The following is a 139274-nucleotide window of genomic DNA, read 5'->3' on the forward strand; positions in this document are numbered from 1 at the left end:
CTCCCTCTCTCCCACTCTCCCTCCCTCTCTCCCTCTCCCTCCATCCCTCTCTCCCACTCTCCCTCCCTCTCTCCCTCTCCCTCCCTCCCTCTCTCCCACTCTCCCTCCCTCTCTCTCTCACCCTCTCTCTCTTTCTCCCTCCCTCCCTCTCTCTCCCCCTCTCCCTCTCTCTCTCTCCCTCCCTCCCTCTCTCTCTCTCTCCCTCCCTCCCTCTCTCTCTCCCTCTCTCTGTCTCTGCAGTTTGTGGATTGGTTTCTCCCGGTCCTGCCGGGAGTTTGGGCTGACAATCCGTGTCAGGAAGAGTGACCGTTCCGGCCTGGGACGAGGAGCCTCCTCCTCCCGCCCACATTGAGAGCCTGACTCGGGGAAAGCGTGGGCAGTTTCCCAGGCCCTGGCTCTACATTTCCCCGCTCTCCTGTCCCCTTGAGGCTGAAATCAGCCCCGAGGTTTGTCCAGACCGCAGCTCCCGTGTCCGAGCTGGGAATTGGCGTGTGGACCCGGAGAAGACAAAGCTCAGGGCGGCCCAGCCGAGTGTTGCCAGCGGCCTCCTGGAGAGGAGAGAGGCCCGGACAGCGGATTGTGGTCAAGGGAAGGGGCTGCGCACCTTCCTCCCCCACTCCCTGCCCCCCGAACCCCCAAACCCGCCCCCCACAAACCCCCCCCGACCCCCAAACCCCCCCGACCCCCGAGCCCCAAACCCCCCCGACCCCCAAACCCCCCCATACACCCCCTGACCCACAAACCCCCTTAACACCCCCCCCGACCCCCAACACCCCCCGACCTCCAAACCCCCTGACCCGCAACCCCCTCCTCCCCGACCCCCAAATCCCCCCGACCCCCGACCCCCAAATCCCCCTGACCCCCAAACACCCCCTCCCCCGACCCCCAAATCCCCCCTCCCCCTGACCCCCAAACCCCCCTCCCCCCGACACCCAAACCCCCCCCGACCCTAAAACCCCCTTTCCCTGACCCCCAAACCCCCCGACCCCCAAACCCCCGGTCCCCCAACTCCCAAAACCGCCTCCCCCCGACCCCCAAACCCCCCCCGACCCCCAAACCAGCCCCTCCCCCCGACCCCCAAACCCCCCTCCCTCTGACCCCCAACCCGCCCCTCCACCAAACCCGCCCCCCCGACACCCAAACCCCCCCGACCCCCAATCCCGCCCCTCCCCCTGACCCCCAAACCCCCCTCCCCCGACTCACAAACCCCCCTCCCCCGACCCCCAAACCCCCCTCCCCCGACCCCCAAACCCCCCCTCACCCCGACCCCCAAACCCCCCCTCCCCCCAGACCCCCAAAACCCCCCTGACCTCCAAATCCTCCCCCGACCCCCAACCCCCCGACCCCCAAACCCCCCCTCACCCCGACCCCCAAACCCCTCCCCCGACACCCAAACCCCCCCAGACCCCAAACCCCCCTCCCCCCGACACCCAAACCCCCCCTCCCCCGACCCCCCAAACCCCCCCCTCCCCCCCGACCCCCCCTCCCCCGACCCCCAAACCGCCCCTCCCCCCGACCCTAAAATCCCCCGACACCCAAACCCGCACCTCCCCCCGACCCCCAAACCCGCACCTCCCCCCGACCCCCAAACCCGCACCTCCCCCCGACCCCCAAACCCGCCCCTCCCCCGACCCCCGACCCCCCCTCCCCCGACCCCCAAACCGCCCCTCCCCCCGACCCTAAAATCCCCCGACACCCAAACCCGCACCTCCCCCCGACCCCCAAACCCGCACCTCCCCCCGACCCCCAAACCCGCACCTCCCCCCGACCCCCAAACCCGCCCCTCCCCCGACCCCCGACCCCCAAACCCCCCCGCCCCCGACCCCCAAAGCCCCCCTCCCCCGACCCCTAAACCCCCCCTCCCCCGCACCCCCCGACCCCCACACCCCCCCGACCCCCAAACCCCCCGACCCCCAAACCCCCACCTCTCCCCGACCCCCAAACCCCCACACCCCCCCGACCCCCAAACCCCCCGACCCCCAAACCCCCACCTCTCCCCGACCCCCAAACCCCCCCCGAACTACCTCCTCCCCCGACCCCCAAACCCCCCTCCCCCGACCCCCAAACCCACCCTCCCCCGACCCCTAAACCCCCCTCCCCCGCACCCCCCGACCCCCACACCCCCCCGACCCCCGCACCCCCCGACCCCCAAACCCCCCGGACCCCCAAACACCCCCGACCCCCAAACCCCCCCATACACCCCCGACCCCCAACCCCCCCGACTCCCAAACCCTCCGACCCCCAAACACCCCCTCCCCCGACCCCCAAATCCCCCCTCCCCCTGACCCCCAAACCCCCCCGACCCTCAAACCCCCTTTCCCTGACCCCCAAACCCCCTTCCCCCCGACCCCCAAACCCCCCGTCCCCCGACTCCCAAAACCCCCTCCCCCCGACCCCCAAACCCCCCCTCCCCCCGACTGTGATACAAGGAGGGCAACGACCGAGAGCTCGAGTCCAGCTTGTTGGTGTTTCTCAATGTGGGGGTTGTTGTTGAATTTGTTGGTGTTTCTCAATGTGGGGGTTGTTGTTGAATTTGTTGGTGTTTCTCAATGTGGGGGTTGTTGTTGAATTTGTTGGTGTTTTTCAAGGTTGAGGTTGTTGTTGAACTTGTTGGTGTTATTAAATGCTGCGGTTGAATTTGTTGAGGTTGTTGTTGAATTTGTTGGTGTTTTTCAATGTTGAGGTTGTTGTTGAATTTTTAAAATATTGGTGGACAGCCTATCACCAGAAATTGAGACAGAGAGGTCAAGGAAGGGAAGGGAAGTGTCAGAGATGGACCATGTGAAAATGATGGAGGGGTGGAGATTGGAAGCAAAGTTAATAAATTTTTCCAGGTCCAGGCGAGAGCATGAAGCAGCACCGAAGTAATCATCGTTGTACTGGAGAAAGAGTTGTGGGAGGGGGCCGGAGTAGGACTGGAACAAAGAATGTTCCACATACCCCATAAAGAGATAGGCATAGCTGGGGCCCATGCGGGTACCCATAGCCACACCTTTTATTTGGAGGAAGTGAGAGGAGTTGAAGGAGAAATTGTTCAGTGTGAGAACAAGTTCAGCCCGACGGAGGAGAGTAATGGTGGATGGGGATTGTTCGGGCCTTTGTTCAAGGAAGAAGCTGAGAGCCCTCAGACCATCCCGGTGGGGGATGGAGGTGTAGAGGGATTGGACGTCCATGGTGAAGAGGAGGCGGTTGGGGCCAGAGAACTGGAAATTGTTGAGGTGATGTAAGGTGTCAGAGGAATCATGGATGTAGGTGGGAAGGGACTGGACAAGGGGAGAGAGAAGGGAGTCAAGATAACAAGAAATGAGTTCCGTGGGGCAGGAACAGGCTGACACGATCGGTCTGCTGGGGCAGTTCTGTTTGTGGATTTTGGGTAGGAGGTAGAATCGGGCCGTCCCAGGTTGGGCGAATGTCAGGTTGGAAGCTGTGGGAGGAAGATCTCCAGAGGAGATGAGGTCAGTGACAGTCCTGGAAACAATGGCTTGATGTTCAGTGGTGGGGTCATGGTCCAGGAGGAAGTGTCATGAGGACTCGACAGGTCAACTTTGTTCTTCTCCGCCGATGCTGTCAGACCTGCTGAGTTTTTCCATGTATTTCTGTTTTTGTTTTGGATTTCCAGCATCCGCAGTTTTTTGTTTTTATATTTTTATGTTATATTGTTGTTGAATTTGTTGAGGTTGTTGTTGAATTTGTTGGTGTTTTTCAAGGTTGAGGTTGTTGTTGAAGTTATCGTTGTTTTGCGATCTTGATGTTATACAACCTCGCCTCGCACACTGGAACGCTTGATCTGAAATAAGATCATCTTTCTTCTGCAGAATGTTGGAGGGTTTTTCATCCTGGACACCCACGACCCTGTGATCATGGATTCGCTCATCAGTCAGCCCCCTGTTTCTGCAAGGACTCACCTGAATGTATAGGTCGGTTAGGAATAATCCAATAGATTCCCCAGGTTGCTACGAGGGCTGGTTAGAATGTGTTTGTTGAATTACGAAGTCTTGCTTCAGGCTTAAGTGAGTGTCAAAGGTGTTAAGTGTGAGCTTAAAATTCGCTGTCGACTCCCCTGTCCTATGACAATGCCATCTGCCACTGGACCTACTGCATACAGAAAGGTCCTGACCTGAAGCTTCTGCTCTTTCACGTGAAGGCCTGACGCTGCTCAATACTGGAGACAATGGTGTTTCCATAACTCCCACTGCTGGCCTCTCTGCTGTCCCTTGAGGCAGTCAAATGGACGGGGTTGGGGTAGGGACTGCTAACCAGGGATGGTCATCCTTTCCTCCCTCCAGTGTTCTTCCTTCTTCCATCGATGTGTTACAAGCTGCTATCGAGCTGCTGTCACCCTGTGGTTACTTCGAGGGCAACCATGTGTTTTATGCATCAATGTCTCCACGGCTGCCACCATGTTATATAATGGTCCTTCCATCTTGGCCTCTAGACATGGGACTTGGCTATTGGGCACCCTGTAGATTCTCTTTGGTATCTGATCAACAGTTGTTTACCAGTACGACTTGTGAACGGGTTACAGAGTAGGCACATTACACCTAGGCCTGTTTCCAACTCCTCTCTCTCTTTCAAGAGTCTAACTCATGACTGATTGAGGTTATTGATATATCATCATCTATGTCATATATGAGCATATCACACCTGTTAACTCTTTATGCTCCAGAACAGACTACATGGGCACAGTCTCTAAAAACATTACTCTGGAGTCGTTCCAGAGGACTGGAGAATTGCAAGCATTACACCCTTGCTCAACACAGGGTGAAAAGATAAACCCAGCAACTACAGGCCGGTCAATTTTACCTCGACAGTGGGGAAGCTTCTGGAAACAATAATCCAGGAGTAAATTAAATCATCACAAGGACAAATGCAGGTGAATTAAGGAAAACCAGCACAGATTTGTTCTGGGAAAATACTGTTTAATGAACTTGCTGGAGTTTTTTTGATGAGGGAACAGAGAGGGTCGATGAGGGTACCACTGTAGATGTAGTGTATATGGACTTCCAGAAGGCATTCGATACAGTGCCGCACAACAGGCTTGTGAGCAAAGTTATAGCTCATGGGATGAAAGGGATAGCAGCAACGTGAATAGATAGGGAGAAGTTGCCGCGTTGGGGAAAGGAGCGAGGACGAGAGGGACACAGATTTCAGTTAATCGTTAAAAGAAGCAATTGTGTTTTCCAGCTCATTGTGATCACTTCCTGGGTAAACATCAGGACACCGAACACACCTAAGAGATTAGTTAAAGCAAAAGTGCGTAGGTTGGTGTATGAAGGAATTGAGAAGTTAGGTGCAGTATTACCAAGTTGGAGATCTTGTACATGTGTCTGAGTTGGTAGGTTCCTCAGAATGAACTGTTCTGTTCAAATTGTACTTGTGTCTCTCACCAACTGTCCGTACGCAGAAGGTGTTTTGAATTCTTTGTGAAGTGTGTTGTGGTGTGTTTTCCCAAACCCTCAGTGTGTCTGATCCACTTTACTAATCACTCACAGCAAACTCACATTATGATCAACTCGAGTTAGTTTATTTGCATTTAAAACCCGGGGCAGAAATGTTCACAATGTCAACCTCCACATTCACACCCACACACACACACACACACACACTCACACACCCACACACACACACCACATATACACAACACATAACACTCACACACAGACACACACAACATATACACACACGTTCACACACACACCCACACATTCACTCACACACGGACACATAAAGACACACACACACTCACACAAGCAAACACTCACACACAGACACACAGACATACACACACAAACATATACATACCAAAATACATACACATGCAAACACACACACAAAAAAATGCACCCACATACACACAGGCGCACACATACACAGACACACATACGCACACACACACACACACACACTCACACACAGACACAGAAATGGAGGTTAGACAAAGGAAATTTTTACAACTATGGATAGTAACAGTACAAGAACCACGGAGATGAAAATGAGTTCACATGATTTCCAGAGTATGAGAAGAAAAAGTCCAAAGGCTATTTCCGATGTGACGGAGTTTAGTCCCAAGTCCAGTGAGAGGTTACTGCACGCAAATTGAATGTCTCGTTTCTGACTTAACAACAATGAAAACATTGTAAGGAGTTACTTCATTGGCTGCAAAAGTACATTGGGGATCTCCTGAGTTAGTGAAAGGTGCTAGAGAAATGCAGGGCTTCTGTCCTGTAACATTTTGTCGGATTCCTGCCTGGATTTATAATGGGGTTTTCCAATGTCAACCGTCACACTGTCATTCCACCCCTCCTACCACTGGTGGCGCTGCAGGAGGCTTCTCCTGGGGGAGAAGGGGAACAGATGAACTTTCACCTTACGGACGTGGCCTCGGGCAGTCGGGGATTGTGGGGAAGGGAGGAGGGGCTGGGGATCTTTGGACAATCCTGACACCCTCGTTCTGTGTCCCAGTCTCTCTTCAGGAACAATATTTCTCAATATCAGCTGCCTCGACGCAGGGCAGTGCCCTTTTCTCACAGATGAAAGAGAGGCGATCGGTACAACTGACATCATTCCAGCCGTTTATTCTGATGATGGCACAGTTTTCATTACCACTCCCATTATTCGGTTCACCCTGCTCCCATCGAGTAAAACTGGGAATTGGGGAAATATAAAATACCGATAAAAATCCACCACATTCTGCACAGAATCAACAAGATTCCTACAGCCTGGTACAAATCCCAAACTAATCCCACTGTCCCACTCTCTCCCCATAGCCATGTATCAATCCCAAACTAATCCCACTGCCCCACTCTATCCCCATAGCCCTGTATCAATCCCCAAACTAATCCCACTGTCCCGCTCTCTCCCCATAGCCCTGTACAAATCCCAAACTAATCCCACTGTCCCGCTCTCTCCCCATAGCCCTGTACAAATCCCAAACTAATCCCACTGCCCCGCTCTCACCCCATAGCCCTGTATCAATCCCAATCTAATCCCACTGTCCCGCTCTCTCCATGCGACGCTGGGACTCACCTCACTGGGCTCCCATCCACCCATTTCCAGTTTCCTTCACTCTCTCGACCTGTTAGTCCGATCCAGTAATCCCGAGGATTGTTCTCGATAGATTTCTCTATGAAATTCTGCAGTGGATACAATGATGGGGTGTGAGCAGTTGGTTTTACGGCCTTAATTCACAGTGACACAGACACACACACACACACACCGACACACTCTCACACACACACACACACAGGGATACACTGACTCACTCACACACACAACTGATACCCAAAATACACCAAACCCTTTCTAAGGAAATTCTCCCTCATTCCCTCTGATTAAATATCGGGAAGACTGAAGCCGCTGTTTTCCGTCTCTGTTCCAAACTCCATTCCCGAGTTACCGACTCCGTCCTGGGAACTCTCTGAGTCTGAACCAGACTGTTCACAAACCGGGGTCGTGTTTAACCTGGAGATGGGATTCCCACCTCATATCCTCATTGTCACCAAGACGGCCTCTTCCCAACTCCGTAACATCGCCCAGAACCACCCCGGGCTCAGCTCATCGACTGCTGGAACCCTCGTCCATGTAGTGAAGAGAGAGCTTTACTCTGTATCTAACCCCGTGCTGTACCTGTCCTGGGAGTGTTTGAAGGGGACGGTGTAGAGGGAGCTTTACTCTGTATCTAACCCCGTGCTGTACTTGTCCTGGGAGTGTTTGATGGGGACAGTGTAGAGGGAGCTTTACTCTGTATCTAACCCTGTGCTGTACCTGTCCTGGGAGTGTTTGATGGGGACAGTGTAGAGGGAGCTTTACTCTGTATCTAACCCTGTGCTGTACCTGTCCTGGGAGTGTTTGTTGGGGACGGTGTAGAGGGTGCTTTAATCTGTATCTAACCCCGTTCTATTCTTGTCCTGGGATTGTTTGATGTGGACAGTGTAGAGGGAGCTATAATCTGTAACCCCAGGCTGTACCTGTCCTGGGAGTGTTTGATGGAGATGGTGTAGATGGAGTTTTACTCTGCATCTAACCCCGTGCTGTACCTGTCCTGGGATTGTTTGATGGGGACAGTGTAGAGGGAGCTTTACTCTGTATCTAACCCCGTGCTGTACCTGTCCTGGGAGTGTTTGATGGGGACAGTGTATAGGGAGCTTTACTCTGAGTCTAACCCCGCACTGTACCTGTCCTGGGAGTGTGTGATGGGGACACTGTAGAGGGAGCTTTACTCTGTATCTAACCCCGTGCTGTACCTGTCCTGGGAGTGTTTGATGGGGACGGTGTAGAGGGAACTTTACTCTGTATCTAACCCCGTGCTGTACCTGTCCTGGGAGTGTTTGATGGGGACAGTGTAGAGGGAGCTTTACTCTGTATCTACCCCCGTGCTGTACCTGTCCTGGGAGTGTTTGATGGGGACAGTGTAGAGGGAGCTTTACTCTGTATCTACCCCCGTGCTGTACCTGTCCTGGGAGTGTTTGATGGGGACGGTGCAGAGCGATATTCTCTCTCTATCTCATTCTGACAGATGCGTCTGTCATTCTCACCTGTTCCTGTTCTGTATTTATGATGATGAGGTGTGAAGTTCGGGATTCACATTGTACTATTGCCGAGTTCCATTCCTTGCTCTTCGTTGACAATCTATAGCAATGATGATTATGAACTTTCCAGCCGCTAGGACAGAGAGACTCTGCAAATTTATGAAGACTTAGTTCTGAGAAATACATCAGGACATTAGGAACAGGAGGAGGCCATTCAGCCCCTCTCGAGCTTGTTACACAGGAACAGGAGGATCCCATTCAGCGCCTCTCGAGCCTATTACACAGGAAAAGGATGAGGCTATTAGGCACCTCTCGAGCCTGTTACACGGGAACAGGAGGAGGCCATTCAGCCCCTCTCAAGCTTGTTACACAGGAACAGGATGAGGCCATTCAGCACCTCTCGAGCCTGTTACATGGGAGCAGGTGGAGGCCCATTCAGCACCAACTCACCCGAGCAGTTTCGGAGAATGGTGCAGAGGGATCTGAGGTTCCGGAGCATCTTTTCAAGGGTCTCGGACATGTTCTGGATCTTTCCGTTCAGCCCCGTCATGTTCTTGTCCATCTGTAGGACTGAGAGAATCACAGGGTCACAGAACTCACAGGATTAAAGGACCACAGGGTCTGAACCGCACAGAAGGAGGCCATTTGTCCGCACTGGCTCTCCGAATGAGCGTTAGGACCCAGTGCCATCGCCCTGCCTTTTCCCCCCTGTACCCCTGCACATTATATCTGTTCAAATAAATATCCAATGCGCCCTTGAATGCCTCGATTGAACCTGACTCTACATATTCTTCCAGCCAAAATCAATCACTTCACACTTCTCTGTGTCAAACGTTGTCAATCCCCTACCTGCCCACTCCTACACCTGTCTATGTCACAACAGAGCTGGAGTGAGTGATGTGGATGTGGGATATATCAGGGTGTTACAGTGAGGGGTGTGGGATATATCAGAGTGTTACAGTGAGGGGTGTGGGATATATCAGAGTGTTACAGTGAGGGGTGTGGGATATATCAGAGTGTTACAGTGAGGGGTGTGGGATATATCAGAGTGTTACAGTGAGGGGTGTGCGATATATCAGAGTGTTACAGTGAGGGGCGTGGGATATATCAGAGTGTTACAGTGAGGGGCGTGGGATACATCGGAGTGTTACAGTGAGGGGCGTGGGATACATCGGAGTGTTACAGTGAGGGGCGTGGGATACATCGGAGTGTTACAGTGAGGGGCGTGGGATACATCGGGGTGTTACCGTGAGGGGCGTGGGGTACATCGGGGTGTTACCGTGAGGGGCGTGGGGTACATCGGGGTGTTACCGTGAGGGGCGTGGGGTACATCGGGGTGTTACCGTGAGGGGCGTGGGGTACATCGGGGTGTTACCGTGAGGGGCGTGGGGTACATCGGGGTGTTACCGTGAGGGGCGTGGGGTACATCGGGGTGTTACCGTGAGGGGCGTGGGGTACATCGGGGTGTTACCGTGAGGGGCGTGGGGTACATCGGGGTGTTACCGTGAGGGGCGAGGGGTACATCGGGGTGTTACCGTGAGGGGTGTGGGGTACATCGGGGTGTTACCGTGAGGGGTGTGGGGTACATCGGGGTGTTACCGTGAGGGGTGTGGGGTACATCGGGGTGTTACCGTGAGGGGTGTGGGGTACATCGGGGTGTTACCGTGAGGGGTGTGGGGTACATCGGGGTGTTACCGTGAGGGGTGTGGGGTACATCGGGGTGTTACCGTGAGGGGTGTGGGGTACATCGGGGTGTTACCGTGAGGGGTGTGGGGTACATCGGGGTGTTACCGTGAGGGGTGTGGGGTACATCGGGGTGTTACCGTGAGGGGTGTGGGGTACATCGGGGTGTTACCGTGAGGGGTGTGGGGTACATCGGGGTGTTACCGTGAGGGGTGTGGGGTACATCGGGGTGTTACCGTGAGGGGTGTGGGGTACATCGGGGTGTTACCGTGAGGGGTGTGGGGTACATCGGGGTGTTACCGTGAGGGGTGTGGGATACATCAGGGTGTTACCGTGAGGGGTGTGGGATACATCAGGGTGTTACCGTGAGGAGTGTGGGATACATCAGGGTGTTACAGTGTGTTGTGGGTTATATACCAGACTGCAACTGTGAGGGGTGTGGGATATATCAGGGTGTTACAGTGAGGGTTGTGGGATATATCAGGGTGTTACAGTGAGGTGTCTGCGATATATCTGAATGTTACAATGAGGAGTGTGTGATTTCTCACAGAGGTAAAGTCATGGGTATGGGATATATCACAATGTTACAGACAGGCGGGTGGGATATATTGCAGTGTTAAAGTGAGTGATCTGTGATATACCACAAAGCTACAGTGGGTGTGTGAGGTATATCAGAGTGTTGCAGCGAGGGGTGTGGGATATATCAGGGTGTTACAGTGAGGTGTGGGTTATATACCAGACTGTAACTGTGAGGGGTGTGGGATATACCAGAGTGTTGCAGTGAGGGGAATGGGACATATCAGAGTGTTACAGTGAGGAGTGTGTGATATATCACAGAGGTAAAGTCTTGGGTATGGGATATATCACAATGTTACTGAGAGGCGGGCGGGATATATTGCAATGTTAAAGTGAGTGATCTGTGATATACCACAAAGCTACAGTGGGCGTGTGAGGTATATCAGAGTGTTGCAGCGAGGGGTGTGGGATATATCAGGGTGTTACAGTGAGGTGTGGTATATATACCAGACTGTAACCGTGCGGGGTGTGGGATATATCAGAGTGTTACAGTCAGGGGTGTGGGATATATCAGAGTGTTACAGTGAGGGGTGTGGGGTACATCACAGTGTTACCGTGAGGGATGTGGGGTATATCACAGTGTTGCCGTGAGGGGTGTGGGATATATCAGAGTGTTGCAGTGAGTGGTGTGGGATATATCAGAGACTTAAAGTGAGGGATATGGGATATATCAGAGTGTTGCAGTGAGGAGTGTGGGATATATCAGTGTGTTACAGTGAGGGGTGTGGGTTATATCTGCATGTAATAGTGAGGTGTGTGGGATATATCAGAGTGTTACAGTCAGGGGTGTGGGATATTTCAAAATGTTACAGCGAGGGGTGTGGGATATATCAGTGTGTTACAGTGGGGCGGGTGGTATATATTAATGTGTTACAGTGAGGGGTGTGGGATATATCAGAGTGTGACATTGTGGGATGTGGGATATATCAGAGTGTAACAGTGAGGTATGCGGGATATATCAGTGTGTTACAGTGAGGGTTGAGGGATATATCAGAGTGTTACAGTGAGGGGTGTGGAATATATCAGAGTGTTACAGTGAGGGGTGTGGGATATATCAGAGTGTTACAGTGAGGGGTGTGGGATATATCAGAGTGTTACAGTGAGGGGTGTGGGTTATATCAGAGTGTTACAGAGAGGGGTGTGGGATCTATCAGAGTGTTACAGTGAGGGTGTGGGATATATCAGTGTTACAGTGAGGGGTGTGGGATATATCAGAGTGTTTCAGTGAGGGGTGTGGGATATATCAGAGTATTACAGTGAGGGGTGTGGGATATATCAGAGTGTTACAGTGAGGGTGTGGGATATATCAGTGTTACAGTGAGTGGTGTGGGATATATCTGAGTGTTTCAGAGAGGGGGGTGGGATATATCAGAGTATTACAGTGAGGGGTGTGGGATATATCAGAGTGTTACAATGTGGGGTGTGGGATATATCAGAGATTTACAGTGAGGTCTGCAGGATATATCAGAGTGTTACAGTGAGGGGTGTGGGATATATCAGAGTGTTACAGTGAGGGGTGTGGGATATATCAGAGTGTTACAGTGAGGGGTGTGGGGTACATCACAGTGTTACCGTGAGGGATGTGGGGTATATCACAGTGTTGCTGTGAGGAGTGTGGGATATATCAGAGTGTTGCAGTGAGGGATGTGGGATATATCAGAGTGTGTTACAGTGAGGTGTGTGGGATATATCAGAGTGTTACAGTCAGGGGTGTGGGATATTTCAAAATGTTACAGCGAGGGGTGTGGGATATATCAGTGTGTTACAGTGGGGCGTGTGGTATATATTAATGTGTTACAGTGAGGGGTGTGGGATATAGCAGAGTGTGACATTGTGGGATGTGGGATATATCAGAGATTTACAGTGAGGTATGTGGGATATATCAGAGTGTTCCAGTGAGGGGTGTGGGATATATCAGAGTGTTACAGTGAGGGGTGTGGGATATATCAGAGTGTTACAGTGAGGGGTGTAGGATATATCATTGGCTGTGTCGTGTTTGAAAGGGATCGTAAACTTTTGCTTTTGCTTTATTTGAAAAGTGGCCCTTCTTCAACCAAACAACTTCGATTAAGTTATTGAAAGCTGTAAAAAAGCTTTTTCCTATGCTCCTGTTATGTGCTTATGTGTGTGTATGAAGTTGTGATGACCCCCCCCCCCGGGTTTGAATGTATGAATAAACTACGCTGCTGATTTAAACCTAGAGAGATGTTGCTGCTTCTCCCTTAAAATCTGACCTCACAACCTGAGGGTTTGGGTAAACGCACCACAGCCTATTTCCAACATGAAAACACCCCTGCTTACGGACAGAGGGTGAGAAAATAAAGCAGTTCAGTATTGCCTCCGTTCACTCTCTGTAACAGGTTCAATGTGAGGTTCAGCTTCCTACCTGGGACTCCCAGCCCTATTGCAATAGCCAAACTGATGATTAAGACAGTGAGGCAGGCGATGCCAAGATTTGTTGACGTTATTGATCTTCTTCCTCCAGCTGTTTCCTGCCCAGTTTTACCTGGAATAGAGAAGTAAAGATTGACCCACGTTGAGCAGCCTGTGTAACTGCACGGAACAGACAATGGTGACGTATCAACCTCCCTTATTGAGAGAAACAACAACCACGTTACTCGTTTATATCCCTCGTTTCACATCCCAGCACACGGTACAGGAGCGTTATCAAAGAGAATCGAAGACCGAGTCACACAGGGAGATATTAGGGACAGGAAACCAAAAGCACAGACACAGAGATCGGTACAAGGAGCGTCTTAAGGAGGGTAGCGAGAGAGAGAGACAGACAGAGAGAGAGAGAGCCGGATAAAGAGGGAGAGAAATGGAGAGAGACAGAGAGTGAGAGTCAGATATATAGGAGGAGAGGTTTAGCGAGAGTTCTCTGCATCACAGGGCCCAGGCAGCTCAAGGCTTCTGGGGATAAACATAGATACAGAGTAAAGCTCCCTCTACACTGTCCCCATCAAACACTCCCAGGACAGGTACAGCACGGGGTTAGATACAGAGTAAAGCTCCCTCTACACTGTCCCCATCAAACACTCCCAGGACAGGTACAGCCTAGGGTTAGATATAGAGTAAAGCACCCTCTACACCAACCCCATCAACCACTCCCAGGACAGGGACAGCACGGGGTTAGATACAATGTAAAGCTCCCTCTACACTGCCCCATCAAACACTCCCAGGACAGGTACAGCACGGGGTTAAATACAGAGTAAAGCTCCCTTTACATTGTCCACATCAAACAATCACAGGACATGTACAGCCTGGGGTTAGATACAGAGTAAAGCTCCCTCTACACTTTCCCCATCAAACACTCCCAGGGCAGGTACAGCACGGGGTTAGATACAGAGTAAAGCTTTCTCTACACTGTCCCCATCAAACACTCCCAGGGCAGGGACAGCACGGGGTTAGATGCAGAGTAAAGCTCCCTCTACACTGTCCCCATCAAACACTCCCAGGGCAGGTACAGCACGGGGTTAGATACAGAGTAAAGCTCCCTCTACACCGTCCCCATCAAACACTCCCAGGATAGGTACAGCACGGGGTTAGATACAGAGTAAAGCTCCCTCTACACCGTCCCCATCAAACACTCCAAGGACAGGTACAGCACGGGGTTAGATACAGAGTAAAGCTCCCTCTACACCGTCCCCATCAAACACTCCCAGGACAGGTACAGCACGGGGTTAGATACAGAGTAAAGCTCCCTCTACACTGTCCCCATCAAACACCCCCAGGACAGGTACAGCACGGGGTTAGATACAGCGTAAAGCTCCCTCTACACTGTCCCCATCAAACACTCCCAGAACAGGTACAGCACGGGGTTAGATACAGAGTAAAGCTCCCTCTACACTGTCCCCATCAAACACTCGCAGGACAGGTACAGCACGGGGTTAGATACAGCGTAAAGCTTCCCATGTACTATCTTTACCAAACACTCTATCTCACTTTCTGACTCTCTGTCTCTCTTATTCTCTCTTTCTGTTTTTCCCTCTCTCTCTCTATGCATGTGTCTCTCTCACTCTCTCTTTCAATCTCTCTCTCATTCTTGTTGACCTCTCTCTCATTCTTGCTCTTTTTCTCTTTCTGTTTCTCCATCTCCACCTCTCTCTGTCTCTCTCTATCTCGCTGTCCCTCTTTTTAATTCTCTCTCTCTCTCCATTGAACAGTTTAACCTACGTTCACTGGGGGCTGTCGTGTTGTTTTTGATGTGTCTTATATTCATGTAGTCGCTGTCCTGCTCCATGGTTTGTGTCTGAGGGGGTCTCTCTCCTCCGTTCCTGTCCTGTCTGATTCTCTCTCTCTCTCAGATGTGTCTCAATCTTTCCTCAGACTCGATGTCAGGGCGTAAACTTCCTCAAAACTGTTTCTATTTTCTTCATTTTTGTAATGCCACTTCCCCTTAGACCTGTGTGACAAAGTGGTTCAGTTAACCATGTACAGCAGCTGCCGAAGGCTTTACATTTCTGCCAAGCATAGGGAGAGCCAACATGGCTTCAGGGAACATCAGCAGAATTCAAAATCATTTCACAAGCCTCTAGACTGCTTGTTGTAACTGGAAAAGGTCTATACACTCACACACCAACACACACAGACACTGACACACACTCACACGCGCACACACCCACACATACACACACACCCATACACTCACACTCATACACACAGACACTGACACACACTCACACACACCCACACACACTGACACACACTCACACTCATACACTCACACACACACACACACAGACACTGACACACACTCACACGCGCACACACCAACACACACTGACACACACTCACACACACAGACACTGACACACACACAGACACTCACACACTCAGACACTGACACACACACAGACACACTCAGACACTGACACACACTCACACGCACACACACACACACTCAGACACTGACACACACTCACACTCACACACTCAGACACACACACACTCACACGCACACACTGACACACACACAAACTGACACACACTCAGACACTCACACACACAGACACTGACACACACTCACACATCCACACATTCACACACACACTGACACACACACACACACTGATACACACTCACACTGACACACACACAGACACTCACACACACACACTGACACACACACTGACACACACTCAGACACACACACTCAGACACTGACACACACTCACACGCACACACACACACACTCAGACACTGACACACACTCACACTCACACACTCAGACACACACACACTCACATGCACACACTGACACACACACAAACTGACACACACTCAGACACTCACACACACAGACACTGACACACACTCACACACCCACACATTTACACACACACTGACACACACACACACACTGATACACACTCACACTGACACACACACAGACACTCACACACACACACTGACACACACACTGACACACACTCAGACACACACACTCAGACACTGACACACACTCAGACACTGACACACACACAGACACACACTCACACACACAGACACTGACACACACACAGACTGAATGATCCTCTGAACCCTCCTGGAAACACTAACCAATAACCTGGCAGCAAATATCACTTGTCATTTTATTCCAAAGTGGAAGGTTTTTCTTCCCATTGGTCCTCCCGGTGAGCATTGAGGTCAGGCCTTGCCTTCACTGACCAGGCAGTGAGTGTAGGTACGTCCATACGAACATGTGAACATAGGAACCAGGAGCAGCAGGAGGCCATTCAGCCCGTTGTACCTGCCCCACCATTCAGTAAGACCATGTCCGATCTGAATGTAACCTTATTATGTCACAGCCAAGGGTAAAGGCCGAGGGCTTCAAATTCAAATCCCAGACGGAAACTTGAAACAACTGTTACAACCCATTTTTGTAATTTGTAAGTTTCGAGATGCAGACCACCCCCATCAAACCCAGAGCAATGGGGTAGACCCTTAAATGCCCTCTGAGCAAGTGCGATTAGGGATGGGCATAAATGCTGGCCAAGCCAGGGGTGTCCACAACCCGTGAACCAATAAATAAAAACTCGGAGACACCGGCAAAGAGCTGTTATGGCAATATAATCATTCTCAGAATGTTATTGTGATTTATTGTAAAAGTAGGTGAATAGTGGGGTTTGGACAGTTTCTCTGTGTTTAATCGGCTTGGAGACAGCTGGTCTGGAGGCTGAGATTCATGAAAAGAAGCTCAGTTTGAAATGCTCAATAGGTAAACATGGCTGAAGTTTTAGAATGTGCGGTGAGGAGAATTTGCATTTTTAGATAAATAAGAGTAGTTTGAATTTCAAAGAGACGTGCACGCCTTGCCAGAGAAGCGAGGCCAAGCAGTGTGTTTATTTTTCCCTATGGTTACTGATAGTATTAGCACCATAAAGAGATTTATATTATGAGAAAGGTAAAGATCCAAAGACTTTTGGGAACAATGGGATTTACATTAAAAGGGATAAACGTGTATAAAGGAGAAGAAGCTGTGTGTCACAGAGAAAGGCATTGCAAGATCTACCAGAAGTGTGAAAGCCTCCAGCATTAAGCTGCTGTCTACAGAAACTGAAGCTGGGAAAAACACACTTTGGATTCTACTGTCCAGCGTATTGTCATGATTTGCCTGGATCTGTTTGAAAGTCTAATTGATTTTTCCTGTTGCCTTAATGGGGGTGTAGCTGGAAGCTCGATTAATTAGGGGCTTTTTGGAGTTATTACAGTAGTAATTTGTCGACCCGTGTATGTGCTTACAATCATTTCTTTTGTTAATGAATGTTTAATTTAGGTTAGTAAAAAAATCTCTCGAGTCTTGGTGGACTTATTATTACTGAATTCAGGGCAGGCATCTCGAATTAAAATATAAATTGCAAAACAGTTGTGACCACATGATCAGGATTCCCTCGTAGATTTGATCCGCCTGGCACACATCATCTGCTGCATCATAACAGAGCGTCGGGAGAGGAATGGTTACAGCAAAAGTACGTAGGCTGGTGTATGAAGGAATTGAGAATTTAGGAGCAGTATTACAAAGTTGGAGATCTTGTACATGTGTCTGAGTTGGTAGGTTCCTCAGAACGAACTGTTCTGGACAGGCGAGGGACAGGCACACTGTACTTCTGTCTCTCACCAACTGTTCGTACGCAGAAGGTGTTTTGAATTCTTTGTGAAGTGTGTTGTGGTGTGTTTTCCCAAACCCTCAGTGTGTCTGATCCACTTTACTAATCACTCACAGCAAACTCACATTGTGATCAACTCGGGTTAGTTTATTTACATTTAAAACCCGTGGAAGGAGTGTTCATAATGTCACACTCTGGGCCACACACACACTCTAAAGCTCTCTCTCACACACACAAACACTCACAAACTCACACGCATACACACACACACATTCACACACACACACATTCACACACACAAACACATGCACACACACAAACACATGCACACACACATGCACACACACAAACACATGCACACACACTTGCACACACACATGCCCACAAGCACAAATGCGCACACACAGAGACAAAGAAACACAGATGTACATGCACAGACATACACACACACAGATGCACATACACACACCCCCACCCCCCGTGCGTGCATGCACACACACACATACACACACACACACACACTCAAACACAGAGTAATGGAGGACAGAAAAAGGAAACTTTTACAACTATGGATAGTAACAGTACAAGAACCACGGAGATGAAAATTAGTTCACATGATTTCCAAAGTCGGAGAAGAAAATGTCCAAAGGTTATTTCCGATGTGAACGAGTTCAATCCTGAGTCCAGTGGGAGCTTACTGCACGCAATTTCAGTGCCTCGTTTTGGACATGACAACTATGAAAACAAAGTTTTTGGCTGCAAAGTTCATTGGCTGCAAAAGCACATTGGGGATCTCCTGAGTTCGTGAAAGGTGCTAGAGAAATGCAGGACTTCCGGCCTGTAACATTTCACCGGATTACTGTCTGGACTTATAATGGGGTTTTCCAATGTCAACCGTCACGCTGTCATTCCTGCCTCCTACCACTGGTGGCGCTGCAGGGGGCTCCTCCTGGGGGAGAGGAGGAACAGATGAACTTCCATCATTCGGACGTGGCCTCGGGCAGTCGGGGATTGTGGGTAAGGGAGGAGGGGCTGGGGATCTTTGGACAATCCTGACACTCTCGTTCTGTGTCCCACTCTCTCTTCAGGAACAATATTTCTCAATATCAGCTGCCTCGACGCAGGGCAGTGCCCTTTTCTCACAGATGAAATGGAAGTAACGGGTGCAACAGACATCATTCCAGTCACTGGTTCTGAAAATAGCGCAGTCTTCATAATAATAGATTATTCGCTTGACCCTGCTCCCATCGGGTAAAACTGGGAAATGAGGAAATAAAAAATACCGATAAAAATCCAACACATTCCTGTACAGACTCAACAAGTTGCCAGCAGCCCTGTACAAATCCCAAACTAATCCCACTTTCCCGCTCTCTCCCCATAGCCCTGTATCAATCCCCAAACTAATCCCACTGTCCCGCTCTCTCCCCATAGCCCTGCATCAATCCCCAAACTAATCCCACTGTCCCGCTCTCTCCCCATAGCCCTGCATCAATCCCCAAACTAATCCCACTGCCCCGCTCTCTCCCCATAGCCCTGTATCAATCCCAAACTAATCCCACTGTCCCGCTCTCTCCCCATAGCCCTGTATCAACCCCAAACTAATCCCACTGTCCCGCTCTCTCCCCATAGCCCTGTATCAATCCCAAACTAATCCCACTGCCCCACTCTCTCCCCATAGCCCTGTATCAATCCCAAACTAATCCCACTGTCCCACTCTCTCCCCATAGCCCTGTATCAATCCCAAACTAATCCCCTTGTCCTGGTCTCTCTCTCCATGCGACGCTGGGACTCACCTCACTGGGTTCCCATCCACCCATTTCCAGTTTCCTTCACTCTCTCGATCTGTTAATCCGATCCAGTAATCCCCAGGATTGTTCTCGATAGATTTCTTTATGAAATTCTGCAGCAGATACAATGATGGAATGTGTTCAGTTAGTATGACTGCCTTAACTCACACAAACACGCACACACAACTGATACACAAAATGCCCCAAACCCTTTCTCAGGAAATTCTCCCTCATTCCATCTGATTAAATATCGGGAAGACTGAAGCTGTTGTTTTCCGTCTCTGTTCCAAACTCCATTCCTGAGTTACCGACTCCATCCTGGGAACTATCTGAGTCTGAACCAGACTGTTCACAACCCTGGGGTTGTGTTTAACCTGGAGATGGGATTCCCACCCCATATCCACATCGTCACCATGGCGGCCTCTTCCCAACTCCGTAACATCACCCAGAACCACCCCGGTCTCAGCTCATCGACTACTGAAACCCTCGTTCATGTAGTGTAGAGGGAGCATTACTCTTTATCTGACCCCGTGCTATACCTGTCCTGGGAGTGTTTGATGGGGACAGTGTAGAGGGAGCTTTACTCTGTATCTAACCCCGTGCTGTACCTGTCCTGGGAATGTTTGATGGGGACAGTGTGGAGGGAGCTTTACTCTGTATCTAACCCCGTGCTGTACCTGTCCTGGGAGTGTTTGATGGGGACAGTGTAGAGGGAGCTTTACTCTGTATCTAACCCTGTGCTGTACCTGTCCTGGGAGTGTTTGCTGGGGACTGTGTAGAGGGACCTTTACTCTGTACCTAACACCGTGCTGTACCTGTCCTGAGAGTGTTTGATGGGGAGGGTGTAGAGGGAGCTTTACTCTGTATCTAACCTTGTGCTGTACCTGTCCTGGGAGTGTTTGATGGGGACGATGTAGAGGGAGCTTTACTCTGTATCTAACCTTGTGCTGTACCTGTCCTGGGAGTGTTTGATGGGGACAGTGTAGAGGGAGCTTTACTCTGTATCTAACCCTGTGCTGTACCTGTCCTGGGAATGTTTGATGGGGACAGTGTAGAGGGAGCTTTACTCTGTATCTAACCCTGTGCTGTCCCTGTCCTGGGAGTGTTTGATGGGGACAGTGTAGAGTGAGCTTTACTCTGTATCTAACCCTGTGCTGTACCTGTCCTGGGAATGTTTGATGGGGACAGTGTAGAGGGAGCTTTACTCTGTATCTAACCCTGTGCTGTACCTGTCCTGGGAGTGTTTGATGGGGACAGTGTAGAGGGATATTCTCTCTCTATCTCATTCTGACAGATGCGTCTGTCATTCTCACCTGTTCCTGTTCTGTATTTATGATGATGAGGTGTGAACTTAGGGATTCACAATGTACTTTTGCCGAGTTCCACTCCTTGCTCTCCGTTGAGAATCTATAGCAATGATGATTATGAACTTTCCAGCTGTTCGGACAGAGAGACTCTGCAAAATTATACAGACTTAATTCAGAGAAATATATCGGGGCATAAGGAACAGGAGGAGGCCATTCAGCCCCTCTCGAGCCTGATACACAGGAACAGGAGGAGGTCATTCAGCCCCTCTCGAGCCTGGAACAGAGGAACAGGAGGAGGCCATTCAGCCCCTCTCGAGCCTGTTACACAGGAACAGGAGGAGGCCATTCAGCCCCTCTCGAGCATTTTACACCATTCTTTTGGATCTGCTCTGTACCTTAACTCCCTCGGTTCCGTGACCCTCCATCCCCAACAACGATCCCTCAATCTCAGTTTTGACGATTCCCTTTGACCTCCGGCCCCACAGTTTATTTCGGGGGTGGGGGGGAGTGTTCCTGATTTCCGCTCCCCTTTGTGTAAAGTGGTGTTTCCTGATGTCCCCCCTGAACGTCCTGGCTCGAATTTTAACCACCTTCCCCGTTGTTCTCGACTCCCCCTCCCCGGCTCCCCCACAACCCACCGGATCAGAGGAAATAGTTTCTCTCCATCGACCCAATCGAATCTCTTTATTGCTTTCAACGCCTCGGATCCGGTCGCCGTGGTTTCACCTGTAGGACTCAGGCTTCGAGCTTGGATGGCCCGCCTGCACCTTATCCAATCCCTTCAATCTGTCGGACAGACCCCACCCCCCCGATCGATTCATCCCCTCGCCTGTCCCAAACTCCGGGAGGCAGAGGCCAGGATAGTGCGGACTTCCACCGCTTGGAGATTAAGGCCTTGACTGAAGGATGGGGAGGGCGGGGGTGGGGAGACAGGGGGTGGGGGTGGGGAGACAGGGTGTGGGGGTGGGGAGTCAGGGGGTGGGGGTGGGGGTGGGGAGACAGGGGGTGGGGGTGTGGAGACAGGGGGTGGGGGTGGGAAGACAGGGGGTGGGGGTGGGGGTGGGGGTGGGGGTGGGGAGACAGGGTGTGGGGGTGGGGAGACAGGGGGTGGGGGTGTGGAGACAGGGTGTGGGGGTGGGGAGACAGGGGGTGGGGGTGTGGAGACAGGGGGTGGGGGTGTGGAGACAGGGGGTGGGGGTGGGGGTGGGGGTGGGGGTGGGGAGACAGCGGGTGGGGGGCAGGGGAGAGAAGGGGTGGGGGTGATCCCAATGGGGCAGAGCGTGGGATGTTGCAGGAGGGGGCAGGAGTACGGCCGGCAGCTCCCACTCTCCTGAACAGATTCGGAGCATTGGGCAGAGCAATCGCGCCGTCTCGGACAATTTCTGGAACGTTCCATTCAGCTCTGTAACGTTCCGTGGGGCAACAGCCAAGGTCCGGTTCAGGCGGTCAGCATCACCGCACTCCTTGTTCATCTGTAGAACTGAGAGACAGAGTCAGGGTGAGAGATAGTGTGGGTTATATCAGAGTGTTACAGCGAGGGGTGTGGCATATATCAGAGTGTTACAGTGAGGGGTGTGGGGTATATCAGAGTGCTACAGTGAGGGGTGTGGGGTATATCAGAGTGCTACAGCGAGGGGTGTGGGATATATCAGAGTGCAACAGTGAGGAGCGTGGGGTATATCAGAGTGTTACAGTGAGGGGTGTGGGATATATCAGGGTGTTACAGTGAGGAGCGTGGGATATAACAGTGTTACAGTGAGGGGTGTGGGTTATATCGGAGTGTTACAGTGAGGGGTGTGGGATATATCAGGGTGTTACAGTGAGGGGTGTGGGATGTTTCAGGGTGTTACAGTGAGAGGTGTGGGATATATCAGAGTGTTACAGTGAGGGGTGTGGGATATATCAGGGTGTTACAGTGAGGGGTTTGGGATATATCAGAGTGTTACAGTGAGGGGTGTGAGATATATCAGGGTGTTACAGTGAGGGGTGTGGGATATATCAGAGTGTTACAGTGAGGGGTGTGAGATATATCAGAGTGTTACAGTGAGGGGTGTGAGATATATCAGAGTGTTACAGTGAGGGGTGTGGGATATATCAGACTGTTACAGTGAGGGGTGTGGGATATATCAGAGTGTTTCAGTGAGGGGTGTGGGGTATTTCGGAGTGTTACAGTGAAGGGTGTGGGATATATCAGAGTGTTACAGTGAGGGGTGTGGGATATATCAGAGTGTTAGAGTGAGGGGTGTGGGATGTATCAGAGTGTTACAGTGAGGGGTGTGGGAAAAATCGGAGTGTTACAGTGAGGGGTGTGGGATATATCGGAGTGTTACAGTGAGGGGTTTGGGATACATCGGAGTGTTACAGTGAGGGGTGTGGGATATATCTGAGTGTTACAGTGAGGGGTGTGGGATGTATCAGTGTTTCAGTGAGGGGTGTGTGATGTATCAGGGTGTTACAGTGAGGGGTGTGGGTTATATCAGAGTGTTACAATGAGGGGTGTGGGATCTATCAGAGTGTTACAGTGAGGGGTGTGGTATATATCAGAATGTTAGAGTGAGGGGTGTGGGATATATCAGAGTGTTACAGTGAGGGGTGTGGGAAAAATCGGAGTGTTACAGTGAGGGGTGTGGGATATATCGGAGTGTTACAGTGAGGGGTTTGGGATATATCGGAGTTTTACAGTGAGGGGTGTGGGATATATCCGAGTGTTACAGTGAGGGGTGTGGGATGTATCAGTGTTTCAGTGAGGGGTGTGGGATATATCAGGGTGTTACAGTGAGGGGTGTGGGATGTATCAGAGTGTTACAGTGAGGGTTGTGGGATATATCAGAGTGTTACAGTGAGGGGTGTGGGATGTATCAGGGTGTTACAGTGAGGGGTGTGTGGGATATATCAGAGTGTTACAGTGAGGGGTGTGGGATATATCAGAGTGTTACAGTGAGGGGTGTGGGATATATCAGAGTGTTACAGTGAGGGGTGTGGGATGTATCAGAGTGTTACAGTGAGGGGTGTGGGATGTATCGTGGTGTTACAGTGAGATGTTCCTCCCCGTACCGTGGACTGTGAGACCTGTAATAATTGTGAAGTTGCAGATTAAGACAATGAGGCCGACCACGATGAGACGTCTAGATTTTTTTGAGCTTCTTCCTCCAGGTGTTTCCAGTCCAGTTTTATCTGGAATTGAGAAGTGAAGATTGACCCATGTTGAGCAGCCTGTGTAACTGCACGGAACAGACAATGGTGACGTATCTACCTCCCTTATCGAGAGAAACAACAACCACATTTTGCACCACATTTTCCTTTTGTCTGTGACATCTTTTGGTTATCTCCTCCTATCACTGCTTGCTTGTCCCAACAACCCCCTCCCCACACCCCCTTCTTCCCCACGCCCCCCTCCACCGCCCCTTAAACCAGCTTATATTTCACCCCTATCCTATTTCTACTAAGTTCTGATGAAGGGTCATGACGACTCGAAACGTCAACTTTGCTCTTCTCCGCCGATGCTGCAAGACCTGCTGAGTTTTTTCAGGTATTTATGTTGTTGTTTTGGATTTCCAGCATCCGCAGTTTTTTGTTTTTATCAACAACCACGTTACTCGTTTATATCCCTCGTTTCACATCCCAGCGCATGGTACAGGACAGTTGTCAAAGAGAATCGAACACCGAGTCACACAGGGAGATATTAGGGACAGGTAACCAAAAGGTCAGTCACAGAGATTGGTATAAGGAGCGTCTTAAAGGAGTGGAGAGAGGGACAGAAAAATGGAGAGACAGACAGAGAGCGGGACCGAGGCAGAGAGCGGGACCGAGGCAGAGAGCGAGTGTTGTAGGGGCTGGAGGCGGTTACAGGGATAGGGAGCATTATAGGGGCTGCAGGAGGTTACAGAGATAGGGAGGGGTGTAGGGGCTGGAGGAGGTTACAGAGATTGGGAGGGGTGTAGAGGCTGGAGGTGGTTACAGAGATAGGGAGGGTTGTAGGAGCTGGAGGAGGTTACAGAGATCGGGAGGAGTGTCGGGTCTGGAGGAGGTTACAGAGATAGGAAGGGGTGTAGGCACTGGAGGAGGTTACAGAGATAGGGAGTGTTGTAGGGGCTGGAGGTGGTTACAGAGATAGGGAGAGGTGTAGGGGGCTGAAGGAGGTTACAGAGATAGGGAGGGGTGTAGGCACTGGAGGAGGTTACAGAGATAGGGAGGGGTGTAGGCACTGGAGGAGGTTACAGAGATAGGGAGTGTTGTAGGGGCTGGAGGAGGTTACAGAGATAGAGAGTGTTGTAGGGGCTGGAGGCGGTTACAGAGATAGGGAGGGTTGTCGGCTCTGGAGGAGGTTACAGAGATAGGGAGGAGTGTAGGGGCTGGAGGAGGTTACACAGATAGGGAGGGGTGTAGGCACTGGAGGAGGTTACAGAGATAGGGAGGGTTGTAGGGGCTGGAGGAGGTTGCAGGGATAGGGAGGTGAATCACTTCACCACGTCCCTCCCCTCGACTACCCTGAACCATTATGACCTCTGACCCCACACTCCCAGGATGACTGACCTTTATCCAGGGTCACCTTGGTTCTGCTGCGGACTCCGTGGAGTGAAGTTGACTTGGGCGTAACTTGGTTCCTGTTCACCTACAAGTGTCGGAGAGAGACGGAAAGAGGGAGTGAGAAGGGATGAAGAACGTGAGGACAGTTTGGTCAGTACGTGTGACGTAGGTGGGAAGCAGAGGACAACGACAGAGCAACAACACACACACCGACATGTCAATCAGCTCTGGAGAACGCCAAGATTAACTAGAACATAGCCAGGTGCATCTCAAATGCTTCCTTCACCAGCTCCAGGCAGATGACATGTAACTTACTCCTCCAACAAGTGCAACACAAAACGAGCAGGCATGGAAACCGAGGAACAACAGGCACATAGATACGGTGCGATCGTCACGTGGCTGAGGTCCAACAGAAATGCAGCTAAAATGCAACGGACGTGCGATTGTGGTGCAAGCTAACTGCAATTGAGATGTAACACACACGGAACTAAGCAGCACGTGACACACTACAGTACAACAGGGACAGGACTCATGCTTAACTGTGACGTAACTACGATGCAATGGAAACGTAACTCAGATGTAAATGACAGGGAAGAGACGTGTCGCTCAGTTGTGTTAGGAAGAGGGTATTCGATTTTCAAACAGAGATTAGCAGATCCATAATTAAGATCTAACAGATACATAACTAAGGTGTAACAAACAGAGAGGAGATGGATCAGGTACGATATTGACTCAGGTGTAACTTAAGATGAAACTAAAAGAATCAAGGTCTACCTAATGCATCATGTACAACACACCTGAGAAACAACTAAAGTGCAGCAGGTTGGGCACAAATCAGTATCTTACGACTGACATACGATATCTGTAACTGACCTGTTGTACGGACCTTAGTTGTCCCTGAGGCAGGAAGAAGATTCAGCTCCGCGTACAAGATCTCCGGATCGTCTGGAAAACGGAAACAGAAACTATACAATGGATGAGAGTTAGATACAGAGTAAAGCTCCCTCTACACTGTACCCATCAAACACTCCCAGGACAGGGACAGCACGGGGTTAGATACAGAGTAAAGCTCCCTCTACACCGTCCCCATCAAACACTCACAGGACAGGTACAGCACGGGGTTAGATACAGAGTAAAGCTCCCTCTACACCATCCTCATCAAACACTCCCAGGACAGGTACAGCACGGGTTTAGATACAGAGTAAAGCTCCCTCTACACCGTCCCCATCAAACACTCCCAGGACAGGGACAGCACGGGGTTAGATACAGAGTAAAGCTCCCTCTACACCGTCCCCATCAAACACTCCCAGGACAGGTACAGCACGGGGTTAAATACAGAGTAAAGATCCCTCTACACTACATGAACGAGGGTTTCAGCAGTCGACAAGCTGAGACCGGGGTGGTTCTGGGCGATGTTACAGAGCTGGGAAGAGGCTGTCTTGGTGACGATGCGGATATGGGGTGGGAATCCCATCTCCAGGTTAAACACAACCCCACGGTTGTCAACAGTCTGGTTCAGACTCAGGGAGTTCCCAGGATGGAGTCGGTAACTCGGGAATGGAGTTTGGAACAGAGACGGAAAACAACGGCTTCAGTCTTCCTGATATTTAATCAGAGGGAATGAGGGAGAATTTCCTGAGAAAGAGTTTGGGGCATTTTGTGTATCAGTTGTGTGTGTGAGTGAGTGAGTGTGTCCGTGTGTCCGTGTGTGTGTGTCTGTGTCAGTATGAATTAAGGACGTAAAACTAACTGCTCAAACCGCATCACTGTATCCGCTGCAGAATTTCATAACGAAATCTGTCGAGGACACTCCTGGGGATTACTGAATCGGATTAACAGATCGAGAGAGTGAAGGAAACTGGAAATGGGTGGATGGGACCCCAGTGAGGTGAGTCCCAGAGTCGCATGGAGAGAGAGAGCGGGACAGGGGGATTAGTTGGGATTGATACAGGGCTATGGGGTGAGAGCGGGGCAATGGGATTAGTTGGGGATTTGTACAGGGCTATGGGGAGAGAGCAGGACAGTGGGATTAGTTTGGGATTTGTACCGGGCTATGGGGGGAGAGCGGGACAGTGGGATTAGTTTGGGATTGATACAGGGACATGGGGAGAGTGGGGCAGTGGGATTAGTTTGGGGATTGATACAGGGCTATGGGGAAAGAGCGGGATAGTGGGATTAGTTTGGGATTTGTACAGGGCTATGGGGGGAGAGCGGGACAGTGGGATTAGTTTGGGATTGATACAGGGACATGGGGAGAGAGCGGGACAGTGGGATTAGTTTGGGGATTGATACAGGGCTATGGGGAAAGAGTGGGACAGTGGGATTAGTTTGGGATTTGAACAGGGCCATGGGGAGAGAGTGGGGCAGTGGGATTAGTTTGGGGATTGTTACAGGGCTATGGGGAGAGAGCGGGACAGTGGGATTAGTTTGGGATTTGTACAGGGCTATAGGGGGAGAGTGGGACAGTGGGATTATTTTGGGGATTGATACAGGGCTATGGGGAGAGAGTGGGGCAGTGGGATTAGTTTGGGGATTGATACAGGGCTTTGGGGAAAGAGCGGGACAGTGGGATTAGTTTGGGGATTGATACAGGGCTATGGGGAGAGAGCAGGACAGTGGGATTAGTTTGGGGATTGATACAGGGATATGGGGAAAGAGCGGGACAGTGGGATTAGTTGGGGATTTGTACAGGGCTATGGGGGGAATGACAGTGTGATGGTTGACATTGGAAAACCCATTATAAATGCAGGCTGGAATCCAACAAAATGTTACAGTACAGAAGCCCTGCATTTCTCTAGCATCTTTCACTAATTTAGGAGATCCCCAATGTACTTTTGCAGCCAATGAAGCAACTTCTTAGAATGTTTTCATAGTTGTCATGTCAGAAACAAGGCATTCAATTTGCGTGCAGTAAGCTCTCACTGGACTCGGGACTGAACCCGGTCACATCGGAAATAGCCTTTTGACTTTTCCTTCTCAGACTCTGGAAATCATGTGAACTCATTTTCATCTCTGTGGTTCTTGTACTGTTACTATCCATAGTTGTAAAAGTTTCCTTTGTCTATCTTCCATTACTGTATCTGTGTGAATGTGTGTGTGTGTGTGTATGCGTATGTGTGTCTGTGTATGTGTGCATCTGTGTGTGTGTGTGTGTGTGTGTGTGAGAGAGAGAGTATGTGGTTGCATGTTTTTTTGTGTGTTAGTATGTGTCTGTATTTTTGTATGTATATGTTTGTGTGTGTATGTCTGTGTGTCTGTGTGTTTGTGTGTGCGTGTTTGCTTGTGTGAGTGTGTGAGTGTCTGTATGTGTCCACGTGTGAATGTGTGTGTGGGTGTTTGTGTGAATGCCTGTGTATATGTTGTGTGTGTCTGTGTGTGAGTGTATGTGTTGTGTACATGTGGTGTGTGAGTTGTGTGTGTGCGAATGAGAGTGTGACACTGGGAACATTCCTGCCCCGGGTTTTAAATATAAATAAACGAGCCCGAGTTGATCACAATGTGAGTTTGCTGTGAGTGATTAGTAAAGTGGATCAGACACACTGAGGGTTTGGGAAAACACACAACACACTTCACAAAGAATTCAAAACACCTTCTGCGTACGGACAGTTGGTGAGAGACAGAAGTACAGTTTTCCTGTCTCTCTCCTGTCCGGAATAGTTCGTTCTGAGGAACCTACCAGCTCAGACACGTGTACAAGATCTCCAACTTTGTAATTCTGCTCCTAACTTCTCAATTCCTTCATACACCAACCTACACACTTTTGCTTTAACCAAACCCTTAGGTGTGTTCGGTGTCCTGACATTTACCCAGAAAGTGACCACAACAAGCGGGAAAACACAATTGCTTCTTTTACCGATTAACTGAAATCTGTGTCCCTCTCGTCCTCGCTCCTCCCCGCAACGAGACAGTTTCTCCCTTTCTATTCACGTTGCTGCTATCCCTTTCAACCCGTGAGCTATAACTTTGCTCACAAGCCTGTTGTGTGGCACTGTATTGAATGCCTTCTGGAAGTCCATGTACACTACATCTACAGTGGTACCCTCATCGACCCTCTCTGTTCCCTCATCAATAAAACTCCAGCAAGTTCATTAAACAGTATTTTCCCAGAACAAATCCGTGCTGGTTTTCCTTAATTCACCTGCATTTGTCCTTGTGACGATTTAATTTTCTCCTGGATTATTGTTTCCAGAAGCTTCCTCACCATCAAGGTTAAACTAACTGGCTTGTAGTTGCTGGGTTTATCTTTTCACCCTGTGTTGAGCAAGGTGGTAACGCAATTCTCCAGTCCTCTGGAACAACCCCAGAGTAATATTTTTAGAAATTGTGCCCATGTCGTCTGTTCTGGAGCATAAATGGTTAACAGGTGTGATATGCTCATATATGACATAGATGATGATATATCAACAACCTCAATCAGTCATGAGTTAGACTCTTGAAAGAGAGAGAGGGGTTGGAAACATGCCTAGGTGTAATGTGCCTACTCTGTAACCTGTTCACAAGTCGCAATAGTAAACAACTGTTGTGCAGATACCAAAGCGAATCTACAGGGTGCCCAATAGCCAAGTCCCATGTCTAGAGGCCAAGATGGAAGGACCATTATATAACATGGTGGCAGCCGTGGAGACATTGATGCATGAGACACATGGTTGCCCTCGAAGGAACCTCAGGGTGACAACAGCTAGATAGCAGCTTGTAACACATTGATGGAAGAAGGAAGAACACTGGAGGGAGGTAAGGATGACCATCCCTGGTTAGCAGTCCCTGCCCCTACCTGGTCCATTTAACCGCCCCGAGTGCCTGCAGAGAGGCCAGCAGTGGGAGTTATGGAAACACCATTGTCTCCAGTATTGAGCAGCGTCAGGCCTTCACGTGAAAGAGCAGAAGCTTCAGGTCAGGACCTTTCTGGATGCAGTAGGTCCAGTGGCAGATGGCGTTGTCAAAGGGCAGAGGAGTCGACAGCGGGTTTGAGCCTATTTCTAACACCTTTGACACTCACTTAAGCCCGAAGCGAAACTTAGTAATTCAATGAACACATTTTAACCAGCCCTCGTAGCAACCTGGGGAATCGTTTGGATAATTCCAAGCCGACCTATACAGTCAGGTGAGTCCTTGCAGAAACAGGGATTGGTGAGCGAATCCGTAATCACAGAGTCCTGGGTGTCCAGGATGAAAAACTCTCCAACATTCTGCAGAAGAAAGATGATCTTATTTCAGATCAACCTTTCCAGTGTGCGAGGCGAGGTTGTAAAACATCAAGATCACAAAACAACGATAACTTCAACAACAACTTCAACCTTGAAAAACACCAACAAATTCAACAACAACCCCATCATCGTTGGTGCTTTTCAAATTCAACAACCCCAACATTGGAAAGCACCCACAACTTCAACAACAACCTCAACATTGAGAAGCACCAACAAATTCAACATCAACATTGTAAAACACCAACAAATTCAACAACAACACCAGTATTGAGAAACACCAACAATTTCAACAACAACCTCAACATTGAGAAACACCAACAAATTCAACAACAACCTCAACATTGAAAAACACCAACAAATTCAACAACAACCTCAACATTGAGAAACACCAACAAATTCAACAACAACCTCAACATTGAAAAACACCAACAAATTCAACAACAACCTCAACATTGAAAAACACCAACAAATTCAACAACAACCTCAACATTGAGAAACAACAACAAATTCAACAACAACCTCCACATTGAAAAACACCAACAAATTCAACAACAACCTCAACATTGAAAAACACCAAATTCAATAACAACCTCAACGTAGAAAACACCAACAAATTCAACAACAACCCCCTGCCCGCTCTGTGAGACCACGCCCCCTTCCCGCTCTGTGTCACCCCGGCCCCTGCCCGCAATTTATGACCCCGACCCCTGCCCACTCCCAACAACCCCGCACCCTGCTCGCTCTGAGACCACGCCCCCTTCCCGCTCTGTGAGACCACGCCCCCTGGCCGCTCTGTGTCACCCCGCCCCCTGGCCGCTCTGTGTAACCCCGGCCCCTGCCTCCTGCCCGCCCTGTATAAACCAGCCCCCTGCCATCACCGTGTGACCCCGCCCCCTGCGCGAGCTGTGTGACCCCGCCCCCTGCGCGCTCGAGCGGAGCCGGCAGTTGAAGGGAAGCGCGAGAGGAGCCGGGTGAACAGGGGTGACTGAGGGAGTCGGTGAGGCGGGAACGAGGTGATCCTGTGAGTGCGGCCGGGGCAGCGTTTACTACTCTTATTACTGATCGTTTTTAATGTCTTATTTTGTGGTTCATCGTTTGTAAGGGACTATCTTCTGTAACAGCGAGGAGCAGGGAAGAAGGGCCCGAGAGTAATTGATATTATTTGATATTAAGTATCTTCCAAAAGGTTTAATTTAATTTAAAGGGGTCAGTCATGGCAGGAGAGCTCAAAGCCGTGGTGTGCTCATCCTGCTCTATGTGGGAAGCCGGGCACGTTTCCAGTGCCCGGGACCAGCCTGTGTGCGGGAAGTGTCTCCAGCTGCAGCTCCTGGAAGCCGGGGATTTGGAGCTGGAGCGGCGGCTGGGGACACGGTGGAGCATCCGCGAGGTGGAGAGTATCGTGGATAGGGACGTATAGAGAGGTGGTCACACTGTAGGGTAAGAGTCCACAGGCAGGAAGGGAATGGGTGATCACCAGGCAAAGCAAGGGGACTAGGCAGGTAGTGCAGGAATCTCCTGTGGCTATTTCCCTGCAAAACAGGTATACCGCTTTGGATACTGTTGGGGGGGGAATGGCCTCTCAGGAGAAAGCAGCAACAGCCAAAATCGTTGCATTATGGTTGACTCTGCTGCACAGGGGAGGAGTAAAATGTGTGGGAACACAACAACTACAGGGGATTCAATTGTAAGGGGAATAGAGAGGCATTTCTGTGGCTGCAAACGAGACTCCAGGATGGTATGTTGCCTCCCTGGTGCTCGGGTCAAGGATGTCTCAGAGCGGCTAGAGGACATTCTGAAGGGGAAGGGTGAACACCCAGTGGTCGTGGTGCACATTGGTACAAACGACATTGGTGAGAAAAGGGATGAGATCCTAAAAGCAGAATATAGGGAGTTAGGAAGTAAGTTGAAAAGTAGGACCTCAAATGTAGTGATCTCAGGATTACCACCAGTGTTACGTACCAGTCAGTGTAGAAATAGCAGGATATATCAGATGAATACGTGGCTGAAGAGATGGTGTGAAAGGGACGGTTTCAGGTCCCTGGTGCATTGGGACTGGTTTTGGGGGAGGTGGGACCAGTACAAACTGGACGGGTTACACCTGGACAGGGCCGGGACTGATGTCCTAGGGGGAACATTTGCTAGAGTGGTTGGGGAGGATTTAAACTAAAATGGCAGGGGAATGGGAACCAATGCAAGGAGTCAGAGAAAGGGGAATCAAAGACAAGAACAAAAGACAGAAAGCGGAATAAGAAAAGTGATAGTCAAAGAAATCAAGGGCCAGAATCAAACAGGGCCTCAGTGAAAAATAGTGGGAACGGGACAAGTAATGTTAAAAAGGCAAGCCTTAAGGCTTTGTGCATTAATGCGAGGAGCATTCGCATAAAGTGGATGAGTTAACTGCGCAAATAGATGTAAACAGGTATGATATAGTCGGAATTACGGAGACATGGCAGCAGGGTGACCAGGGAAGGGAACTGAACATCCAGGGGTATTCAGTGTTTAGGAAGGACAGACAAAGAGGAAAAGGTGGTGGAGTTTCATCGCTGGTTAAAGAGGAAATTAACGCAATAGTGAGGAACGATATTAGCTCCGACGATGTTGAATCTGTATGGGTAGAGCTGAGAAACACTAAGGGGCAAAAAACGTTAGTGGGGGTTGTATATAGACCCCCAAACTGTAGTGGTGATGTTGGGAATGGCATTAAACAGGAAATTAGAGAAGCATGTAATAAAGGAACATGTGTAATTATGGGTCACCTTAATCTGCATATAGATTGGGCAAATCAAATTAGTAACAATACCCTAGAAGAGGAATGCCTGGAGTGTAAATGGGATGTTTTTCTAGACCAATGCTTTGAGGAACCAACGAGAGAACAGCCCATCCTTGACTGGGCATTGTGTAATGAGAAAGGAATAATTGGCAATCTAGTTGTGCGAGGCCGCTTGGGGATGAGCGACCATAATATGATAGAATTCTTCATCAAGATGGAGAGCGACGTAGTTGATTCTGAGACTTGGGTCCTGAAACTTAATAAAGGAAACTACGATGGTATGAGGCGCGAGTTGGCTATGATGGATTGGGAAACGTTGCTTAAAGGGATGACGTTGGATCGGCAATGGCAAACATTCAAAGAGCGCATGGGTGAACTGCAACAATTGTTTATTCCTGTCTGGCGCAAAAGTAAAACAGGAAAGATAGCCAAACCATGGCTTATGAGGGAAATTAGAGAGAGTATTAGATGCAAGGAAGAGGCATACAAATTGGCCAGAAAATACAACAGACCTGAGGATTGGGAGCAGTTTAGAATTCAGCAAAGGAGGACCAAGGGATTGATTAAGAAGGGGAAAATAGAGCCCGAAGGTAAGCTTGCAGGGAACATAAAAACTGACTGTAAAGGTTTCTATAGGTATGTGAAGAGAAAAAGATTGGTGATGACAAATGTAGGTCCCTTACAGTCAGAAACAGGGGAATTTATAATGGGGAACAAAGAAATGGCTGTCCAACTAAATACATACTTGTGTTCTGTCTTCACAAAGGAGGACACAAATAACATACCAGAAATGTTGGGAAACACAGGGTTTAGTGAGAGGGAGGACCTGAAAGAAATCAGCCTTAGTAGGGAAATGTTGTTGGAGGAATTGATGGGATTGAAGGCTGTTAAATCCCGAGGGCCTGATAATCTACATCCCAGAGTACTTAAGGAAGTGGCCCTAGAAACAGCGGATACATTGGTGGTCATCTTCCGAGATTCAATAGATTCTGGAACAGTTCCTAAAGATTGGTGGATACCTAATGTAACCCCACTATTTAAAAAGGAAGGCAGAGAGAAAACAGGAAATTATAGACCAGTCAGCCTGACATCGGTAGTGGGGAAAATTCTAGAGTCCATTATAAAAGATTTAATAGCTGAGCACGTGGAAAACAGTGGCAGAATCGGACAGAGCCAGCATGGATTTATGAAAGGGAAATCATGCTTGACAAATCTATTGGAGTTTTTCGAGGATTTAACTAGTAGAGTTGATGAGGGGGAGCCAGTGGATGTGGTTCATTTGGACTTTCAGTAGGCTTTCGACAAAGTCCCACAGAAGAGATTGGGGTGTAAAATTAAAGCGCGTAGGATTAGGGGTAGTATTGAGATGGATAGAAAACTGGTTGGCAGACAGGAAACAAAGAGAAGGAAGAAACGGGTCTTTTTCCGAATGGCAGGCAGTGACTAGTGGGGTACCGCAGGGATCGGTGCTGGGACCCCAGTTATTCACAATATATATTAATGATTTAAATGAGGGAATTAATGTAATATCTCCAGGTTTGCAGATTACACAAAACTGGGTGGGAGGGTGAGCTGTGAGGAGGATGCAGTGATGCTTCAGTGTGATTTGGACAAGCTGAGTAAGTGGGCAAATGCATGGCAGATGCAGTATAATGTGGGTAAATGTGAGGTTATCCATTTTGGTAGCAAAAACAGGAAGGCAGATTATTATGTGAATGGCGATAAATTGAGAGAGGGGAATGTGCAACGAGACCTGGGTGTCATTGTACACCAGTCGCTGAAGGTAAGCATGCAGGTGCAGCAGGCGGTAAAGAAGGCAAATGGTACGTTGGCCTTCATAGCCAGAGGATTTGAGTACAGGAACAAGGATGTCTTGGTGCAATTGTACAGTGCCTTGGTGAGACCACACCTGTAATATTGTGTGCAGTTTTGGTCTCCTTATCTGAGGAAGGATGTACTTGCTATAGGGGGAGTGCAGCGATGGTTTATCCGACTGATTCCTGGGATGGCGGGACTGACACATGAGGAGAGATTGAGTCGATTAGGATTATATTCACTGGAGTTCAGAAGAATGAGGGGGGGAACCTCATAGAAACCTATAAAATTCTAACAGGACTAGACAGGGTAGATGCAGGAAGGATGTTCCCGATGGTGGGGGAGTCCAGAACCAGGGGTCACAGTCTGATGATATGGGGTAGACCATTTAGGACTGAGATGAGGAGAAATTTCTTCACCCAGAGAGTGGTGAGCCTGTGGAATTCATTACCACAGAAAGTAGTTGAGACCAAAACATTATATGTTTTCAAGGAGGAGTTAGATATAGCTCTTGGGGCGAAAGGGATCAAAGGGTATGGGGAGAAAGCGGGAGCAGGCTATTGAGTTGGATGATCAGCCATGATCATAATGAATGGCGGAGCAGGCTCGAAGGGCCGAATGGCCTGCTCCTGCTCCTCGTTTCTATGTTTCTCTGAAAGGGATAGCAGCATCGTGGATAGATCGGGAGAAACTGTCTCGTTGGGGGGAGGAGCGAGGACGAGAGGGACACAGATTTCAGTTAATCGGTAAAAGAAGCAATTGTGTTTTCCTGCTCATCAGGACACCGAACATGCCTAAGGGATTGGTTACAGCAAAAGTACGTAGGCTGGTGTATGAAGGAATTGAGAAGTTGGGAGCAGTATTACAAAGTTGGAGATCTTGTACACATGTCTGAGTTGGTAGGTTCCTCAGAACGAACTGTTCTGGACAGTTGTTGAGAGACAGGCAAACTGTAATTCTGTCTCTCACCAGCTGTCCGAACGCAGAAGGTGTTTTGAATTCTTTGTGAAGTGTGTTGTGGTTTGTTTTCCCAAACCCTCAGTTTGTCTGATCCACTTTACTAATCACTCACAGCAAACTCACATTATGATCAACTCGGGTTAGTTTATTTACATTTAAAACCCGGGGCAGGAATGTTCACAATGTCAACCTCCACATTCACACCCACACACACTCGCACACCCGCTCTCTCACACACACACACACACCCACAAACGTATCCACTCTCATGCGCACTCACACAAACACACACACTCACACAAACATATTCTCACAAACACATACACGCCTACTCACACACGCACACACTCACACACACACACACAAACACATTCACACTCACACACACATAAAAACAGCTCACACTCTCACATTCAAACACTCACACATACAAACACACACCCACACACATAGACGTTTACACACACACGGACACACACGTACACAAATGCACAGACACAGTAATGGAGGATAGAAAAAGGAAACTTTTACAACTATAGATAGTAACAGTACAAGAACCAGGGAGATTGAAATGAGTTCACATGATTTACAGAGTCCAAGAAGAAAAAGTCCAAAGGGTATTTCCGATGTGATCGAGTTTAATCCTGAGTCCAGCGGGAGCTTACTGCACGCAAATTGAAAGCCTTGTTTCTGACAAGACAACTATGAAAACTCTGTAAGGAGTTGCTTCATTGGCTGCAAAAGCAGGTTGGTGATCATTTGAATTTATGAAAGTTGCTAGAGAAATGCAGGACTTCTGTCCTGTTCCATGTCGCCGGACTCTTGCCTGGATTTATAATGGGGTTTTCCAATGTCTACCGTCACGCTGTCATTCCCACCTCCCACCACTGGTGGTGCTGTAGGGGGCTCCTCCTGGGGGAGAAGGGGAACAGATGAACTTTCACCTTTCGGACGTGGCCTCGGGCAGCTGGGGATTGTGGGGGAGGGAGGAGGGGCTGGGGATCTTTGGACAATCCTGACATTCTCGTTCTGTGTCCCAGTCTCTCTTCAGGAACAATATTTCTCAATATCAGCTGCCTCGACGCAGGGCAGTGCCCTTTTCTCACAGATGAAAGGGAAGTGATCGGTACAACTGTAATCATTCCAGCCGTTCATTCTGATAATGGCGCAGTTTTCATCATCATTCACATTATTCGGTTCACCCTGCTCCCATCGGGTAAAACTGGGAAATGGGGAAATAAAAAATACCGATAAAAATCCGACACATTCCTGCACAGAATCAGCAAGATTCCTACAGCCTGGAACAAATCTCAAACTAATCCCACTGCCCCGCTCTCTCCCCATAGCCCTGTATCAATCCCCAAACTAATCCCACTGCCCCGCTCTCTCCCCATAGCCCTGTACAAATCCCCAACTAATCCCACTGTCCCCACTCTCTCCCCATAGCCCTGTACAAATCCCCAACTAATCCCACTGTCCCCACTCTCTCCCCATAGTACTGTACAAATCCCCATACTAATTCCACTGTCCCTACTCTCTCCCCATAGCCCTGTACAAATCCCCAACTAATCCCACTGCCCCCAATCTCTCCCCATAGCACTGTACAAATCCCCAAACTAATCCCACTGTCCCGCTCTCTCCCCATAGCCCTGTATCAATCCCAAACCAATCCCACTGCCCCGACTCTCTCCATAGCCCTGTATCAATCCCAAACTAATCCCACTGCCCCGCTCTCACCCCATAGACCTGTATCAATCCCCAAACCAATCCCACTGTTCCGCACTCTCCCCATAGCCCAGTATCAATCCCAAACTATTCCCAATGCCCTGCACTCTCCCCATAGCCCTGTATCAATCCCAAACTAATCCCACTGCCCAGCTCTCTCCCCATAGCCCTGTATCAATCCCCAAACTAATCCCACTGCCCCGCTCTCACCCCATAGCCCTGTATCAATCCCCAAACCAATCCCACTGCCCCGCTCTCACCCCATAGCCCTGTATCAATCCCAATCTAATCCCCCTGTCCTGCTCTCTCTCTCTCCATGCGACGCTGGGACTCACCTCACTGTGCTCCCATCCACCCATTTCCAGTTTCCTTCACTCTCTCGATCTGTTAGTCCGATCCAGTAAACCCCAGCATTGTTCTCGCTAGATTTCTTTATGAAATTCTGCAGCAGATACAATGATGCAGTGTGAGCAGTTAGTATGACTGCCTTAATTCACACACACACGCACACTCACAGACACACACGCACACACACTCACAGAGACACAAACACACACAGAGACACACACACACTCACACATTCAGAGACTCACACACACACACTCTCAGAGACACACACACACTCTGAGAGACTCACACACACACTCTCAGAGACACACACACACTCTCAGAGACACACACACACTCACAGACACACACACACACTCACAGACCCATTCACACACGCACACTCAGAAACACACACACACGCACACTTACAGAGACACACACTCACAGAGACACACAAGCACACTCACAGAGACACACACTCACAGAGACACACACACACTCACAGAGACACACACACACACACACACACACAGAGACACACACACACACTCACAGAGACGCACACACACTCTGAGAGACACACACACTCACAGACACACACACACACTCAGACATACGCACACTCACAGACACATTCACACACACGCACACTCACAGAGACACGCACACTCACAGAGACACACACTCACAGAGACACACACACTCACAGAGACACACACTCACAGAGACACACACACACTCTGAGACACACACACTCTCAGAGACACACACACACTCTCACAGACACACAGACACTCACAGACACACACACACACTCAGACACACACACTCACAGACACATTCACACACACGCACTCTCACAGAGACACACACACTCACAGAGACACACACTCACAGAGACACACACACACACACTCACAGAGACACACACACACACACACTCACAGAGACACACACACACGCACACTCACAGACGCACACCGACACACACACACACTCACAGAGACACACACGCACACTCACAGAGACACACACTCACAGAGACACACACTCACAGAGACACACACACACACATACATGAACACAGACACACAACTGATACACAAAATGCCCCAAACCGTTTCTCAGGAAATTCTCCCTCATTCCCTCTGGTTAAATATCGGGAAGACTGAAGCCGTTGTTTTCCGTCTCTGTACCAAACTCCATTCCCGAGTTACCGACTCCATCCTGGGAATTCCCTGAGTCCGAACCAGACTGTTCACGACATTGTGGTTGTGTTTAACCTGGAGATGGGATTCGCACCTCATATCCACATCGTCACCTAGACGGCCTCTTCCCAATTCCGTAACATCGCCCAGAACCACCCCGGGCTCAGCTCATCAACTGCTGAAACCCTCGTTCATGTAGTGTAGAGAGAGCTTTACTCTGTATCTAACCCCGTGTTGTACCTGTCCTGGGAGTGTTTGATGGGGACGGTGTAGAGGGAGCTTTACTCTGTATCTAACCACGTGCCGTACCTGTCCTGGGAGTGTTTGATGGGGACAGTGTAGAGGGAGATTTACTCTGTATCTAACCCCGTGCTGTACCTGTCCTGGGAATGTTTGATGGGGACAGTGTAGAGGGAGCTTTATTCTGTATCTAACCCCGTGCTGTACCTGTCCTGGGAATGTTTGATGGGGACAGTGTAGAGGGATCTTTACTCTGGATCTAACCCCGTGCTATACCTGTCCTGGGAGTGTTTGATGGGGGCAGGGTAGAGGGAGCTTTACTCTGTATCTAACCCTGTGCTGTACCTGTCCTGGGAATGTTTGTTGGGGACAGTGTAGAGGGAGCTTTACTCTGTATCTAACCCCGTGCTATACCTGTCCTGGGAGTGTTTGATGGGGACAGTGTAGAGGGAGCTTTACTCTGTATCTAACCCCGTGCTATACCTGTCCTGGGAGTGTTTGATAGGGACAGTGTAGAGGGAGCTTTACTCTGTATCTAACCCCCTGCTGTACCTGTCCTGGGAGTGTTTGATGGGGACAGTGTAGAGGGAGCTTTACTCTGTATCTAACCCCGTGCTGTACCTGTCCTGGGACTGTTTGATGTGGACGGTCTAGAGGGAGATTTACTCTGTATCTAACCCCGTGCTGTACCTGTCCTGCAAGTGTTTGATGGGGACGATGTAGAGGGAGCTTTAATCTTTATCTAACCCCGTGCTGTACCTGTCCTGGGAGTGTTTGATGGGGACAGTGTAGAGGGAGCTTTACTCTGTATCTGACCCCGTGCCTTACCTGTCCTGGGAGTTTTTGATGGAGACAGTGTAGAGGGAGCTTTACTCTGTATTTAACCCCTTGCTGTAGCTGTCCTGGGAGTGTTTGATGGGGATGGTGTAGATGGAGCTTTACTCTGTATCTAACCCCGGGCTGTGCCTCTCCTGGGAGTGTTTGATGGGGACGGTGTAGAGGGAGCGTTACTCTGTATCTAAACCCGTCCTGTACCAGTCCTGGGAGTGTTTGATGGGTCAGTGTAGAGGGAGCTTTACTCTGTATCTAACCCCGTGCTGTACCTGTCCTGGGAGTGTTTGATGGGGACGGTGTAGAGGAATATTTACCCTGTATCTAACCCCGTGCTGTCCCTGTCCTGGGACTGTTTGACGGGGACAGTGTAGAGGGAGCTTTACTCTGTATCTAGCCCGGGCTGTACCTGTCCTGGGAATGTTTGATGGAGACAGTTTAGAGGGAGCTTTACTCTGTATCTAACCCCGTGCTGTACCTGTCCTGGGAGTGTTTGATGGGGACGGTGTAGAGGGAGTTTTACTCTGTGTCTAACCCCGTGCTGTACCTGTCCTGGGAGTGTTTGATGGGGACGGTGTAGAGGGAGCTTTACTCTGTATCTAACCCCGTGCTGTACCTGTCCCTGGGAGTGTTTGATGGGGACAGTGTAGAGGGAGCTTTACTCTGTATCTAACCCCGTGCTGTACCTGTTCTGGGAGTGTTTGATGAGGACGGTGCAGAGGGATATTTTCTCTCTATCTCATTCTGACAGATGCGTCTGTCATTCTCACCTGTTCCTGTTCTGTATTTATGATGACGAGGTGTGTATTTTGGAATTCACATTGTTGTTTTGCCGAGTCCCAGTTTACTTTATCCGTTGATAAAGGGAGACTCTGCAGAATTTTAAAGAGTTAATTCAGAGAAATACATCGAAACATTAGGAACAGGAGGAGGCCATTCAGCCCCTCTCGAGCCTGTTACACAGGAACAGGAGGAGGCCATTCAGCCCCTCTCGAGCCTGTTACACAGGAACAGGAGGAGGCCATTCAGCCCCTCGCGCGTATTTTACACCATTCTATTGGATCTGCTCTGTATCTTAACTCCATCGGTTCCGTGACCCTCCATCCCCAACAACAATCTCTCAATCTCAGTTTTGACGTTTCCCTTTGACCTCCGGCCCCACAGTTTATTGCGGGGGTGGGGGGAGAGTTCCTGATTTCGGCTCCCCTTTGTGTGAAGAGGTGTTTCCTGATGTCCCCCCTGAACGTCCTGGCTCGAATTTTAACCTTCTTCCCCCTTGTTCTCGACTCCCCCTCCCCGGCTCCCCCCGCAACCCACCGGATCAGAGGAAATAGTTTCTCCCCATCGACCCAATCGAATCTCTTTATTGCTTTCAACGCCTCGGGTCCAGCGCCGTGGTTTCACCTGTAGGCCTCAGGCTTTGGATTTGGATCGCCCGCCTGCACCTTATCCAATCACTTCAATCTGTCGGACAGACCCCCCCCCGCCCCAATCAATTCATCCCCTCGCCTGTCCCAAACTCTGGGAGGCAGAGGCTGGGATATTGCGGCCTTCCCCCGCTTGGAGATTGAGACCTGGACTGAAGGATGGGGAAGGTGCGGGTGGGGAGACAGGGGGTGGGGGCGGGGAGACAGGGGGTGGGGGTGATCCCAATGGGACAGAACGTGGGGTGTTGCGGGAGGGGGCAGGAGTACGGCCGGAAACTCCCACTCACCTGAACAGCTCCGGAGCATTGGGCAGAGCGATCGCGCAGTCTCGGACAATTTCTGGAACATTCCATCCAGCTCTGTCAGGTTCCGCAGGGCAATGGCCAAGGTCCGGTTTAGGAGATCAGCACCACCGCACGCCTTGTTCATCTGTAGAACTGAGAGCAGGAGCCAGAGTGAGAGATAGTGTGGGATATATCACAGTGTTACAGTGAGGGGTGTGGGATATATCACAGTGTTACAGTGAGGGGTGTGGGATATATCAGGGTGTTACAGTGAGGAGTGTGGGATATATCAGGGTGTTACAGTGAGGGGTGTGGGATATATCAGGGTGTTACAGTGAGGGGTGTGGGATATATCACAGTGTTACAGTGAGGGGTGTGGGATATATCAGGGTGTTACAGTGAGGAGTGTGGGATATATCAGGGTGTTACAGTGAGGGGTGTGGGATATATCAGGGTGTTACAGTGAGGGGTGTGGGATATATCAGAGTGTTACAGTGAGGGGTGTGGGATATATCAGAGTGTAACAGTGAGGGGTGTGCGATATATCGGAGTTCGGAGTGTTACAGTGAGGCGTGTGGGATATAATAGAGTGTTACAGTGAGGAGTGTGGGATATATCAGCGTATTACAGTGAGGGGTGTGGGGTGTATCAGAGTGTTACCGTGAGGGGTGTGGGATATATCAGAGTGTTACAGTGAGGGGTGTGGGATATATCAGGGTGTTCCAGTGAAGGGTGTGGGATATATCAGAGTGTTACAGTGAGGGGTGTGGGATATATCGGAGAGTTACAGTGAGGGGTGTGGGATATATCAGTGTTACAGTGAGGGGTGTAGGATATATCAGTGTTACAGTGTGGTGTGTGGGATATATCTGAGTGTTACAGTGAGGGGTGTGGGATATTTCAAAGTGTTACAGTGAGGGGTGTGGGATATATCAGTGTGTTACAGTGAGGCATCTGGGATATATTTGTGTTACAATGAGGGTTGTGGGATATATCAGAGTGTTACAGTGAGGGGTTTGGGATATTTCAAAGTGTTACAGTGAGAGCTGTTGGATATATCAGAGTGTTACAGTGAAGGGTGTTGGAGATATCAGAGTGTAACTGTGAGGGGTGTGGGATATATCAGAGGATTACAGTGAGGGGTGTGGGATATATCAGAGTTTTTACAGTGGGGCATGTGTTATATATCAGAGTGTTACTGTGATGGGTGTGGGATATATCAGAGTGTTACAGTGAGGAGTGTATGATATATGAAAGTGTTAAAGTGAAGGGTGTGGAATATATCAGAGTGTTTCAGTGCGGGAAATGGGACATATCAGCGTGTTACAGTGAGGGTCGTGGCATATATCAGAGTATTGCAGTGAGGGGTAAGGTATATATCAGAGTGCTACAGTTAATTGTGTGGGATAGATCAGATTGTTACTATGAAGGGTGTGGGATATATCAGAGTATTACAATACGAGGTGTGGGATATATCAGAGTGTTTCATTGAGGGGTGTGGGATATATCAGTGTTACAGTGTAGAGTGTGGGATATATCAGAGTGTTACAGTGATGGGTGTGGGATATATCCGAGTGTTACATTGATGGGTGTGGGATATATCCGAGTGTTACAGTGAGGGGTGTGGGATAGATCAGTGTGTTACAGTGAGGCATCTGGGATATATCAGATTGTCACAGTGAGGGGTGCGGGATATATCAGAGTGTCACAGTGAGGGGTGCGGGATATATCAGAGTGTTAGAGTGGGGCATGTGTTATATATCAGAGTGTTACTGTGATGGGTGTGGGATATACCAGAGTGTTACAGTGAGGAGTGTATGATATATGAAAGTGTTAAAGTGAAGGGTGTGGAATATATCAGAGTGTTTCAGTGCGGGAAATGGGATATATCAGTGTGTTACAGTGAGACATCTGGGATATATCTGTGTTACAGTGAGGGTTGTGGGATATATCAGTGTGTTACAGTGAGGGGTGTTGGATATATCAGAGTGTAACTGTGAGGGCTGTAGGATATATCAGAGTGTTAGAGTGAGGGGTGTGGGATATATCAGAGGATTACAGTGAGGGGTGTGGGATATATCACAGTTAAACTGAGTGATCTGTGATAAACCACAAAGCTACAGTGGGTGTGTGTGATATATCAGAGTGTTAGAGTGAGGGGTGTGGGATATATCAGAGTGTTACAATGAGGGGTGTGGGATATATCAGAGTGTTGCAGTGAGGGGTGTGGGATATATCAGGGTGTTACAGTGAGGTGTGTGGGATATATCAGAGCGTTACTGTGGGGGGTGTGGGATATATCAGAGTGTTACAGTGAGGGGTGTGGGATATATCAGTGTTACAGTGAGGGGTGTGGGATATATCAGAGTGTTACAGTGAGGGGTGTGGGATATATCAGTGTTACAGTGAGGGGTGTGTGATATATCAGAGTGTTACAGTGAGGGGTGTGGGATATATCGGTGATACAGTGAGGGGTGTGGGATATTTCAAAGTGTTACAGTGAGGGGCGTGGGATATATCAGTGTGTTAAAGTGAGGCATCTATGATATATCTGTGTTACAGTGAGTTTTGTGGGGTATATCAGAGTGTTACAATGAGGGGTGCGGGATATATCAGAGTGTTACAGTGAGGGGTGTGGGATATTTCAAAGTGTTACAGTGAGGGGTGTTGGATATATCAGAGTGTTACAGTGAGGGGTGTGTGATATATCAGTGTGTTACAGTGAGGGGTGTGGGATATATCAGGGTGTTACATTGAGGGGTGTGGGATATTTCAAAGTGTTACAGTGAGGGGTGTGGGATATATCAGTGTGTTACAGTGAGGCATCTGGGATATATCTGTGTTACAGTGAGGGTTGTGGGGTATATCAGAGTGTTAGAGTGAGGGGTGTGGATTATATCAGACGATTACAGTGAGGGGTGTGGGATATATCACAGTTAAAGTGAGTGGTCTGTGATATTCCACAAAGCTACAGTGAGGGGCGTGGGATATATCCGAGTGTTACAGTGAGGGGTGTGGGATATATCACAGTGCTACAGTGAGGGGTGTGGGATATATCCGAGTGTTACAGTGAGGGGTGTGGGATATATCAGAGTGTTACAGTGAGGGGTGTGGGATATTTCAGAGTGTTACAGTGAGGGTTGTGGGATATATCAGAGTGTTACAGTGACGGATGTGGGATATATCCGAGTGTTACAGTGAGGGGTTTGGGATATATCAGAGTGTTGCAGTGAGAGGTGTGGGATATATCAGAGTGTTACAGTGAGGGGTGTGGGATATATCAGAGTGTTACAGTGATGGGTGTGGGATATATCAGGGTGTTACAGTGAGGGGTGTGGGATATATCAGAGTGTTACAGTGAGGGGTGTGGGATATATCAGAGTGTTACAGTGAGGGGTGTGGGATATATCAGAGTGTTACAGTGATGGGTGTGGGATATATCAGGGTGTTACAGTGAGGGGTGTGGCATATATCAGAGTGTTACAGTGAGGGGTGTGGGATATATCAGAGTGTTACAGTGAGGGGTGTGGGATATATCAGAGTGTTACAGTGAGGGGTGTGGGATATATCAGGGTGTTAGAGTGAGGGGTGTGGGATGTAACAGAGTGTTACAGTGAGGGGTGTGGGATATATCAGGGTGTTAGCGAGGGGTGTGGGATATATCTGAGTGTTACAGTGAGGTGTGTGTGATATATCATTGGCTGCGTCGTGTTTGAAAGGGATCGTAAACTTTTCCTTTTGCTGTATTCGAAAAGTGGCCCTTCTTCAACCAACAATTTCGATTAAGTTTTTGAAAGCTGTAAAAAAGCTTTTTCCTATGTTCCTGTTATGTGCTTATGTTTGTGTATGAAGTTGTGATGACCCCCACCCCGCAACTGGGTTTGAATGTAGGAATAAAATTTGCTACTGATTTAAACCTCGAGAGATGTTGCTGCTTCTCCCTTTAAAGTCTGACCTCACAAACTGAGGGTTTGGGTAAACACACCACAGCCTATTTCCAACATGAAAACACCCCTGTTTACGGACAGAGGGTGAGTAAATAAAGCAGTTCAGTATTGCCTCAGTTCACTCTCTGTAACAGGTTCAGTGTCAGGTTCAGTTTCCTACCTTGGACTCCCAGCCCTATTGCAATAGCCAAACTGATGATTAAGACAATGAGGCAGGCGATGCCAAGATATATAGAAGTTATTGATCTTCTTCCTCCAGCTGTTTCCTGTCCAGTTTTACCTGGAATAGAGAAGTAAAGATTGACCCATGTTGAGCAGCCTGTGTAACTGCACGGAACAGACAATGGTGACGTATCTACCTCCCTTATCGAGAGAAACAACAACCACGTTAATCGTTTATATCCCTCATTTCACATCCCAGTGCACGATACAGGAGGGTTATCAAAGAGAATCGAAGACCGAGTCACACAGGGAGATATTAGGGACAGGAAACCAAAAGCACAGACACAGAGATCGGTACAAGGAGCGTCTTAAGGAAAGTAGAGAGAGAGAGACAGACAGAGAGAGAGAGACGGATAAAGAGGGAGACAGAAGGCGAGAAATAGAGAGAGCCAGAGAGTGAGAGACAGATATATAGGAGGATATGTTTAGCGAGAGTTCTCTGCAGCTCAGGGCCCAGGCAGCTGAAGGCTTTTGGGGATAAACATAGATACAGAGTAAAGGTCCCAACCACACCATACCCATCAAACACTCCCAGCATAGGTAAAGCACCTGGTTAAATACAGAGTAAAGCTCCCCCTACACTGTCCCCATGAAACACTTCCAGGACAGGTACAGCACGGGGTTAGATACAGATTAAAGCTCCCTCTACACTGTCCCCATCAAACACTCCCAGGACAGGTACAGCACGGGGTTAGATACACAGTAAAGCTCCCTCTACACTGTCCCCATCAAACACTCCCAGGACAGGTACAGCACGGGGTTAGATACAGAGTAAAGCTCCCTCTACACGGTCCCCATCAAACACTCCCAGCAGAGGTACAGTACGGGGTTAGATACAGAGTAACGTTCCCTCTACACGGTCCCCATCAAACACTCCCAGGACAGGTACAGCGTGGGGTTAGATACAGAGTAAAGCTCCCTCTACACTGTCCCCATCAAACACTCCCAGGACAGATACAGCACGGGGTTAGATACAGAGTAAAGCTCCCTCTACACTGTCCCCATCAAACACTCCCAGGACAGGTACAGCACGGGGTTAGATACAGAGTAAAGTCCCTCTACACCGTCTTCATCAAACACTCCCAGGACAGGTACAGCGTGGGGTTAGATAAAGAGTAAAGCTCCCTCTACACTGTCCCCATCAAACACTCCCAGGACAGACACAGCACAGGGTTAGATACAGAGTAAAGCTCCCTCTACACCGTCCCCATCAAACACTCCCTGGACAGGTAGAGCACGGGGTTAGATACAGAGTAAAGCTCTCTCTACACTCTCCCCATCAGACACTCCCAGGATAGGTACAGCGTGGGGTTAGATACAGAGTAAAGATCCCTCTACACTGTCCCCATCAAACACTCCCAGGACAGATACAGCACAGGGTTAGATACAGAGTAAAGCTCCCTCTGCACCGTCCCCATCAAACACTTCCAGGACAGATACAGCACGGGGTTAGATGCAGAGTAAAACTCCCTCTACACCGTCCCCATCAAACACTCCCACGACAGGTACAGCACGGGGTTAGACACAGAGTAAATCTCACCTCTCTCCCTCTCTCTCAATTTCCCTCACCATCTCCCTCTCTGTCCCTCTATCTGCCTCTGTCTCTCTCCATCTCTCTCTCACCATCTCTCTCTGTATCTCTCACTCTCAATCTCTCTCATCGTCTTTCTGTCTCTCACTCTCGCAATCTCTCTCCGTCTCTCTCTCTCGATCTCTCACCACCTCTCTCTCTGTCTCTCGCACTCTCAATATCTCTCTGCATTTCTCTGCCTCTCTCTTTCTCAATCTCTCTCACCATCTCTCTCTCTTAATCTCTCTCACCATGTCTCTCCCTGCCTCTCGCACTCTCAATATCTCTCTCCATTTCTCAGCCTCTCTCTTTCTCAGTCTCTCTCACACTCCCTCTCGCTCCCCGTCTATTCAACAGTTTAACCTACGTTCACTGGTGGCTGTCGTGTTGTTTTTGATGTATCTCATATTCATGTCGTCGCTGTCATGCTCCATGATTTGTGTCTGAGAGGTCTCTATCCTCCGTTCCTGATGTGTCTGCTTCTCTCTCTCTCTCAGATGTGTCTCAGTCTTTCCTCAGACTCGATGTCAGGGCGAAAACTTCCTTAGAACTGTTTCTATTTTCTTCCTTTTTGTAATACCACTTCCCCTTAGACCTGTGTGACAAAGTGGTTCAGTTAACCATGTACAGCAGCTGATGAAGTCTTGACATTTTTGCCAAGCACAGGGAGAGCCAACATGGTTTCAGGGAACATCGGCAGAATTCAAAATCATTTCACAAGCCTCTCGACTGCTTGTTGTAACTGGAAAAGGTCTATACACTCACACACCCACACATGCTGATGCATAAACACAAGCACATACACACACACATACACATACAAACACTCACACACACGCTGACACATAAACACACACACACGCACATTCACACACACACGCTCACACCCACACAATCACACAATCTCACACAAACAGACACACATGCACACACACACGCATGTATGCACGCACACACACACACGAACACACACACTCACCAAAACACACACACGCACACATACACTCTCACACACATGTACATACACACACATATGTGCACACACACACATACACACTCTCACACACACACACACACAGAAACACACACACACACACTGAATGATCCTCAGAACCCTCCTGGAAATACTAACCAAAAACCTGGAAGCAAATATCACTTGTCATTTTATTCCAAAGTGGAAGGTTTTTCTTCCTATTAGTCCTCCCGGTGAGCATTGAGGTCAGGCCTTGCCTTCACTGACCAGGCAGTGAGCGTAGGTACGTCCATACGAACATGTGAACATAGGAACCAGGAGCAGCAGGAGGCCACTCAGCCCGTTGTACCTGCCCCACCATTCAGTAAGACCATGTCCGATCTGAATATAACCTTATTATGTCACAGCCAGGGGTAAAGGCCGAGGGCTTCAAATTCAAATCCCAGACGGAAACTTGAAACAACTGTTATAACCCATTTTTGCAATTTGTAAGTTTCCAGAAGCAGACTTTAAATTCAGTAGTAATAAGACCACTGGGTCTCAAGAGGTTTTTTTTTATAAAACTAAATTAAACATTCATTAATACAAGGCAGACTGTAAACACATACATACGTCTACAAAATTGCTACTATGATAACTACAAAAATCGTCTACTTAATCTGACTCTCAGTTAGACTCCCAGTAAAGCAACAGTAAATCTCAGATTTAAACAGACCCCTGGCAAAGCAGACCCTAGACAGCCACATTCAAAATGAGTTTCTTGCAGCTCTGGGTCCTTGCAGACAGCAGCTTTGTACTTCTCACACTTGTTGGATCTGAAAGTGCCTCTGCCTTACACACACTCTCCTTTTTCCTTTATACATATCTTTCTTTTCGAATTTTCCCTTGTGTCATTAGGCTTTTAGTTTTACCTCTCCTAACGATGACATTCTTTCATCCCACCAATTATATCAGGAAGCTGAAAAAAATAAATACATGGCTTGGCATCTTCTAGCTAGGTGTAAGATTTCACCCGCTCTTTTGAATGGTTTATTTAAAAATGCAAATTGCCCCCTTGACACCTATGTTTCCAAACTTCCTCATGTTTACCTAATTACCATTTCAAACCTACTTCTTTCTCTACATGAAATCCTCTAGACCAGTTATCTTTAATCCAATTAAGACACACACAAATGCACACACAGACACAGGCACCACTAAACTCTATTTTAAACAATAATTTCCAACAGCATTATAGAAATTAATATCTCTTCATAACACCTCAACCCCACATTCCCGCCTACCCCCGACACCCTTATTAATCCAGAATCCATCTCGCTCAGTCTTAAAAATATTCAAAGTCTCTACTTCCAGCGCCTTTTGAGGAAGGGAATTCCAAAGGCTCACGACCTTCTGAGAGAAAAAATTTCCCCTCATCTCTGTCTTAAATGAGCGACCCCTTATTTTTAAACAGTGACCCCTCATTCTCGATTCTCCCACAAGGGGAAACATCCTCTCCACATCCACCCTCTCAAGACCCCTCAGGATCTTGTATGTTTCAATCAAATCCCCTCTCACCCTTCTAATCTCCAATGGATACGAGCCTAACCTGTCCAAACTTTCCTCATAAGACAGCCCGCCCATTCCAGGGATTAGTCTAGTAAACCTTCTCTGAATTGCTCCCAATGCATTTACATCCTTCCTTAAATAAGGAAACCAATACTGTGCACAATACTCCGGATGTGGTCTGACCAGCGCCCTGTACAACTGAAGGTCATAGAGTTAAGTTCTCTTCATTTGCTGAGATAAGACAGAGCTATGCTTTATTCTTTGATTATTGTCAGCTTAAACTTCGTACATTATTTGTTTGAATCTTCTGCATTTATTTTAAGGTGGATTTGAGCCTCTTGCATTTATTTACAGGTGGATTTGTTATTCTGCATGTAGTTCTACATTGGTTTGCTATCCTGTGTTTACTTTTAGGCGAATTTGCATCTCTTTTTAAGAACAACAAAGAACAAAGAAAAGTACAGCACAGGAACAGGCCCTTCGGCCCTCCAAGCCTGCGCCGATCATATTGCCCGTCAAATGGATTTCAATCTCCTGCATTTATTCTTAGGTGGATTTGAATGTCCTGCATTTATTTTGAGGTGGATTTGCGACCCTGAATTTCTTTTTAGGTGGATTTGAATCTCCTGCATTGATTCTTTAGTGGATTTGTTATCCTGCATTGCTTTTCTGGTGGCACAATCCTCAGAGAAAAAAAATTCTCCTCATCTCTGTCCTAAAAGGGCAACCTCTAATTTTAAAACAGTGGCCCCTATTTCTGGACTCATCCACAAGAGCCAACATCCTTTCCATGTACACCTTATCAAGTCCATTCAGGATCTTATAAAATTCAATCAAGACAAGCCTCGCTTTTCAAACCCCCAGTAAAATCAAGCCCAGTCTGTCCAACCTTCCCTCATAAGACAACCCACTTATCCAGGTATCAATCTAGTAAACCTCCTCTGAACTGTCTCAAATGCATTTACATCCTTCCTTAAATAAGGAGGCCAAAACTGCACACAGTATTTGAGATGCCATCTCACCAATGCCCTGTATAACTGAAGCATAGCATTCTTACGTTAATGGGCCTCCTCCTGTTCCTGTGTAACAGGCTTGTGATGGGCTGAATGGCCTCCTATTGTTCCTGCATAACAGGTTCGAGAGGCTGAATGGCCTCCTCCTGTTCTTGTAGAACAGAGTTGACAGAGGCTGAATGGCGTCCTCCTGTTCCTGTGTAACAGTCTTGAGAGGCGCTGAATGGCCTCCTCCTGTTCCTGTGTACCAGGCTCGAGAGGGGCTGAATGGGCCTCCTCCTGTTCCTTTGTAACAGTCTCGAGAGGGGCTGAATGGCCTTCTCCTGTTCCTGTGTAACAGGCTTGAGAGGGGCTGAATGTCCTCCTCCGGTTCCTGTGTAACAGGCTCCGAGAGGGGCTGAATGGGCCTCCTCCTGTTCCTGTGTAACAGGCTCCGAGAGGGGCTGAATGGGCCTCCTCCTGTTCCTGTGTAACAGGCTCTGAGAGGGGCTGATTGGCCTCCTCCTGTTCCTGTGTAACAGGCTCCGAGAGGGGCTGAATGGGCCTCCTCCTGTTCCTGTGTAACAGGCTCCGAGAGGGGCTGAATGTCCTCCTCCTGTTCCTGTGTAACAGGCTCCGAGAGGGGCTGAATGGGCCTCCTCCTGTTCCTGTGTAACAGGCTCCGAGAGGGGCTGAATGGGCCTCCTCCTGTTCCTGTGTAACAGGCTCTGAGAGGGGCTGCACAACAGGTCTGACCCTCGAGCGAGCAGCCATTGTGGTCGGTGATATTTTTCACACGAGATTCTGTGAGAGATTGCGCTGCATCAACATGAATCATGGCCACATTGCACTGAACACAGTTCAGCAGCAAAACTGCACAGAACGATGAGCTCATGAACGTTCACCAGGAACACCAGTCAACACAAAACCTCAATAACCTGAGAGCCTTTCAGGATAAAGAGAGCAAAAGTTCAACAGAGAGAGTGGAGTTGGCTTAAGCTTCACTTAGATGGTAAACTACCACCCTCTCTCTCACTCTCTCTCAGGGTGATATCTGTACACTGACTGGTGTCTCTCAGTCCCCTCTCTCTCAGGGAGATATCTGTACACTGACTGGTGTCTCTCAGTCCTCTCTCTCTCAGGGAGATATCTGTTCACTGACTGTTGTCTCACAGTATCCTCTCTCTCAGGGAGATATCTGTACACTGACTGGTGTCTCTCAGTCCCTCTCTCAGGAAGATATCTGTACACAGACTGGTGTTTCTCAGTCCCTCTCTCTCAGGGAGATATCCCCACACTGACTGGTGTTTCTCAATCCCCTCTCTCAGGGAGATATCTGTACACTGACTGGTGTGTCTCAGTCCCATCCCTGTCAGGGAGATGTCTGTGCACTGACTGGTGTCTCTCAGTCCCCTCTCTCTCTCAGGGAAATATCTATACATGGACTGATGTCTTTCAGTCCCCTCTCTCTCAGTGAGATCTGAACACTGATTGGTGTCTCTCAGTCCCTGTCTCTCAGGGAGATATCTGTACACCGACTGGTGCTCTCAGTCCCACTCTCTCTCAGGGAGATATCTGTACACTGACTGGTGTCTCTCAGTCCCTCTCTCTCTCAGGGAGATATCTGTACACTGACTGGTGTCTCTCAGTCCCCTCTCTCTCTCAGGGAGATATCTGTACACTGACTGGTGTCTCTCAGTCCCTCTCTCTCTCAGGGAGATATCTGTACACCGACTGGTGTCTCTCAGTCCCTCTCTCTCTCAGGGAGATATCTGTACACCGACTGGTGTCTCTCAGTCCCACTCTCTCTCAGGGAGATATCTGTACACAGACTAGTGTCCCTCAGTGCCTCTCAGTAGTAATGCAATCAGTAACACAGGGTGCTGGGGTTAGAGGGGTTACTGAGTGACAGTGTTTATGTGAGCTTCATTAACATCATTAGAGATACAGTCAGTCACACAGGGCGCTAGGCGAGAGGGGTTACTGAGTGACAGTGTGAGGGAGCTAGATTGACATCAGAAGAGATACAGTCAGTGAAACAGGGCGCTGCGGGAGAGGGGTTACTGAGTGACTGTGTGAGGGAGCTGGATTAACGTCAGTAGAGATAGAGTGATTCACCCAGGGCGCTGGGGGAGAGCAGTTACTGAGTGACAGTGTGAGGGACCTGGATTAACATCAGTAGAGATACAGTCAGTAACACAGGGCGCTGGGTGGAGAGGAGTTGCGGTGTGACAGTGTGTGGGAGCGGTATTAACATCAGTAGTGATACAGCCAGCAAGACTGTGCGCTGCGGGGAGAAGGGTTACTGAGTGACAGTTGAGGGAGCTGGATTAACATCAGTAGACATACAGTCAGTAACACAGGGCGCTGGGTGGAGAGAAGTTGCGGTGTGACTGTGTGGGAGCTGGATTAACATCAGTAGTGATACAGCCAGCAAGACTGTGAGCTGCGGGGAGAGGGGTTACTGAGTGACAGTTGAGGGAGCTGGATTAACATCAGTGCAGCTACAGTCAGTAACACAGTGCATTGGGGGGGAAAGAGGTTACTGAGTGAGAGTGTAAGGGAGCTGGATTAACATCAGTAGAGATACAGTCAGCAAGAGAGTGCGCTGCGGGCAGAGGGGTCACTGAGTGACAACGTGAGGGAGCTGGATTAAAATCAGTAGAGATACAGTCAGTAACACAGGGCGCTGGGGGAGAGAGGGGTTACTGAGTCAGTGTGTGAGGGAGCTGGATTAACATCAGTAGAGATACAGTCAGTAACACAGGGCGCTGGGGGGAGAGAGGGGTTACTGAGTGAGTGTGTGAGGGAGCTGGATTAAAATCAGTAGAGATACAGTCAGTAACACAGGGTGCTGGGGGGAGAGAGGGGTTACTGAGTGACAGTGTGAGGGAGCTGGATTGACATCCCTAGAGATACAGTCAGTAACACGGGTTGCTGGGGGGAGAGAGGGGTTACTGAGTGACAGTGTGTGTGAGCTGGATTAACATCAGCAGAGATACAGTCAGTAACTCCGGGCACTGAGGGAGAGAGGGGTTGCAGAGTGAACGTTTGAGGGAGCTGGATTAACATCAGTAGACATACAGTCAGTAACACAGGGCGCTGGGGGAGAGGAGTTGCGGTGTGACAGTGTGTGGGAGCTGGATTAACATCAGTAGTGATAGAGCCAGCAAGACTGTGCGCTGCGGGGAGAGGGGTTACTGAGTGACAGTTGAGGAAGCTGGATTAACATCAGTAGATATACAGTCAGTAACACAGGGCGCTGGGGGGGGAGGGGTTACTGAGTGACAGTGTGAGGGAACTGGATTAACATCAGTAGAGATACAGTTAGTAACACAGGGCGCTGGGGGGAGAGGGGTTACTGAGTGACTGTGATGGAGCTGGATTAACATCAGTAGAGATACAGTTAGTAACACAGGGCGCTGGGTGGAGAGGGGTTACTGAGTGACAGTGTGAGGGAGCTGGATTAACATCAGTAGAGATACAGTCAGTAACACAGGGCGCTGGGGGGTGAGAGGTTACTGAGTGACTGTGTGAGGGAGCTGGATTAACATCAGTAGAGATACAGTCAGTAACACAGGGTGCTGGGGGGGAGAGGTGTTACTTAGTGACACTAATTATTGCTATTAGTGAGACTTGGTTGCAGGAGGGGCAGGACTGGCAGCTCAATGTTCCGGGGTTCCGTTGTTTCAGATGTGATAGAGGGGGAGGGATGAAAGGGGAAGGAGTGGCATTACTAGTCAGGGAAAATATTGCAGCTGTGCATAAGCAGGACAGCCTGGAGGGCTCGTCTGCAGAGGCCATATGGGTGGATCTGAGGAATGGGAAAGGTGTGACCACACTAATAGGGTTGTATTATATACTGCCCAATAGTCAGAGAGAATTGGAGGAGCAAATCTGTAGAGAGATAGCAGACCGATGTAAGAAACAGAAAGTTGTGATAGTAGGAGATTTTAACTTTCCACATATTGACTGGGACTCCCATACTGTAAAAGGGCTGGATGGCTTGGAGTTTGTCAAATGTGTTCAGGAAAGTTTTCTAAATCAATATATAGAGTTACCAACGAGAGAGGATGCAATACTTGATCTCCTATTAGGGAACCAGACAGGTCAGGTGACAGAAGTATGTGTTGGCGAACATTTTTGGTCCAGTCACCGCAATGTCATTAGTTTTAAGCTAATTATGGATAAGGATAGGTCTGGTCCTCGAGTTGAGATTCTAAATTGGAGAAAGGCCAATTTTGTGGAAATGAGAAAGGATCTAGGAAGAGTGGATTGGCATAAGTTGTTTTCTGGCAAGGATGTGTTCAGTAAGTGGAAGGCATTCAAAGGCAAAACTTTGAGAGTGCAGAGTTTGCATGTCCTTGTCAGGATTAAAGGCAAAGTTAACAGGCATAGGGAACCTTGGTTTTCAAGGGATATTGGCGATCTGGTTAAGAAGAAGAGAGAGGTGTATAGCAGGTATAGGCAACAAGAAGCAAATGAGGTACTTGTAGAGTATAGAAAATGTAAGAAAATACTAAAAAAGGAAATCAGGAAGGCAAAAAGAAGACATGAGGTTGCTTTGGCAGATAATGTGAAGGTAAACCCGAAGGGTTTCTACAAGTATATTAAGAGTAAAAGGATAGTAAGGGACACAATTGGTCCCCTTGAAGATCAGAGTGGTCATCTATGTGTGGAGCCTCATGAGATGGGGGAGATCTTAAACAGTTTTTTTGCATCAGTATTTACTCAGGAAACTGGCATAGTGTATAAGGAAGGAAGGGAAACAAGCAGTAGTTTCATGGAACATATAGAGATTAAAGAGGAGGAGGTGCTTGCTGCCTTACAGCGAATAAAGGTAGATAAATCTCCCGGGCCTGACATGATATTCCCTCAGACCTTGAGGGAGACTAGCGTAGAAATTGCAGGGGCCCTAGCAGAAACATTTAAAATGTCCTTAGCCACAGGTGAGGTGCTGGAGGTTTGGAGGGTAGCTCGTGTTGTTCCGTTGTTAAAAAAGGCCCCAAAAGTAAACCAGGTAATTACAGGCCAGTGAGCCTGACATCAGTAGTAGGTAAATTATTGGAAGGTGTTCTGAGAGATCGGATATATAATTATTTGGACAGCCAAAGGCTGGTTAAGGATAGTCAGCATGGCCTTGTGCGTGGTAGGTCGTGTTTAACGAGCCTTGTAGAGTTTTTCGAGGAGGTTACCAAGAAAGTAGATGAAGGAAAGGCTGTGAATGTTGTCTACATGGACATTAGTAAGGCCTTTGACAAGGTCCCACATGGGAGGTTAGTTCAGAAGGTTCAGACACTTGGTATCCATGGAGAGGTTGTAAATTGGATTCGAAATTGGCTGTGTGGGAGAAGACAGAGAGTGGTAGTGGATGATTGCTTCTCAGACTGGAGGTCTGTGACTAGTGGTGTGCCTCAGGGCTCTGTACTGGGACCATTGTTATTTGTTGTCTATATCAATGATTTGGATGATAATGTGGTGAATTGGATCAGCAAGTTTGCTGATGACACTAAGATTGGAGGCGTTGTGGACAGCGAGGAAGGCTTTCAAAGCTTGCAGAGAGATCTGGACCAACTGGAAAAATGGGCCAGAAAATGGCAGATGGAATTTAATGCGGAAAAGTGTGAGGTGTTACATTTTGTAAGGTCAAACCAAGGTAGGACATACACAGTGAATGGTAGGGCACTGAGGAGTGCGGAGGAACAATGGGATCTGGGAGTTCAGATACATAATTCCCTGAAAGTGGCATCACAGGTAGACAAGGTTGTAAAGAAAGCTTTTGGCATACTGGCCTTCATAAATCAAAGTATTGCGTATAGGAGTTGGGATGTTATGGTGAGGTTGTATAAGACATTGGTGAGGCCAACTTTGGAGTATTGTGCGCAGTTCTGGTCGCCTAACTACAGGAAGGATATCAGTAAGATTGAGAGAGTGCAGAGAAGATTTACTAGGATGTTGCCGGGTCTTAAAGAGTTGAGTTACAGGGAAAGATTAAACAGGTTAGGACTTTATTCCTTGGAGCGTAGAAGAATGAGGGGAGATTTGATAGAAGTTTACAAAATTGTGAGGGGTATAGACAGAGTAAATGCGAGTAGGCTCTTTCCACTTAGATTAGGAGAGATAAACACGAGAGGACATGGCTTTAGGGTGAAAGGTGAAAGGTTTAGGGGGAACTTCTTCACTCAGAGAGTGGTGAGCGTGTGGAACAAGCTACCATCTGATGTGGTAAATGCGGACTTCCTCTTAAGTTTTAAGAATAAATTAGATAGATACATGGATCGGAGACGTCTGGAGGGCTATGGACTAGGTGCAGGTCAATGGGACTAGCGGAATAATATTTCGGCACAGACTAGAAGGGCCGAATGCCCTGTTTTCTGTGATGTAGTGTTCTATAGTTCAATGGTTCGATGTGAGGGAGCTGGATTAACATCAGTAGAGATACAATCAGTCACACAGGGCACTAGGGGAGAGGGGTTACTGAGTGAGATTGTGAGGGAGCTGGAATAACATCAGTAGAGATACAGTCAGTAACAAAGGGCGCTGGGATAGTGGTGTTGCTGAGTGGCTGAGTGACTGTGTGAGGGAGCTGGATTGACATCCGTAGAGATACAGTCAGTAACACAGCGAGCTGAGTGGAGAGGGGTTACTGAGTGACAGTGTGAGGGAGCTGGATTAACTTCAGCAGAGATACAGTCAGTAATACAGGGTGCTGGGGTTAAAGAGGGTATTGAGTGACAGTGTGAGGGAGCTGGATTGACATCAGTTGAGATACAGTCAGTAACACAGGGTGCTGGGGTTGAGGGGTTACTGAGTGACAGTGTGAGGCAGCCGAAATAACAGCAGTAGAGATACAGTCAGTAACACAGGGCGCTGGGGGGAGAGGGGTTACTGAGGGACAGTGTGAGGGAGCAGGATTAACATCAGTAGAGATACAGTCAGTAACACAGGGCGCTGGGGGGAGAGGGGTTACTGAGTGACAGTGTGAGGGAGCTGGATTAACATCAGTAGAGATACAGTCAGTAACACAGAACCCTGGGTGGAGAGGGGTTAATGAGTCACTGTGTGAGGGAGATGGATTATCTCCAGCAGAGGCACAGATTGTAAAACAGGGTGCGGGGGGAGAGGGTTTACTGAGTGACAGTGTGAGGGAGCTGGATTAGGATCAGTAGAGATACAGTCAGTAACACAGGGCGCTGGGGCAGATGGGTTACTGGAGTGACAGTGTGTGGGAGCTGGATTATCATTAGAAGAGATACAGTCATTAATACAAAGTTCTGGGGGCGAAGGTTTACTGAATGACAATGTGAGGGAGCTGGATTAACATCAGCAGAGATACAGTCAGTAACACAGGGCGCTGGGAGGAGAGGGGTTACTGAGTGACAGTGTGAGGGAGCTGGATTAACATTAGTAGAGATACAGTCAGTAATACCGGGCGCTGGTGGAGAGGGGTTACTGAGTGACGGTGTGAGGGAGCTAGATTAACATCAGTATAGATACAGTCAGTAACAAAGGGCGTTGGGGTAGTGGGGTTGCTGAGTGACAGTGTGAGAGAGGTAGTCAGTAACACAGGGCACTGTGGAGACAGGGGTTACTGAGTGACAATGCGAGGGAGCTGGATTAACATCAGTAGAGATACAGTCAGTAATACAGGGTGCTGGGGTGTAGAGGGGTTACTGAGTGACAGTGTGAGGGAGCTGGATTAACATCAGTAGAGATACAGTCAGTAACACAGGGTGCTGGGGGGGAGAGGGGTTACTGAGTGACAGTGTGAGGGTGCTGGATTAACATCACTAGTGATACAGTCAGTAACACAGGGCGCTGGGGGGAGAGGGGTTACTGAGTGACATTGTGAGGGAGCTGGATTAACATCAGTAGAGATACAGTCAGTAACACAGGGCGCTGCGGGGAGAGGGGTTACTGAGTGACAGTGTGAGGGAGCTGGATTAACATCAATAGAGATACAGTCAGTAAACAGGGTGCTGCGGGGAGAGGGGTTACAGAGTGACAGTGTGAGGGAGCTAGATTGACATCAGTAGGGATGCAGTCTTTAACACAGGGCGCTGTGGGGAAAGGTGTTGCTGAGTCACGGTATGAGGGAGTTGGATTAACTCCAGTAGAGGCACAGGCAGTAACACAGGGCGCTGGTGGAGAGGGCTTACTGAGTGAAAGTGTGAGGGAGTTGGATTAACTGCAGTAGAGGTACAGTCAGTAACACAGGATGCTGCGGGGAGAGGTGTTACTGAGTGACAGCGTGTGGGAGATGAATTAACATCAGTAGAGATACAGTCAGGAACACAGGGCGTTGGAGGAGAGAGGTTACTGAGTGACAGTGTGAGGGAGCTGGATTAACATTAGTAGAGATACAGTCAGGAACACGGCGCTGGAGGAAAGGTCTTACTGAGTGACGGTGTGAGGGAGCTGGATTAACGTCGGTAGAGACACAGTCAGTAACACAGGGCGCTGGGGTGAGAGGGGTTACTGAGTGACAGTGTGAGGGAGCTGGGTTAACATCAGTAGAGAAACAGTCAGTAACACAGGGCGCTGAGGGTGTGAGGTTGCTGAGTGAGTGTGTGAGGGAGCTGGATTAACATCAGTAGAGATACAGTCTGTAACACATTGCGCTGAGCGGAGAGGGGTTACTGAGTGACTGTGTGAGGGAGCTGGATTAACATCAGTAGAGATACAGTCAGTAACACAGGGCACTGAGGGTGTGCTGTTGCTGAGTGACTGTGTGAGTGAGCTGGATTAACATCAGTAGAGATACAGTCAGTAACACAGGGCGCTGAGGGTGTGAGGTTGCTGAGTGACTGTGTGAGGGAGCTGGATTAACATCAGTAGAGATACAGTCAGTAACACAAAGCGCTGGGGTGAGCGGAGTTACTAGAGTGGCAGTGTGTGGGAGCTGGATTAACATCAGTAGAGATACAGTCATCAAGACTGTGCGCTACGGGGTGAGGGGTGACTGAGTGACAGTTTGTGGGAGCTGGATTAACATCAGTAGAGATACAGTCAGTAACAGAGGGCGCTGGGTGGATCGGGGTTACTGAGTGACAGTGTGTGAGGGAGCTGGATTAACTTCAGTAGAGATACTGTCAGTAACACAGGGCGCTGGGGGGAGAGAGGGGTTACTGAGTGACTGTGTGAGGGAGCTGGATTAACATCAGTAGAGATACAGTCAGTAACACAGGGCGCTGGGGGGAGAGGGGTTACTGAGTGAGTGTGTGAGGGAGCTGGATTAACATCAGTAGAGATACAGTCAGTAACACAGGGCGCTGGGGGGAGAGGGGTTACTGAGTGAGTGTGTGAGGGAGCTGGATTAACATCAGTAGAGATACAGTCAGTAACTTGGTAACCCATCCCCGCTCTTTAAGAGTGGTAAAGCCTCATTAGAATCAGGCCCCATCCTCCCCGGCACTGGGATCACAACCACATCAACATGAAGGGTAAACCAGGTCTGAACTTTCTAAACACTCACATCCAAAATATAAAGTTATAAACTGCTCCAAACACCTCGAAAAACTGGGGTTCTCCTCACCCCCTCCCCCCAAACTGTGGGACTCCTCACCCCCTCCCCCCAAACTGTGGGACTCCTCATCCCCTCCCCACAAACTGTGGGACACCTCACCCCCTCCCCCCCCAAACTGTGGGACTCCTCACCCCCTTCCACAAACTGTGGGACTCCTCACCCCCTTCCACAAACTGTGGGACTCCTCACCCCCTCCCCCCACCCAAACTGTGGGACTCCTCACCCCCTCCCCCCCCCCCAAACTGTGGGACTCCTCACCCCCTCTCCCCACCCCCCCAAACTGTGGGACTCCTCAACCCCTCCCCCCAAACTGTGGGACTCCTCACCCCCTCTCCCCCCAAACTGTGGGACTCCTCACCCCCTCCCCCCAAACTGTGGGACTCCTCACCCCCTCCCCCCCAAACTTTGGGACTCCTCACCCCCTCCCCCTCAAACTGTGGGACTCCTCACCCCCTCCCCCCCAAATTGTGGGACTCCTCAACCCCTCCCCCCAAACTGTGGGACTCCTCACCCCCTCCCCCCAAACTGTGGGACTCCTCACCCCCTCCCCCCAAACTGTGGGACTCCTCACCCCCTCCCCCCCAGACTGTGGGACTCCTCACCCCCTCCCCCCAAACTGTGGGACTCCTCACCCCCTCCCCCCAAACTGTGGGACTCCTCACCCCCTCCCCCCAAACTGTGGGACTCCTCATCCCTCCCCCACCCCCAAACTATGGGACTCCTCACCCCCTCCCCCCGCCCTAACTGTCTGACTCCTGACCCCCACCCCCTCCCCAAACTGAGGGACTCCTCACCCCCTCCTCCCCCAAACTGTGGGACCCCTCACCCCCTCCCCCCAAACTGTGGGACCCCTCCCCCCCCAAACTGTGGGACCCCTCACCCCCCCCCCCCAAAACTGTGGGACCCCTCCCCCCCCCCTCCAAGCTGTGGGACTCCTCACCCCCTCTCCCCAAACTGTGGGACTCCTCACCCCCTCTCCCCAAACTGTGGGACTCCTCATCCCCTCCCCACAAACTGTGGGACTCCTCACCCCCTCCCCCCACCCCGCAAACTGTGGGACTCCTCACCCCCTCCCCCCCACCCCCGCAAACTGTGGGACTCCTCCTCACCCCCGCCCCCCCAAAACTGTGGGACTCCTCCCCCCCTCCCCCCCCCCAAACTGTGGGACTCCTCACCCCCTCCCGCAAACTGTGGGACTCCTCACCCCCTCCCCCCCAAAATTGTGGGACTCCTCACCCCCTCCCCCCCACAAACTGTGGGACTCCTCACCCCCTCCCCCCCAAAACTGTGGGACTCCTCACCCCCTCCCCCCCACAAACTGTGGGACTCCTCACCCCCTCCCCCCCAAACTGTGGGACTCCTCACCCCCTCCCCCCCACAAACTGTGGGACTCCTCACCCCCTCCCTCCCCCCCCCTCAAACTGTGGGACTCCTCACCCCCTCCCCCCCTTCCAAACTGTGGGACTCCTCACCCCCTCCCCTCACCCAAACTGTGGGACTCCTGACCCCCACCCCCTCCCCAAACTGTGGGACCCCTCCCCCCCCCCCCCAAACTGTGGGACCCCTTCCCTGAGGAGGGGGTGACTGGCCCGCTCTCTCGCTCCCGCTCTCTCGGAGATCTGCTCTCTCTCTCACTTTTACGACGGTGATGACCTGTTCTTCTCGAGTCACTGACCACTGGACCGGAGCCTCCAGAGGAGGAACTGCAGGCAAACGCTTCACTGGGCAAATAGTGAGGCAGTGGCACTCAGTCCCTCACTCTCTCACTCCCTCTGAATGCCTGGGAGAGGCTGGACATGTCACGGTGCTGTTCTGCTCTCCTACCAGCAAGGGAACGGGTCGGACACTGCAGCAGACGGGAAAAGATGAATGGTTGTGAGGTGTTGCGTGTTGTGGGGCGGGCGAGGGGGTGGGGGGTGGGGGGTGGTGGGTGGAGGTGGGCAGGACAGTGGGAGTGACGGCCTGGGGTCTTTCTACAAGCCTGGAGTATTCATCAGATGAAGAGTCATAAGGACTCGAAACGTTACCTGTCTTCCTCTCCGCAGATGCTGTCAGACCTGCTGAGTTTTTCCAGCTATTTTTAGTTTTGTTTCAGATTTCCAGCGTCCGCAGTGTTTTTCTTTTATCCTGGTCAATCCCCTCTGCACTCTCTCCGGTGCAGTCACTTCCTTCCTATAATGCGGATTCCTGAACTGCACGTAATACTCGAGCTGTGGCCTAACCAGCGTTTTATACAGTTCCAGCATAACCTCCCTGCTCTTATATTCTGTGCCTCGGCTAATAAAAGCAAGTATCCCATTTGCCTTCTTAACCACCTTATCTACCTGTCCCGCTACCTTAAGGAACTGGTGGACATGCACACCAAGGTCCCTCTGATCCTCAGTACTTCCCATTCATCATGTATTCCCTCACACTTATCCGGGTTAATTCCATTAGCCACTGATCAGCCAATCTGACATCAGCCCATCTCTCTCCTCCTGTAATCTAAGGCTATCCTCCTCACTATTTACCACCCCACCAATTTTCGTGTCATCCGCGAACTTACTGACCAGCCCTCCTACATTCAAGTCTAACTCGTTTATATATGCCACAAACATCAAGGGACCCAACACCGATCCCTGTGGAACCCCACTGGACACAGGCATCCAGTCACAAAAACCCCCCTCGACCTTCACCCTCTGCTTCCTGCCACTCAGCCAATTCTGGATCCAATTTGCTAAATTGCCTTGGATCCCATGGGCTTTTACCTTCGTTATCAGTCTCCCACGCGGGACCTTATCAAAAGCCTTGCTGAAGCCCAAGTAGACTATGTCAAATGCATTGCCCTCATCTACATACCTGGTCACCTCTTCGAAAAATTCAATCAAATTGGTCAGACATGACCTCCCCTTAACAAAACCACACTGACTCTCCTTGATTTAATCCCTGCCTCTCCAAGTGTAGATTAATTCTGTCCCTCAGAATTGCTTCCAATAGTTTCCCCACCACTGAGGTTAGACTGACTGGCCTGTAGTTGCCTGGTTTATCCCTTCCTCACTTCTTCAATAACGGTACCACGTTGGCTGTCCTCCAGTCCTCTGGCACCTCTCCTGTGGCCAGAGAGGTAATGAAAATTATTGCCAGTGCCCCTGCTATCTCCTCCCTTGCCTCACTCAACAGCCTGGGATACATTTCATCCGGGCCTGGAGATTTATCTACTTTTAAGCCTGCCAGACCACTTAGAACCTCTTCCCTTTCTATGCTCATTTCTTTCATTATATCACAGTCCTTCTGCCTGATTTCCATACCCACATCGTCCCTCTCACTTGTGAACACCGACACAAAGTATTCATTTAGAACCATACCTACGTCTTCCGGCTCCACACTCAAATTACCACTATGGTCCTTAATGGGCCCTACTCTTTCCCTAGTTATCCTCTTACTCTTGATGTACTTGTCAAATAACTTTGGATTTTCCTTTATTTTACCTGCCAATGTTTTTCATGCCCTCTTTTTGTTCTAATTTCCTTTTTAAGTTTCCCCCCTACACATTCTATACTCCTCTCGGGTTTCCGCTGTTTTGAGCCCTTAGTATCTGCCATAAGCCTCCCTTTTTCTATTTATCCAATCCTGTATATCCCTCGACATCCAGGGTTCCCTGGATTTGCCTTTACAGGATTATGTTGGCCCTCTATTCTCACTATTTCCTTCTTGAATGAGTCCCACTGATCTGATGCAGATTTACCTGAAAGTAGCTGCTCCCAGTCCACTCTGGCCAAATCATATTTGACCTTATTAAAATCGGCCTTCCCCCAATTTGGAACTCTGATTTCTCGCCCATCCTTGTCCTTTTCCATAACAACCTGGAATCAAATAGAGTTATGATCACTATCTGCAAAATGCTCCCCCACTGATACCTCTACCAATTGCATTTGTTGGAGTTGTTCAATGTTGAGGTTGTTGTTGAACTTGTTGGTGTTTCTCAACGTTGGTGTTGTTGTTGAATTTGTTGTTTTTAAATGTTGAGGTTGTTGTTGAGGTTGTTGGTGTTTTTTAATGTTGAGGTTGTTGTTGAATTTGTTGGTGTTTCTCAATATTGAGGTTGTTGTTGAGGTTGTTGGTGTTTTTCATTGTTGAGGTTGTTGGTGTTTCTCAATGTTGAGGTTGTTGTTGAATTTGTTGGTGTTTTTCAATGTTGAGGTTGTTGTTGAACTTGTTGGTGTTTTTCAATGTTGAGATTGTTGAATTTGTTGGTGTTTCTCAATGTTGAGGCTGTTGTTGAGGTTGTTGGTGTTTTTCAATGTTGAGGTTGTTGTTGAATTTGTTGTTTTTTAATGTTGAGGTTGTTGTTGAATTTGTTGGTGTTTTTCAATGTTGAGGTTGTTGTTGAATTTGTTGGTGTTTGTCAATGTTGAGGTTGTTAGTGTTTTTTCAATGTTGAGGTTGTTGTTGAATTTGTTGGTGTTTTTCAATGTTGAGGTTGTTGTTGAATTTGGTGGTGTTTTTCAATGTGTCACATGGACAAACGCAGGTGAATTAAGGAAAGCCAGCATGGACTTGTTCAGGGAAAATCCTGCTTAACGAACTTGCTGGAGTTTTATTGATAAGGGAACAGAGAGGGTTGATGAGGGTACCGTTGTGGATGTGGTGTACATAGACTTCCAGAAGGCATTCGATACAGTGCCACACAACAGGCTTGTCAGAAATGTTATAGCTCACGGGATGAAAGGAATAGCAGCAACGTGGATAGAGAAGGAGAAACAGCTCCTTAGGGGGAAGGAGCGAGGATGAGAGGGACACAGAATTCAGTTAATCTGTGAAAGAAGCAATTGTGTTTTCCTGCTCGTTGTGGTCACTTCCTAGTTAAATATCAGGACACCGAACACACCTAAGGGATTGGTTAAAGCAAAAGTACGTAGGCTGGTGTATGAAGGAATTGAGAAGTTGGGAGCAGTATTACAAAGTTGGAGATCTTGTACACATGTCTGAGTTGGTAGGTTCCTCAGAACGAACTGTTCCGGACAGGAGAGAGACAGGAAAACTGTACTTCTGTCTGAGAAGAAAAAGTCCAAAGGCTATTTCTGATGTGACCGAGTTCAATTCCAAGTCCAGTGGGAGCTTACTGCACGCAAATTGAATGCCTTGTTTCTGACATGACAACTATGAAAACACTGTAAAGAGTTACTTCATTGGCTGCCAAAGCATGTTGGGGATCTCCTGAGTTAGTGAAAGGTGCTAGAGAAATGCAGGACTTCTGTTCTGTTGCATTTTGTCGGATTCCTGCCTGGATTTATAATGGGGTTTTACAATGTCAACTGTCACACTGTCATTCCCACCTCCCATCACTGGTGGCGCTGCAGGAAGCTCCTCCTGGGGGAGATGGGGAACAAGATGAACTTTCACCTTTCAGACGTGGCCTCGGGCAGCCGGGGATTATGGGGAAGGGAGGAGGGGCTGGGGATTGTGGGGGAGGGAGGAGGGGCTGGGGATTGTGGGGGAGGGAGGAGGGGCTGGGGATCTTTGGACAATCCTGACACTCTCGTTCTGTGTCCCAGTCTCTCTTCAGGAACAATATTTCTCAATATCAGCTGCCTCGACGCAGGGCAGTGCCCTTTTCTCACAGATGAAACGGAAGTGATTGGAACAACTGACATCATTCCAGTCGGCACTTCTGATAATGGCGCAGTTTTCATTAACATACCAATTATTCGGTTCACCCTGATCCCATCGAGTAAAACTGGGAATTGGGGAAATAAAAAATACCGATAAAAATCTGACACCTTCTTGCACAGAATCAACAAGATTCCTACAGCCCGGTACAAATCCCAAACTAATTCCACTGTCCCACTCTCTCCCCATAGCCCTGTATCAATCCCAAACTAATTCCACTGTCCCGCTCTCTCCCCATAGCCCTGTACAAATCCCAAACTAATTCCACTGTCCCGCTCTCTCCCCATAGCCCTGTACAAATCCCAAACTAATTCCACTGTCCCGCTCTCTCCCCATAGCCCTGTACAAATCACAAACTAATCCCACTGTCCCGCTCTCTCCCCATAGCCCTGTACAAATCCCAAACTAATTCCACTGTCCCGCTCTCTCCCCATAGCCCTGTACAAATCACAAACTAATCCCACTGCCCCGCTCTCCCCATAGCCCTGTATCAATCACAAACTAATCCCACTGTCCCGCTCTCCCCATAGCCCTGTACAAATCCCAAAATAATCCCACTGTCCCGCTCTCTCCCCATAGCCCTGTAACAATCCCAAACTAATCCCACTGTCCCACTCTCTCCCCATAGCCCTGTATCAATCCCAAACTAATCCCACTGTCTCGCTCTCTCCCCATAGCCCTGTATCAATCCCAAACTAATCACCCTGTCCCGCTCTCTCTCTCCATGCGATGCTGGGACTCACCTCACTGGGGTCCCATCCACCCATTTCCAGTTTCTTTCACTCTCTCGATTTGTTAGTCCGATCCAGTAAGTCCCACGATAATGCTTGATAGATTTCTTTATGAAATTCTGCAACAGATGTAATGATTTGGTGTCACCAGTTAGTATTACTGCCTTAATTCACACACACAATCACTCATATACTCACACAGACACACATACACCCACACACATGCCCTCACACGGACAGACACTCTCTCTCACACACACGCACAACTGATACACAAAATTCCCCAAACCCTTTCTGAGGAAATTCTCCCTCATTCCCTCTGATTAAATATCAGGAAGACTGAAGCTATTGTTTTCCGTCGCTCTTCCAAACTCCATTCCCGAGTTACCGACTCCATCCTGGGAACTCTCTGAGTCTGAACCAGACTGTTCACAACCCTGGGGTTGTGTTTAACCTGGAGATGGGATTCCCATCTCATGTCCACATCGTCACCAAGACGGCCTCTTCCCAACTCCGTAACATCTCCCAGAACCACCCCGGGCTCAGCTCATCGACTGCTGAAACCCTCGTCCATGTAGTGTAGAGGGAACATTACTCTGTATCTAACCCCGTGTTGTACCTGTCCTGGGAGTGTTTGATGGGGACGGTGAAGAGGGAGCTTTACTCTGTATCTAACCCCATGCTGTACCTGTCCTGGGAGTGTTTGATGGGGACGGTGAAGAGGGAGCTTTACTCTGTATCTAACCCCGTGCTGTACCTGTCCTGGGAGTGTTTGATGGGGACAGTGTAGAGGGAGCTTTACTCTGTATCTAACCCCGTGCTGTACCTGTCCTGGGAGTGTTTGATGGGGACAGTGTAGAGGGATCTTTACTCTGTATCTAACCCCGTGCTGTACCTGTCCTGGGAGTGTTTGATGGGGACAGTGTAGAGGGAGCTTTACTCTGTATCTAACCCCGTGCTGTACCTGTCCTGGGAGTGTTTGATGGGGACAGTGTAGAGAGAGCTTTACTCTGTATCTAACCCCGTGCTGTACCTGTCCTGGGAGTGTTTGATGGGGACGTTGCAGAGGGATATTTTCTCTCTATCTCATTCTGACAGATGCGTCTGTCATTCTCACCTGTTCCTGTTCTGTATTTATGATGATGAGGTGTGAATTTAGGGATTCACATTTTCGTTTTGCCGAGTTCCAGTTTACTCTCTCCGTTGAGAATCTATAGCAATGATGATTATGAACTTTCCAGCCGCTCGGGCAGAGAGACTCTGCAAAATTATAAAGACTTAATTCAGAGAAATGTATCGAAACGTTAGGAACAAGAGGAGGCCATTCAGCCCCTCTCGAGCCTGTTGCACAGGAACAGGAGGAGGCCATTCAGCCCCTCTCGAGCCTGTTGCACAGGAACATGAGGAGACCATTCAGCCCCTCTCGAGTATTTTACACCATTCTATTGAATCTGCTCTGTACCTTAACTCCGAGAGGCAGAGGCCGGGATAGTGCGGCCTTCCCCCGCTTGGAGATTGAGGCCTTGACTGAAGGATGGGGAAGGGTGGGGGTGGGGGTGACCCCAATGGGACAGAGCGTGGGATGTTGCAGGAGGGGGCAGGAGTACGGCCGGCAGCTCCCACTCACCTGAACAGATTCGGAGCATTGGGCAGAGCGATCGCGCAGTCTCGGACAATTTCTGGAACTTTCCATCCAGCTCTGTCAGGTTCCGCAGTGCAATGGCCAAGGTCCGGTTCAGGGGGTCAGCAGCATCGTGCACCTTGTTCATCTGTAGAACTGAGAGACAGAGTCAGAGTGAGTGATAGTGTGGGATATATCAGAGTGTTACAGTGAGGGGTGTGGGTTATATCAGAGTGTTACAGTGAGGGGCGTGGGATATATCAGAGTGTTACAGTGAGGGGTGTGGGATATATCAGAGTGTGACAGTGAGGGCTGTGGGTTATATCAGAGTGTTACAGTGAGGGCTGTGGGTTATATCAGAGTGTTACAGTGAGGGGTGTGGGTTATATCAGAGTGTTACAGTGAGGGGTGTGGGTTATATCAGAGTGTTACAGTGAGGGGCGTGGGATATATCAGAGTGTTACAGTGAGGAGTGCGGGATATATCAGAGTGTTACAGTGAGGGGTGTGGGATATATCAGAGTGTTACAGTGAGAGGTGTGGGATATATCAGAGTGTTACAGTGAGGGTGTGGGATATATCAGAGTGTTACAGTGAGGGGTGCGGGATATATCAGAGTGTTACAGGGAGGGGTGTGGGATATATCAGTGTTACAGTGAGGGGTGCGGGATATATAAGAGTGTTACAGTAATGGGTGTGGGATATATCAGAGTGTTACAGTGAGGGGTACGGGATATAGCAGAGTGTGACAGTGAGGGGTGTGGGATATATAGAGAATTACAGTGAGGGGTGTGGGCTATATCAGAGTGTTACAGTGAGGGGTGTGGGATATATCAGAATGTTACACTGAGGGGTTTGGGATATATCAGAGTGTTACAGTGAGGGCTGTCGGATATAGAGTGTTACAGTGAGGGGTATGGGATATATCAGAGTGTTACAGTGAGGGGTGTGGGATATATCAGTGTTACAGTGAGGGGTGTGGGATGTATCAGAGTTTTACAGTGAGGGGTGTGGGATATATTAGAGTGTTACAGTGAGGGGTGTGCGATATATTAGAGTGTTACAGTGAGGGGTGTGGGATATATCAGAGTGTTACAGTGAGGGGTGTGGGATATATCAGAGTGTTACAGTGAGGGGTGTGGGATATATCAGAGTGTTACATTGAGGGGTGTGGGATATATCAGAGTGTTACAGTGATGGGTGTGGGATATATCGGAGTGTGACGGTGAGGGGTGTGGGATATATCGGAATGTTACAGTGAGGGGTGCGGGATATATCGGGAGTGTTACAGTGATGGGTCCGGGATATATCAGAGTGTTACAGTGAGGGGTGTGGGATATATCAGTGTTTCAGTGAGGGGTATGGGATATATCAGTGTTTAAGTGAGGGGTGTGGGATATATCAGAGTGTTACAGTAATGGGTGTGGGATATATCATAGTGTTACAGTGAGGGGTGTGGGATATATCAGAGTGTTACAGTGAGAGGTGCCGGATATAGCAGAATGTTACAGTGAGGGGTGCGGGATATAGCAGAGTGTTACAGTGAGGGGTGTGGGATGTATCAGTGTTTCAATGAGTGGTGTGGGATATATCAGAGTGTTACAGTGATGGGTGTGGGATATATCAGAGTGTCACTTTGTGGGGTGCGGGATATATAGGGTGTTACAGTGAGTGTGTGGGATATATCAGGGTGTTACAGTGAGCAGTGTGGGATATATCAGAGTGTTACAGTGAGGGTTGTGGGATATATCAGAGTGTTAAAGTGAGGGGTGTGGGATGTATCAGTGTTACAGTGAGGGGTGTGGGATATATCAGAGTGTTACAGTGAGGGGTGTGGGATATATCAGCGTGTTACAGAGAAGGGTGTGGGATATATCAGTGTGTTACAGTGAGGGGTGTGGGATATACCAGAGTATTATAGTGAGGGGTGTGGGATGTATCAGGGTGTTACAGTGAGGGGTGTGGGATGTATCAGGGTGTTACAGTGAGATGTTCCTCCCCATACCGTGGACTGTGAGACCTGTAATAATAGCGAAGTTGCAGATTATGACAATGAGGCCGACCACGATGAGACATCTCGATTTTTTTGATCTTTTTCCTCCAACTGTTTCCTGTCCAGGTTTACCTGGAATAGAGAAGTAAAGATTGACCCATGTTGAGAAGCCTGTGTTACTGCACGGAACAGACAATGGTGATGTATCTACCTCCCTTATCGAGAGAAACAACAACCACGTTACTCGTTTATATCCCTTGTTTCACATCCCAGCGCACGGTACAGGAGAGTTATCAAAGAGAATCAAACACCGAGTCACACAGGGAGATATTAGGGACAGGAAACCAAAAGCTCAGACACAGAGATCGGCACAAGGAGTATCTTTCGGAGAGAGGCACAGAGAGGCAGAGAGAGGGAGAGAGAGGGAGAGAGAGGCACAGAGAGGGAGAGAGAGGCACAGAGAGGGAGAGAGAGGCACAGAGAGGGAGAGAGAGGCACCGAGAGGGAGAGAGAGGCACCGAGAGGGAGAGAGAGGCACCGAGAGGGAGAGAGAGGCACCGAGAGGGAGAGAGAGGCACCGAGAGGGAGAGAGAGGCGCAGAGAGAGAGAGAGGCACAGACACAGAGAGAGAGTGAGAGAGAGACAGAGAGAGAGTGAGAGAGAGACAGAGAGTGAGAGACAGGAAGGGAGAGAGACAGAGGTGGACAGAAACAGGCGGAGAGGTTTTGGGAGGTAATTCCAGAGTTTAGGTCCCCAGGCACCTGAAGGCCTGGCCGCCAATGGCGGAGCGATGGGAATCGGGGAACGCTCGAGAGGCCGGGATTGGAGGAGCGCAGAGATTTCGGAGGGTGATAGGAGGTTACAGAGATAGGGAGGGTTCTGGGTCTGGTGGAGTTTACAGAGAAAGAGAGTATTGTAGGGACTGGATGAGCTTACAGAGATAGGGAGGGGTCTAGGGGCTGGAGGAGATTACAGAGATAGAGAGCGTTGTAGGTGCTGGAGGAGGTTACAGAGATAGGGAGGGTTGTAGGGGCTGGAGGAGGTTACAGAGATAGGGCGGGGTGTAGGGGCTGGAGGAGGTTGCAGAGATAGGGAGGGGTGTAGGGGCTAGAGGAGGTTACAGTGATAGGGAGGGGTGTAGGGGCTGGAGGAGGTTAGGGAGATAGGGAGGGTTGTCGGGGGCTGGAGGAGGTTACAGAGATAGGGAGAGTTGTAGGGACTGGCAGAGGTTACAGTGATAGGGAGGGGTGTAGGGGCTGGAGGAGGTTACAGAGATAGGGAGGGTTGGAGGGGGTTACAGAGATAGGGAGGGGTGTAGGTGCTGCAGGAGGTTACAGAGATAGGGAGGGTTGTAGGGATAGGAGGAGGTTACAGAGATAGGGAGGGCTGTAGGGACTGGCAGAGGTTACAGAGATCAAGAGGGTTGTTGGGTCTGGAGGAGGTTTCAGGGATAGGGAGTGTTGTTGGGGCTTGAGGAGGTTTCAGGGATAGGGAGGGTTGTAGAGGCTGGAGGAGGTTACAGAGATAGGGAGGGGTGTAGGGGCTGGAGGAGGTTACAGAGATAGGGAGGGTTGCAGGGGTTGCAGGAGGTTACAGAGATAGGGAGGGTTGTAGGGGCTGGAGGAGGTTACAGAGATAGGGAGGGTTGTAGGGGCTGGAGGAGGTTACAGAGATAGGGAGGGTTGTAGGGGCTGGAGGAGGTTACAGAGATAGGGAGGGGTGTAGGGGCTGGAGGAGATTACAGAGATAGGGAGGGTTGTAGGGGCTGGAGGAGGTTACAGAGATAGGGAGGGGTGTAGGGGCTGGAGGAGGTTACAGAGATAGGGAGGGTTGTAGGGGCTGGAGGAGGTTACAGAGATAGGGAGGGTTGTAGGGGCTGGAGGAGGTTCCTGAGATAGGGAGGGGTGTAGGGGCTGCAGGAGGTTACAGAGATAGGGAGGGTTGTAGGGGCCGGAGGAGGTTACAGGGATAGGGAGGGTGTAGGGGCTGGAGGATGTTACAGAGATAGGGAGATTTGTCGGGGCAGGAGGAGGTTCCTGAGATAGGGAGGTGAATCCTCTCGCACTTCACCACGTCCCTCCCCTCGACTGCCCTGAACCATTGTGACCTCTGACCCCACACTCCCAGGATGACTGACCTTTGCCCGGGGTCACCTCTGGGCCTTGGTTCTGCTGCGGACTCCGCGGAGTGAAGCTGACTTGGGCGTAACTTGGTTCCTGTTCACCTACGAGTGTCGGAGAGAGATGGAGAGAGGGAGTGTGAAGGGATGAAGAACGTGAGGATAGTTTGGTCAGTACGTGTGACGTAGGTGGGAAGCAGAGGACAACGACAGGGCAACAACACACACACTGACATGACACTCAGCTCTGGAGCACGCCAAGACGTAAACAGAACGTAGCCAGCATCTCAAATGCTTGACTTCCAGCGACGGGCAGTTGACACATAACTGCGACTTAGCAAAGACTTAACTCCCCCCTACACCAAGTGCAACACATAAGGAGCAGACATGGAAACCGGGGAGCAACAGGCAGGTAGATACGGTGTGATTGTCACGTGCCTGAGGTCCAACAGAAATGCTGATAAGATGCAACGGATGTGCGATGGATGTGCAAGCTATGAGTAATTGAAACTTAACACACATGCAAGTGACACCTTACAGAAGAACAACTGGGACTGCACTCATGCTTAACTGTGACTTAACTCTGATGCAACAGAAACGTAACTGAGATGTAACTGACAGGGAAGAGACGTGTCGCACAGTTGTGACAGACGGAGGGTATTCGATTTCCAAGCAGAGATTAGCAGAACCAGAACTAAGGTCTAACAGATACGTAACTAAGGTGTAACTGGCAGAAAGGAGATGGAACAGTTGAGATATTGACTCAGGTATAACTTAAGACAAAACTGAATAAAGTTCTACCTAATGCATCATGCACAACGCAATAGAGAAATGACTAAAGGCAAGCAGGTTTGACACAAATCAGTATCTTACGACTGACATACGATACCCGTAACTAACCTGTTGTACGGACCTTAGTTGTCCCGGAGGCAGGAAGAAAGTTCAGCTCCGAGTACAAGATCTCCGGATCGTCTGGAAAACGGAAACAGAAACTATACAATGGATGAGAGTTAGATACAGAGTAAAGCTCCCTCTACACCGTACCCATCAAACACTCCCAGGACAGGTACAGCACAGGGTTAGATACAGAGTAAAGCTCCCTCTACACCGTCCCCATCAAACATTCCCAGGACAGGTACAGCACGGGGTTAGATACAGAGTAAAGCTACCTCTACACTGTCCCCATCAAACACTCCCAGGACAGGTACAGCACGGGGTTAGATACAGAGTAAAGCTCCCTCTACACCATCCCCATCAAACACTCCCAGGACAGGTACAGCACAGGGTTAGATACAGAGTAAAGCTCCCTCTACACTGTCCCCATCAAACACTCCCAGGACAGGTACAGCACGGGGTTTGATACAGAGTAAAGCTCCCTCTACACCGTCCCCATCAAACACTCACAGGACAGGTACAGCACGGGGATAGATACAGAGTAAAGCTCCCTCTACCCCGTCCTCCATCAAACACTCCCAGGACACGTACAGCAAAGTGTTAGATAAAAAGAAAAGCTCCCTCTGCACTGTCCTCATCAAACATTCCCAGGACAGGTACAGCACGGGGTTAGATTCAGAGTAAAGCTCCCTCTACACCGTCCCCCATCAAACACTCCCAGGACAGGTACAGCATGGGGTCAGATATAGAGTAAAGCTCCTTCTACACCGTCCCCATCAAACACTCCCAGGACAGGTACAGCACGGGGTTAGATACAGAGTAAAGCTCCCTCTACACCGTCCCCATCAAACACTCCCAGGACAGGTACAGCGTGGGGTTAGATACAGAGTAAAGCTCCCTCTACACCGTCCCCATCAAACACTCCCAGGACAGGTACAGCGTGGGGTTAGATACAGAGTAAAGCTCCCTCTACACCGTCCCCATCAAACACTCCCAGGACAGGTACAGCACAGGGTTAGATACAGAGTAAAGCTCCCTCTACACCGTCTTCATCAAACACTCCCAGGACAGGTGCCGCGTGGGGTTAGATACAGAGTAAAGCTCCCTCTACACCGTCCCCATCAAACACTCCCAGGACAGGTACAGCACAGGGTTAGATACAGAGTAAAGCTCCCTCTACACCGTCCCCATCAAACACTCCCAGGACAGGTACAGCACAGGGTTAGATACAGAGTAAAGCTCCCTCTACACCGTCTTCATCAAACACTCCCAGGACAGGTGCCGCGTGGGGTTAGATACAGAGTAAAGCTCCCTCTACACTGTCCTCATCAAACGCTCCCAGGACAGATACAGCACGGGGTTAGATACAGAGTAAAGCTCCCTCTACACCGTCCCCCTCAAACACTCCCAGGACAGGTACAGCATGGGGATAGATACAGAGTAAAGCTCCCTCTACACCGTCCCCCATCAAACACTCCCAGGACAGGTACAGCACGGGGTTAGATATAGAGTAAAGCTCTTTCTACACCGTCCCCATCAAACACTCCCAGGACTGGTACAGCACGGGGTTAGATACAGAGTAAAGCTCCCTCTACACTATCCCCATCAAACACTCCCAGGACAGGTACAGCGTGGGGTTAGATATAGAGTAAAGCTCCCTCTACACCGTCCACATCAAACACTCCCAGGACAGGTACAGCACAGGGTTAGATACAGAGTAAAGCTCCCTCTACGCCGTCCCCCATCAAACTCTCCCAGGACAGGTACAGCACGGGGTTAGATACAGAGTAAAGCTCCCTCTACACCGTCCACATCAAACACTCCCAGGACAGGTACAGCACGGGGTTAGACACAGAGTAAATCTCACCTCTCTCCCTCTCTCTCAATCTCCCTCACCATCTCTCCCTCTCTGTCCCTCTATCTGCCTCTGTCTCTCTCCATCTCTCTCTCACCATCTCTCTCTGTATCTCTCACTCTCAATCTCTCTCATCGTCTTTCTGTCTCTCACTCTCGCAATCTCTCTCCGTCTCTCTCTCTCGATCTCTCACCACCTCTCTCTCTGTCTCTCGCACTCTCAATATCTCTCTGCATTCCTGTGCCTCTCTCTTTCTCAATCTCTCTCACTATCTCTCTCTCTTAATCTCTCTCACCATGTCTCTCCCTGCCTCTCGCACTCTCAATATCTCTCTCCATTTCTCAGCCTCTCTCTTTCTCAATCTCTCTCACAATCCCTCTCGCTCCCCGTCTATTCAACAGTTTAACCTACGTTCACTGGGGGCTGTCGTGTTGTTTTTGATGTATCTCATATTCATGTCGTCGCTGTCCTGCTCCATGATTTGTGTCTGAGGGGTCTCTATCCTCCGTTCCTGATGTGTCTGCTTCTCTCTCTCTCTCAGATGTGTCTCAGTCTTTCCTCAGACTCGATGTCAGGGCGAAAACTTCCTGAGAACTGTTTCTATTTTCTCCCTTTTTGTAATACCACTTCCCCTTAGATCTGTGTGACAAAGTGGTTCAGTTAACCATGTACAGCAGCTGATGAAGTCTTGACATTTTTGCCAAGCACAGGGAGAGCCAACATGGTTTCAGGGAACATCGGCAGAATTCAAAATCATTTCACAAGCCTCTCGACTGCTTGTTGTAACTGGAAAAGGTCTATACACTCAGACACCCACGCATGCTGATGCATAAACACAAGCACATACACACACACATACACATACAAACACTCACACACACGCTGACACATAAACACACACACACGCACATTCACACACACATGCTCACACACACACAATCACACAATCTCACACAAACAGACACACATGCACACACACACGCATGTATGCGCGCACACACACACATGAACACACACACTCACCAACAAACACACACGCACACACACACTCTCTCACACCACATGTACACACACACACATATGTGCACACACACACATACACACTCTCACACACACACACAGAAACACACACACACTGAATGATCCTCAGAACCCTCCTGGAAACACTAACCAAAAACCTGGAAGCAAATATCACTTGTCATTTTATTCCAAAGTGGATGGTTTTTCTTCCTATTGGTCCTCCCGGTGAGCATTGAGGTCAGGCCTTGCCTTCACCGACCAGGCAGTGAGCGTAGGTACATCCATACGAACATGTGAACATAGGAACCAGGAGCAGCAGGAGGCCACTCAGCCCGTTGTGCCTGCCCCACCATTCAGTAAGACCATGTCCGATCTGAATGTAACCTTATTATGTCACAGCCAGGGGTAAAGGCCGAGGGCTTCAAATTCAAATCCCAGACGGAAACTTGAAACAACTGTTATAACCCATTTTTGCAATTTGTAAGTTTCCAGAAGCAGACTTTAAATTCAGTAGTAATAAGACCACTGGGTCTCAAGAGGTTTTTTTTTTTATAAAACTAAATTAAACATTCATTAATACAAGGCAGACTGTAAACACATACATACGTCTACAAAATTGCTACTATGATAACTACAAAAATCGTCTACTTAATCTGACTCTCAGTTAGACTCCCAGTAAAGCAACAGTAAATCTCAGATTTAAACAGACCCCTGGCAAAGCAGACCCTAGACAGCCACATTTAAAATGAGTTTCTTGCAGCTCTGGGTCCTTGCAGACAGCAGCTTTGTACTTCTCACACTTGTTGGATCTGAAAGTGCCTCTGCCTTACACACACTCTCCTTTTTCCTTTATACATATCTTTCTTTTCGAATTTTCCCTTGTGTCATTAGGCTTTTAGTTTTACCTCTCCTAACGATGACATTCTTTCATCCCACCAATTATATCAGGAAGCTGAAAAAAATAAATACATGGCTTGGCATCTTCTAGCTAGGTGTAAGATTTCACCCGCTCTTTTGAATGGTTTATTTAAAAATGCAAATTGCCCCCTTGACACCCATGTTTCCAAACTTCCTCATGTTTACCTAATTACCATTTCAAACCTACTTCTTTCTCTACATGAAATCCTCTAGACCAGTTATCTTTAATCCAATTAAGACACACACAAATGCACACACAGACACAGGCACCACTAAACTCTATTTTAAACAATAATTTCCAACAGCATTATAGAAATTAATATCTCTTCATAACACCTCAACCCCACATTCCCGCCTACCCCCGACACCCTTATTAATCCAGAATCCATCTCGCTCAGTCTTAAAAATATTCAAAGTCTCTACTTCCAGCGCCTTTTGAGGAAGGGAATTCCAAAGGCTCACGACCTTCTGAGAGAAAAAATTTCCCCTCATCTCTGTCTTAAATGAGCGACCCCTTATTTTTAAACAGTGACCCCTCATTCTCGATTCTCCCACAAGGGGAAACATCCTCTCCACATCCACCCTCTCAAGACCCCTCAGGATCTTGTATGTTTCAATCAAATCCCCTCTCACCCTTCTAATCTCCAATGGATACGAGCCTAACCTGTCCAAACTTTCCTCATAAGACAGCCCGCCCATTCCAGGGATTAGTCTAGTAAACCTTCTCTGAATTGCTCCCAATGCATTTACATCCTTCCTTAAATAAGGAGACCAATACTGTGCACAATACTCCGGATGTGGTCTGACCAGCGCCCTGTACAACTGAAGGTCATAGAGTTAAGTTCTCTTCATTTGTTGAGATAAGACAGAGCTATGCTTTATTCTTTGATTATTGTCAGCTTAAACTTCGTACATTATTTGTTTGAATCTTCTGCATTTATTTTAAGGTGGATTTGAGCCTCTTGCATTTATTTACAGGTGGATTTGTTATTCTGCATGTAGTTCTACATTGGTTTGCTATCCTGTGTTTACTTTTAGGCGAATTTGCATCTCTTTTTAAGAACAACAAAGAACAAAGAAAAGTACAGCACAGGAACAGGCCCTTCGGCCCTCCAAGCCTGCGCCGATCATATTGCCCGTCAAATGGATTTCAATCTCCTGCATTTATTCTTAGGTGGATTTGAATGTCCTGCATTTATTTTGAGGTGGATTTGCGATCCTGAATTTCTTTTTAGGTGGATTTGAATCTCCTGCATTGATTCTTTAGTGGATTTGTTATCCTGCATTGCTTTTCTGGTGGCACAATCCTCAGAGAAAAAAAATTCTCCTCATCTCTGTCCTAAAAGGGCAACCTCTAATTTTAAAACAGTGGCCCCTATTTCTGGACTCATCCACAAGAGCCAACATCCTTTCCATGTACACCTTATCAAGTCCATTCAGGATCTTATAAAATTCAATCAAGACAAGCCTCGCTTTTCAAACCCCCAGTAAAATCAAGCCCAGTCTGTCCAACCTTCCCTCATAAGACAACCCACTTATCCAGGTATCAATCTAGTAAACCTCCTCTGAACTGTCTCAAATGCATTTACATCCTTCCTTAAATAAGGAGGCCAAAACTGCACACAGTATTTGAGATGCCATCTCACCAATGCCCTGTATAACTGAAGCATAGCATTCTTACGTTAATGGGCCTCCTCCTGTTCCTGTGTAACAGGCTTGTGATGGGCTGAATGGCCTCCTATTGTTCCTGCATAACAGGTTCGAGAGGCTGAATGGCCTCCTCCTGTTCTTGTGTAACAGTCTTGAGAGGGGCTGAATGGGCTTCCTCCTGTTCCTTTGAAACAGCCTCGAGAGGGGCTGAATGGCCTTCTCCTGTTCCTGTGTAACAGGCTTGAGAGGGGCTGAATGTCCTCCTCCTGTTCCTGTGTAACAGGCTCCGAGAGGGGCTGAATGGGCCTCCTCCTGTTCCTGTGTAACAGGCTTCGAGAGGGGCTGAATGGCCTCCTCCTGTTCCTGTGTAACAGGCTCCGAGAGGGGCTGAATGGGCCTCCTCCTGTTCCTGTGTAAGAGGCTCCGAGAGGGGCTGAATGTCCTCCTCCTGTTCCTGTGTAACAGGCTCTGAGAGGGGCTGCGCAACAGGTCTGACCCTCGAGTGAGCAGCCATTGTGGTCGGTGATATTTTTCACACGAGATTCTGTGAGAGATTGCGCTGCATCAACATGAATCATGGCCACATTACACTGAACACAGTTCAGCAGCAAAACCGCACAGAACGATGAGCTCATGAACGTTCACCAGGAACACCAGTCAACACAAAACCTCAATAACCTGAGAGTCTTTCAGGATAAAGAGAGCAAAAGTTCAACAGAGAGAGTGGAGTTGGCTTAAGCTTCACTTAGATGGTAAACTACCACCCTCTCTCTCTCTCTCACTCTCTCTCAGGGTGATATCTGTACACTGACTGGTGTCTCTCAGTCCCCTCTCTCTCAGGGAGATATCAGTACACTGACGGGTGTTTCTCAGTCCCTCTCTCTCAGGGAGATATCCCCACACTGACTGGTGTTTCTCAATCCCCTCTCTCAGGGAGATATCTGTACACTGACTGGTGTGTCTCAGTCCCATCCCTGTCAGGGAGATGTCTGTACACTGACTGGTGTCTTTCAGTCCCCTCTCTCTCAGTGAGATCTGAACACTGATTGGTGTCTCTCAGTCCCTGTCTCTCAGGGAGATATCTGTACACCGACTGGTGTCTCTCAGTCCCACTCTCTCTCAGGGAGATATCTGTACACTGACTGGTGTCTCTCAGTCCCTCTCTCTCTCTCAGGGAGATATCTGTACACTGACTGGTGTCTCTCAGTCCCTCTCTCTCTCAGGGAGATATCTGTACACCGACTGGTGTCTCTCAGTCCCACTCTCTCTCAGGGAGATATCTGTACACAGACTAGTGTCCCTCAGTGCCTCTCAGTAATGATGCAATCAGTAACACAGGGTGCTGGGGGGAGAGGGGTTACTGAGTGACAGTGTTTATGGGAGCTGGAATAACATCAGTAGAGATACAGTCAGTAACACAGGGCGCTGGGGGCAGACAGGTTACTGAGTGACAGTAAGGGAGCTGGCTTAACATCAGTAGAAATACAGTCAGTAACACAGGGCGCTGGGGGGAGAGAGGGGTTACTGAGTGACAGTGTTTATGTGAGTTTCATTAACATCATTAGAGATACAGTCAGTAACACAGGGTGCTGGGGGGAGACAGGTTACTGAGTGACAGTGTGAGGGTGCTGAATTAACATCAGTGGAGATACCGTAGGTAACACAGGGCGCTGGGGGGAGAGGGGTTACTGAGTGACAGTGTGAGGGAGCTAGATTGACATCAGAAGAGATACAGTCAGTAACACAGGGTGCTGGGGGGAGAGGGGTTACTGAGTGACAGTGTGAGGGAGCTGAATTAACATCAGTGGAGATACCGTAGGTAACACAGGGCGCTGGGGGGAGAGGGGTTACTGAGTGACAGTGTGAGGGAGCTAGATTGACATCAGAAGAGATACAGTCAGTGAAACAGGGCGCTGCGGGAGAGGGGTTACTGAGTGACTGTGTGAGGGAGCTGGATTAACATCAGTAGAGATACAGTCAGTCACACAGGGCGCTAGGCGAGAGGGGTTACTGAGTGACAGTGTGAGGGAGGTAGATTGACATCAGAAGAGATACAGTCAGTGAAACAGGGCGCTGCGGGAGAGGGGTTACTGAGTGACTGTGTGAGGGAGCTGGATTAACATCAGTAGAGATAGAGTGATTCACCCAGGGCGCTGGGGGAGAGCAGTTACTGAGTGACAGTGTGAGGGAGCTGGATTAACATCAGTAGAGATACAGTCAGTAACACAGGGCGCTGGGTGGAGAGGAGTTGCGGTGTAACAGTGTGTGGGAGCGGTATTAACATCAGTAGTGATACAGCCAGCAAGACTGTGAGCTGCGGGGAGAGGGGTTACTGAGTGACAGTTGAGGGAGCTGGATTAACATCAGTGCAGCTACAGTCAGTAACACAGGGTATTGGGGGGGAGAGGGGTTACTGAGTGAGAGTGTAAGGGAGCTGGATTAACATCAGTAGAGATACAGTCAGCAAGAGAGTGCGCTGCGGGCAGAGGGGTTACTGAGTGACAGTGTGAGGGAGCTGGATTAACATCAGTAGAGATACAGTCAGTAACACAGGGCACTGGGGTAGTGGTGTTGCTGAGTGACAGTGTGAGGGAGCTGGATTAACATCAGTAGAGATACAGTCAGTGACACAGGGCGCTGGGGGGAGACGGGTTACTGAGTGACAGTGTGAGGGAGCTGCATTAACATCAGTAGAGATACCGTCAGTAACACAGGGTGCTGGGGTAGTGGTGTTGCTGAGTGACAATGCGAGGGAGCTGGATTGACATCCCTAGAGATACTGTCAGTAACACGGGTTGCTGGGGGGAGAGGGCTGATTCGGTGACAGTGTTTATTGGAGCTGGTTTAACATCAGTAGAGATTCAGTCAGTAACACAGGTCGCTGGGGGGAGATGGGTTACTGAGTGACAGTGTGTGGGAGCTGGATTAACATCAGTAGTGATACAGCCAGCAAGACTGTGCGCTGGGGGGAGAGGGGTTACTTAGTGACAGTGTGAGGGAGCTGGATTAACATCAATAGAGATACAGTCAGTAACACAGGGCGCTGGGGGGAGAGGGGTTACTGAGTGAGAGTGTGAGTGAGCTGGATTAACATCAGTAGAGGTACAGTCAGTAACGCAGAGCGCTGCGGGGAGATAGGTTACTGGAGTGACAGTGTGTGGGAGCTGGATTAACATCAGTAGTGATACCGTCGGTAACACAGGGCGCTGGGGGTAGAGGGGTTACTGAGTGACAGTGTGAGGGAGCTGGATTAACATCAGTAGAGACACAGTCAGTAACACAGGGTGCTGGGTGGAGAGGGGTTACTGAGTGACAGTGTGAGGGATCTGAATTAACATCAGTAGAGATACTGTCAGTAACAGAATGCGTTGGGGGAAGAGGGGTTACGGAGTGAGATTGTGAGGGATCTGGATTAACATCATTGGAGGTACAGTCAGTAACATAGGGCGCTGGGGGGAGAGGGGTTACTGAGTGACAGTGTGAGGGAGCTGGATTAACATCAGTAGAGATACAGTCAGTAACACAGGGGGCTGGGGGAGAGAGGTTACTGAGTGACTTTGAGGGAGCTGGTTTAACATCAGTAGAGATACAGTCAGTAACACAGGGCGCTGGGTTGAGAGGGGTTACTGAGTGACAATGTGAGTGAGCTGGATTAACATCAGTAGAGATACAGTCAGTAACACAGGGCGCTGGGGGGAGAGGGGTTACTGAGTGAGGGTGTGAGGGAGCTGGATTAACATCAGTAGAGATACAGTCAGTAACACAGGGCGCTGGGGGAGAGGGGTTTCTGAATGACAGTGTGAGGGAGCTGGATTAACATCAGTGGAGATACAGTCAGTAACATAGTGCGCTGGGAGGAGAGGTGTTACTGGAGTGACAGTGTGAGGGAGCTGCAATAACATCATTAGATATACAGTCAGGAACACAGGGCGCTGGGGAGACATGGGTTACTGAGTGACAGTGTGAGGGAGCTGGATTATCATCAGTAGAGATACAGTCAGTAACACAGAGCTCTGCAGGAGAGCGGTTACTGAGTGACTTTGAGGGAGCTGGTTTAACATCAGTAGAGATACAGTCAGTAACACAGGGCACTGAGGGGAGAGGGGTGACTGAGTGAGAGTGTAAGGGAGCTGGATTAACATCAGTAGAGATACAGTCAGTAACACAGGGCGCTGAGGGGAGAGGGTTTACTAAGTGACTGTGAGGGAGCTGGATTAAAATCAGTTGAGATACAGTCTGTAACACAAAGCGCTGGGGTGAGCGGAGTTACTAGAGTGGCAGTGTGTGGGAGCTGGATTAACATCAGTAGAGATACAGTCATCAAGACTGTGCGCTACGGGGTGAGGGGTTACTGAGTGACAGTTTGTGGGAGCTGGATTAACATCAGTAGAGATACAGTCAGTAACAGAGGGCGCTGGGTGGATCGGGGTTACTGAGTGACAGTGTGAGGGAGCTGGATTAACATCAGTAGAGATACAGTCAGTAACACAGGGCGCTGGGGGGAGAGGGGTTACTGAGTGACAGTGTGAGGGAGCTGGATTAACATCAGTAGAGATACAGTTAGTAACACAGGGTGCTGGGGGGAGAGGGGTTACTGAGTGACTGTGTGAGGGAGCTGGATTAACATCAGTAGAGATACAGTTAGTAACACAGGGTGCTGGGGGGAGAGGGGTTACTGAGTGACTGTGATGGAGCTGGATTAACATCAGTAGAGATACAGTCAGTAACACAGGGCGCTGGGGGGGAGAGGTGTTCCTTAGTGACACTAATTATTGCTATTAGTGAGACTTGGTTGCAGGAGGGGCAGGACTGGCAGCTCAATGTTCCGGGGTTCCGTTGTTTCAGATGTGATAGAGGGGGAGGGATGAAAGGGGAAGGAGTGGCATTACTAGTCAGGGAAAATATTGCAGCTGTGCATAAGCAGGACAGCCCGGAGGGCTCGTCTGCAGAGGCCATATGGGTGGATCTGAGGAATGGGAAAGGTGTGACCACACTAATAGGGTTGTATTATAGACTGCCCAATAGTCAGAGAGAATTGGAGGAGCAAATCTGTAGAGAGATAGCAGACCGATGTAAGAAACAGAAAGTTGTGATAGTAGGAGATTTTAACTTTCCACATATTGACTGGGACTCCCATACTGTAAAAGGGCTGGATGGCTTGGAGTTTGTCAAATGTGTTCAGGAAAGTTTTCTAAATCAATATATAGAGTTACCAACGAGAGAGGATGCAATACTTGATCTCCTATTAGGGAACCAGACAGGTCAGGTGACAGAAGTATGTGTAGGCGAACATTTTTGGTCCAGTGACCGCAATGTCATTAGTTTTAAGCTAATTATGGATAAGGATAGGTCTGGTCCTCGAATTGAGATTCTAAATTGGAGAAAGGCCAATTTTGTGGAAATGAGAAAGGATCTAGGTAGAGTGGATTGGCATAAGTTGTTTTCTGGCAAGGATGTGTTCAGTAAGTGGAAGGCATTCAAAGGCAAAACTTTGAGAGTGCAGAGTTTGCATGTCCTTGTCAGGATTAAAGGCAAAGTTAACAGGCATAGGGAACCTTGGTTTTCAAGGGATATTGGCGATCTGGTTAAGAAGAAGAGAGAGGTGTATAGCAGGTATAGGCAACAAGAAGCAAATGAGGTACTTGTAGAGTATAGAAAATGTAAGAAAATACTAAAAAAGGAAATCAGGAAGGCAAAAAGAAGACATGAGGTTGCTTTGGCAGATAATGTGAAGGTAAACCCGAAGGGTTTCTACAAGTATATAAAGAGTAAAAGGATAGTAAGGGACACAATTGGTCCCCTTGAAGATCAGAGTGGTCATCTATGTGTGGAGCCTCACGAGATGGGGGAGATCTTAAACAGTTTTTTTGCATCAGTATTTACTCAGGAAACTGGCATAGTGTATAAGGAAGGAAGGGAAACAAGCAGTAGTTTCATGGAACATATAGAGATTAAAGAGGAGGAGGTGCTTGCTGCCTTACAGCGAATAAAGGTAGATAAATCCCCCGGGCCTGACATGATATTCCCTCAGACCTTGAGGGAGACTAGCGTAGAAATTGCAGGGGCCCTAGCAGAAACATTTAAAATGTCCTTAGCCACGGGTGAGGTGCCGGAGGATTGGAGGGTAGCTCATGTTGTTCCGTTGTTAAAAAAGGCCCCAAAAGTAAACCAGGTAATTACAGGCCAGTGAGCCTGACGTCAGTAGTAGGTAAATTTTTGTAAGGTGTTCTGAGAGATCGGATATATAATTATTTGGACAGCCAAGGGCTGGTTAAGGATAGTCAGCATGGCCTTGTGCGTGTTAGGTCGTGTTTAACGAGCCTTGTAGAGTTTTTCGAGGAGGTTACCAAGAAAGTAGATGAAGGAAAGGCTGTGAATGTTGTCTACATGGACTTTAGTAAGGCCTTTGACAAGGTCCCACATGGGAGGTTAGTTCAGAAGGTTCAGACACTTGGTATCCATGGAGAGGTTGTAAATTGGATTCGAAATTGGCTGTGTGGGAGAAGACAGAGAGTGGTAGTGGATGATTGCTTCTCAGACTGGAGGTCTGTGACTAGTGGTGTGCCTCAGGGCTCTGTACTGGGACCATTGTTATTTGTTGTCTATATCAATGATTTGGATGATAATGTGGTGAATTGGATCAGCAAGTTTGCTGATGACACTAAGATTGGAGGCGTTGTGGACAGCGAGGAAGGCTTTCAAAGCTTGCAGAGAGATCTGGACCAACTGGAAAAATGGGCCAGAAAATGGCAGATGGAATTTAATGCGGAAAAGTGTGAGGTGTTACATTTTGTAAGGTCAAACCAAGGTAGGACATACACAGTAAATGGTAGGGCACTGAGGAGTGCGGAGGAACAAAGGGATCTGGGAGTTCAGATACATAATTCCCTGAAAGTGGCATCACAGGTAGACAAGGTTGTAAAGAAAGCTTTTGGCATACTGGCCTTCATAAATCAAAGTATTGAGTATAGGAGTTGGGATGTTATGGTGAGGTTGTATAAGACATTGGTGAGGCCAACTTTGGAGTATTGTGCACAGTTCTGGTCGCCTAACTACAGGAAGGATATCAGTAAGATTGAGAGAGCGCAGAGAAGATTTACTAGGATGTTGCCGGGTCTTAAAGAGTTGAGTTACAGGGAAAGATTAAACAGGTTAGGACTTTATTCCTTGGAGCGTAGAAGAATGAGGGGAGATTTGATAGAAGTTTACAAAATTGTGAGGGGTATAGACAGAGTAAATGCGAGTAGGCTCTTTCCACTTAGATTAGGAGAGATAAACACGAGAGGACATGGCTTTAGGGTGAAAGGGGAAAGGTTTAGGGGGAACTTCTTCACTCAGAGAGTGGTGAGAGTGTGGAACGAGCTACCATCTGATGTGGTAAATGCGGACTTCCTCTTAAGTTTTAAGAATAAATTAGATAGATACATGGATGGGAGACGTCTGGAGGGCTATGGACTAGGTGCAGGTCAATGGGACTAGCGGAATAATATTTCGGCACAGACTAGAAGGGCCGAATACCCTGTTTTCTGTGATGTAGTGTTCTATAGTTCAATGGTTCGATGTGAGGGAGCTGAATTAACATCAGTAGAGATACAATCAGTCACACAGGGCACTAGGGGAGAGGGGTTACTGAGTGAGATTGTGAGGGAGCTGGAATAACATCGGTAGAGATACAGTCAGTAACAAAGGGCGCTGGGATAGTGGTGTTGCTGAGTGGCTGAGTGACTGTGTGAGGGAGCTGGATTGACATCCATAGAGATACAGTCAGTAACACAGCGAGCTGGGTGGAGAGGCTTTACTGAGTGACAGTGTGAGGGAGCTGGATTAACTTCAGCAGAGATACAGTCAGTAATACAGGGTGCTGGGGTAAAGAGGGTATTGAGTGAGAGTGTGAGGGAGCTGGATTGACATCAGTTGAGATACAGTCAGTAAGACATGGCGCTGAGCGGAGAGGGTTTTACTGAGTGAGTGTGTGAGGGAGCTGGATTAACATCAATAGAGATACAGTCAGTAACACAGGGCGCTGAGGGTGTGAGGTTGCTGAGTGACAGTGTGAGGGAGCTGGATTAACTTCAGCAGAGATACAGTCAGTAATACAGGGCGCTGGTGTAAAGAGGGTATTGAGTGAGTGTGTGAGGGAGCTGGATTGACATCAGTTGAGATACAGTCAGTAAGACAGGGTGCTGGGGATGAGGGGTTACTGAGTGACAGTGTGATGGAGCAAAAATAACATCAGTAGAGATACAGTCAGTAACACAGGGTGCTGGGGGTAGAGGGGTTACTGAGGGACAGTGTGAGGGAGCAGGATTAACATCAGTAGAGATACAGTCAGTAACACAGGGCGCTGGGGGGAGAGGGGTTACTGAGTGACAGTGTGAGGAAGCTGGATTAACATCAGTAGAGATACAGTCAGTAACACAGGGCGCTGGGGCAGATGGGTTACTGGAGTGACAGTGTGTGGGAGCTGGATTAACATTAGAAGAGGTACAGTCATTAATACAAAGTTCTGGGGGCGAAGGTTTACTGAATGACAATGTGAGGGAGCTGGATTAACATCAGCAGAGACACAGTCAGTAACACAGGGCGCTGGGGGGTGAGAGGTTACTGAGTGACAGTGTGAGGGAGCTGGATTAACATTAGTAGAGATACAGTCAGTAACACCGGGCGCTGGTGGAGAGGGGTTACTGAGTGACGGTGTGAGGGAGCTAGATTAACATCAGTATAGATACAGTCAGTAACAAAGGGCGTTGGGGTAGTGGGGTTGCTGAGTGACAGTGTGAGAGAGGTAGTCAGTAACACAGGGCACTGTGGAGACAGGGGTTACTGAGTGACAATGCGAGGGAGCTGGATTAACATCAGTAGAGATACAGTCAGTAACACAGGGTGCTGGGGTGTAGAGGGGTTACAGAGTGACAGTGTGAGGGAGCTGGATTAACATCAGTAGAGATACAGTCAGTAACACATGGCGCTGAGCGGAGAGGGGTTACTGAGTGACAGTGTGAGGGAGCTGGATTAACATCAATAGAGATACAGTCAGTAACACAGGGCGCTGAGGGTGTGCGGTTGCTCAGTGACTGTGTGAGGGAGCTGGATTAACATCAGTAGAGATACAGTCAGTAACACAGGGCGCTGGGGGGAGAGAGGGGTTACTGAGTGAGTGTGTGAGGGAGCTGGATTAACATCAGTAGAGATACAGTCAGTAACTTGGTAACCCATCCCCGCTCTTTAAGAGTGGTAAAGCCTCATTAGAATCAGGCCCCATCCTCCCCGGCACTGGGATCACAACCACCTCAACGTGAAGGGTAAACCAGGTCTGAACTTTCTAAACACTCACATCCAAAATATAAAGTTATAAACTGCTCCAAACACCTCGAAAAACTGGGGTTCTCCTCACCCCCTCCCCCCAAACTGTGGGACTCCTCACCCCCTCCCCCCAAACTGTGGGACACCTCACCCCCTCCCCCCCCAAACTGTGGGACTCCTCATCCCCTCCCCACCCAAACTGTGGGACTCCTCACCCCCTCTCCCCCAAACTGTGGGACTCCTCATCCCCTCCCCACCCAAACTGTGGGACTCCTCACCCCCTCCCCACCCAAACTGTGGGACACCTCACCCCCTCCCCCCCCAAACTGTGGGACTCCTCATCCCCTCCCCACCCAAACTGTGGGACTCCTCACCCCCTCCCCACCCAAACTGTGGGACTCCTCACCCCCTCTCCCCAAACTGTGGGACTCCTCACCCCCTCCCCACCCAAACTGTGGGACTCCTCATCCCCTCCCCACAAACTGTGGGACTCCTCACCCCCTCCCCCCACCCCGCAAACTGTGGGACTCCTCACCCCCTCCCCCCCACCCCCGCAAACTGTGGGACTCCTCCTCACCCCCGCCCCCCCAAAACTGTGGGACTCCTCCCCCCCTCCCCCCCCCCAAACTGTGGGACTCCTCACCCCCTCCCGCAAACTGTGGGACTCCTCACCCCCTCCCCCCCAAAATTGTGGGACTCCTCACCCCCTCCCCCCCACAAACTGTGGGACTCCTCACCCCCTCCCCCCCAAAACTGTGGGACTCCTCACCCCCTCCCCCCCACAAACTGTGGGACTCCTCACCCCCTCCCCCCCAAACTGTGGGACTCCTCACCCCCTCTCCCCCCCACAAACTGTGGGACTCCTCACCCCCTCCCCCCAAACTGTGGGACTCCTCACCCCCTCCCTCCCCCCCCCTCAAACTGTGGGACTCCTCACCCCCTCCCCCCCTTCCAAACTGTGGGACTCCTCACCCCCTCCCCTCACCCAAACTGTGGGACTCCTGACCCCCACCCCCTCCCCAAACTGTGGGACCCCTCCCCCCCCCCCCCAAACTGTGGGACCCCTTCCCTGAGGAGGGAGTGACTGGCCCGCTCTCTCGCTCCCGCTCTCTCGGAGATCTGCTCTCTCTCTCACTTTTACGACGGTGATGACCTGTTCTTCTCGAGTCACTGACCACTGGACCGGAGCCTCCAGAGGAGGAACTGCAGGCAAACGCTTCACTGGGCAAATAGTGAGGCAGTGGCACTCAGTCCCTCACTCTCTCACTCCCTCTGAATGCCTGGGAGAGGCTGGACATGTCACGGTGCTGTTCTGCTCTCCTACCAGCAAGGGAACGGGTCGGGCACTGCAGCAGACGGGAAAAGATGAATGGTTGTGAGGTGTTGCGTGTTGTGGGGCGGGCGAGGGGGTGGGGGGTGGGGGGTGGTGGGTGGAGGTGGGCAGGACAGTGGGAGTGACGGCCTGGGGTCTTTCTACAAGCCTGGAGTATTCATCAGATGAAGAGTCATAAGGACTCGAAACGTTACCTGTCTTCCTCTCCGCAGATGCTGTCAGACCTGCTGAGTTTTTCCAGCTATTTTTAGTTTTGTTTCAGATTTCCAGCGTCCGCAGTGTTTTGCTTTTATCCTGGTCAATCCCCTCTGCACTCTCTCCGGTGCAGTCACTTCCTTCCTATAATGCGGATTCCTGAACTGCACGTAATACTCGAGCTGTGGCCTAACCAGCGTTTTATACAGTTCCAGCATAACCTCCCTGCTCTTATATTCTGTGCCTCGGCTAATAAAAGCAAGTATCCCATTTGCCTTCTTAACCACCTTATCTACCTGTCCCGCTACCTTAAGGAACTGGTGGACATGCACACCAAGGTCCCTCTGATACTCAGTACTTCCCATTCATCATGTATTCCCTCACACTTATCCGGGTTAATTCCATTAGCCACTGATCAGCCAATCTGACATCAGCCCATCTCTCTCCTCCTGTAATCTAAGGCTATCCTCCTCACTATTTACCACCCCACCAATTTTCGTGTCATCCGCGAACTTACTGACCAGCCCTCCTACATTCAAGTCTAACTCGTTTATATATGCCACAAACATCAAGGGACCCAACACCGATCCCTGTGGAACCCCACTGGACACAGGCATCCAGTCACAAAAACCCCCCTCGACCTTCACCCTCTGCTTCCTGCCACTCAGCCAATTCTGGATCCAATTTGCTAAATTGCCTTGGATCCCATGGGCTTTTACCTTCGTTATCAGTCTCCCACGCGGGACCTTATCAAAAGCCTTGCTGAAGCCCAAGTAGACTATGTCAAATGCATTGCCCTCATCTACATACCTGGTCACCTCTTCGAAAAATTCAATCAAATTGGTCAGACATGACCTCCCCTTAACAAAACCACACTGACTCTCCTTGATTTAATCCCTGCCTCTCCAAGTGTAGATTAATTCTGTCCCTCAGAATTGCTTCCAATAGTTTCCCCACCACTGAGGTTAGACTGACTGGCCTGTAGTTGCCTGGTTTATCCCTTCCTCACTTCTTCAATAACGGTACCACGTTGGCTGTCCTCCAGTCCTCTGGCACCTCTCCTGTGGCCAGAGAGGTAATGAAAATTATTGCCAGTGCCCCTGCTATCTCCTCCCTTGCCTCACTCAACAGCCTGGGATACATTTCATCCGGGCCTGGAGATTTATCTACTTTTAAGCCTGCCAGACCACTTAGAACCTCTTCCCTTTCTATGCTCATTTCTTTCATTATATCACAGTCCTTCTGCCTGATTTCCATACCCACATCGTCCCTCTCACTTGTGAACACCGACACAAAGTATTCATTTAGAACCATACCTACGTCTTCCGGCTCCACACTCAAATTACCACTATGGTCCTTAATGGGCCCTACTCTTTCCCTAGTTATCCTCTTACTCTTGATGTACTTGTCAAATAACTTTGGATTTTCCTTTATTTTACCTGCCAATGTTTTTCATGCCCTCTTTTTGTTCTAATTTCCTTTTTAAGTTTCCCCCCTACACATTCTATACTCCTCTCGGGTTTCCGCTGTTTTGAGCCCTTAGTATCTGCCATAAGCCTCCCTTTTTCTATTTATCCAATCCTGTATATCCCTCGACATCCAGGGTTCCCTGGATTTGTTGGTCCCACCCTTTGCCTTTACAGGATTATGTTGGCCCTCTATTCTCACTATTTCCTTCTTGAATGAGTCCCACTGATCTGATGCAGATTTACCTGAAAGTAGCTGCTCCCAGTCCACTCTGGCCAAATCATATTTGACCTTATTAAAATCGGCCTTCCCCCAATTTGGAACTCTGATTTCTCGCCCATCCTTGTCCTTTTCCATAACAACCTGGAATCAAATAGAGTTATGATCACTATCTGCAAAATGCTCCCCCACTGATACCTCTACCAATTGCATTTGTTGGAGTTGTTCAATGTTGAGGTTGTTGTTGAATTTGTTGGTGTTTCTCAACGTTGGTGTTGTTGTTGAATTTGTTGTTTTTTAATGTTGAGGTTGTTGTTGAATTTGTTGGTGTTTTTCAATGTTGAGGTTGTTGTTGAATTTGTTGGTGTTTGTCAATGTTGAGGTTGTTGGTGTTTTTTCAATGTTGAGGTTGTTGTTGAATTTGTTGCTGTTTTTCAATGTTGAGGTTGTTGTTGAATTTGGCGGTGTTTTTCAATGTGTCACATGGACAAACGCGGGTGAATTAAGGAAAGCCAGCACGGACTTGTTCAGGGAAAATCCTGTTTAACGAACTTGCTGGAGTTTTATTGATAAGGGAACAGAGAGGGTTGATGAGGGTATCTTTGTGGATGTGATGTACATAGACTTCCAGAAGGCATTCGATACAGTGCCACACAACAGGCTTGTCAGAAATGTTATAGCTCACGGGATGAAATGAATAGCAGCAACGTAGATAGAGAAGGAGAAACAGTTCCGTTGGGGGAAGGTGCGAGGATGAGAGGGACACAGAATTCAGTTAATCTGTGAAAGAAGCAATTGTGTTTTCCTGCTCGTTGTGGTCACTTCCTAGTTAAATATCAGGACACCGAATACACCTAAGGGATTGGTTAAAGCAAAAGTACGTAGTTTAGTATATGAAGGAATTGAGAAATTGGGAGCTGTATTACAAAGTTGGAGATCTTGTACACATGTCTGAGTTGGTAGGTTCCTCAGAACGAACTGTTCCGGACAGGAGAGAGACAGGCAAACTGTACTTCTGTCTCTCAACAACTGTCCGTACGCAGAAGGTGTTTTGAATTCTTTGTGAAGTAGGTTGTGGTGTGTTTTCCCAAACCCTCAGTGTGTCTGATCCACTTTACTAATCACTCACAGCAAACTCACATTATGATCAACTCGGGTTAGTTTATTTACATTTAAAACCCGGGGCAGGAATGTTCACAAAGTCACACACTCACTCACGCTCACACACCCAATCGCACACACTCTCACTCACACTCACACACTCACTCACACAACTCACACACACACACACAACACAGACACACACTCACACACACAAAAAACACCACACACTCACACAAACACACACACAAGCACACATACTCACACTCTCACACAAACACACAGATTCATACAACCAAACCACACACTCACACTCATACACACTCACACACACTCACTCGCACACTCACACACTCAAACCCGCACACTCACACGCGAACACACACAGATACTCACTCTCACAAACACACAGCCACACATACACACAGACGCACACGCACACATACAGACACACACACACAAACACACACACACACACAGACACACACACACAGAGTAATGGAGGGTAGAAAAAGGAAACATTTACAACTATGGATAGTAACAGTACAAGAACCACGGAGATTAAATGAGTTCACATGATTTCCAGAGTCTGAGAAGAAAAAGTCCAAAGGCTATTTCCGATGTGACCGAGTCAATTCCAAGTCCAGTGGGAGCTTACTTGCACGCAAATTGAATGCCTCGTTTCTGACATGACAACTATGAAAAAACTGTAAAGAGTTGCTTCATTGGCTGCAAAAGCATGTTGGGGATCTCCTGAGTTAGTAAAAGGTGCTAGAGAAATGCAGGACTTCTGTTCTGTTGCATTTTGTCGGATTCCTGCCTGGATTTATAATGGGGTTTTACAATGTCAACCGTCACACTGTCATTCCCACCTCCCAACACTGGTGGCGCTGCAGGAAGCTCCTCCTGGGGGAGATGGGGAACAAGATGAACTTTCACCTTTCGGACGTGGCCTCGGGCAGCCGGGGATTGTGGGGAAGGGAGGAGGGGCTGGGGATTGTGGGGGAGGGAGGAGGGGCTGGGGATCTTTGGACAATCCTGACACTCTCGTTCTGTGTCCCAGTCTCTCTTCAGGAACAATATTTCTCAATATCAGCTGCCTCGATGCAGGGCAGTGCCCTTTTCGCACAGATGAAAGGGAGGCGATCGGTACAACTGGCATCATTCCAGCCGTTTATTCTGATACTGGCGCAGTTTTCATTACCATTCACATTATTCGGTTCATCCTGATCCCATCGAGTAAAACTGGGAATTGGGGAAATAAAAAATACCGATAAAAATCTGACACCTTCCTGCACAGAATCAGCAAGATTCCTACAGCCCGGTACAAATCCCAAACTAATCCCACTGTCCCGCTCTCTCCCCATAGCCCTGTACAAATCCCAAACTAATCCCACTGTCCCAATCTCTCCCCATAGCCCTGTACAAATCCCAAACTAATCCCACTGTCCCGCTCTCTCCCCATAGCCCTGTACAAATCCCCAACTAATCCCACTGCCCCGCTCTCTCCCCATAGCCCTGTACAAATCCCAAACTAATCCCACTGCCCCGCTCTCTCCCCATAGCCCTGTACAAATCCCAAGCTAATCCCACTGTCCCGCTCTCTCCCCATAGCCCTGTACAAATCCCAAACTAATCCCACTGCCCCGCTCTCTCCCCATAGCCCTGTATCAATCCCAAACTAATCCCACTGTCCCGGCTCTCTCCCCATAGCCCTGTACAAATCCCCAAACTAATCCCACTGTCCCACTCTCTCCCCATAGCCCTGTACAAATCCCCAAACTAATCCCCCTGTCCCGCTCTCTCCCCATAGCCCTGTATCAATCCCAAACTAATCCCCCTGTCCTGCTCTCTCTCTCCATGCGATGCTGGGACTCACCTCACTGGGGTCCCATCCACCCATTTCCAGTTTCCTTCACTCTCTCGATCTGTTAGTCCGATCCAATAAGTCCCACGATAATGCTTGATAGATTTCTTTATGAAATTCTGCAACAGATATAATGATTTGGTGTCACCAGTTAGTATTACTGCCTTAATTCACACACACAATCACTCATATACTCACACAGACACACATACACCCACACACATGCCCTCACACGGACAGACACTCTCTCTCACACACACACACAACTGATACACAAAATTCCCCAAACCCTTTCTTAGGAAATTTTCCCTCATTCCCTCTGATTAAATATCAGGAAGACTGAAGCTATTGTTTTCCGTCGCTCTTCCAAACTCCATTCCCGAGTTACCGACTCCATCCTGGGAACTCTCTGAGTCTGAACCAGACTGTTCACAACCCTGGGGTTGTGTTTAACCTGGAGATGGGATTCCCATCTCATGTCCACATCGTCACCAAGACGGCCTCTTCCCAATTCCGTAACATCGCCCAGAACCACCCCGGGCTCAGCTCATCGACTGCTGAAACCCTCGTTCATGTAGTGTAGAGGGAGCTTTACTCTGTATCTAACCCCGTGTTGTACCTGTCCTGGGAGTGTTTGATGTGGATGGTGTAGAGGGAGCTTTACTCTGTATCTAACCCTGTGCTGTGCCTGTCCTGGGTGTGTTTGATGGGGACAGTGTAGAGGGAGCTTTACTCTGTATCTCGCCCCGTGCTGTACCTGTCCTGGGAGTGTTTGGTGGGGACGGTGTAGAGGGAGCTTTATTCTATATCTAACCCCGTGCTGTACCTGTCCTGGGAGTGTTTGATGGGGACGTTGTAGAGGGAGCTTTACTCTGTATCTAACCCCGTGCTGTACCTGTCCTGGGAGTGTTTGATGGGGACAGTGTAGAGGGAGCTTTACTCTGTATCTAACCCCGTGCTGTACCTGTTCTGCGAGCGTTTGATGGGGACGGTGCAGAGGGAGCTTTACTCTGTATCTATCCCCGTGCTGTACCTGTCCTGGGAGTGTTTGATGTGGACATTGCAAAGGGAGCTTTACTCTGTATCTAACCCCGTGCTGTACCTGTCCTGGGAGTGTTTGATGGGGACGGTGCAGAGGGATATTTTCTCTCTATCTCATTCTGACAGATGCGTCTGTCATTCTCACCTGTTCCTGTTCTGTATTTATGATGATGAAGTGTGAATTTTGGGATTCACATTTTCGTTTTGCCGAGTTCCAGTTTCCTCTCTCCATTGAGAATCTATAGCAATGATGATTATGAACTTTCCAGCCGCTCGGGCAGAGAGACTCTGCAAAATTATAAAGACTTAATTCAGAGAAATGTATCGAAACGTTAGGAACAAGAGGAGGCCATTCAGCCCCTCTCGAGCCTGTTGCACAGGAACAGGAGGAGGCCATTCAGCCCCTCTCGAGCCTGTTGCACAGGAACATGAGGAGACCATTCAGCCCCTCTCGCGTATTTTACAACATTCTATTGAATCTGCTCTGTACCTTAACTCCGAGAGGCAGAGGCCGGGATAGTGCGGCCTTCACCCGCTTGGAGATTGAGGCCTTGACTGAAGGATGGGGAAGGGTGGGGGTGGGGGTGACCCCAATGGGACAGAGCGTGGGATGTTGCAGGAGGGGGCAGGAGTACGGCCGGCAGCTCCCACTCACCTGAACATATTCGGAGCATTGGGCAGAGCGATCGCGCTGTCTCGGACAATTTCTGGAACTTTCCATCCAGCTCTGTCAGGTTCCGCAGGGCAATGGCCAAGGTCCGGTTCAGGGGGTCAGCAGCATCGTGCACCTTGTTCATCTGTAGAACTGAGAGACAGAGTCAGAGTGAGTGAGGGCTGTGGGTTATATCAGAGTGTTACAGTGAGGGCTGTGGGTTATATCAGAGTGTTACAGTGAGGGCTGTGGGTTATATCAGAGTGTTACAGTGAGGGTTGTGGGTTATATCAGAGTGTTACAGTGAGGGGTGTGGGTTATATCAGAGTGTTACAGTGAGGGGTGTGGGTTATATCAGAGTGTTACAGTGAGGGGTGTGGGTTATATCAGAGTGTTACAGTGAGGGGCGTGGGATATATCAGAGTGTTACAGTGAGGGGTGTGGGTTATATCAGAGTGTTACAGTGAGGAGTGCGGGATATATCAGAGTGTTACAGTGAGGGGTGTGGGATATATCAGAGTGTTACAGTGAGGGGTGTGGGATATATCAGAGTGTTACAGTGAGGGTGTGGGATATATCATAGTGTTACAGTGAGGGAAGCGGGATATATCAGAGTGTTACAGGGAGGGGTGTGGGATATATCAGTGTTACAGTGAGGGGTGCGGGATATATCAGAGTGTTACAGTGAAGGGTGTGGGATATATGAGAGTGTTACAGTAATGGGTGTGGGATATATCAGAGTGTTACAGTGAGGGGTACGGGATATAGCAGAGTGTGACAGTGAGGGGTGTGGGATATATAGAGAATTACAGTGAGGGGTGTGGGCTATATCAGAGTGTTACAGTGAGGGGTGTGGGATATATCAGAATGTTACACTGAGGGGTTTGGGATATATCAGAGTGTTACAGTGAGGGGTGTGGGATATATCAGAGTGTTACAGTAATGGGTGTGGGATATATCATAGTGTTACAGTGAGAGGTGCGGGATATAGCAGAATGTTACAGTGAGGGGTGCGGGATATAGCAGAGTGTTACAGTGAGGGGTGTGGGATGTATCAGTGTTTCAATGAGGGGTGTGGGATATACCAGAGTATTATAGTGAGGGGTGTGGGATGTATCAGGGTGTTACAGTGAGGGGTGTGGGATGTATCAGGGTGTTACTGTGAGGGGTGTGGGATATATCAGAGTGTTACAGTGAGGGGTGTGGGGTATATCAGAGTGTTACAGTGAGGGGTGTGGGATATACCAGAGTGTTACAGTGAGGGGTGTGGGATATATCAGGGTGTTACAGTGAGATGTTCCTCCCCATACCGTGGACTGTGAGACCTGTAATAATAGCGAAGTTGCAGATTATGACAATGAGGCCGACCACGATGAGACATCTCGATTTTTTTGATCTTTTTCCTCCAACTGTTTCCTGCCCAGGTTTACCTGGAATAGAGAAGTAAAGATTGACCCACGTTGAGCAGCCTGTGTAACTGCACGGAACAGACAATGGTGACGTATCTACCTCCCTTATCGAGAGAAACAACAACCACGTTACTCGTTTATATCCCTTGTTTCACATCCCAGTGCACAGTACAGGAGAGTTATCAAAGAGAATCGAACACCGAGTCACACAGGGAGATATTAGGGACAGGAAACCAAAAGCTCAGACACAGAGATCGGCACAAGGAGTATCTTTCGGAGAGAGGCACAGAGAGGCAGAGAGAGGGAGAGAGAGGGAGAGAGAGGCACAGAGAGGGAGAGAGAGGGAGAGAGAGGGAGAGAGAGGGAGAGAGAGGGAGAGAGAGGCACAGAGAGGGAGAGAGAGGCACAGAGAGGGAGAGAGAGGCACCGAGAGGGAGAGAGAGGCACCGAGAGGGAGAGAGAGGCACCGAGAGGGAGAGAGAGGCACCGAGAGGGAGAGAGAGGCACCGAGAGGGAGAGAGAGGCGCAGAGAGAGAGAGAGGCACAGACACAGAGAGAGAGTGAGAGAGAGACAGAGAGTGAGAGAGAGACAGAGGGAGAGAGAGACAGAGAGAGAGAGACAGGAAGGGAGAGAGACAGAGGTGGACAGAAACAGGCGGAGAGGTTTTGGGAGGTAATTCCAGAGTTTAGGTCCCCAGGCACCTGAAGGCCTGGCCGCCAATGGCGGAGCGATGGGAATCGGGGAACGCTCGAGAGGCCGGGATTGGAGGAGCGCAGAGATTTCGGAGGGTGGTAGGAGGTTACAGAGATAGGGAGGGTTCTGGGTCTGGTGGAGGTTACAGAGAAAGAGAGTATTGTAGGGACTGGATGAGCTTACAGAGATAGGGAGGGGTCTAGGGGCTGGAGGAGATTACAGAGATAGAGAGCGTTGTAGGTGCTGGAGGAGGTTACAGAGATAGGGAGGGTTGTAGGGGCTGGAGGAGGTTACAGAGATAGGGCGGGGTGTAGGGGCTGGAGGAGGTTGCAGAGATAGGGAGGGGTGTAGGGGCTAGAGGAGGTGACAGTGATAGGGAGGGGTGTAGGGGCTGGAGGAGGTTAGGGAGATAGGGAGGGTTGTCGGGGGCTGGAGGAGGTTACAGAGATAGGGAGAGTTGTAGGGACTGGCAGAGGTTACAGTGATAGGGAGGGGTGTAGGGGCTGGAGGAGGTTACAGAGATAGGGAGGGTTGGAGGGGGTTACAGAGATAGGGAGGGGTGTAGGTGCTGCAGGAGGTTACAGAGATAGGGAGGGTTGTAGGGATAGGAGGAGGTTACAGAGATAGGGAGGGCTGTAGGGACTGGCAGAGGTTACAGAGATAGGGAGTGTTGTAGAGTCTGGAGGAGGGTACAGGGATAGGGAGGGTTGGAGGGGGCCGGATGAGGGTACAGAGATAGGGAGGGCCAGAGGAGCTGTAGGAGGTAACAGAAAAAGGGATGGTAGCAGGGTCTGAAGGATTTTGCAGAGTTGGGAAGGGTTGTAGGGGCTGGAGGAGATTACAGTGATAGGGAGGGTTGTAGGGGCTGTAGGAGGTTACAGAGATAGGGAGGGGTGTAGGGGCTGGAGGAGGATACAGAGATAGGGAGGGGTGTAGGGGCTGGAGGAGGTTACAGAGATTGGGAGGGTTGTAGGGGCTGGAGGAGGTGACAGAGATAGGGAGGGTTGTAGGGGCTGGCGGAGGTTACAGAGATCAAGAGGGTTGTTGGGTCTGGAGGAGGTTTCAGGGATAGGGAGTGTTGTTGGGGCTTGAGGAGGTTTCAGGGATAGGGAGGGTTGTAGAGGCTGAAGGAGGTTACAGAGATAGGGAGGGGTGTAGGGGCTGGAGGAGGTTACAGAGATAGGGAGGGGTGTAGGGGCTGGAGGAGGTTACAGAGATAGGGAGGGGTGTAGGGGCTGGAGGAGGTTACAGAGATAGGGAGGGGTGTAGGGGCTGGAGGAGTTTCCAGAGATAGGGAGGGTTGTAGGGGTTGCCGGAGCTTACAGAGATAGGGAGGGGTGTAGAGGCTGGAGGAGGTTACAGAGATAGGGAGGGGTGTAAGGGCTGGAGGAGGTTACAGAGATAGGGAGGTTTGTCGGGGCAGGAGGAGGTTACAGAGATAGGGAGGAGTGTAGGGGCTGGAGGAGGTTACAGAGATAGGGAGGAGTGTAGGGGCTGGAGGAGGTTACAGAGATAGGGAGGTTTGTCGGGGCAGGAGGAGGTTACAGAGATAGGGAGGGGTGTAGGGGCTGGAGGAGGTTACAGAGATAGGGAGGGGTGTAGGTGCTGGAGGAGGTTACAGAGATAGGGAGGGGTGTAGGGGCTGGAGGAGGTTACAGAGATAGGGAGGGTTGTAGGGGCTGGAGGAGGTTACAGAGATAGGGAGGGGTGTAGGGGCTGGAGGAGGTTACAGAGATAGGGAGGGGTGTAGGGGCTGGAGGAGGTTACAGAGATAGGGAGGGGTGTAGGGGCTGGAGGAGGTTACAGAGATAGGGAGGGTTGTAGGGGCTGCAGGAGGTTACAGAGATAGGGAGGGGTGTAGGGGCTGGAGGAGGTTACAGAGATAGGGAGGGGTGTAGGGGTTGCAGGAGGTTACAGAGATAGGGAGATTTGTCGGGGCAGGAGGAGGTTCCTGAGATAGGGAGGTGAATCCTCTCGCACTTCACCACGTCCCTCCCCTCGACTGCCCTGAACCATTGTGACCTCTGACCCCACACTCCCAGGATGACTGACCTTTGCCCGGGGTCACCTCTGGGCCTTGGTTCTGCTGCGGACTCCGTGGAGTGAAGTTGACTTGGGCGTAACTTGGTTCCTGTTCACCTACGAGTGTCGGAGAGAGATGGAGAGAGGGAGTGAGAAGGGATGAAGAACATGAGGATAGTTTGGTCAGTACGTGTGACGTAGGTGGGAAGCAGAGGACAACGACAGAGCAACAACACACACACTGACATGACACTCAGCTCTGGAGCACGCCAAGACGTAAACAGAACGTAGCCAGCATCTCAAATGCTTGACTAACAGTGGAGGGCAGTTGACACATAACTGCGACTTAGCAAAGACTTAACTCCCCCCTACACCAAGTGCAACACATAAGGAGCAGACATGGAAACCGAGGAGCAACAGGCACGTAGATACGGTGTGATTGTCACGTGCCTGAGGTCCAACAGAAATGCTGATAAGATGCAACGGATGTGCGATGGATGTGCAAGCTATGAGTAATTGAAACTTAACACACATGCAAGTGACACCTTACAGAAGAACAACTGGAACTGCACTCATGCTTAACTGTGACTTAACTCTGATGCAACAGAAACGTAACTGAGATGTAACTGACAGGGAAGAGACGTGTCGCACAGTTGTGACAGACGGAGGGTATTCGATTTCCAAGCAGAGATTAGCAGAACCAGAACTAAGGTCTAACAGATACGTAACTAAGGTGTAACTGGCAGAAAGGAGATGGAACAGTTGAGATATTGACTCAGGTATAACTTAAGACAAAACTGAATAAAGGTCTACCTAATGCATCATGCACAACGCAATAGAGAAATGACTAAAGCGCAGCAGGTTTGACACAAATCATTATCTTACGACTGACATACGATATCCGTAACTAACCTGTTGTACGGACCTTGGTTGTCCCGGAGGCAGGAAGGAAGTTCAGCTCCGAGTACAAGATCTCCGGATCGTCTGGAAAACGGAAACAGAAACTATACAATGGATGAGAGTTAGATACAGAGTAAAGCTCCCTCTACACTCCCAGGACAGGTACAGCACAGGGTTAGATACAGAGTAAAGCTCCCTCTACATCGTCCACATCAAACACTCCCAGGACAGGCACAGCCCGGGGTTAGATACAGAGTAAATCTCCCTCTACACCGTCCACATCAAACACTCCCAGGACAGGTACAGCACAGGGTTAGATACAGAGTAAATCTCCCTCTACACCGTCCACATCAAACACTCCCAGGACAGGTACAGCACGGGGTTAGATACAGAGTAAAGCTCCCTCTACACCGTCCCCATCAAACACTCCCAGAACAGGTACAGCACGGGGTTAGATACAGAGTAAAGCTCCCTCTACACCGTCCACATCAAACACTCCCAGGACAGGTACAGCACGGTGTTAGATACAGAGTAAAGCTCCCTCTACACCGTCCCCATCAAACACTCCCAGGACAGGTATAGCACGGGGTTAGATACAGAGTAAAGCTCCCTCTACACCGTCCCCATCAAACATTCCCAGGACAGGTACAGCACAGGGTTAGATACAGAGTAAAGCTACCTCTACACTGTTCCCATCAAACACCCCCAGGACAGGTACAGCACGGGGTTAGATACAGAGTAAAGCTCCCTCTACACCGTCCCCATCAAACACTCCCAGGACAGGTACAGCACAGGGTTAGATACAGAGTAAAGCTCCCTCTACACCGTCCCCATCAAACATTCCCAGGACAGGTACAGCACGGGGTTAGATACACAGTAAAGCTACCTCTACACTGTCCCCATCAAACACTCCCAGGACATGCACAGCACGGGGTTAGATACAGAGAAAAGGTTCCCCTGCACTGTCTTTATCAAACACTCTCACTCACTTTCTATCTCTCTTTTTCTCTCTTTCTGTGTTTCTCTCACTCTCTATGCATCTGTCTCTCTCACTCTCGTTGTCTCTCTCTCTCACTCTTGTCATTCTCTATCTTGTTCTTGCTCTATTTCTCTATATGCTTCCCCATATCCACCTCTCCCTCTCTGCCTCTCTCTCTCCATTGAACAGTTTAACCTACGTTCACTGGGGGCTGTTGTGTTGTTTTTGATGTGTCTTATGTTCATGTAGTCGGTGTCCTGCTCCATGGTTTGTGTCTGAGGGGGTCTCTCTCCTCCGTTCCTGTCCTGTCTGCTTCTCTCTCTCTCTCAGATTTATCTCAGTCTTTCCTCAGACTCGATGTCAGGGTGAAAACTTCCTCAAAACTGTTTCTGCCTCTTCGTTCCATTTCACAATGACACTTCCCCTGAGATCAGAATGAGAGGCTGGTTGTACTGACTCCAGGGGCAGCAGTCCCCCTCTCTCAATCTCTCTCACCATCTCTCTCTCTGTCTCCCTCTCTCTCAATCTCTCTCACCATCTCTCTCTCTGTCTCCCTTTCTCTCAATCTCTCTCACCATCTCTCTCTCTGTCTCCCTCTCTCTCAATCTCTCTCACCATCTCTCTCTCTGTCTCCCTCTCTCTCAATCTCTCTCAGCATCTCTCTCTCTGTCTCCCTCTCTCTCAATCTCTCTCACCATCTCTCTCTCTGTCTCCCTCTCTCTCAATCTCTCTCACCATCTCTCTCTCTGTCTCCCTCTCTCTCAATCTCTCTCACCATCTCTCTCTCTGTCTCCCTCTGTCTCAATCTCTCTCTCCATCTCTCTCTCTGTCTCGCTCTCTCTCAATCTCTCTCACCATCTCTCTCTCTGTCTCCCTCTCTCTCAATCTCTCTCTCCATCTCTCTCTCTGTCTCCCTCTCTCTCAATATCTCTCACCATCTCTCTCTCTGTCTCCCTCTCTCTCAATCTCTCTCACAATCTCTCTCTCTGTCTCCCTCTCTCAATCTCTCTCACCATCTCTCTCCCTGTCTCGCTCTCTCTCAATCTCTCTCACCATCTCTCTCTCTGTCTCCCTCTCTCTCAATCTCTCTCACCATCTCTCTCTCTGTCTCCCTCTCTCAATCTCTCTCACCATCTCTCTCCCTGTCTCGCTCTCTCTCAATCTCTCTCACCATCTCTCTCTCTGTCTCCCTCTCTCTCAATCTCTCTGTCTCCCTCTCTCTCAATCTCTCTCACCATCTCTCTCTCTGTCTCCCTCTCTCTCAATCTCTCTCACCATCTCTCTCTCTGTCTCCCTCTCTCTCAATCTCTCTCACCATCTCTCTCTCTGTCTCCCTCTCTCTCTCAATCTTTCTCACCACTTCTCAACCTCCCTTTCTTTCCCTTCCTTTCTCTCTGACTGTCTCTTTCACTCTCACTCTGCCTCTCTCTCTCTCTGTCGCTCGATCTCTTTCTCTCCTGTTCTCTGAAGCACTCTCACTATTTGCCACTCTCTCTCTCTCTCTCTCCCCCATTCTCTGTCTGTCTCTTTCCCTTTTTCCCTCTCTGACTCGCTCTCTTTGTCTCACTCTCTCTCTCCGACAGGCATGCGATTAGCTGCCACATCAAAGGTGACTCCGGAAGATAAGAGCACATGGTCTAGGGGGTAACATATTAGCATGGATAGAGGATTGGTCAGCTAACAGGGAGCAGCGAGTAGGGGTAAATGGGTTTTTTTCGGGTTGGCAAAATGTGACGAGCGGAGAGCCTCAGGGGTCAGTGCTGGGACCTCAACGATTCACCATTTATATGAGTGACTGGGATGAGGGCAGCGAATGTGTGGACGCTAAATCTGCCGATGACACCAGGATAGGTGGGAAAGTCAGTCGTCAACAGGAGGTAGAGGGTCTGCAAAGGGATATGGACAGGTCAAGCGGGTGGGCAAAAATTTGGCAGATGGAGTGTAACGTGGGAAAACGTGAACCTGCCCAGGAGGCAGGAGGAACAGAAACGCAGTATTCTATTTAAACGGAGAGAGATTTCAGAACTCTGCGGTACGGAGGGATCTGGGTGTCCTGGTGCATGGATCACAAGAAGTTAGTCCGCAGATGCAGCAAGTGGTTAGGAAGGCAAATGGAGCGTTGGTGTTTATTGTGAGGGGGATGGAATGTAAAAGTAGGGAAGTTTCACTGCTGCTGTACAGGGCCTTGGCGAGTCCGCAGCTGGAGTACTGCGTAGAGATGTGGTCTCCTTATTAGTAAATAGATATAACTGCTTTAGAGACAGTTCAGAGGAGGTTCACTGGGCTGATTCCTGGGATGATGGGGTTTGTCTTATGAGGAGAGGTTGAGCAGGTTGGGCCTGTACCCATTGGAGTTTAGAACAATGAGGCCATCTTATTGAAACATATAAGATTCTGACAGGGGCTCGACAGGGTGGATGCTGGGAGAATGTTTCCCCCTCGTGGGGGAATCTAGAACAAGGGTTGGGGGAGCACAGTTTCAGAATAAAGGGTCTCCCATTGAAGACGGAGATGAGGAGGAATTTCTTCTCTCGGAGGGTGGTCAGTCTGTGGAATTCTCTCCCCCAGAGAGCGGTGGAGGCCGGGTCAGTGAATATATTCGAGGCTGAGTTAGACGGGTTTCTGATTGACAAGGGAGTCGAGGGTTATGGGGAGGGGGTGGGGGAAGGACAAGATCAGCCATGATCTTACTTAATGGCAGAGCAGGCTCGAGGGGCCGAATGGCCTATTCCTGCTCCTAAGTCATATATTCCCATGTTCCTCTCTATCTCTGTCTCTCTCTCTTCCTCTCTCTCTCTGTCTCCTCCTCTCTCTCTCCGTGTTTTTCTGCTTGTCTCTCTCTCTCTCAATCTCCCTCTTTCTCTCTCTCCCTCTATTGAACAGTTTCACCTACGTTCACTTGGGGCTGTCGTGTTGTTTTTGATGTGTCTCGTATTCCTGTAGTCGATGTCCTACTCCATGGTTTGTGTCTGAGGGGTCTCTCTCCTCCGTTCCTGCCCTGTCTGCTTATCTCTCTCTCTCAGATGTGTTTCAGTGTTTCCTCAAACTCGATGTCATGGCATAAGCTTCCTCAAAACTGTTTCTGCCTCTTGGTTCCATTTCACAATGACACTTCCCCTGAGATCAGAATGAGAGGCTGGTTGTACTGACTCCAGAGGCAGCAGTGCCTCTCTCTCAATCTCTCTCACCATCTCTCTCTCTCTCTCCCTCTCTTTCACAATCTCTCTCACCACTTCTCAATCTCCCTTTCTCTCCCTCCCTCTCTCTCTGTCTCTGTCTCTCTTTCCCTCTCAATCTACCTCTCTCTCTCTCTCTGTCACTCTCTCTCTCTGTCTCTACCGTTCTCTGAATCTCTCTCTCTATTTGCCTCTCTATCTCTCTCCACCTTTCTCTGTCTGTCTCTTTCCCTCTTTCTCTCTCTGACTGTCCCTTTCTCTCTCTGCCTCGCTCTCTTTGTCTCTCGCTCTCTCTCTCCGACAGGCATGTGATTAGCCGCCACATCAAAGGTGACTCCGGAAGATAAGAGCACATGGTCTAGGGGGTAACATATTAGCATGGATAGAGGATTGGTCAGCTAACAGGGAGCAGCGAGTAGGGATAAATGGGTTTTTTTCGGGTTGGCAAGATGTGACGAGCGGAGAGCCTCAGGGGTCAGTGCTGGGACCTCAACGATTCACCATTTATATGAGTGACTGGGATGAGGGCAGCGAATGTGTGGATGCTAAATCTGCCGATGACACCAGGATAGGTGGGAAAGCAAATCGTCAACAGGAGGTAGAGGGTCTGCAAAGGGATATGGACAGGTCAAGCGGGTGGGCAAAAATTTGGCAGATGGAGTGTAACGTGGGAAAAGGTAAACCTGCCCAGGAGGCAGGAAGAACAGAAAGGCAGTATTCTATTTAAACGGAGAGAGATTTCAGAACTCTGCGGTGCGGAGGGATCTGGGTGTCCTGGTGCATGGATCACAAGAAGTTAGTCCGCAGATGCAGCAAGTGATTAGGAAGGCAAATGGAGCGTTGGTGTTTATTGTGAGGGGGATGGAATGTAAAAGTAGGGAAGTTTCACTGCTGCTGTACAGGGCCACACAGAGCGGGCAAGGGGCTCTGTATCACGCCGCCCCCTGCCCAATCTGTGTGACCCCGCCCCCTGCCCAATCTGTATCACCCCGCCCCCTGCCCAATCTGTATCACCCCGCCCCCTGCCCAATCTGTATTACCCGCCCCCTGCCCAATCTGTGTGACCCCGCCCCCTGCCCAATCTGTGTGACCCCGCCCCCTGCCCAATCTGTGACCCCGCCCCCTGCCCAATCTGTGTAACCCCGCCCCCTGCCCACTCTGTGTCACTCCGCCCCCTTCGCTCTCCGTGTAACCCCGCCCCCTGCCCACTCTGTGTCACTCTGCCCCCTTCCCTCTCCGTGTAACCCCGCCCCCTGCCCGCTTTGTGTCACCCCGCCCCCTGCCCGCTCTGTGAAACCCCGCGCCCTGCCAGCTCTGTGTAACCCCGCCCCCTGCGCGCTCTGCATCACCCCGCCCCCTGCGCGCTCTGCGTCACCCCGCCCCCTGCGAGCTCTGTGTCACCCCGCCCCCTGCGCGCTCTGCGTCACCCCGCCCCCTGTCGGCTCTGTGTCACCCCGCCCCCTGTCGGCTCTGTGTCACCCCGCCCCCTGTCGGCTCTGTGTCACCCCGCCCCCTGTCGGCTCTGTGTCACCCCGCCCCCTGTCGGCTCTGTGTCACCCTGCCTTCTACGAGCTCGGTGTGACTCCGCCCCCTGCCCGCTCTGTGTGACCCCGCCCCCTGTATCACCTGGGATTGGGATTGTGCACAGTGGGAGTGAACGGGAAGGGGTTTGGGATTGGGATTGTGTACAGTGGGAGTGAACGGGAAGGGGTTTGGGATTGGGATTGTGTACAGTGGGAGTGAACGGGAAGGGGTTTGGGATTGGGATTGTGTACAGTGGGAGTGAACGGGAAGGGGATTGGGATTGTGTACAGTGGGAGTGAATGGGAAGGGGTTTGGGATTGGGATTGTGTACAGTGGGAGTGAACGGGAAAGGGTTTGGGATTGGGATTGTGTACAGTGGGAGTGAACGGGAAGGGGTTTGGGATTGGGATTGTGTACAGTGGGAGTGAACGGGAAGGGGTTTGGGTCCATTGGGATTGTGTACAGTGGGAGTGAACGGGAAGGGGTTTGGGATTGGGATTGTGTACAGTGGGAGTGAACAGGAAGGGGTTTGGGATTGGGATTGTGTACAGTGGGAGTGAACGGGAAGGGGTTTGGGTCCATTGGGATTGTGTACAGTGGGAGTGAACGGGAAGGGGTTTGGGATTGGGATTGTGTACAGTGGGAGTGAACAGGAAGGGGTTTGGGATTGGGATTGTGTACAGTGGGAGTGAACGGGAAGGGGTTTGGGATTGGGATTGTGTACAGTGGGAGTGAATGGGAAGGGGTTTGGGATTGGGATTGTGTACAGTGGGAGTGAACGGGAAGGGGTTTGGGATTGGGATTGTGTACAGTGGGAGTGAACGGGAAGGGGTTTGGGATTGAGATTGTGTACAGCGGGAGTGAACGGGAAGGGGTTTGGGATTTGGATTGTGTACAGTGGGAGTGAACGGGAAGGGGTTTGGGTCCATTGAGATTGTGTACAGTGGGAGTGAACGGGAAGGGGTTTGGGTCCATTGGGATTGTGTACAGTGGGAGTGAACGGGAAGGGGTTTGGGATTGGGATTGTGTACAGTGGGAGTGAACAGGAAGGGGTTTGGGTCCATTGGGATTGTGTACAGTGGGAGTGAATGGGAAGGGGTTTGGGATTGGGATTGTGTACAGTGGGAGTGAACAGGAAGGGGTTTGGGATTGGGATTGTGTACAGTGGGAGTGAACGGGAAGGGGATTGGGATTGGGATTGTGTACAGTGGGAGTGAACGGAAAGGGGTTTGGGATTGGGATTGTGTACAGTGGGAGTGAACGGGAAGGTGTTTGGGATTGGGATTGTGTACAGAGGGAGTGAACAGGAAGGGGTTTGGGATTGGGATTGTGTACAGTGGGAGTGAACGGGAAGGGTATTGGGATTGGGATTGTGTACAGTGGGAGTGAACGGGAAGGGGATTGGGATTGGGTACAGTGGGAGTGAACGGGAAGGGGTTTGGGATTGGGATTGTGTACAGTGGGAGTGAACGGGAAGGGGATTGGGATTGGGATTGTGTACAGTGGGAGTGAACGGGAAGGGGTTTGAGTCCATTGGGATTGTGTACAGTGGGAGTGAACGGGAAGGGGTTTGGGTCCATTGGGATTGTGTACAGTGGGAGTGTACGGGACGGGGATTGGGATTGTGTACAGTGGGAGTGAACGGGAAGGGGATTGGGATTGTGTACAGTGGGGGTTAACGGGAAGGGTATTGGGATTGGGATTGTGTACAGTGGGAGTGAACGGGAAGGGGTTTGGGATTGGGATTGTGCACAGTGGGAGTGAACGGGAAGGGTATTGAGATTGGGATTGTGTACAGTGGGAGTGAACGGGAAGGGGTTTGGGATTGGGATTGTGTACAGTGGGAGTGAACGGGAAGGGGTTTGGGATTGGGATTGTGTACAGTGGGAGTGAACGGGAAGGGGATTGGGATTGGGATTGTGTACAGTGGGAGTGAACGGGAAGGGGTTTGAGTCCATTGGGATTGTGTACAGTGGGAGTGTACGGGAAGGGGTTTGGGATTGGGATTGTGTACAGTGGGAGTGAACGGGAAGGGGATTGGGATTGGGATTGTGTACAGTGGGAGTGAACGGGAAGGGGTTTGGGATTGGGATTGTGTACAGTGGGAGTGTACGGGAAGGGGTTTGGGATTGGGATTGTGTACAGTGGGAGTGAACGGGAAGGGGTTTGGGATTGGGATTGTGTACAGTGGGAGTGTACGGGAAGGGGTTTGGGATTTGGATTGTGTACAGTGGGAGTGAACGGGAAGAGGATTGGGATTGTGTACAGTGGGAGTGAACGGGAAGGGGTTTGGGATTGGGATTGTGTACAGTGGGAGTGAACGGGAAGGGGATTGGGATTGTGTACAGTGGGAGTGAACGGGAAGGGGATTGGGATTGGGTACAGTGGGAGTGAACGGGAAGGGGTTTGGGATTGGGATTGTGTACAGTGGGAGTGAACGGGAAGGGGATTGGGATTGGGATTGTGTACAGTGGGAGTGAACGGGAAGGGGTTTGAGTCCATTGGGATTGTGTACAGTGGGAGTGAACGGGAAGGGGTTTGGGTCCATTGGGATTGTGTACAGTGGGAGTGTACGGGACGGGGATTGGGATTGTGTACAGTGGGAGTGAACGGGAAGGGGATTGGGATTGTGTACAGTGGGGGTTAACGGGAAGGGTATTGGGATTGGGATTGTGTACAGTGGGAGTGAACGGGAAGGGGTTTGGGATTGGGATTGTGCACAGTGGGAGTGAACGGGAAGGGTATTGAGATTGGGATTGTGTACAGTGGGAGTGAACGGGAAGGGGTTTGGGATTGGGATTGTGTACAGTGGGAGTGAACGGGAAGGGGTTTGGGATTGGGATTGTGTACAGTGGGAGTGAACGGGAAGGGGATTGGGATTGGAATTGTGTACAGTGGGAGTGAACGGGAAGGGGTTTGAGTCCATTGGGATTGTGTACAGTGGGAGTGTACGGGAAGGGGTTTGGGATTGGGATTGTGTACAGTGGGAGTGAACGGGAAGGGTATTGGGATTGGGATTGTGTACAGTGGGAGTGAACGGGAAGGGGTTTGGGATTGGGATTGTGTACAGTGGGAGTGTACGGGAAGGGGTTTGGGATTGGGATTGTGTACAGTGGGAGTGAACGGGAAGGGGTTTGGGATTGGGATTGTGTACAGTGGGAGTGTACGGGAAGGGGTTTGGGATTTGGATTATGTACAGTGGGAGTGAACGGGAAGAGGATTGGGATTGTGTACAGTGGGAGTGAACGGGAAGGGGTTTGGGATTGGGATTGTGTACAGTGGGAGTGAACGGGAAGGGGATTGGGATTGTGTACAGTGGGAGTGAACGGGAAGGGTATTGGGATTGGGATTGTGTACAGTGGGAGTGAACAGGAAGGGGTTTGGGATTGGGATTGTGTACAGTGGGAGTGTACGGGAAGGGGTTTGGGATTGGGATTGTGTACAGTGGGAGTGAACGGGAAGGGGTTTGGGTCCATTGGGATTGTGTACAGTGGGAGTGAACGGGAAGGGGTTTGGGATTGGGATTGTGTACAGTGGGAGTGAACGGGAAGGGGTTTGGGATTGGGATTGTGTACAGTGGGAGTGAACGGGAAGGGGTTTGGGTCCATTGGGATTGTGTACAGTGGGAGTGAATGGGAAGGGGTTTGGGATTGGGATTGTGTACAGTGGGAGTGAACGGGAAGGGGTTTGGGTCCATTTGGATTCTGTACAGTGGGAGTGAACGGGAAGGGGTTTGGGTTCATTGGGATTGTGTACAGTGGGAGTGAACAGGAAGGGGTTTGGGATTGGGATTGTGTACAGTGGGAGTGAACTGGAAGGGGTTTGGGATTGGGATTGTGTACAGTGGGAGTGAACGGGAAGGGGTTCGGGTCCATTGGAATTGTGTACAGTGGGAGTGAACGGGAAGGGGTTTGGGATTGGGATTGTGTACAGTGGGAGTGAACAGGAAGGGGTTTGGGATTGGGATCGTGCACAGTGGGAGTGAACGGGAAGGGGTTTGGGATTGGGATCGTGTACAGTGGGAGTGAACGGGAAGGGGTTCGGGTCCATTGGGATTGTGTACAGTGGGAGTGAATGGGAAGGGGTTTGGGATTTGGATTGTGTACAGTGGGAGTGAACAGGAAGGGGTTTGGGATTGGGATTGTGTACAGTGGGAGTGAACGGAAAGGGGTTTGGATTGGGATTGTGTACAGTGGGAGTGAACGGGAAGGTGTTTGGGATGGGGATTGTGTACAGTGGGAGTGAACGGGAAGGGGTTTGGGATTGGGATTGTGTACAGTGGGAGTGAACGGGAAGGGTATTGGGATTGGGATTGTGTACCGTGGGAGTGAACGGGAAGGGGATTGGGATTGTGTACAGTGGGAGTGAACGGGAAGGGGTTTGGGATTGGGATTGTGTACAGTGGGAGTGAACGGGAAGGGGATTGGGATTGGGATTGTGTACAGTGGGAGTGAACGGGAAGGGGTTTGAGTCCATTGGGATTGTGTACAGTGGGAGTGAACGGGAAGGGGTTTGGGTCCATTGGGATTGTGTACAGTGGGAGTGTACGGGAAGGGGTTTGGGATTGGGATTGTGTACAGTGGGAGTGAACGGGAAGGGGATTGGGATTGTGTACAGTGGGAGTGAACGGGAAGGGTATTGGGATTGGGATTGTGTACAGTGGGAGTGAACGGGAAGGGGTTTGGGATTGGGATTGTGCACAGTGGGAGTGAACGGGAAGGGTATTGTGATTGGGATTGTGTACAGTGGGAGTGAACGGGAAAGGGTTTGGGATTGGGATTGTGTACAGTGGGAGTGAACGGGAAGGGGTTTGGGATTGGGATTGTGTACAGTGGGAGTGAACGGGAAGGGGATTGGGATTGGGATTGTGTACAGTGGGAGTGAACGGGAAGTGGTTTGAGTCCATTGGGATTGTGTACAGTGGGAGTGTACGGGAAGGGGTTTGGGATTGGGATTGTGAACAGTGGGAGTGAACGGGAAGGGGATTGGGATTGTGTACAGAGGGAGTGAACGGGAAGGGTATTGGGATTGGGATTGTGTACAGTGGGAGTGAACAGGAAGGGGTTTGGGATTGGGATTGTGTACAGTGGGAGTGTACGGGAAGGGGTTTGGGATTGGGATTGTGTACAATGGGAGTGAACGGGAAGGGGTTTGGGATTGGGATTGTGTACAGTGGGAGTGTACGGGAAGGGGTTTGGGATTTGGATTGTGTACAGTGGGAGTGAACGGGAAGAGGATTGGGATTGTGTACAGTGAGAGTGAACGGGAAGGGGTTTGGGATTGGGATTGTGTACAGTGGGAGTGAACGGGAAGGGGATTGGGATTGTGTACAGTGGGAGTGAACGGGAAGGGTATTGGGATTGGGATTGTGTACAGTGGGAGTGAACAGGAAGGGGTTTGGGATTGGGATTGTGTACAGTGGGAGTGTACGGGAAGGGGTTTGGGATTGGGATTGTGTAAAGTGGGAGTGAACGGGAAGTGGTTTGTGATTGGGATTGTGTACAGTGGGAGTGAACGGGAAGGGGTTTGGGATTGGGATTGTGTACAGTGGGAGTGAACGGGAAGGGTATTGGGATTGGGATTGTGTACAGTGGGAGTGAACGGGAAGGGGTTTGGGTTTGGGATTGTGTACAGTGGGAGTGAACGGGAAGGGGTTTGGGATTGGGATTGTGTACAGTGGGAGTGAACGGGAAGGGTATTGGGATTGGGATTGTGTACAGTGGGAGTGAACGGGAAGGGGTTTGGGATTGTGTACAGTGGGAGTGAATGGGAAGGGGTTTGGGATTGGGATGGTGTACAGTGGGAGTGTACGGGAAGGGGTTTGGGATTGGGATTGTGTACAGTGGGATTGAACGGGAAGGGGTTTGGGTTTGGGATTGTGTACAGTGGGAGTGAACGGGAAGGGGTTTGGGATTGGGATTGTGTACAGTGGGAGTGAACCGGAAGGGGATTGGGATTGGGATTGTGTACAGTGGGAGTGAACGGGAAGGGGTTTGGGTTTGGGATTGTGTACAGTGGGAGTGAACGGGAAGGGGGTTGTGTCCATTGGGATTGTGTACAGTGGGAGTGAACGGGAAGGGGTTTGGGATTGGGATTGTGTACAGTGTGAGTGAACAGGAAGGGGTTTGGGTCCATTGGGATTGTGTACAGTGGGAGTGAACGGGAAGGGGTTTGGGATTGGGATTTTGTACAGTGGGAGTGAACGGGAAAGGGATTGGGATTGGGATTGTGTACAGTGTGAGTGAACAGGAAGGGGTTTGGGATTGGGATTGTGTACAGTGGGAGTGAACGGGAAGGGGATTGGGATTGTGTACGGTGTGAGTGAACGGGAAGGGGTTTGGGATTTGGATTGTGTACAGTGGGAGTGAACGGGAAGGGGTTTGGGTCCATTGGGATTGTGTACAGTGGGAGTGAATGGGAAGGGGATTGGGATTGTGTACAGTGGGAGTGGACGGGAAGGGGTTTGGGATTGGCTTTGTATACAGTGGGAGTGAACGGGAAGGGGATTGGGATTGGGATTGTGTACCGTGTGAGTGAACGGGAAGGTGATTGGGATTGGGATTGTGTACAGTGGGAGTGAACGGGAAGGGGTTTGGGATTGGGATTGTGTATAGTGGGAGTGAACGGGAAGGGGTTTGGGATTGGGATTGTGTACAGTGGGAGTGAACGGGAAGGGGTTTGGGATTGTGTACAGTGGGAGTGAACGGGAAGGGGTTTGGGATTGGGATTGTGTACAGTGGGAGTGAACAGGAAGGGGTTTGGGATTGGGATTGTGTACAGTGGGAGTGAACAGGAAGGGGTGTGGGTCCATGGGGAATGTGTACAGTGGGAGTGAACAGGAAGGGGTGTGAGTCCATTGGGATTGTGTACAGTGGGATTGAACGGGAAGGGGTTTGGGTCCATTGGGATTGTTTATGGTGGGAGTGAACGGGAAGGGGTTTGGGTCCATTGGGATTGTGTACAGTGGGAGTGAACAGGAAGGGGTGTGGGTCCATTGGGAATGTGTACAGTGGGAGTGAACGGGAAGGGTATTGGGTCCATTGGGATTGTGTACAGTGGGAGTGAACGGGATGGGGATTGGGATTGTGTACAATGGGAGTGAACGGGAAGGGGTTTGGGATTGGGATTGTGTACAGTGGGAGTGAACGGGAAGGGGTTTGGGATTGGGATTCTGTACAGTGGGAGTGTACGAGAAAGGGATTGGGGCCATTGGGATTGTGTACAGTGAGAGTGAACGGGAAGGGGTTTGGGATTGGGATTGTGTACAGTGGGAGCCAACGGGAAGGGGTTTGGGTCCATTGGGATTGTGTACAGTGGGAGTGAACGGGAAGGGGATTGGGATTGGGATTGTGTTCAGTGGGAGTGAACAGGAAGCGGTTTGGATCCATTGGGAATGTGTACAGTGGGAGTGAACGGGAAGGTGTTTGGTATTGGGATTGTGTATAGTGGGAGTGAACAGGAAGGGGATTGGGATTGTGTACAGTGGGAGTGAACGGGAAGGGGTTTTATGATTAGGATTGTGTACAGTGAGAGTGAACGGGAAGGGGTTTGGGATTGTGTTTCTGTACAGTGGGAGTGAACGGGAAGGGGTTTGGGTTTGGGATTGTGATTGTGAACAGTGGGAGTCAACGGGAAGAGGTTTGGACCCAATGGGATTGTGTACAGTGCGAGTGAACGGGAAGCTGTTTGGGATTGGGATTGTGTACAGTGGGAGTGAACAAGAAGGGGTGTGGGTCCATTGGGATTGTGTACAGTGGGAGTGAACGGGAAGGGGTTTGGGATTGGGATTGTGTATAGTGGGAGTGAACGGGAAGGGGATTGGGATTGTGTACAGTGGGAGTGAACGGGTAGGGGTTTGGGATTGGGATTGTGTACAGTGGGAGTGAACGGGAAGGGGTTTGGGATTGTGCACAGTGGAATGAACGGGAAGGGGTTTGGGATTACCTGGATTGACCTGCTGTCCCATCGCTCTGCAGTGGAATTCGTCCTGTACACACACACGGCGAATCTCCACACCACTCTGGGAAGGAACCTTCTCCTGGACTGCGGCTTCCTGGGAGCAGATCCCGACTCCGTTTCTCTGGAATGGCGTGTCCAGCACAAAGGGGCCGGCCGGATCATCTACACCCTAGCGGGTGGCCAAGGGGGTTCGGAGAGGGAGGGAGCTTCCATACAGCACGAGGGAGTCTACAGCAAGGGCAACGTCTATCTCCACCTCCTGGATTTCACTGTGAAGGATGAGGGCACCTACATCTGTATCGTCAATGAGAACAGGAGTCACGCACAACAGGCCATAGTCGTGAAGGTCATGGGTAAATCAGTGTACAGATATCTCCCTGAGAGAGAGGACTGAGAGACACCAGTAAGTGTACAGATATCTCCCTGAGAGAGAGAGGACTGAGAGACACCACTCAGTGTACAGATATCTCCCTGAGAGAGAGAGAGGACTGAGAGACATCAGTCAGTGTACAGATATCTCCCTGAGAGAGAGGGGGCTGAGAGACACCAGTCAGTGTACAGATATCTCCCTGAGAGAGAGAGGGACTGATAGACACCAGTCAGTGCACAGATATCTCCCTGAGAGAGAGAGGGACTGAGAGACACCAGTCAGTGTACAGATATCTCCCTGAGAGAGAGAGGGGACTGAGAGACACCAGTCAGTGTACAGATATCTCCCTGAGAGAGAGGGGACTGAGAGACACCAGTCAGTGTACAGATATCTCCCTGAGAGAGAGAGGGACTGAGAGTCACCAGTGTACTGAACTCTCCCTGAGAGAGGTGACTGAGAGACACCAGTCAGTGTAAAGATATCTCCCTGAGAGAGAGGGGACTGAGAGACACCAGTCAGTGTACAGACATCTCGCTGAGAGAGAGGGGACTGAGAGACACCAGTGTACAGATATCTCCCTGAGAGAGAGGGGGCTGAGAAACACCAGTCAGTGTACAGATATCTCCCTGAGAGAGAGGGGACTGAGAGACACCAGTCAGTGTACAGACATCTCGCTGAGAGAGAGGGGACTGAGAGACACCAGTCAGTGTACAGATATCTCCCTGAGAGAGAGGGGGCTGAGAAACACCAGTCAGTGTACAGATATCTCCCTGAGAGAGAGAGGGAGGGACTAAGAGTCACCAGTCAGTGTACAGATATCCCCCTGAGAGAGAGAGGGAGGGACTGAGAGTCACCAGTCAGTGTACAGATATCTCCCTGAGAGAGAGAGGGAGGGACTGAGAGTCACCAGTCAGTGTACAGATATACCCCTGAGAGAGAGAGGGACTGAGAGACACCAGTCGGTGTACAGATATCTCCCTGAGAGAGAGAGGGACTTAGAGACACCAGTCAGTGTACAGATATCTCCGATAGAGAGAGAGGGTCAGAGACACCAGTCAGTTTACAGATATCTCCCTGAGAGAGAGAGGGGACTCAGAGACATGAGCCAGTGTACAGATATCTCCCTGAGAGAGAGCGGACTGAATGAGAGAGAGAGGGGACTGAGAGTGAGAGTGGGGACAGAGAGAGGGGACTGAGAGAGAGTGAGAGAGGACTGAGAGAGAGAGAGAGGGGTTTGCGAGGGAGGGGACTGAGAGAGAGAGAGGGGACTGAGAGAGAGAGAGAGGGAACTGAGAGAGAGAGAGAGGGGACTGAGAGAGAGAGAGGGGGGACTGAGAGACACCAGTCAGTGTACAGATATCTCCCTGAGAGAGAGAGGGACTGAGAGACACCAGTCAGTGTACAGATATCTCCCTGAGAGAGAGGGGACTGAGAGACACCAGTCAGTGTACAGATATCTCCCTGAGAGAAAGGGGACTGAGAGACACCAGTCAGTGTACAGATATCTCCCTGAGAGAGAGGGGACTGAGAGACACCAGTCAGTGTACAGATATCTCCCTGAGAGAGAGAGGGGACTGAGAGACACCAGTCAGTGTACAGATATCTCCCTGAGAGAGAGAGGGGACTGAGAGACACCAGTCAGTGCACAGATATCTCCCTGAGAGAGAGAGAGGGACTGAGAGTCACCAGTGTACTGAACTCTCCCTCAGAGAGGTGACTGAGAGACACCAGTCAGTGTATAGATATCTCCCTGAGAGAGAGAGAGGACTGAGAGACATCAGTCAGTGTACAGATATCTCCCTGAGAGAGAGGGGGCTGAGAGACACCAGTCAGTGTACAGATATCTCCCTGAGAGAGAGAGGGACTGATAGACACCAGTCAGTGCACAGATATCTCCCTGAGAGAGAGAGGGACTGAGAGACACCAGTCAGTGTACAGATATCTCCCTGAGAGAGAGGGGACTGAGAGACACCAGTCAGTGTACAGATATCTCCCTGAGAGAGAGAGGGACTGAGAGTCACCAGTGTACTGAACTCTGCCTGAGAGAGGTGACTGAGAGACACCAGTCAGTGTAAAGATATCTCCCTGAGAGAGAGGGGACTGAGAGGCACCAGTCAGTGTACAGACATCTCGCTGAGAGAGAGGGGACTGAGAGACACCAGTGTACAGATATCTCCCTGAGAGAGAGGGGGCTGAGAAACACCAGTCAGTGTACAGATATCTCCCTGAGAGAGAGAGGGAGGGACTGAGAGTCACCAGTCAGTGTACAGATATCTCCCTGAGAGAGAAAGGGACTTAGAGACACCAGTCAGTTTACAGATATCTCCCTGAGAGAGAGAGGGGACTCAGAGACATGAGCCAGTGTACAGATATCTCCCTGAGAGAGAGCGGACTGAATGAGAGAGAGAGGGGACTGAGAGTGAGAGTGGGGACAGAGAGAGGGGACTGAGAGAGAGTGAGAGAGAGAGAGAGGGGTTTGCGAGGGAGGGGACTGAGAGAGAGAGAGAGGGGACTGAGAGAGAGAGGGAACTGAGAGAGAGAGAGAGGGGACTGAGAGAGAGAGAGGGGGGACTGAGAGACACCAGTCAGTGTACAGATATCTCCCTGAGAGAGAGAGGGACTGAGAGACACCAGTCAGTGTACAGATATCTCCCTGAGAGAGAGGGGACTGAGAGACACCAGTCAGTGTACAGATATCTCCCTGAGAGAAAGGGGACTGAGAGACACCAGTCAGTGTACAGATATCTCCCTGAGAGAGAGGGGACTGAGAGACACCAGTCAGTGTACAGATATCTCCCTGAAAGAGAGAGGGGACTGAGAGACACCAGTCAGTGTACAGATATCTCCCTGAAAGAGAGAGGGGACTGAGAGACACCAGTCAGTGTACAGATATCTCCCTGAGAGAGAGAGAGGGACTGAGAGTCACCAGTGTACTGAACTCTCCCTGAGAGAGGTGACTGAGAGACACCAGTCAGTGTACAGATATCTCCCTGAGAGAGAGAGGGACTTAGAGACACCAGTCAGTGTACAGATATCTCCGATAGAGAGAGAGAGTCAGAGACACCAGTCAGTTTACAGATATGTCCCTGAGAGAGAGGGGACTGAATGAGAGAGAGAGGGGACTGAGAATGAGAGTGGGGACAGAGAGAGAGCGGGGACTGAGAGAGAGTGAGAGGGGACTGAGAGAGAGAGAGAGGGGTATGCGAGGCAGGGGACTGAGAGAGAGGGAGAGGGAACTGAGAGAGAGGGAGAGGGGACAGAGAGAGAGAGAGGGGATTGAGAGAGAGAGAGGGGACTGAGAGAGAGGGAAAGGGGACTGAGAGAGAGGGAGAGGGGACTGAGAGAGAGGGAGAGGGGACTGAGATAGAGAGAGGGGACTGAGATAGAGAGAGGGGACTGAGAGAGAGAGAGGGGACTGAGAGAGAGAGAGGGGATTGAGAGAGAGAGAGGGGTTTGCGAGGGAGGGGACTGAGAGAGAGGGAGAGGGGACTGAGAGAGAGAGAGGGGACTGAGAGAGAGGGAGGGGACTGAGAGAGAGAGAGGGGAGTGAGAGAGAGAGAGGGGGGACTGACAGAGAGAGAGAGGGGACTGAATGAGAGAGAGGGGACTGAGAGAGAGAGAGAGGGGACTGAGAGAGAGAGAGAGGGGACTGAGAGAGAGAGTGAGGGGACTGAGAGAGAGAGAGAGGGGACTGAGAGAGAGAGAGAGAGAGAGAGGGGACAGAGAGAGAGAGAGGGGACTGAGAGAGAGAGAGGGGACTGAGAGTGAGAGAGAGGGGACTGAGAGAGAGAGAGAGGGGACTGAGAGAGAGAGAGTGGGGACTGAGAGAGAGAGAGTGGGGACTGAGAAAGAGAGAGAGGGGACTGAGAGAGAGAGAGAGAGGGGACAGAGAGAGAGAGAGGGGACTGAGAGTGAGAGAGGGGACTGAGAGAGAGAGAGAGGGGGGACAGAGAGAGAGAGAGAGAGGGGACTGAGAGAGAGAGAGAGGGGACTGAGAGAGAGAGAGAGGGGACTTAGAGAGAGAGAGTGGGGACTGAGAGAGAGAGAGAGGGGACTGAGAGAGAGAGAGAGGGGACTGAGAGAGAGAGAGGGGACTGAGAGACACCAGTCAGTGTACAGATATCTCCCTGAGAGAGAGAGGGACTGAGAGACACCAGTCAGTGTACAGATATCTCCCTGAGAGAGAGAGGGGACTGAGAGACACCAGTCAGTATAAAGATATCTCCCTGAGAGAGAGAGGGGAGTGAGACACACAACTCAGTGTACAGATACCTCCCTGAGAGAGAGAGGGGACTGAGAGACACCTGTCAGTGTAAAGATACCTCTCTGAGAGAGAGAGGGGACTGAGAGACACCTGTCAGTGTACAGATATCTCGCTGAGAGAGAGAGGGGCTGAGAGTCACCAGTCAGTGTACTGAACTCTCCCTGAGAGAGAGAGGACTGTGAGAAACCAGTCAGTGTACAGATATCTCCCTGAGAGAGAGAGGACTGAGAGACACCAGTCAGTGTACAGATATCTCCCTGAGAGAGAGAGGACTGAGAGACACCAGTCAGTGCACAGATATCTCCCTGAGAGAGAGAGGGACTGAGATACACCAGTCAGTGAACAGATATCTCCCTGAGAGAGAGGGGACTGAGAGACACCAGTCAGTGTACAGATATCTCCCTGAGAGAGTGGGGACTGAGAGACACCAGTCAGTGTAAAGATGTCTCCCTGAGAGAGAGAGGGACTGAGAGTCACCAGTGTACTGAACTCTCCCTGAGAGCAGTGACTGAGATATACCAGTCAGTGTACAGATATCTCCTTGAGAGAGAGAGGGGACTCAGAGACATGAGCCAGTGTACAGATATCTCCCTGAGTGAGAGGGGACTGAATGAGAGAGAGAGGGGACTGAGAGTGAGAGTGGGGACAGAGAGAGAGAGGGGACTGAGAGACAGAGAGAGGGGTTTGCGAGGGAGGGGAGTGAGAGAGAGAGAGGGACTGAGAGAGAGAGAGAGGGGTTTGCGAGGGAGGGGACTGAGAGAGAGAGGGGACTGAGAGAGAGAGAGGGGACTGAGAGAGAGAGAGGGACTGAGAGAGAGAGAGGGGACTGAGAGAGAGAGAGGGGACTGAGAGAGAGAGTGGGGACTGAGAGAGAGAGAGAGGGGACTGAGAGAGAGAGAGAGGGGACTGAGAGAGAGAGAGAGGGAACTGAGAGAGAGAGAGAGTGAACTGAGAGAGAGAGAGAGGGGACTGAGAGAGAGAGAGAGGGGACTGAGAGAGAGAGAGGGGACTGAGAGAGAGAGAGAGGGGACTGTGAGAGAGAGAGAGGGGACTGAGAGAGAGAGAGTGGGAACTGAGAGAGAGAGAGGGTCTGAGAGAAGTAGAGGGGACTGAGAGAGAGGGGACTGAGAGAGAGAGGGGGGATTGAGAGACACCAGTCAGTGTACAGATATCTCCCTGAGAGAGAGAGAGGGGACTGAGAGACACCAGTCAGTGTACAGATATCTCCCTGAGAGAGAGCGGACTGAATGAGAGAGAGAGGGGACTGAGAGTGTGAGTGGGGACAGAGAGAGGGGACTGAGAGAGAGTGAGAGAGAGAGAGAGGGGTTTGCGAGGGAGGGGACTGAGAGAGAGAGAGAGGGGACTGAGAGAGAGAGGGAACTGAGAGAGAGAGAGAGGGGACTGAGAGAGAGAGAGGGGGGACTGAGAGACACCAGTCAGTGTACAGATATCTCCCTGAGAGAGAGAGGGACTGAGAGACACCAGTCAGTGTACAGATATCTCCCTGAGAGAGAGGGGACTGAGAGACACCAGTCAGTGTACAGATATCTCCCTGAGAGAAAGGGGACTGAGAGACACCAGTCAGTGTACAGATATCTCCCTGAGAGAGAGGGGACTGAGAGACACCAGTCAGTGTACAGATATCTCCCTGAAAGAGAGAGGGGACTGAGAGACACCAGTCAGTGTACAGATATCTCCCTGAAAGAGAGAGGGGACTGAGAGACACCAGTCAGTGTACAGATATCTCCCTGAGAGAGAGAGAGGGACTGAGAGTCACCAGTGTACTGAACTCTCCCTGAGAGAGGTGACTGAGAGACACCAGTCAGTGTACAGATATCTCCCTGAGAGAGAGAGGGACTTAGAGACACCAGTCAGTGTACAGATATCTCCGATAGAGAGAGAGGGTCAGAGACACCAGTCAGTTTACAGATATGTCCCTGAGAGAGAGGGGACTGAATGAGAGAGAGAGGGGACTGAGAATGAGAGTGGGGACAGAGAGAGAGCGGGGACTGAGAGAGAGTGAGAGGGGACTGAGAGAGAGAGAGAGGGGTATGCGAGGCAGGGGACTGAGAGAGAGGGAGAGGGAACTGAGAGAGAGGGAGAGGGGACAGAGAGAGAGAGAGGGGATTGAGAGAGAGAGAGGGGACTGAGAGAGAGGGAAAGGGGACTGAGAGAGAGGGAGAGGGGACTGAGAGAGAGGGAGAGGGGACTGAGAGAGAGGGAGAGGGGACTGAGATAGAGAGAGGGGACTGAGATAGAGAGAGGGGACTGAGAGAGAGAGAGGGGACTGAGAGAGAGAGAGGGGATTGAGAGAGAGAGAGGGGTTTGCGAGGGAGGGGACTGAGAGAGAGGGAGAGGGGACTGAGAGAGAGAGAGGGGACTGAGAGAGAGAGGGGACTGAGAGAGAGGGAGGGGACTGAGAGAGAGAGAGGGGAGTGAGAGAGAGAGAGGGGGGACTGACAGAGAGAGAGAGGGGACTGAATGAGAGAGAGGGGACTGAGAGAGAGAGAGAGAGGGGACTGAGAGAGAGAGAGAGGGGACTGAGAGAGAGAGTGAGGGGACTGAGAGAGAGAGAGAGGGGACTGAGAGAGAGAGAGAGAGAGAGAGGGGACAGAGAGAGAGAGAGGGGACTGAGAGAGAGAGAGGGGACTGAGAGTGAGAGAGAGGGGACTGAGAGAGAGAGAGAGGGGACTGAGAGAGAGAGAGAGGGGACTGAGAGAGAGAGAGTGGGGACTGAGAGAGAGAGAGTGGGGACTGAGAAAGAGAGAGAGGGGACTGAGAGAGAGAGAGAGAGAGGGGACAGAGAGAGAGAGAGGGGACTGAGAGTGAGAGAGGGGACTGAGAGAGAGAGAGAGGGGGGACTGAGAGAGAGAGAGAGAGAGGGGACTGAGAGAGAGAGAGAGGGGACTGAGAGAGAGAGAGGGGACTGAGAGACACCAGTCAGTGTACAGATATCTCCCTGAGAGAGAGAGGGACTGAGAGACACCAGTCAGTGTACAGATATCTCCCTGAGAGAGCGGGGGAACGGGGAGACACCAGTCAGTATAAAGATATCTCCCTGAGAGAGAGAGGGGAGTGAGACACACAACTCAGTGTACAGATACCTCCCTGAGAGAGAGAGGGGACTGAGAGACACCTGTCAGTGTAAAGATACCTCTCTGAGAGAGAGAGGGGACTGAGAGACACCTGTCAGTGTACAGATATCTCGCTGAGAGAGAGAGGGGCTGAGAGTCACCAGTCAGTGTACTGAACTCTCCCTGAGAGAGAGAGGACTGTGAGAAACCAGTCAGTGTACAGATATCTCCCTGAGAGAGAGAGGACTGAGAGACACCAGTCAGTGTACAGATATCTCCCTGAGAGAGAGAGGACTGAGAGACACCAGTCAGTGCACAGATATCTCCCTGAGAGAGAGAGGGACTGAGATACACCAGTCAGTGAACAGATATCTCCCTGAGAGAGAGGGGACTGAGAGACACCAGTCAGTGTACAGATATCTCCCTGAGAGAGTGGGGACTGAGAGACACCAGTCAGTGTAAAGATGTCTCCCTGAGAGAGAGAGGGACTGAGAGTCACCAGTGTACTGAACTCTCCCTGAGAGCAGTGACTGAGATATACCAGTCAGTGTACAGATATCTCCTTGAGAGAGAGAGGGGACTCAGAGACATGAGCCAGTGTACAGATATCTCCCTGAGTGAGAGGGGACTGAATGAGAGAGAGAGGGGACTGAGAGTGAGAGTGGGGACAGAGAGAGAGAGGGTACTGAGAGACAGAGAGAGGGGTTTGCGAGGGAGGGGAGTGAGAGAGAGAGAGGGACTGAGAGAGAGAGAGAGGGGTTGCGAGGGAGGGGACTGAGAGAGAGAGGGGACTGAGAGAGAGAGAGGGGACGGAGAGAGAGAGAGGGACTGAGAGAGAGAGAGGGGACTGAGAGAGAGAGAGGGGACTGAGAGAGAGAGTGGGGACTGAGAGAGAGAGAGGGGACTGAGAGAGAGAGAGGGGACTGAGAGAGAGAGAGGGGACTGAGAGAGAGAGAGAGGGACTGAGAGAGAGAGAGAGGGAACTGAGAGAGAGAGAGAGGGGACTGAGAGAGAGAGAGAGGGGACTGAGAGAGAGAGAGGGGACTGTGAGAGAGAGAGAGGGGACTGTGAGAGAGAGAGAGGGGGACTGAGAGAGAGAGAGTGGGAACTGAGAGAGAGAGAGGGTCTGAGAGAAGTAGAGGGGACTGAGAGAGAGGGGGACTGAGAGAGAGAGGGGGGATTGAGAGACACCAGTCAGTGTACAGATATCTCCCTGAGAGAGAGAGAGGGGACTGAGAGACACCAGTCAGTGTACAGATATCTCCCTGAGAGATAGAGAGGGGACTGAGAGACACCAGTCAGTGTACCGATTTCTCCCTGAGAGAGGAGAGGGGACTGAGAGTCACCTGTCATTGTAAAGTTATCTCCATGAGAGAGAGAGGACTGAGAGACACCAGTCAGTGTACAGATATCTCCCTGTGAGCGAGAGAGGGGACTGAGAGACACCAGTCAGTGTACAGATATCTCCCAGAGAGAGAGAGGGGACTGAGACACCAGTCAGTCTAAAGATATCTCCCTGAGAGAGAGAGGGGACTGAGACACACAACTCAGTGTACAGATACCTCCCTGAGAGAGAGAGGGGACTGAGAGACACCAGTCAGTGTACAGGTATCTCGCTGAGAGAGAGAGGGACTGAGAGTCACCAGTCAGTGTACTGAGCTCTGCCTGAGAGAGAGGTGACTGAGAGACAACAGTCAGTGTAAAGATATCTCCCTGAGAGAGAGGAGACTGAGAGACACCAGTCAGTGTACAGATATCTCCGATAGAGAGAGAGGGTCAGAGACACCAGTCAGTTTACAGATATCTCCCTGAGAGAGAGAGGGGACTCAGAGACATGAGCCAGTGTACAGATATCACCCTGAGAGAGAGGGGACTCAATGAGAGAGAGAGGGGACTGAGAGAGAGAGGGGTATGCGAGGGAGGGGACTGAGAGAGAGAGAGAGGGGACTGAGAGAGTGAGAGGGGACTGAGAGAGAGAGAGAGGGGTTTGCGAGGGAGGGTACTGAGAGAGAGAGAGAGGGGTCTGAGAGAGAGAGAGAGAGGGGAATGAGAGAGATAGAGAGGGGACTGAGAGGAAGAGAGAGGGGACTGAGAGAGAGAGAGAGGAGACTGAGAGAGGGAGAGAGGGGACTGAGAGAGAGAGAGAGAGGGGACTGAGAGAGAGAGAGAGAGGGGACTGAGAGAGAGAGAGAGAGAGGGGACTGAGAGAGAGAGAGAGGGGACTGAGAGAGATAGAGAGGGGACTGAGAGAGAGAGAGAGGGGACTGAGAGAGAGAGAGGGGGGACTGAGAGAGAGAGAGAGGGGAATGAGAGAGAGAGGGGGGAAGGAGAGAGAGAGAGACGGGACTGAGAGAGAGAGAGAGGGGACTGAGAGAGAGAGAGAGTGGTCTGAGAGTTCAAGAGAGGAGACTGAGAGAGAGAGAGGCGACTGAGAGATAGAGAGGGGACTGAGAGAGAGAGAGAGGGGACTCAGAGAGAGAGAGAGGGAACTGAGAGAGAGAGAGAGGGGTCTGAGAGAGAGAGAGAGGGGACTGAGAGAGATAGAGAGGGGACTGAGAGGAAGAGAGAGGGGACTGAGAGAGAGAGAGAGGAGACTGAGAGAGGGAGAGAGGGGACTGAGAGAGAGAGAGAGAGGGGACTGAGAGAGAGAGAGAGGGCACTGAGAGAGAGAGAGAGGGGACTGAGAGACAGAGAGAGAGAGGGGACAGAGAGAGAGAGAGGGGACTGAGAGACACCAGTCAGTGTACAGATATCTCCCTGAGAGAGAGAGGGACTGAGAGACACCAGTCAGTGTGGAGATATCTACCTGAGAGAGAGGGGACTGAGAGACACCAGTCAGTGCACAGATATCTCCCTGTGAGAGAGGGGACTGAGAGACACCAGTCAGTGTACAGATATCTCCCTGAAAGAGATGGGACTGAGAGACACCAGTCAGTGTACAGATATCTCCCTGAGAGAGAGAGGGGACTGAGAGACACCAGTCAGTGTACAGATATCTCCCTGAGAGAGAGAGGGGACTGAGAGACACCAGTCAGTGTAAAGATATCTCCCTGAGAGAGAGAGGGGACTGAGACACACAACCGAGTGTTCAGATACCTCCCTGAGAGAGAGAGCGGACTGAGAGACACCAGTCAGTGTACAGATATCTCGCTGAGAGAGAGAGGGACTGAGATTCACCAGTCAGTTTACAGATATCTCCCTGAGAGAGAGGGGACTGAGAGACACCAGTCAGTGTACAGATATCTCCCTGAGAGAGAGAGGACTGAGAGACACCAGTCAGTGAACAGATATCTCCCTGAGAGAGAGAGACTGAGTGACACCAGTCAGTGCACAGATATCTCCCTGAGAGAGAGTCGGGGACTGAGAGTCGCTAGTGTAGTGAACTCTCCCTCAGAGAGGAGACTGAGAGACACCAGTCACTGTACAGTTATCTCCCTGAGAGAGAGAGGACGGAGAGACACCAGTCAGTGCACAGATATCTCCGTGAGAGAGAGAGGGACTGAGAGACACCAGTTAGTGTACAGATATCTCCCTGAGAGAGAGAGGGCACTGAGAGACACCAGTCCGTGTACAGATATCTCCGTGAGAGAGTGGGGATTGAGAGACACCAGTCAGTGTAAAGATATCTCCCTGAGAGAGAGAGACTGAGTGACACCAGTCAGTGTACAGATATCTCCGATAGAGAGAGAGGGTCAGAGACACCAGTCAGTTTACAGATATCTCCCTGAGACAGAGAGGGGTCTCAGAGACATGAGCCAGTGTACAGATATCTCCCTGAGAGAGAGGGGACTGAATGAGAGAGAGAGAGGACTGAGAGAGAGAGAGAGGGGACTGAGAGAGAGAGAGAGGGGACTGAGAGAGAGAGAGAGAGGGGACTGAGAGAGAGAGAGGGGGGACTGAGAGAGAGAGAGAGGGGACTGAGAGAGAGAGAGAGGGGACTGAGAGAGAGAGAGAGGGGACTGAGAGAGAGAGAGAGGGGACTGAGAGCGAGCGGGGACTGAGAGAGAGAGAGCGGGGACTGAGAGAGAGAGAGAGGGGAATTAGAGAGAGAGAGAGAGGGGACTGAGAGAGAGAGAGAGAGGGGACTGAGAGAGAGAGAGAGGGGACTGAGAGAGAGAGAGAGGGGAGTGAGAGAGAGAGAGAGGGGACTGAGAGAGAGAGGGGGGACTGAGAGAGAGAGAGAGAGGGGACTGAGAGAGAGAGAGAGGGGACTGAGAGAGAGAGAGAGAGGGTCTGAGAGAAGGAGAGGGGAATGAGAGAGAGGTGACAGAGAGAGAGAGGGGATTGAGAGACACCAGTCAGTGTAGAGATATCTCCCTGAGAGAGAGGGGACTAAAGAGACACCAGTCAGTGCACAGATATCTCCCCAAGAGAGAGAGGAGTGAGAGACACCAGTCAGTGCACAGATATCTCCCCAAGAGAGAGAGGAGTGAGAGACACCAGTCAGTGTACAGATATCTCCCTGAGAGAGAGAGGGGACTGAGAGACTCCAGTCAGTGTACAGATATCTCCCAGAGAGAGAGAGGGGACTGAGAGACACCATTCAGTGTACAGATATCTACGTAAAAGAGAGGGGACTGAGAGACACCAGTCAGTGTACAGATATCTCCCTGAGAGAGAGGGGACTGAGAGACACCAGTCAGCGTACAGATATCTCCGAGAGAGAGGGGACTGAGAGATACCAGTCAGTGTACAGATATCTCCCTGAAAGAGAGGGGACTGAGAGACACCAGTCAGTGTACAGATATCTCCCTGAGAGAGAGAGGGGACTGAGAGACACCAGTCAGTGTAAAGATATCTCCCTGAGAGAGAGGGGACTGAGACACACAACTGAGTGTACAGATACCTCCCTGAGAAAGAGATGGGACTGAGAGACACCAGTCAGTGTACAGATATCTCGCTGAGAGAGAGAGGGACTGAGAGTCACCAGTCAGTGTACTGAACTCGGCCTGAGAGAGAGGTGACTGAGTGACACCAGTCAGTGTAAAGATAACTCCCTGAGAGAGAGGAGACTGAGAGACACCAGTCAGTGTACAGATATCTTCCTGAGATAGAGAGGACTGAGAGACACCAGTCAGTGTACAGATACCTCCCTGAGAGAGAGAGGACTGAGAGACACCAGTCAGTGTACAGATATCTCCCTGAGAGAGAAAGGACAGAGAGACACCAGACAGTGTACAGATATCTCCCTGAGAGAGAGGGGACTAAAGCGACACCAGTCAGTGTACACATATCTCCCTGAGAGAGAGAGGGGACTGAGACACACAACTCAGTGTACAGATACCTCCCTGAGAGAGAGAGGGGACTGAGAGACAACAGTCAGTGTACAGATATTTCGCTGAGAGAGAGAGGGACTGAGAGTCACCAGTCAGAGTACTGAACTCTGCCTGAGAGAGAGGTGACTGAGAGACACCAGTCAGTGTAAAGATATCTCCCTGAGAGAGAGGAGACTTAGAGACACCAGTCAGTGTACAGATATCTCCCTGAGAGAGAGAGGACTGAGAGACACCAGTCAGTGTACAGATATCTCCCTGAGACAGAGAGGGGACTGAGAGACAGCAGTCAGTATAAAGATAGCTCCCTGAGAGAGAGAGGGGACTGAGACACACAACTCAGTGTACAGATACCTCCCTGAGAGAGAGAGGGGACTGAGAGACACCTGTCAGTGTACAGATATCTCGCTGAGAGAGAGAGGGACTGAGAGTCACCAGTCAGAGTACTGAACTCTGCCTGAGAGAGAGGTGACTGCGAGAACCCAGTCAGTGTAAAGATATCTCCCTGAGAGAGAGGAGACTTAGAGAAACCAGTCAGTGTACAGATATCTCCCTGAGAGAGAGTGGACTGAGAGACACCAGTCAGTGTACAGATATCTCCCTGAGAGAGAGAGGGGACTGAGAGACAGCAGTCAGTATAAAGATATCTCCCTGAGAGAGAGAGGGGACTGAGACACACAACTCAGTGTACAGATACCTCCCTGAGAGAGAGAGGGGACTGAGAGATACCAGTCAGTGTACAGATATCTCGCTGAGAGAGAGAGGGACTGAGAGTCACCAGTCAGTGTACTGAACTACGCCTGAGAGAGAGGTGACTGAGAGACACCAGTCAGTGTAAAGATATCTCCCTGAGAGAGAGGAGACTGAGAGACACCAGTCAGTGTACAGATATCTCCCTGAGAGAGAGAGGATGGATAGACACCAGTCAGTGTACAGATATATCCCTGAGAGAGAGAGGACTGAGAGACACCAGTCAGTGTACAGATATCTCCCTGAGAGATAGATGAGACAGAGAGACACCAGTCAGTGTACAGATATCTCCCTGAGAGAGAGAGGACTGATAGACACCAGTCAGTGCACAGATATCTCCCTGAGAGAGAGGGGACTGAGAGAGAGAGAGAGGGGTTTGCAAGGGAGGGGACTGAGAGAGAGAGGGGACTGAGAGAGTGAGATGGGACTGAGAGAGAGAGAGGGGACTGAGAGAGAGAGAGGGGATTGCGAGGGAGGTGGTCTGAGAGAGAGAGTGAGGGGACTGAGAGAGAGAGAGGAGACTGAGAGAGAGAGAGGGACTGAGAGAGAGAGAGGGTACTGAGAGAGAGAGAGAGGGGTTTGCGAGGGAGGGGACTGAGAGAGAGAGAGAGGGGACTGAGAGGGAGAGGGGACTGTGAGAGAGAGAGGGGACTGAGAGAGAGAGAGGGACTGAGAGAGAGAGAGGGAACTGAGAGAGAGAGAGGGGACTGAGAGAGAGAGAGGTGACTGACAGAGAGAGAGGGGACTGAGAGAGAGAGGGGACTGAGAGAGAGAGAGAGGGGACTGAGAGAGAGAGACAGAGGGGACTGAGAGAGAGAGAGAGGGGACTGAGAGAGAGAGAGAGGGGACTGAGAGAGAGAGAGAGGGGACTGAGAGAGAGAGAGAGGGGACTGAGAGAGAGAGAGAAGGGATTGAGAGAGACAGAGGGGACTGAGAGAGAGAGAGGGGACAGAGAGAGAGAGAGAGAGGACTGAGAGAGAGAGAGGGGACTGAGAGAGAGAGAGAGGGGACTGAGAGAGAGAGAGAGTGGACTGAGAGAGAGAGAGAGTGGACTGAGAGAGAGAGAGAGAGGGGACGGAGAGAGAGAGAGAGGGGACTGAGAGAGAGAGAGAAGGGACTGAGAGAGAGAGAGAGGGGACTGAGAGAGAGAGAGAGCGGACTGAGAGAGAGAGAGAGGGGACTGAGAGAGAGAGGGGACTGAGAGAGAGAGAGAGGGGACTGAGAGAGAGAGAGAGGGGACTGAGAGAGAGAGAGCGGGGACTGAGAGAGAGAGAGAGGGGACTGAGAGAGAGAGAGATGGGACTGAGAGAGAGAGAGAGGGGACTGAGAGAGAGAGTGAGAGGGGACTGAGAGAGAGAGAGAGGGGACTGAGAGAGAGAGAGGGTCTGAGAGAAGGAGAGGGGACTGAGAGAGAGGGGACAGAGAGAGAAAGAGAGAGGGGACTGAGAGACACCAGTCAGTGTACAGATATCTCCCTGAGAGAGAGAGGGACTGAGAGACACCAGTCAGTGTACAGATATCTCCCTGAGAGAGAGGGGACTGAGAGACACCAGTCAGTGTACAGATATCTCCCTGAGAGAGAGAGGGGACTGAGACCCACAACTAATTGTTCAGATACCTCGCTGAGAGAGAGAGGGGACTGAGAGCCACCAGTCAGTGTACAGATAATCTCGCTGATAGAGAGAGGGACTGAGAGTCACCAGTCAGTGTACTGAACTCTGCCTGAGAGAGAGGTGACTGAGTGACACCAGTCAGTGTGAAGATTACTCCCTGAGAGAGAGGAGACTGTGAGACACTAGTCTGTGTACAGATATCTCCCTGAGAGAGAGAGGGCACTGAGAGACACCAGTCCGTGTACAGATATCTCCCTGAGAGAGAGGGGACTGAGAGACACCAGTCAGTGTACAGATATCTCCCTGAGAGAGTGGGGATTGAGAGACACCAGTCAGTGTAAAGATATCTCCCTGAGAGAGAGAGACTGAGTGACACCAGTCAGTGCACAGATATCTCCCTCAGAGAGAGAGAGGGACTGAGAGTCACCAGTGTACTGAACTCTCCCTCAGAGAGGTGACTGAGAGACACCAGTCAGTGTACAGATATCTCCCTGAGAGAGAGAGGGACTGAGAGACACCAGCCAGTGTACAGATATCTCCGATAGAGAGAGAGGGTCAGAGACACCAGTCAGTTTACAGATATCTCCCTGAGAGAGAGAGGGGACTCAGAGACATGAGCCAGTGTACAGATATCACCCTGAGAGAGAGGGGACTCAATGAGAGAGAGAGGGGACTGAGAGAGAGAGGGGTATGCGAGGGAGGGGACTGAGAGAGAGAGAGAGGGGACTGAGAGAGTGAGAGGGGACTGAGAGAGAGAGAGAGGGGTTTGCGAGTGAGGGTACTGAGAGAGAGAGAGAGGGGACTGAGAGAGAGAGAGGGGACTAAGAGAGAGAGGGGACTGAGAGAGAGAGAGAGAGGGGACTGAGTGAGAGACAGAGGGGACTGTGTGAGAGAGAGGGTCTGAGAGAAGGAGAGGGGACTGAGAGAGAGGGGACAGAGAGAGAGAGAGAGAGGGGACTGAGAGACACCAGTCAGTGTACAGATATCTCCCTGAGAGAGAGAGGGGACTGAGAGACACCAGTCAGTGTACAGATATCTCCCTGAGAGAGAGGGGACTGAGAGACACCAGTCAGTGTACAGATATCTCCCTGAGAGAGAGGGGACTGAGAGACACCAGTCAGTGTACAGATATCTCCCTGAGAGAGAGGGGACTGAGAGCCACCAGTCAGTGTACAGATAATCTCGCTGATAGAGAGAGGGACTGAGAGTCACCAGTCAGTGTACTGAACTCTGCCTGAGAGAGAGGTGACTGAGTGACACCAGTCCGTGTACAGATATCTCCCTGAGAGAGAGGGGACTGAGACACACAACTGAGTGTTCAGATACCTTCCTGAGAGAGAGAGAGGGGACTGAGAGACACCAGTCAGTGTACAGATATCTCGCTGAGAGAGAGAGGGACTGAGAGTCACCAGTCAGTGTAAAGATTACTCCCTGAGAGAGAGGAGACTGTGAGACACCAGTCTGTGCACAGATATCTCCCTGAGAGAGGGAGGACTGAGAGACACCAGTCAGTGAAGAGATATCTCCCTGAGAGAGAAAGGACTGAGAGACACGATTCAGTGTACAGATATCTCCCTGAGAGAGAGGGGACTGAGAGACACCAGTCAGTGTACTGATATCGCCCTGAGAGAGAGAGGGGACTGAGAGACACCAGTCAGTGTACAGATATCTCCCTGAGAGAGTGGGGACTGAGAGACACCAGTCAGTGTAAAGATATCTCCCTGAGAGAGAGAGACTGAGTGACACCAGTCAGTGCACAGATATCTCCCTCAGAGAGAGTCGGGGACTGAGAGTCACCAGTGTACTGAACTCTCCCTCAGAGAGGTGACTGAGAGACACCAGTCAGTGTACAGATATCTCCCTGAGAGAGAGAGGACTGAGAGACACCAGTCAGTGCACAGATATCTCCCTGAGAGAGAGAGGGACTGAAAGACACCAGTCAGTGTACAGATATCTCCCTGAGAAAGTTGGATTGAGAGACACCAGTCAGTGTACAGATATCTCCCTGAGAAAGTTGGATTGAGAGACACCAGTCAGTGTAAAGATATCTCCCTGAGAGAGAGAGACTGAGTGACACCAGTCAGTGCAAAGATATCTCCCTCAGAGAGAGAGAGGGACTGAGAGTCACCAGTGTACTGAACTCTCCCTCAGAGAGGTGACTGAGAGACACCAGTCAGTGTACAGATATCTCCCTGAGAGAGAGAGGGACTGAGAGACACCAGCCAGTGTACAGATATCTCCGATAGAGAGAGAGGGTCAGAGACACCAGTCAGTTTACAGATATCTCCCTGAGAGAGAGAGGGGACTCAGAGACATGAGCCAGTGTACAGATATCACCCTGAGAGAGAGGGGACTCAATGAGAGAGAGAGGGGACTGAGAGAGAGAGGGGTATGCGAGGGAGGGGACTGAGAGAGAGAGAGAGAGGGGACTGAGAGAGTGAGAGGGGACTGAGAGAGAGAGAGAGGGGTTTGCGAGGGAGGGTACTGAGAGAGAGAGAGAGGAGACTGAGAGAGAGAGAGGGGACTAAGAGAGAGAGAGGGACTGAGAGAGAGAGAGAGGGGATTGCGAGGGAGGTGACTGAGAGAGAGAGAGAGGTGACTGAGAGAGAGAGAGGGGACTGAGAGATAGAGAGGGACTGAGAGAGAGAGAGGGGACTGAGAGAGAGAGAGAGGGGTTTGCGAGGGAGGGGACTGAGAGAGAGAGAGAGGGGACTGAGAGAGAGAGAGGGGACTGAGAGAGAGAGAGGGACTGAGAGAGAGAGAGGGGACTGAGAGAGAGAGAGAGGGGTTTGCGAGGGAGGGGACTGAGAGAGAGAGAGGGGACTGAGAGAGAGAGAGGGGACTGAGAGATAGAGAGGGACTGAGAGAGAGAGAGGGGACTGAGAGAGAGAGAGAGGGGTTTGCGAGGGAGGGGACTGAGAGAGAGAGAGAGGGGACTGAGAGAGATAGAGGGGACTGAGAGAGAGAGAGAGGGGTTTGCGAGGGAGGGTACTGAGAGAGAGAGAGAGGGGACTGAGAGAGAGAGAGAGGGGACTGAGTGAGAGACAGAGGGGACTGTGTGAGAGAGAGGGTCTGAGAGAAGGAGAGGGGACTGAGAGAGAGGGGACAGAGAGAGAGAGAGAGAGGCGACTGAGAGACACCAGTCAGTGTACAGATATCTCCCTGAGAGAGAGAGGGACTGAGAGACACCAGTCAGTGTACAGATATCTCCCTGAGAGAGAGGGGACTGAGAGACACCAGTCAGTATACAGATATCTCCCTGAGAGAGAGGGGACTGAGAGACACCAGTCAGTGTACAGATATCTCCCTGAGAGAGAGAGGGGACTGAGAGCCAACAGTCAGTGTACAGATAATCTCGCTGATAGAGAGAGGGACTGAGAGTCACCAGTCAGTGTACTGAACTCTGCCTGAGAGAGAGGTGACTGAGTGACACCAGTCAGTGTGAAGATTACTCCCTGAGAGAGAGGAGACTGAGAGACACCAGTCTGTGTACAGATATCTCCCTGAGAGAGAGAGGGCACTGAGAGACACCAGTCCGTGTACAGATATCTCCCTGAGAGAGAGGGGACTGAGAGACACCAGTCAGTGTACAGATATCTCCCTGAGAGAGTGGGGATTGAGAGTCACCAGTCAGTGTACAGATATCCCCCTGAGAGAGAGAGGGGACTGAGACACACAACTCATTGGACAGATACCTCCCTGAGAGAGAGAGGGGACTGAGAGACACCAGTCAGTGTACAGATATCTCGCTGAGAGAGAGAGGGACTGAGAGTCACCAGTCAGAGTACTGAACTCTGCCTGAGAGAGAGGTGACTGAGGGACACCAGTCAGTGTAAAGATATCTCCCTGAGAGAGAGGGGACTGAGAGACACCAGTCAGTGTACAGATATCTCCCTGAGAGAGAGAGGACTGAGAGACACCTGTCAGTGTACAGATATCTCCCTGAGAGAGAGAGGGGACTGAGACACACAACTCAGTGTACAGATACCTCCCTGAGAGAGAGAGGGGACTGAGAGTCACCAGTCAGTGTACTGAATTCCGCCTGAGAGAGGAGACTGAGAGACACCAGTCAGTGTAAAGACATCTCCCTGAGAGAGAGGAGATTGAGAGACACCAGTCAGTGTACAGATATCTCCCTGAGAGAGAGAGGACTGAGAGACACCAGTCTGTGTACAGATATCTCCCTGAGAGAGAGAGGGGACTGAGAGACACCAGTCAGTGTACAGATATCTCGCTGAGAGAGAGAGGGACTGAGAGTCACCAGTCAGTGTACAGTTATCTCCCTGAGATAGTGGGGATTGAGAGACACCAGTCAGTGGACAGATATCTCCCTGAGAGAGAGAGACTGAGTGACACCAGTCAGTGCACAGATATCTCCCTCAGAGAGGGAGAGGGACTGAGAGTCACCAGTGTACTGAACTCTCCCTCAGAGAGGTGACTGAGAGACACCAGTCAGTGTACAGATATCTCCCTGAGAGAGAGAGGGACTTAGAGACACCAGTCAGTGTACAGATATCTCCGATAGAGAGAGAGGGTCAGAGACACCAGTCAGTTTACAGATATCTCCCTGAGAGAGATAGGGGACTCGGAGACATGAGCCAGTGTACAGATATCTCCCTGAGAGAGAGGGGACTGAATGAGAGAGAGAGGGGACAGAGTGAGAGTGGGGACAGAGAGAGAGAGGGTACTGAGAGATAGTGAGAGGGGACTGAGAGAGAGAGGGGTTTGCGAGGGAGGGGACTGAGAGAGAGAGAGAGGGGACTTAGAGAGAGAGAGGGGACTGAGAGAGAGAGAGGGGACTGAGAGAGAGAGAGGGACTGAGAGAGAGAGAGGGGTTTGCGAGGGAGGGGACGGAGAGAGAGAGAGAGGGGTTTGCGAGGGAGGGGACTGAGAGAGAGAGAGGGGACTGAGAGAGTGAGAGGGGACTGAGAGAGAGAAAGAGGGATTTGCGAGGGAGGGGACTGAGAGAGAGAGAGAGGGGACTGAGAGAGAGAGAGGGGACTAAGAGAGAGAGGGGACTGAGAGAGAGAGAGAGGGGACTGAGTGAGAGACAGAGGGGACTGTGTGAGAGAGAGGGTCTGAGAGAAGGAGAGGGGACTGAGAGAGAGGGGACAGAGAGAGAGAGAGAGAGGGGACTGAGAGACACCAGTCAGTGTACAGATATCTTCCTGAGAGAGAGAGAGACTGAGAGACACCAGTCAGTGTACAGATATCTCCCTGAGAGAGAGGGGACTGAGAGACACCAGTCAGTGTACAGATATCTCCCTGAGAGAGAGGGGACTGAGAGACACCAGTCAGTGTACAGATATCTCCCTGAGAGAGAGAGGGGACTGAGAGCCACCAGTCAGTGTACAGATAATCTCGCTGATAGAGAGAGGGACTGAGAGTCACCAGTCAGTGTACTGATCTCTGCCTGAGAGAGAGGTGACTGAGTGACACCAGTCAGTGTGAAGATTACTCCCTGAGAGAGAGGAGACTGAGAGACACCAGTCTGTGTACAGATATCTCCCTGAGAGAGAGAGGGCACTGAGAGACACCAGTCCGTGTACAGATATCTCCCTGAGAGAGAGGGGACTGAGAGACACCAGTCAGTGTACAGATATCTCCCTGAGAGAGTGGGGATTGAGAGTCACCAGTCAGTGTAAAGATATCTCCCTGAGAGAGAGAGACTGAGTGACACCAGTCAGTGCACAGATATCTCCCTCAGAGAGAGAGAGGGACTGAGAGTCACCAGTGTACTGAACTCTCCCTCAGAGAGGTGACTGAGAGACACCAGTCAGTGTACAGATATCTCCCTGAGAGAGAGAGGGACTGAGAGACACCAGCCAGTGTACAGATATCTCCGATAGAGAGAGAGGGTCAGAGACACCAGTCAGTTTACAGATATCTCCCTGAGAGAGAGAGGGGACTCAGAGACATGAGCCAGTGTACAGATATCACCCTGAGAGAGAGGGGACTCAATGAGAGAGAGAGGGGACTGAGAGAGAGAGGGGTATGCGAGGGAGGGGACTGAGAGAGAGAGAGAGGGGACTGAGAGAGTGAGAGGGGACTGAGAGAGAGAGAGGGGTTTGCGAGGGAGGGTACTGAGAGAGAGAGAGAGGGGACTGAGAGAGAGAGAGGGGACTAAGAGAGAGAGAGGGACTGAGAGAGAGAGAGAGCGGTTTGCGAGGGAGGGGACTGAGAGAGAGAGAGAGGTGACTGAGAGAGAGAGAGGGGACTGAGAGATAGAGAGGGACTGAGAGAGAGAGAGAGGGGACTGAGAGAGAGAGAGAGAGGGGTTTGCGAGGGAGGGGACTGAGAGAGAGAGAGGGGACTGAGAGAGAGAGAGGGGACTGAGAGAGAGAGAGGGACTGAGAGAGAGAGAGGGAACTGAGAGAGAGAGAGGGGAGTTAGAGAGAGAGAGGGGACTGAGAGAGAGAGGGGACTGAGAGAGAGAGAGGGGACTAAGAGAGAGAGAGGTGACTGAGAGGGAGAGAAGGGACTGAGAGAGAGAGAGGGGACTGAGAGAGAGAGAGGGGACTGAGAGAGAGAGAGGGGACTGAGAGAGAGAGGGGACTGAGAGAGAGAGAGGGAGGGGACTGAGAGAGAGAGAGGGGGGACTGAGAGAGAGAGAGAGGGGACTGAGAGAGAGAGAGAGGGGAATGAGAGAGAGAGAGAGGGGAATGAGAGAGAGAGAGAGGGGACTGAGAGAGAAAGAGGGGACTGAGAGAGAGACAGAGGGGACTGAGAGATAGAGAGAGGAGACTGAGAGAGAGAGAGAGGTGACTGAGAGAGAGAGAGGGGACTGAGAGAGAGAGAGGGGACTGAGAGCGAGAGAGAGGGGACTGAGAGAGAGAGGGAGGGGACTGAGAGAGAGAGTGAGGGGTCTGAGAGTGAGAGAGAGGGGACTGAGAGAGATAGAGAGGGGACTGAGAGAGATAGAGAGGGGACTGAGAGGGAGAGAGCGGGGACTGAGAGAGAGAGAGAGAGAGGGGACTGAGAGAGGGAGAGAGGGTACAGAGAGAGGGAGAGAGGGGACTGAGAGGGAGAGAGAGGGGACTGAGAGAGAGAGAGGGTCTGAGAGAACGAGAGGGAACTGAGAGACAGGGGACAGAGAGAGAGAGAGGGGACTGAGAGACACCAGTCAGTGTACAGATATCTCGCTGAGAGAGAGAGGGACTGAGAGTCACCAGTCAGTGTACTGAACTCTGCCTGAGAGAGAGGTGACTGAGTGACACCAGTCAGTTTACAGATATCTCCCTGAGAGAGAGAGGGGACTGAGAGACACCAGTCAGTGTACAGATATCTCCCTGAGAGAGAAGGGACTGAGAGACACCAGTCAGTGTACAGATATCTCCCTGAGAGAGTGGGGATTGAGAGACACCAGTCAGTGTAAAGATATCTCCCTTAGAGAGAGAGACTGAGTGACACCAGTCAGTGCACAGATATCTCCCTGAGAGAGAGTCGGTGACTGAGAGTCACCAGTGTACTGAACTCTCCCTCAGAGAGGTGACTGAGAGACACCAGTCAGTGTACAGATAACTCCGTGAGAGAGAGAGGACTGAGAGACACCAGTCAGTGCACAGATATCTCCCTGAGAGAGAGGGGACTGAGAGACACCAGTCAGTGTACAGATATCTCCCTGAGAGAGAGAGGGGACTGAGCGACACCAGTCCGTGTACAGATATCTCCCTGAGAGAGAGAGGGACTGAGAGACACCAGTCAGTGTACAGATATCTCCCTGAGAGAGAGAGGGACTGAGAGACACCAGTCAGTGTACAGATATCTCCCTGAAACAGATGGGACTGAGAGACACCAGTCAGTGTACAGATATCTCCCTGAGAGAGAGAGACTGAGTGACACCAGTCAGTGCAAAGATATTTCCCTCAGAGAGAGAGAGGGACTGAGAGTCACCAGTGTACTGAACTCTCCCTCAGAGAGGTGACTGAGAGACACCAGTCAGTGTACAGATATCTCCCTGAGAGAGAGAGGGACTGAGAGACACCAGTCAGTGTACAGATATCTCCGATAGAGAGAGAGGGTCAGAGACACCAATCAGTTTACAGATATCTCCCTGAGAGAGAGGGGACTGAGCGACACCGGTCCGTGTACAGATATCTCCCTGAGAGAGAGAGGGACTGAGAGACACCAGTCAGTGCACAGATATCTCCCTGAGAGAGAGAGGGACTGAGCGACACCAGTCCGTGTACAGATATCTCCCTGAGAGAGTGAGGGACTGAGAGACACCAGTCAGTGTACAGATATCTCCCTGAGAGAGAGGGGACTGAGAGACACCAGTCAGTGTACAGATATCTCCCTGAAAGAGATGGGACTGAGAGACACCAGTCAGTGTACAGATATCTCCCTGAGAGAGAGAGGGGACTGAGAGACACCAGTCAGTGTACAGATATCTCCCTGAGAGAGAGAGGGGACTGAGAGACACCAGTCAGTGTAAAGATATCTCCCTGAGAGAGAGAGGGGACTGAGACACACAACTGAGTGTTCAGATACCTCCCTGAGAGAGAGAGAGGGGACTGAGAGACACCAGTCAGTGTACAGATATCTCGCTGAG

At 50.3% G+C, this 139274-nt stretch overlaps 1 protein-coding gene and 1 pseudogene across 2 annotated transcripts; both read right to left on the reverse strand.

Annotated features, from left to right (window-relative positions):
• Nucleotides 1–6455: 6455 nt before the first annotated feature.
• Nucleotides 6456–102991, reverse strand: LOC144675280 (C-type lectin domain family 17, member A-like; annotated as a pseudogene). Its single transcript, XR_013574914.1, has 8 exons — nucleotides 102920–102991; nucleotides 26391–26462; nucleotides 25524–25602; nucleotides 24045–24164; nucleotides 22317–22470; nucleotides 20997–21156; nucleotides 19690–19784; nucleotides 6456–6644 (listed from the first exon to the last, which is right to left on the reverse strand). The product of XR_013574914.1 is annotated as a C-type lectin domain family 17, member A-like (transcript).
• On the reverse strand, nucleotides 66596–76458 carry LOC144675281 (CD209 antigen-like protein C). Its single transcript, XM_078536140.1, has 8 exons — nucleotides 76362–76458; nucleotides 74102–74173; nucleotides 73220–73306; nucleotides 71095–71214; nucleotides 69097–69246; nucleotides 68587–68729; nucleotides 67482–67576; nucleotides 66596–66805 (listed from the first exon to the last, which is right to left on the reverse strand). The coding sequence occupies exons 1-8, from the start codon at nucleotides 76426–76428 to the stop codon at nucleotides 66631–66633; spliced, it is 909 nt and encodes a 302-aa protein (XP_078392266.1). The 5' UTR covers nucleotides 76429–76458; the 3' UTR covers nucleotides 66596–66630.
• Nucleotides 102992–139274: the final 36283 nt, after the last annotated feature.

Source organism: Cetorhinus maximus, unplaced genomic scaffold (assembly GCF_964194155.1).
Source record: "Cetorhinus maximus unplaced genomic scaffold, sCetMax3.hap1.1 HAP1_SCAFFOLD_930, whole genome shotgun sequence".
NCBI classification, from domain to species: domain Eukaryota; kingdom Metazoa; phylum Chordata; class Chondrichthyes; order Lamniformes; family Cetorhinidae; genus Cetorhinus; species Cetorhinus maximus.

Coding starts and splice junctions, on each gene's coding strand:
- LOC144675281 (XM_078536140.1), bottom strand. CDS start 76,428: ATGGAGCAGGACAGCGACGACATGAATATGAGATACATCAAAAACAAC. Junction 71,215..73,219: donor AGAGGTGACCCCGGGCAAAG/GTCAGTCATCCT, acceptor TCTCTATTCCAG/GTAAACCTGGACAGGAAACA. Junction 69,247..71,094: donor TACAGGTCTCACAGTCCACG/GTATGGGGAGGA, acceptor TCTGTCTCTCAG/TTCTACAGATGAACAAGGTG.